Below are 144,179 nucleotides of genomic sequence, written 5' to 3'. Positions count from 1 at the left end.
GGTCAGGGTGTGGCTCCGGCAGTGTCGGCCAGTCCTCAGCGCTACAGGAGTCCGTGGCAGTCTCCCAATTCAAGAGTGGGCAGGAGGCGTCTGGTTCCTTCAGCGGCTGCAGCCCAGCTGAGCTCACAGGCCTGCCTTTTGTACTTCCTGCCCTTCCCACTGACTTCCGGTGGGAGGGTTGAGCATGGCCTGGCTCCACCCATCAGGGCTCTGCATGTGGCCCCTTCCCCTCTGGTTCAGTTGGAGGCCACTCCACCGCACTGCAAGGCACATCACTGATTTAAGTAAAAACATTATAATATTCTCAGTCGTATTATTTTCGGTCCCATTCTTTATGCATCCTAACTTTTTCCCTCCTTATTTAACCGCCATTGCACATTGAGCAGAGTTTTTCATTGAGCTGTCCACAGTCAGGTCCAGATCTGTTTCCTAAGTGGTTACAGTTATCACAGAGCTCAGGTTTCAGAGTAGCAGCCGTGTTAGTCTATACCCGCAAAAAGAAAAGGAGGACTTGTGGCACCTTAGAGACTAACCAATTTATTTGAGCATAAGCTTTCGTGAGCTACAGCTCACTTCATCGGATGCATTCACTGGAAAATACAGTGTGGAGATTTGTATACAGAGAGAACATGAAACAATGGGTATTACCATACACACTGTAAGGAGAGGTTTCAGAGTAACAGCCGTGTTAGTCTGTATTCGCAAAAAGAAAAGGAGTACTTGTGGCACCTTAGAGACTAACCAATTTATTTGAGCATGAGCTTTCGTGAGCTCATGCTCAAATAAATTGGTTAGTCTCTAAGGTGCCACAAGTACTCCTTTTCTTTTTACTGTAAGGAGAGTGATCAGGTAAGGTGAGCTATTACCAACAGGAGAGCGGGGGGAGACACCTTTTGTAGTGATAATCAAGGTGGGCCATTTCCAGCAGTTGGCAAGAACGTCTGAGGAACAGCAGGGGAGTTGGGGGAGAAAATAAACATGGGGAAATAGTTTTACTTTGCGTAATGACCCATCCACTCCCAGTCTCTATTCAAGCCTAAGTTAATTGTATACAGTTTGCAAATTAATTCCAATTCAGCAGTCTCTCGTTGACGTCTGTTTTGTTAATCAATCCAACTATACTCTTAGCCCAGCAGAAGAATCTGTCCTATCTCGGGGCCTCTCCTTATGCCCCTCCACCCCCACGAACATGATACAGTTCTGTGGTGACTTAGAATCCTATTTTCAATGTCTCCGACTCAAGGAATATTTCCAACACACCTCTGAACAACATACTAACCCACAGAGACCTTCCTACCAACACTACAAAAAGAAGGATTCTGGGTGGACTCCTCCTGAAGGTCGAAACAACAGACTGGACTTCTACATAGAGTGCTTCCGCTGACGTGCACGGGCTGAAATTGTGGAAAAGCAGCATCACTTGCCCCATAACCACAGCCGTGCAGAACACAATGCCATCCACAGCCTCAGAAACAACTCTGACATCATAATCCAAAAGGCTGACAAAGGCTGATGCTGTCGTCATCATCAATAGGTCGGAATATGAACAAGAGGCTGCTAGGCAGCTCTCCAACACCACTTTCTACAAGCCATTACCCCCTGATCCCACTGAGGGTTACCAAAAGAAACTACACCATTTGCTCAAGAAACTCCCTGAAAAGCACAAGAACAAATCTGCACAGACACACCCCTAGAACCCTGACCGGGGGTATTCTATCTGCTCCCCAAGATCCATAAACCTGGAAATCCTGGACATCCCATCATCTCAGGCATTGGCACCCTGACAGCAGGATTGTCTGGCTATGTAGACTCCCTCCTCAGGCCCTACGCTACCAGCACTCCCAGCTATCTTCAAGACACCACTGACTTCCTGAGGAAACTACAATCCATCAGTGATCTTGCTGAAAACACCATCCTAGTCACTATGGATGTAGAAGCCCTCTACACCAACATTCCACACAAAGATGGACTACAAGCCGTCAGGAACAGTATCCCCGATAATGTCACGGCAAACCTGGTGGCTGAACTTTGTGACTTTGTCCTCACCCATAACTGTTTTACATTTGGGGACAATGTATACCTTCAAATCAGTGGCACTGCTATGGGTATCCGCATGGCCCCACAGTATGCCAACATTTTTATGGCTGACTTAGAACAATGCTTCCTCAGCTCTCGTCCCCTAATGCCCCTACTCTACGTGCGCTATATTGATGACATATTCATCATCTGGACCCATGGCAAAGAAGCTCTTGAGGAATTCCACCATGATTTCAACAATTTCCATCCCACCATCAACCTCAGCCTGGACCAGTCCACACAAGAGATCCACTTCCTGGACACTACGGTGCTTATAAGCGATGGTCACATAAACACCACCCTATACCGGAAACCTACTGACTGCTATGCCTACCTACATGCCTCCAGCTTTCATCCAGACCACACCACACGATCCATTGTCTACAGCCAAGCTCTACGATACAACCGCATTTGCTCCAACCCCTCAGACAGAGACAAACACCTACAAGATCTCTATCAAGCATTCTTACAACTACAATACCCACCTGCTGAAGTGAAGAAACAGATTGACAGAGCCCGAAGAGTACCCGGAAGTTACCTACTACAGGACAGGCCCAACAAAGAAAACAACAGAACGCCACTAGCCATCACCTTCAGCCCCCAACTAAAACCTCTCCAACGCAGCATCAGGGATCTACAACCTATCCTGAAGGATGACCCATAACTCTCACAGATCTTGGGAGACAGGCCAGTCCTTGCTTACAGACAGCCCCCCAACCTGAAGCAAGTACTCACCAGCAACCACACACCACACAACAGAACCACTAACCCAGGAACCTATCCTTGCAACAAAGCTCGTTGCCAACTGTGTCCACATATCTATTCAGGGGACACCATCATAGGGCCTAATCACATCAGGCACACTTTCAGAGGCTCGTTCAACTGCACATCTACCAATGTGATATATGCCATCATGTGCCAGCAATGCCCCTCTGCCATGTACATTGGTCAAACTGGACAGTCTCTACGTAAAAGAATAAATGGACACAAATCAGACGTCAAGAATTATAACCTTCAAAAACCAGTTGGGGAACACTTCAATCTCTTTGGTCACTCGATTACAGACCTAAAAGTGGCAATTCTTCAACAAAAAAACTTCAAAAACAGACTCCAACGAGAGACTGCTGAATTGGAATTAATCTGCAAACTGGATACAATTAACTTAGGCTTGAATAGAGACTGGGCGTGGATGGGTCATTACACAAAGTAAAACTATTTCCCCATGTTTATTCCCCCCGCTGTTCTTCAGACATTCTTGTCAACTGCTGGAAATGGCCCACCTTGATTATCACTACAAAAGGTGTCTCCCCTCCTTCCCCGCTCTCCTGCTGGTAATAGCTCACCTTACCTGATCACTCTCGTTGTAGTGTGTATGGTAACACCCATTGTTTCATGTTCTCTCTGTATATAAATGTCCCCACTGTATTTTCCAGTGAATGCATCCGATGAAGTGAGCTGTACCTCACGAAAGCTTATGCTCAAATAAATTGGTTAGTCTCTAATGTGCCACAAGTCCTCCTTTTCTTTTTTCATAGAGCTCAGCAATGCATATGAGTAGCTCACATTATTCTTTTCCATGTGCATTTCCTTTCATTTGTCAAAGTGAATTTCATTTGCCATTGTGTTGCCCAATTGTGCTACCTAGTGTTGCTACGTACCTTTGAAATTTCTCAGCCTTCACTAATCTACATAATTTTGTGTCATCTGAAAATGTTGCTACTTCACTGTTCCTACCATTTTCCAGGTCATTAATAAATATATTAAGCAACAGCAGTCCTAGTATGAAGCCTTGGGTCACCCCTCTGTTAATCTTTAGCTGTGTTGGAAATTGACCATTTCTTCCTGCTCTTTGTTTACTATCTCCTAGCCCGCTTCTAATCAATAACAGGACTTTACCGCTCATCCCCTAGCTATTTAGTTTCCTTAACAGGCTCTTTCTAGAGACTTTGTTGAAGGCTGCTTAAGAGCTTCAGGTGTACATACAACATTAGCAGCTTGTTGTTGAATCTTGGGATTGTGACATCAGAGGTATGTCATGCTCTAACAGGATGAAAGTTCTCAAGGTATGCCAGGCTTCATTCCTGTCAGAGACTACAGCCTCCCTTTATCGCTCAAAAAGACACCATCAAACCAAGCAAATGGAGAATTCCTCGATTCACAACCTGTCTATTACAAACAAAAATTTACAAAATCAAATATGGGATCTCAGAGAAACAGCTGTAGAGCTTGATGCTGAAAACCAGAAGCTAATGAAAGAAAACAAAGAGATAAAAGACCAGAACAGGAGATTGCAAGCCAGAGCAGACTGCTTTAAGACATTAGTGGGAGACCTACAAAGAGAAGTGGACAATGCAAGGGAGATGGTGGAAGGAAGAGAAGACAATATTAATAAATTAGAATTCCAAAACAAATACTTGGAGAAAATAAATGAACAACTTAACATGGAAATCATGGAAATGGCTTGCCAGATTTCTGCATATCACAATATCTGTCAGGAAAAAGACATATATGGGGTGAGAAACAAAATGTATGAAAACAAGAAGTATCTAAAACACCTAAAGACCAATCTAGAAAGTGAAGAGCAGCTGTATGAACAAGAAAAGCTCGAAACGTGCCAGTTAAGGGAGACACTGGAAGAGCTTGACAAAATTGGGGAGTTTCAGAAAAATGACATCATGCAACTGGAAGGGCAGCTGGTAATGTCATCCCAGGAAACAGCATTACTGAGTGTGGAGAACGAGGACAAGTTTCAGAATGGTTCATTATTGAGGCAGGTTGCTGAAGTCAAGTTTGCGGAGAACTCACTTCACAAACCTAAGAAACACAATTTCCTCTGTTACATATGGAATCTCTTAAAGCTCTTGCTCATATTAGTGGTGTGGTTGGGACTTGCAGCAGCTTTGGTATTATTATACATCTATGTTTTCAACAACGATTTTATAGCTGACAGCCTTCCACTATTGATTAGTGACCATGACCTTGACATGCTAATACAGATCTTGTCTCCATATCTTATCTGGAAAAATGATGGACTGTTGCCATTTTGAGAAAAGCTGTACGGCTCTGCTGAGCTCTCCATGTCATATTAATTGTCTCTATTTCAGTGCCTTGATGCATGCGTTCCGCTCCCCATTAAAAATTATATTTCTTTATAAATTTTTATTTTAGAAATCCAAATAATCTATATAATTCAGTTCTCCTTTAGCCACCATTGGGCTCACACACAAAGAATTCTAATAGAGTGGAGAGGTCTAATTTAACTTTACAGCAGCCATGCCCATTTGTCTCTATCAGGCCATCACCACTTAGGCATTTTATAATCCTGTTTCAACCAATTTTCTTGGTGCTGAAGTACAGCTTGCTGATCTGTAATTCCCAGGATCATCTGAGCAAAGGAACCAGTAGCTCAGGAATGAAGAGAGAAGAGGGAGGCTGCTTCATTGCTCCAAGACCATTTGCGTGTGAACACAAAGCAGTTTATATTGGAAAAAAAAACTTTGTCCATGTAGACAAGGTCTTATTTATAGAGAGAGGCCCGTGATGAGGTTAGACGGCAGGTCTACAGTATGATGGTTCTGCAGACTAATGAGCTAAAGTAACACATGCCTTTTTGCACAAGTCAGTGTGACTGTGCTATACTTCAGTGTGCACTTTCTACATCATGGAAAGAGAAAGCTGTATAGCCACCATAACATGGGTTTTATAACAGCAATGAATATATTTCCCTTAGATGCACGCATAGCACATATAGGGCCCAGTCACACTGCCACTGAAGTCAATAGCAGATTTTCCATTGCCTCGACTGGGTGTTGTAGTAATTATCTGCTTCCAGGAAAAACCCAGCAGAGCACTTCCCTGTCTCAGGCAAGTGAACAGAAAATTTAGTTTGTGCTAAGCTGGCGAGGCTGGGTTAACCATGATACTTGATTCTGGAATTCACTTCCCTGTTATCTGCCAGTCCCTAAATGTGTTCATTGCAAAGCCTATCTATTTTCCCAGGCTTTGCGGGAGGGTGTGGAGGTAACCAAGAGATGTGGGAAGAGGGAGAGTGTTTAGCTGAATGGGTGAGGATGAAGATTTCATTGTGGACATTAGTTCAGATGGTGTCGTGTTTTTACATTTGGCTAATACATTTTGTACGTTCATCTAGAGCAATGGACAGAGGCTTTTTAAATAAAACAAAATAAATACCATTTTGTGGAAGGAAAATTAAATCCTGAAGATCAACGTGGCAGTTAGCCAAGTAGCAGCCAGCTTGAGGCTTCAAAATTATCCCTGACATTTATGCACAAAGCAAGCCTGCCAAGCAGAAGCTAGCAAATAAACAGTCAACTGAAGAAATATGATACTGAAAAGAATCTTAATGGGGAAAAGAATTGTGACACCATGATATATGTGCAGTGGCTGGTACCAGTAGTGGTGAGGACAAATTCCAAAGATGAAAGGGCAGGAAAGCCCCCTTAATCTCCTTCCATTCTAGGTTGTGTGACAAGAAAGGAAAGACTGTGTGGAATAAGGAACGAGACAATCTGGGAGGAAAGAGGGCAGGTGGGAGAGCATGAAGACAGTGGGCTAATTTCACAGGTAAGGTGAACTAAGAAAAAAGATGGTGTTATGTATAAGATATTGGAGTAAGAATCAGGAGACTCTCTGCTACTGGCTTCATTGGTTATTTCAGGCAAATCACTTAATGTCTCAGTTCTCTACTTGCATAAAGGGGTAATAATATTCCATTTGCCTCTCTTGGGTATTTAGATGGTAAATTATTCAGGGCAGTGATGTCTCAGGTGTACGTGCAGTGCCTCGACAAGGGAGCCCAATCGTAGTTGAGGCCTTTAGTTGCTATCATAATTAGTAAAAATGAGAGGTGAACTGCATTTAAATGGGTACAAGAGCCCAAGTTGCTTAAGCTGCATGAATTTTCAGTTTGTCAGTTGTGAATCAAAGAAACGAACTTCACTTAAAAAAGAACCAGGAGTACTTGTGGCACTTTAGAGACTAACAAATTTATTTGGGCATAAGCTTTCATGGGCTAAAACCCACTTCATCGGATGCATGCAGTGGAAAATACAATATGAAGATATATATACACACAGAGAACATGAAACAATGCATGTTGTCCTACCAACTGTAATGAGACAAAACCTATCAATTAAGGTGGGCTATTATCAGGAGAAAAAAAACGTTTGTAGTGATAATCACGATGGCCCATTGCAAACAGTTGACCTAGCTATAGTGTGCCATGGGTTGTGAAGCAGAACTCATTAAGAAGATGTAAGATAAAGTTGACCCCCGTCCCACTTCAGCTTATGCCCAGAACACAACAGTTATCCCCAACTTTCTATGCAATTTACACAAAACTCTAATAGGCTTCTGAGATCAGCTTGTCAGAACAAATAGCATTTCAGTGTTGCAAATGTGTTTTAAGTATGGTTGTCCTTTTTCAATCTGAGTGGCTAGTCAAAGTTCAGGACCCTGGGGATGTTCTAGTTGGAAGCAGAAATTGATGGAGTCTGGTATTTTCTTTGATGCAATCTTGTTTATGTACAAGGAATGTGCCAAGTTCCATGTCTCTGAAAGCAAAAGGAACCAAGAACAAAAGGAACAGTTTCTTTGCTTACAGTCCCCACGCCTCATTAGCCAACACCAGACCCCAAAGCTCTCTCTCAGTTGCTCTTTTCAGAGTCATACTGTATTTACAGGCTTCTGTTTGGATTTCTTGCCTCTCCCACTCTCTCTGTTCTTGTCTGTTCTCAGGGCAAGCCTACACCTCAAATGCTGCATTGGTGTAGCTGCGCTGCTATAGCACTTTAATGAAGATGCTCTAAACCAATGGGAGAGAGAGCTCTCCTGTCAGCACAGTTAATCCCCCTCCTGAGAGGCGGTTGCTGTGGTAATGGAAGAAGCTCTCTTGCTGACATAGTGCTGGTGAAACAGGGGTTTAGGTTGGTATAACTGCATTGCTCAGGGATGTAGATTTTTCACCCCCCTGAGTGAACCTGTTATACCTATATAGGTCTGTGGTGAGGACCACACCTCAGTTTCTGTGTGATCTACCTTCCCAACCTGTGCACTCATCTACCCAAAACCATACTCCACCAAAAGCTCCTGGGTGGGTTCACACATAGGTGCTGACTCCATGGGTGCTCCAGGGCCAGCTCCCCCTGGCCCCCAGTGCCTCCCGCCCACCAGTGGCCCCGCTGATCAACTCCTCCACCGCCCTCCCAGCGCCTCCTCCCCACTGCATTCAGCTGTTTTGCAGTGTGCCGGAGGCGCTGGGCAGGGGGGAAGTGGAGGAGTGGGGATGGGGCACGCTCGGGATGTGTGGAACTGGGCTGGAAGAGGCAGGTGGGGGTGGGGACTTGGGAGAAGGCGTGGAGCCTGGGGCAGAGTGGGGATGGGAAGAGACAGGACAGGGGGGGAGGGTTTGGGGGAACAGGTTGGGTGGGGGCTGGGCCTGGGGCAGAGCAGGGGGTTGAGCACCCCCAGGGCCTGGAGGAAGCTGGCGCCTATGGGTTCACTTATACCTTTTTTTTAGGTGGACGCTTATGCTTACAATTAGGTGTGAACGCATCCTTCAGTTAACATATCTATCTCAGTGGGGTTTTAACTCAACTCATAACAAGGTTCACTCAGCTCATAACAGTATGATAAAACTGTTACTCTTCAAAACACTTACATGTGGCACATATTGCCAAGAAAAACCAAAATCAAAGTCTTCTTGGTAAACTGTTTTAATAGTATTTGTAGTTCATATAAAGTTGCAGTTAAACACAAAGCAAAAAAGCAGAACTGGGTTGCCTATAGATAATTTATTCAATAGTTTCATCCCTTTCTGATACTGGCTTTTTACCTGTACATGTATTGATTATATTTTTCCTAAATTTGTTCCTGATATCTACTAACAGTCTGTGGATTATCTGTGAATTGCACGCAATGATTATTTTTATTTATTATCTGTGAAAGTCACATGGTATTGTTTCAGTTCCTGGATCGGATGACCTAAGCACAAGGCATGTCTAAACAAAGCACTGGGGCTTTGAATCTCTCAGGGGTGATGGATGGGTAGTAGCACTTTAGGGACTGAGATACAGAAGGTCCAAAGGGATTCTATGATGTTTTCATCTCTTTTTTAAAAAACAAGCATCCTACTTGGCTACATACATGGTCATGGTAAAACTTCAGTTGTACTTTTAATACAGTCATGTTTGTGTTTTAAATAGAGCTCAGTATACTCCTGGGGAAATTCTGCTCCAAAAAATTGATAATGCTGTGTACACTATTTTAAAATTCTGCAAAATTCTGCATATTTTGTCAAAGTAACAAAATATAATCATGCCAGTTTTGATTATTTTGGTAATTTATTTTTAAATACTTTTTCAGCAAGTATCTCTGTAACAATACAGACAAAAAAAATAAAGGATTTAAAAAAATAGATTCCTTACTAGCATATAAATACAGAACTTTGAGTAATTAATTTAAATTACAATACAGAAACATATTCCCCACACCCCTCAGAAGCAGTGCAAAGGCTTGGTGGAGTCAGGGGTAACTGAGGAGCTGAGGGAGAGGGAAGGTGCCCTGGAAGTGAACCTGGAGGGTTTTTGGGTGTGGGTGGGAGAAGTATGGAACAGGGTTTTTTGGGGAGGGGAAGGGATTCTTACTGAGTTTGAGAGCCTCCCCGATGCAGACGCTGGCTGACCCCAGCCTCTCCCATTCAGTCAGGCACATCTGCCCCTGTCCCCATGTGTCCCTTCACCCCCCATCCCCATGTGTCTCAGAAGCCTCCCTCCACCATCCCTATGTCTCCTTGCACTCCCTGTCCTCTGTGCCCATGTGTCTCTACACCCCCTTAACCCCTATCCCCATGTGTCCCTGCAGTCCCCCTCCTCCATCCCCATGTGTCCCTGCAGCCCCTGTCTCATTTAGGCCCTGGCTCAATGTTATCACCCCACTAGCTCCTGAGCCTGTGTCCCACCCAGTCTGTCTCCCACACTAGCTTTCTGAACCCCAGTCTGTGACCCTTCTCCAGCAGCCTGGTGTGCCCTGTTCTGTTTGTCCCATGCCTCGTCACCTGGCCCTGATATGAGGAATGCAGCCTCTTCCCCCTCCCTCTCTGCTATTGGGCTGCCCTCTCTTCTGGCACCACAGCTTCCCCTGGTGGGCAAAAGGCATAACTACAGTGCCGCTCCCTCAGAATGTATTTTCTGCAGAGAAAAAAAAATCTGTGGGAGACATGAATACTACACATGCTCAGTGGTGCAGAATTCCCCCCGAAGTATCAGTAGTGTTGCTGACTGCTTTGCAGTGCAAATTCCTGCAATCAGTATCAGGCATTCGCACATCTCTACTGGTTGCATCATATATGCTAGAAACTAAAAGTTATATTGTGCAATTCTATAAACTGCAGGAAGCAAGTAAAGGAGAAAGTCATTCAAGATAGGCTTCGTACCGACTTTTGTTGCCATTAATATCCATTTCAGTCAGTATGCTGAGTAAGAACCACATTTTCAGCAACAACTACTGCCTTTAAATATTTTTTTTCATCTCATACATCTTTGCATACACTACCTGCCCTGAGTCAGCTTTTCTTTACCTGGCATATTTCATTTTTGCTGGCTGATTCATTGGCATTTTTGGAATTAACACTTTTCAGAGACTTCCTCTCAGACAAGATGTCAGTATCTCCTCACAGGATTGCTAAAGAAAGACATGGGTGTGCTATGCTCACATGATTCCCACCTGCTCTGAATCAAATTTCTCAGAAAATATATAGGAATGAAGCACAATCTGTTTGTACTGTAGTAGCACCTAGAGGGCTCAGTGGAGCTTGGAACTCCCCCACACTGTGCTAGGCATGATACAACCTATTAAGATATAATCCCTATCCAAAAGAGTTTAGAACCTTAATAGACAAGGCAGATATCATTATCCCCCGTTTACACACAGGGAAGTGAGGCACACAGAGATTAAATGTTTTATCCAAAATGACACAGGATGTCTGTAGTAAAACTAGGAGTTGAATGCAGAGCTCCTGAATCCCAGTCCAGTGCTTTAACCACAAGACCAACATTACAAGCCTACTCCCTAGATTTCTCCTCCCCTCAACCACTCATCCAACTGAATTCTAACAGAATTCCAGTCCATCTAATGGTCAGAGCTCAAAAATAGGAGTCAGGAGTCCTGTGGTCTGTTTAGTGATGAACCCAATCCAAATCTCCCTGAACTAGGAGAACTTCAGGCTCAGGGCTGATCTGAACTCTGTGGCTCAGGCCTATCTCTAATTCTAATTGTGACTCTGCCACTGAATATCCTACCCAGGTAAATCACTTAGGGCCAGATTATGGCTACTCCAGGATGGGGGCACTGAGACAAGGAGGAAAGAGGGTACAGGGTGTCATTTTCTTCTATATGGCACCCATGCAGGGGCTTGCCATAATTTGTCCATGCAAAGGAGAGGGGAGTGAGACTCAGCCAGTCCTGCAGGCCATGCTAGTGTTCCAAAGTGGCAGGGTGGGGCTGAGGGGGAAGCCATGGACCCACCTGCTCTGCATATTGACAATTCTGAATGTTGGCTCTTTCTGTTGAACGGGCATAGCAAGGGGCCCCCATTGCTCTTCAAGGGCATAGGCCAGATTTTTAGAGGTATTTAGGCATTGCTGCACTCAGGGTGTAACACCTAACTGATTTCGGAACCTAAACCTAATTTTCAAGAGCCTAAATCCCATCAACTTTCAATGAGATTTTGGTTCCTAAATCCATTTTGAAAATTAGATTTGGGATCCTACATCTGTTAGGCTTTTCAACACTGAGAGCAGCAAGGCCTAAATACCTTTAATGTCTGGGCTCTAACTCCTTCAAGTATCATCATTTGGGTAACTGTCTCCTTTCGATGCCCAGTGCAGCTCTCGGCTCTTAGGAGCCATAATTCTACCTCAGCCCTGCCTGTGTCTCAGTTTCTCTTATGAATTAATATTTCCTATCTTATAGAGGCATCACGAGGCTTAATTCATTGAGGCTTGTGAAGGATTTTGAGGTTCTTGAAAGAAAGATGCTCTAGGAATGCAAAATGGTCTGGACGATCAGAGATTGAGCACCAGGCACCTCCCATTCACTTCCCCTGTGGTTGTGGGTGCTCAGCACCTCTGACAATTAGGCCCACCATTCCTTCTTCAGAAACAATGGGCCAGGTTCTCAGTGGATGTAAATCAGTGTTGACTTCAATGGCTATATGATGATTGACACCAGCTGAGGATCTGGCCCCAATGAGACAGCAAACAATACATACAAGCAGACTTTCACTGCAGACATCATTTCAAGACTCTTTTAAAACTAACAGCTCTTTTTCAAGTGGTTTTCTCGGTTCCCCAATAACTTGCCACATTCAGCAGGGAAAGCTGGAAATAGAAAATCAGACCACATGTGCCCTACTGTACCATTTAAAAATCATCTTTTCCAAAGGGACTGTAGACTGGGGCCTTTTAAGAAGACAGAGCGTTAGCACTGACAAGTGTACTAGCGTGTCAACGGGATAATGAAGTTAGTTCTGCTCTGAGTACAGCCTGGAAAACAGAAAATTCCTTTGCAAGGTTTGTGATTAAACATCTAACAGGAAGTAATGATTTGCTTGCAGGCACCAAAAATAAAGAGACAGAGGGAGAGAGAACCAGAGCAAAGAACCTGCTAAATATCACTATTGGAAGCCCTTATCATCTTAAAATCTTTTTAATATTCATTGTTAATTATAAAAACTAATAGCTATAAGATTGAAGTACCCAGTGGGGGAATTCATGACATTTAACTTGCAGAATTCCCTTTCCCCCCATCCTCGACGCCCTTCTTTACTCATTAAATTGGGGCTTATTCTGGAAGAGGAGGGTGCACTGATTTGCATGTATTTCCTGTTATGCCAGTGAGAGCACAGGATTAGCTAATTACAAAAGAGAAACAGTTTCACTGCATATAAGCAAAGACTCTGTCTAATGAACTGGAGTGAAAAAATAACTATGTTGGCTTGTGAAGAAATCCATTTCTTCACATTGTAATGACAACAATGCTTCTCTGCCAACATGGAAGAGGCTCATTAGGCCATCTAGCCAGGTTCCAAACCTGGGTTACGCTAGGGACATTGGTGGAAAATTTCCCATCATTGTTGGAAACCTTAGGGCCTGAATCTCATTTACACTAAGGTCCCTTTATGCTGCTCTGGCACTGAAAATGGGCATTAAAGGTGGTGTAAAGAGGTGTTAGTGTAAATTAGACTCAGGTCATGATATACAAAATGTGCCATTGCCAACAGTGATTTCATACCTTGTCATCCAACCCTACTCAGAACAAATCTAATGAACAAGGTGCATTAAATAGTGTCAGCAGCCAGATCCCTGTCTACACTAAGGCTCCCAATATCACCAACCCAAAACTGGGGTTAGCATTGGTAGGGAAATGTTTAGCAATTTCCCCAATGCAGACCAAAGTCCAAAGGACCAATGCAGAACTGCTTATTTCTGAGTGATTTGTCCAGCTTCAAATCCCTCATGTGAGGGGCTTCCTGAACTTCTCAGCCATTTGATAAGATAAGATAATTTTGTTTTTTCTTGCATCATTGCCATCATTTTTCCTTTATTTTTCTTTATATTTGATTTGGGGATTTTGGCACTTTTCTGTCTCCCCTCCATCTTGATTTGGTGAGTCATTTTACATAAGAAAAAAAGAAATCCAAATGAATTGTAAACAATGTGAGGCTTGAAAATGACATCTGTGTAATGACATTTAACTGAAGGTGTCTGTAACCTCTGATAATTGGTAGAGACATGGCTTTCAGACCCAAAAACTATACATGCCCCTTTTCAGGTACAAAGAAAGCTAGAATGTCAAAATGTTGGCCTTTTTTTCAGCCTTTATTTTCAATCTTTAATTAAGGTCATGTTTAGGTATAAAGTAAGTTTATTGGGATACTATATTTTTCTAATCAGGGTGTGATGCTACACCCCATATTCTTTATACAGATATTGTTATGCTATTAATATGGCATAACTAAGATGTGTTTTACGCAAGATGGGTCATGTGAGATATCATTTGAAAGGTTATGATTTACTGAAAATATGATTATCCTATTTGCATGCATGTATCATTTTTGTATCTAAAGTTAGGAATATTGACTATGTATCAATTACAAGTTAGTTTACACCTGAGGAACGCCTACCAGAAGGGAATGCAATCAGTCTGGATGAGCCATTAGGGAGAACGATAGGTCTTTGAAGATGCTAATCTCCCACGTTCATGGGATTCTACAAATGGCCTTTGACTCATGGCTGCTTTGACACTGCAGGGTCATGTGATGATGTCATCTGGTACTGGACTCCCTGATAGAATACCAGTATTTTTCCACTGAGGGAGGGAGGAACCACACTGGAAAATAAAAGATTCCCGCCATACGTAAATCCCATTTACTACAGGGGAGTGACATGATTGGGGTTCATTCTTCACTGAATCCCCGCCCAGGATGACTGCTAGAAACATCTAAGAAACAAAGACAAAATGGAGGGAGAAGAGCTGAGCCCAAGTTGGAAAAGGTGTCTGGCCTGTGAAAGAAATGCCTAAAACACTTATGGTGCGGAATTACTACTTGTAATCAGTTTCTTTAGTGTATTAAGCTTAATTTGCATGTTTGTTTTATTTGCTCAGTAATCTGCTTTGATCTCTTTGCTATCCCTTATAATCACTTAAAATCTATCTTGTGTAATTAATAAATTTGTTTTTGTTTTCTCTAAAACCAGTTTGTGGAATTCATACCGGGGAGGAGGGGGGAGCTATGCATATCTTCCTCCACATTGAGGGAGGGGGCAAATGTCATGAGCTTACGCTGTACAGTTCTCTGTGCAGTGCAAGACAATACAATTTTGTGTTTGCTCCCCGGAGGGGGTATGCACTTGAGTGCTGGGCAATTCCCTAGCTGAGTCTTCCAATGCAGAGCTGATTTCAATGTTTGTGTCTTTCTGCAGCTGGGTGTGTCCCTACCTGTGTGTGTGCTGGAGGAGGCTTGAGGGCCTGGCTCAGCAGGACAGTGTAAGGGTAAGCCCAGGCTAGTGGAATAGGCGAGCTCAGTGGTACCCCATTACATCAGGTGGCACCTCGGAACGGGGGGGGGGGGTAGGGGGCAACCCGTCACACAGGGCACCAGAGAATTCTTCTAATCAACTAAGAACCTAGATAAAGGATAATCTCTATTTTAATAAAAGATATGAAGATTTCACTCACCAATGTTCTCCCTAGAGAGGGGATTAGGTTTTGTTTATTTTTTTTACAAACTTGGGCTGATTTACTCATGATTTCCAGGGTTAAATATTTCTGCCAGTTAGACAGAACAGGTTTATATTGTGGAGCAACTGTAAGTGCACAAGAAGAGATCTGAGGCTGCAGAATATAGTAGTAAGCCCCTAGAAATGCACAAATGAGAGAAATGCAGTCTCTCCTTGCTCTTAATAAATTGAACATATATCTTAAAATAAGGAAGTCTGTTGCCCAGTCAAGCTGATATCCTCAACCATTCATCTACTGAATATTTTAAATTATTTTTATTGTTTCTATCATGGTAGCATCTAGGACCCCATTGTGTTAGGCTCTGTGAGGACGATTAACAAAAACAACAGTCCTTGAGCTTATAGTATGGAAAGAGGCATCTGTTTGTGTGGTGAAGGATAGGAATACGGGCATCCAGTAACTACACACAGCGATCATATGCCATTTTACCCTATGTCAAATCATTTTGCTTATTAAAGCAAAGGACAGTAATGGCTGGGAAGTATAATAATGATTAGGCTAGAAAATAGTACTGAAAATATTATAATGCCATGACATAAATAAATGCTATGCTTTCCTCTGGAGCACTGAGCCAAAAATCTCATAGTTATGCTAGGCCAGGGATCAGCAACCTTTGGCCTGGGGCCTGCCAGGGAAATCAGCTGGCAGGACAGGATGGTTTGTTTACCTGTAGCGTCCGCAGTTTCGGCCAATTGCAGCTCCCATTGGCCGCGATTCGCCGTTCCAGGCCAATGGGAGCTGTGGGAAGCGGCATAGACTGACGGATGTGCGGCCAGTGGGAGCTGCCATCGGCTGAACCTGTGGACGCTGCGGGTAAACAAACCGGCCCGGCCCGCCAGCGGATTTCCCTGACAGGCTGTCTGCCAAAGGTTGCCGATCCCTGAGCTAGGCACAAATGACGAAAGGAGGGGAGAAGATAGTTCTAAGACACTTTTATTCCCTTTCCTGCAGTCCTGGGGCTGGCAAAGAGCAAAATCACCCCCGCGTAATTTAGAACACGCTGAGGATTGCCTTCAGTCGTGGTGCTGCTGCAATGGCCCCTATGGAATGTTGCAGGAGTACAGGATTGCTGTGGCATAAGAATGCCCTGGCCACTTCTCCTTCTACTATATCCTTCTCCCTATCTCCCACAACAGAACACCATCTTTCACTGGGATTGTTCCCCTGGTGGGTGGAGTTTATGCCTGTCCTACAGCCCATTTTTGCCAGGGTAGCCAGCACATGAGGCAATATGGATCAATTCCCCTCGGTAGAGTTAAATTCATTTCCTGTTCTTACCAAAGATAGCATTTAAATGAGAGATGGGCCTGAACCAGAGCTCCAAATCCAAACCCCCTAGACTTTGGGGGAGCTCTGGATTAGGATTAGTCTTTTTGTTCTGTGTCTGTACAATGCCTAGAACAATGGAGTCCTGCTCTGTGCTTGATCCTTGCCTTTCCTCCTGTTCCCACCCTTATGCCTTGCCTCCAGTCATCAGTTACTAGTCCTGGCTCTGATGCTGGCCTCTGACTTCTGACCTGGACTCTGGCTTGTCCCTTGGCTACTGCAGTACAAATAAAATAATAACAGTAATTAATAATAAACTAATTAATAATAAATTCCAAATATAAACTTCTGCATCTCAGGCCCATCTCTTTGCTGAACTGGAACACCAAATCCCAGCATCCCCTAATTTTGGGGCGATTCGGAGTAAGGTCCAAACTGAGATCTCTCTCTCATTTAAACAGTCCCAGGTCAATTTTGAAATTCACACCTTGTGGAGGAAAATGGATAAAGAGGGGTGAATTCTCACCATCGCTTCTGCCATAGCTTGGTTGGAGACAGTTTCCTGTAAGGTTGGGTAAAAGGAGAAATTGCACATTGATTGACACAATGATGGCTGTTTCTTTAAACAGGAAATGTGCATATGGTAGCCTGTGTTAAGTATAAATGAGTTTGGGGCCTAAATATAGAGGAGCATGGGAAATTGAATTTGCTAGTGTGAGAATATTAGAGAAAAGTCGGAGATACAGTGCTATGGAAAAGAAAGAGTTAGCAAGGACATGATCCAGGGTTATGTTACTGTTATGTTTTAGTTATAACTGGTTTGAGCAAGGTTTCTAATGAGGTTTATGGTTTGGGTTTTTTTGAGATTTTGGAAAGTTTTGTTAAAATGCTATCTACACTTATAGTCTGAGAAGGATATTGGCGCAGATGTCAATTTAAATAATGTGTAATGTAAAGAGACTAAAAGGAGATGGGGGAAAATATAATTATGGTAAGGGGTTGTTTAATGTTGCTTATTATTAATTATTATTATTATAATGGATTATAAAAGGAGTAGCCTTGCTAAATTGCAAGAGAGCTCCAATTATCATCAAAAGGGTACTGTTAGGTTCCAGGATTATAAGGCTGTACTTCCCGGTGTTGTACATAGACTGATCACCTATTGATACGCTATGTCATCTTGGAGTATAAGTGTAATTGTAGTATCGTGTAAGTAGTAATTGCATGCATGTTGGCTTAACTAATCATTTTCTTTTAAATAAAGTTTGGTTTTAGCATTCAACGTGTCACCTTGTGGCCCTTTACTAAAGGCATTTTCTGTAACCAACTTAGAGGCTTGTAACCAACTTAGAGGTTTGAAAACGAAGTTGGGTTTTATTGCACTCTTATCTTTAGCAATTTAATATTATTGGAAACATTTCAACATAAAAATTACAAAGGGTTACAATACTGAATCCAAACAGCTGAAGAGATTGTGTAAACCAGGGGTCTCAAACTCCCGGCCCGTGGGCTATCTGCGGCCCGCAAACCTCCCCATTGTGGCCTGCGGGGTTCCAGCAGTTTTGGGGTCAGGTCTCTCTCTTGGCCCCACCTGCTGCCCCCAGGCGCTCCCCTCCCAGGGGCCCTGGTCATTACACTGGCCCCTCCCTGTGGCCCCAGGGCGGGGCTGTGCCTCCAGGCACTGACCCCACCCTGAATGACCCTGCGGCCAATGGGAAGCTGCAGGGGCGGTGCCTGGGGGCAGCAGCATGCAGCGGCCCCCCCAGTCTGCCCCACCTTGGAGACCCAGGTAAGCGCCGCACCCCCAACCCCCTCCTAGAGCTTGCACCCCACCCCACATAAACCTTCCCACCCCCAAACTCCCTCCCAGAGCCTGCACCCCTCTCCCCTCCCAAAGCCTCCAACCCCACCCCCTCTTCCTGCACCCCCACCTCCTGTCCCAGCCCAGAGCCTGCATCCAGCACTCAAACTCCCTCCCAGAGCCTTCACCCCAATCCCCTACCCCAGACCTCCTGTCCCCCCAAACTCCCTCCCAGAGCCTTAGGCAGGTGGGGGGTAGAGTTTTGTGAGGCAGGTTCTGAGTGACATTATTGGCCCATTGGGAGGATTTGAGGATTGGCACTGGCCCTAAGGTAAATTGAGTTTGAGACCCCTGGTGTAAACTTTCTCTCAGAAAATCCATGGTAAAGCAAGGTAAAACAGCTCTCTGCCTGGTATAGTCAATGGGATATACATGTGTAACCCACAGTTTACTGGTGTTGTGTGTCCAGTCCACAAAGGATATGTGTCTGTAACAGAATCCAAATACAGGCATTAGTCTTTTAGCTTAAGCTGTAAGAAGTGCACACTTTTAGCTTTGAAGGTGGTTTATTCAATCCTTAATCATAACCAAGATGGCAGTTGCTACACTTGCATGGAACATCTGAAGTTATGTGTGTGTAAAAATACAAGGTGACAAGGGAGACTAGTTTTACACCTTTTGTCTCTTAGCTGCTAAGTGTACCCTAAAAGGGAAACAATTAGCAGATGTGTCTAATTATATTGTCACCTTTGCAATTACTGGGTATTCAAGAAATGGGCATGATATCATCAGGCAACCATAAAGCTCCTAACGCTTACACAATTCTAAGCCTCTTCCATAATTAAGGCTAAAATTATTATGGACCAGGACATAAGCATTCTGGTCTAGTAGTCAGAGCTGGAATCAGCTCCAATGGACAGATCAGTCTCCAGGTGGGGTGTGACAGGGTTGGGACTCACCACCACAGTGCCTCCTGCTGTTCACTCTGGGAATTAGCTCAGTTCATGCAGAGCACCCTGTGCTGGTGGTCTCCCATCCATCTCTCCCCCTAGATTGGTGTCTCAACCTACATTGCTCCCAGCTTGCGGCATCCTCTTCAGGACACTGCCCTCTGGCAGTGCCCACTGCTCCAGTCTCACCCACTTCTAGGGGTTTGGTGTTATCAGCAGTCCTTCTCTTCACCCCAGCCATAATGGCCAACCACAGCCCAAAGTCTAAACCCTTTTGGCAGGGGTCTGGTACAGTCCACGATGGCCACTCCTAATGGCCAGGTGGAAATGCAAGGGGGGGACCCAGGCCCACCCTCTACTCTGGGTCCCAACCCAGGGACCCTTTGGCGGTAGCCTTCCTGCCTGTCCTCCTTCTCTCCCTTTGTCCATCTCTCTCCCTGGGCCATTTCCCCTTCATCCCCTTTGCATAGGCTAGGCCCTTTTTCTCAGGGGCCCCCTCACACAGAAAACAGACCTTCACCCTCTGAAGACCTAGGAGAGACTGCCTGCTTCCTTCCTGGGCAGCCTTATATAGGGCTTAGCCTAGCCCTGATTGGATAGCTGTAATACTGGCCCTGATTGGCTCTCTAACAGGCCCTCCCTGATTGGCTGTCTCCTTGCACAGGTGCTCTGGCCTGTTGTAGACCAAATTAGCATGGGGGTGGGGCACCACCCCACCACATGGGGGAACAAAGTGAAGTGTCAGCACCAGAGTCCACTGACAATTATCAGAGCCAGAGGTCAAGCCAGAGTCAAGAATCAAAGCTTAGGGTCAGAGCCATGGTCCAATACCAAATGCCAGAGCCAAGGGTCAAACCAGAGTCACACTCAGAGCCAGGATGGAACAGGAAGAGAGGCACATGAGCAGGAGCACAGTAGGAACAGGAGCAAAGGCTGGGTGGGGTGAGGCTGGAACAAAGCAGGAATAAGGAACAGGGTTGGGCGTAGGAAGCAGGCATAAGCAGGGTCCAATGCACCCACAACAGGAAATCACCTTGTTCCTCACACAACTTACTATGCCTCCTGCTGGCTTCAATAGCATGGTTTGACCAATCGGTGGAGTTGGGAAATCCTCCAATCAAGGCTCCTTTAGGTGGTGCCTTGGCTGGGGCTGTCGTCCTGCTAGCTTCTCAGCCTACCAGGTTTCAGCAGATACTGGGTGGAGGCCAGGATGCAGTGGCTGTCTGGGTGCTCCCAGGTTGGGGTTCAAGAGCTCATATATCACACAAATACATTTTAACAGTTTGAATGGAATTGTTAAAGCCTTCTATTATACCTTCCTGTCAGATTACAAGGCAGATGCTTCAGATGTGCTTCACTCTATTGCCAAGACTATTTAACTCAACCCTGGGTGAGAGGAGGGGCAATCACCAAGACTAAAATAACCACCTAGGGTCTGATTTACTGTTGAGTTACCCAGTTTTAGACCATTGACATATCACAGTAAGACAATGACGAATCATCACCCTAGTCCTCACCCAAGCTCAGTACAAGGCATGCTACCATTAATTTAGCAATATTGTGTATCCTTATTACTTAACTTTTCATCAGGGGGACAGTAGAAGCAGGGGAATATGATGAGAGAGACAGAAGCATTTGGTACTGTTAGACTTAAGGTCAGATCCATAGTCAGTAAAAATTAATGGAAACACTCCCATTGACTCCAATGGGCTTTGGCTCAGGCCCATAGTATGGGCAGGAATTGTATGTATTGACACAGATCTCCCAATGCATTCAGTCTTCTCCTGCAGTGATCCTGCTATTCTTGGCCTTATTCTCTCCCAAGCCGAACGTGCTGTTTATACTTTACTGTCTAGGAGTTTGCAGGGATTGGACCAGCAAACAGGCACCCCTAGGATGGGATGGTGCAAAGGCCTACAGTCCAACTTGGCCACACCTTGGGTTCTGGGCCCCCAGTTCTGATTAAGAAGACTTTGAGACCCACTTTATACAGCTGTAAGTGACTACACTAGATGCAAGCCAGGGGAGAATCAGTATGGTCTCTTAAATGCAAATCACCATGTATGTGAATTGATTATTTGGGTAGTACTAAACACTTGTGAACCCGGACAGCTTTGAGTTTCTGTCTCCTGAGGTGGAAGCCTTGTGCAGTGATGCCAGAGTGCCATTTAGCCAAGCCCTGCAGAAAATTCTGTTATTTTTATTGTAGTGAAAACTGCTTTCCAATAACCACTGACTTGAGACCCTTGTAATGATTTCAGTGACGGTGCTCTGGATGCAGCTATCAAATACCAAAACTAGAGATGGACCCAATGCCAGACATCCCTGAAATTGGGGGATGGGAGGGACCTGGATCCTAACAGATCTGGATCAGAACTGCACAATTGGCCCCATCTCTATAATGGGGCAAACCAAAATCCTAGCTCACAATACACTTAAACAGATCCAGATCAGAATTTATCCAGAGGAACATAATCTCTGTTTTTTTCTAAGGCACCTATCATCATAATATCTATGCTGACCCTGTTTCTATAACAAACTGAATCAGATCCCTGAATCCAAATACTCAGCAACCCTGGCAACGTTCAAATTCAAGATCCAGGTCTGACTTTAGCAGCTTGGGCCAGCTTCTACCAGAAAGACACAGTTTCATTCACCAGGCTGCCCAGGCAACATCTTGAAAAGGAAACAGAAAATTGTTCCAATGCTTGAATTTTCCTGACATCCCGTTGTGCCTTGCCTGCCTCCCCCTTCTTTGCTTTGCTTTCCAAACAATGGGAGCCATTGCTTTTGCTGGATTGGGCTCTAGCCAAGCTTGGAGATTGACATATCCCTCCAACAGTGCCAAATTTAATCCTCCGACGGATCCCATTTATTTAGCATGTTAAAACAACAAGCAAACCAAAAACCCAGGAAAGACAAAGGGGGGTGGGAGACGGGGAAACGATCCCTTCCCCATGATTACAGACTGTGCCACTAATCTGTTTGGTTTGAAACAACTGCCTCTGAAATTGTTTCTAAAGAGCCTACAGGAAGCCTGGTGTGAGCCAGATTCAAAATGAAATAACTCTCATTTTGGGGTGGACTGGGTGATGAAGATGTAGCCATAAAGTAAATAATGATTCAGCTGTAACTTTCAGTTTTGTCCCTTGTAAATTGATCATCCAGGTGTGGAAGCCAATAGAATTTGCTTTCCCCCCTTTGGAAAGCTATTCTGAGTTCAGCATGACCAAAGAACAGCCACTTATTAACTGCTCAGCAGTGCTCTTGGCTTTGCTGCTAGAATCTCCAGCAATTGCTAGAAGAACAATTTTGCCCATACTAATCTAGTTCAGTCAGTAACTATGGCTTTGTGATATGAAATTATGTGGCGGGTGGGGGGAAGCTCCTGCTGTTTAACATCTCTGTTTTATGACACTTTTGTGTCTGAGATAGTTGTGTGAGGGAGGCAGCACTGATTTTTAGCATTAGTTTATATTTGATTATTTCTCGCCTTACAGAGCTGTATCCAGTGGCAGCTCTGTGCAATATAGGAGGTGTTTATGCAGCCATTTTTCATTCCTTCTTTCCCATTGCAAAGCAGTGGTATGCAACAAAGCCATATGACCTTGACCTTGTAATAAGCTAATGGCCACAGATATATAGTTGCTATGCATTACCCACTGGAGATAGAACCAAGGACCTTCAGCTTCAAAAAAAAGCACAAACTGCCATCATTTGAGCTGCAGAAGTGGCTTCATTAAGTGTGAATAGTGGCAGTCTTGTCCTCTTTGGAGATTATCACTATAGGGAGACATGATCACAGACATTCAGCCAGTGTGATTCACGGTCATCATGGCACATCACATTTTACAAGCTGAGTTAGATCAGTGCCTGGATGTTAGACTTTCAAGGAACACCTGTTTAGGGCTGATAGTTCAGTAAGTTTCACTTTTCCTTTTAGGCCAAATTCAGACTAGGGTTGAATTTTACTTGCTGAATCAGCACTGAACAAATTAGCTAACGTGGGGCTAGGAGGGTACCATGCTGTTAGAGGTGCTGTCTTTTAAATGAGATATAAAAATGCGGTCCAGAAGACTTAAGAACATAAGAGCGGCCATATTTGGTCGGACCAAAGGCCCATCTAGCCCAGTATCCTGTCTTCCAGCAGTGGCCATTGCCAGGTGCCCCAGAAGGAATGAACAGATAATCATCAAGTAATCCATTCCCTGTCACTCATTCTCAGCTTCTGGCAAACAGAGGCTAGGGACACCATCCCTGTCCATCCTGGCTAATAGCCACTGATGAACCTATCCTCCATGAATTTATCTAGTTCTTTTTTGAATTTTTTTGAACTTGTGTTTTCAAAGAACCAACAGTGCTTTTTGTAAGAGGAGGGATGTTAATTCTGATGTTTTGGTCATATTCTATCTCAGGTATCTACCTGTATTCCCCTGCAGTTTCTGTTGCGTGTTTATCCTGATATAAAGTGCTGTGTAGCATTGCTGTGCACGAATAAACACCAACCATGTTTCATTCCAGAGATATCTCCATTTCAGTGGTGGATAAAGTGGTTCCTTTGCATCCCAACCAAGTTGCAAGGCTTAATGAATCTTTGCAGTGCACTGTGAGATCCTTGCATGCCACTGAAGTGGAAATTATTGTTCATTAAGGGCAGCCTGCATCCAGTCTGAGCTTTCCATGTTGTTATTTCATTGCTGTTGTGCATCACCAGGCTTGAGCCGGTACCAGGAGTGGGAGGTGTGCACTTTGCTATTATTTATTGGGTAGTATCTCCATCATTCACATAGAGATAAATCCTACTCCTGAAAAGCCAGGTTTGTAGAAGTATGTCTCCATGGACACTGCTGCAACCTTGAGCTGTAGTATTCCTCTGCTTCTCCTCCATTTCCAATCATGGAGTGGGTTGGATCCACAGAGCAGCAGATCAACGACTCCTACTTCTCTACAGCCCACCTCTTCCATGACCCCAAAGTCAGCAACATGGGGCCATGTAAGAAACCCCTATGGAGTTGGGGCCTGAACAAACGGTGCTCCTCCTTCCTGTGCCGCAGAATTATACCAGTTGTGCTGCAATCAAAGCCCTATGGAGGAGGGGGCAGGACTAGCCTGAGAGCTGAGCACATAGTGATGTAAGTAAGGTATCCGATGAAGTGAGCTGTAGCTCATGAAAGCTTATGCTCAAATAAATTGGTTAGTCTCTAAGGTGCCACAAGTACTCCTTTTCTTTTTGCGAATACAGACTAACACGGCTGCTATTCTGAAACCTGTAAATAAGGTTGTGAGCCTGTCCTGTAATTTTCCTTGTATTGTGTTAATGATTCGAAGCTCAGCACACCTTGATGTGACTGCCCCACCCAAGTCTGGATAAAGTGGGGAGGACTGAGTGCAAGTCTAACCACCTAGCTTCATAAAAACACCAGCCTGATCATAGAAACAAAACCAGGCCACCATTCTGGTAAAAACGATGGAGAAGAATGGAAAAGACTGGTTTCTGCCTGATGCACCAATGTTGGCATGGGAAAGATATTTAAAACAAAATAAAAAGTAAAAGTAATATTAGGGACCCTGGACATGGGCCAGGACCCCATTTTAATAGGCACTGGATGACAGAAAGATGGTCCCTACCCCCAAAAAACATACAGTCTAACTAGCAGGCTTAGTCTCTTCACTACTGGGTATTGGGGATATTTTTCAAGCCCTTTATGTATGTGAATATCAAACAAGTCAAGGACCAAGGTGTGTATATGCATAAGCTGAGTAACCACTGTGTGGTTGTATCACTGTGACCCTTGCTTTCCTCACTCCATGACTTGTGAGTGGCCATGTCTGTGATTTTTAGACTATAATAAGCTCTTTGGGCCAGGGGCCGTGTCTTTGTATGTCTTCTGTGAAGGAACCTACACACTTTTGGACATTCTAATATAATTAATAATAAGAATGGAGCCAAAGGAAAGGGTGAGAGGGATCACACAAAGTTGAAGCAAAAGAGAAAATGGGGGAGAGAAGGGTAAGAAGAAGAAGAAAGAGACAAGGAAGATAAAGGAGCACACAAGAGACTAGCTAGAGGACAAAGAGAGAAAATGAGGAGCAGATGATGAGGAAGAAGATAAAGGGAGAGATCACAGGAGGGAGGAGATAAAGGACAGAGGGGAAGAAAATGGGAGTTAGAATGAAAGTGAGATGGGGGAAATTTGGCATTTAAACTTTTATTACAAAATAAATTTAATTTATTGTCATTTTAGCTTCTTTAATTACTTTTCAACCTTTTTTTAATTATGCCCATATGTTGCCAGTAACAAGGTTTTATGACTTTTGTTCTCTCACCTTTCCCTTGGCTTCCATTCCTACTTTAATTACCATATTCACAATGCATTCATCAGATGTCTCGCATAATATTTTTGCACCAGTGCTTCATGGTTGCAGTGATACTCCACTTGGGGAAACAGTAACACCTGTCTCTCCTCACTGCAGGCTACTTGCAGTTCTCTGGGATGCTCACAAGATGGCAAAGCTGAGATTTTTCACAGTGGTTTCAGGGATTCATCAGATAATATATATGCGTAGATTTGGGTAGCATTTTATTTATTTTAAAGCATTTTGCAGCACACTTAAAATGATAAAAAATTAAAATGAATAGAATTTGGGTGGAGAAAGTTTATTCCCGCTGAATAAAAAGGAAATTTTCTGCCCAGCAAAAGAGGAAATTAGACTGCAATGAAAAATTATGATAGAAAACCCAGGAAGCTACAATGTTAACCTTTGTACTGCAAATCTATACATATAAGGGACTGACAAATCACAGGAAACTATAAATTAATAATGTCACTGTTGGTTTTATTTTTTGGTTTCTTTTTTTCTGTTTGGACAAATTTTGTAGAGGCCAATAACAGTCTCAAATCTAATCTATTTGAGATTCCTGTGATAAACCCATGTCTCTTTAATTACAACATCCTGATGTCTCAGAGGATAAGGTAGTTAAGCCAGCATTGCTTATAATGAATTAATATTTCCCTTGCTTGCATGGTACAGAAATGTGAATAGTTATATGGTCTTTTAATTCCCCTTCACCCACCAACCCCCTCAACATGATATATCTATATCAGGATAAGTGTTGATTTTCCTTCTCTTGGGGCAGCTCTACACACAGTTTTTGTACTGATTTAACTATATTGGTTTAGAAACTGCTATAATTACAACTACTATAGTGTGGACGCCGTTATACCAGTATAGGATGTTCATATCAGTATAAATGATTTCTCTAAAGCAGTATTGGTATCAGCACCTTTTATAAACTCATAGCGTTAAATCAACACAAAAACTTTGTGTCGATTGTTCTTTAGAAGTAAATCTTCCCTCCAGGCCTCATGCTAAAGGCTCTTAACTACCATTCGAATCACTGAGCCCCATTCTCTAGTGCCTTGCCCCTTACTGTAGTGCTTTATACCTCTGCAAAGGCCTACTCAAGAGGCAAGGCTTTGGAGAATCAGGCCCATCAGGGGGAGGGCTAATGATTAGGGGGAGCTTGCCAGGACCAATAGCCAGGGAATCTACTTTGGGTCAGATCTTCAAACCCGCTATTTTGTGTTCCTTTGCTGGTGCAAAACAATCATAAACTTACTTTGCGGAACTGGCCATTGGAGGAGATCCCCGATCTTGCGGAGTTCATGGGTGGCCCCTCTCACAGCCCTTCTACACAGGGGATGTAGCCAGAGGCAAGACGGTGTTGCTTTATGTGCTTATACCCTAACAATTCCTGGCTCCAAGATCAGCCCTTTGGGATTTGGAAAACTGGCACAATGCCAGGGGATTGGCTCAGTGCTACTGATCACGGGTTCAGGGATAGCAAAACTACCTTTGTACAGACCCAAGAGAAGTCGCACCATGGCACACAAAGACCAGACCCAAGAAACTGTCTCTTGGCTGGATAGTGTTCCTGGGCCAAATTCATCTTTGATCAGATGAATTGCATTGGAGTGAATTTGGCTGCCTTTGTTTAAATCTAAATCATACTTTTTCTAGCTCATTCCCCCTCGTAAAGACAGGAAGATAGACAAAGCCTTTTATTTTTAATCCATGTGAATGCTCAGTGCTATAGCTTGTTGATGATAGAGGCTCTCTTTTTATGGTTCAGTCATAGGGAAAGGACTGCTTTGCTTCATTTATGATCCTATAGCCTGAAATGAATTCTAGTTCTAGCAGAGGAACAATTTGTAAATATACCAGAGAGCCTGTCAGCCTCTGTCATCACATAGCTACTTGGCTTGCATCTGGTGTCAACTGTATTATCTTCCCAACACCCCACACCCGCATTTCAGTTATGTCCCATCATGCCCATTTCCTGAGCTAGTAAGACAAGAGCAAGAAGTTGAGGCCTCTCCTCTTCTATACAAGTGCTATGATTGTGCTGGAAAAAAATCTGTTATATATTTGGAATGCTCTTAATTGCACTGTTCTATTTCCAGCTGTTGGAATCTGCACTAGAATTTTAATTAATGACTAAATTCATGCAGCAGATCCTAACAGCAGGAAACAGCTATGTTATTTAAATAGGCTTTGAAATGATCAGATTTTCTCTCTCAGAACAGCACTCAAATGAATACTGAAGCTGCCTTTATTCTTCTGAAAAGACTGGAATTGCATAATAGGTTGGAAGAGGTCAAACACTGAACATTCAAAAAATCACTAAAACTGGGCTAGCTACCATACAGTGGTGGCAAACCTGGGATGAAGGCACAGGTGGTTTCCTGACCAAGAGCCAGATCACGCCCCCTGCAGAATATCAGGGAGGAATATTCTGTCAGCTTCCCCATGCAGAGTTTCCAACAGATGGTTCTATGATTGAGTGGGTGGAAATTGGCTGAACGGGCAGGGAGTTTGGACTCTGGAATCTGTGGCCCCTTGAGATCTGCACACTGGTGGTGTCTGTCAGGTGGTCCTGTGCCTCCACACTACCTCATGAACCCGTTGCTCTGAGCCACTCCTCTGCCAGCACGGCTTCAGTTAGGCCATGATGACAGAACTTCCACTACTGGTTGCTGCCCCAGGACACCCTCGAAAAGGACATTATCTTGGGGAAAGAAAATCTGTGGAAATGCTCACAGCATAACTTGGGAGGTGATGGTTCCCTGCCATATTTCTGTGTGGCACTATGGTGACGTTTTGTTGCCATATGATAGGGCTGTTCCATTGCTATGTCAGCACATAGTATCAGGTTGCTGTATTCAACACAGTGGTGATATTTCAGCACAAGGTCACAGTGAGGATGTTCTCCTGCTACATATTCTTGCTGCATTACAATTCTGTTTCAGTGCAGTGTTTAGCTGCCATGATATTGTGCCTCATTATAATGTGCTGGAGACATCTTAATGCCCTATTGCTGTGATACATCACAACGTTTCAGCACAAAGTGATGGTGATGTTTCCTCATCCCATTGCTGTGCTGCGGCCTCCCAAGGCTGTTTCAGTGCAGTGTAATAGAGATATTTCATTGCCTTATCACAGTGGTGCATCGCCATGATCATTTGGTGCAAGATGATGGTAATGTGGCAAGTCTTCAACTTGTCATGCTGTGTAACAATGATATTTCAGTGCAATGTTTCATTGCCATGCCGCTGCATCGCATCATAATCATGTTTCAGTGTAATGTGAGGCAGATGTTTCATTATCCCATCATTGCACCATGTTGTGATGATGTTTCCACACAAGGCAATGGAGACATTTTACCCTCATTTCACCGTGCTATGTCGTGATGGGGGGTTCAGCGTAATGCAGTGACTATGTTTCACCTCCATTTCCTAGCACTGCATCACAGTGAGTTTTTGGCACAAGAGAATGGTAATGGCGATCCTTCCCCACAGTGTAATGTTGTATCATGCTGTTTCTGCACAATGTGATGGTGATGTACTATATTGTTGCACTGCATCACGATGATTTTTCTGTGCAAGGTCATAGTGACACTCCACTGCCACATGGTTCCACTACTTCACAATTATATTTTGGTCTGAGGCAATCGTGTTTAGCTGCTACATTGACATGCCACTTCATAATGGCATTTTGGCAAACTGTGATGGTGATGTTTCACTGTCAAATTGTTATGATGTTTTAGTGCAAAGTGACAGTGATGATGTTTTGGTGCCATTCCATCACCTCCTCACAATGCTATTTCAGTACAAGGTGATTGTGGTAATGTTTTACCCACACATTGCCATGTCATATCCCCGTGAGTTCAAGCACCATGTCATCATGACGTACCGCAGCAGTGTTCTGGCCCAGTGCTACCTTGGATTAGGATGATGGTGCTTCAGTGCAGGGCAGGCGCTTCTTAATAAATAGTGTCTTATAGTGGCTCGCTGGTGTCTCTCTATGTTGGGGCTCTTTGGAAAGGGCTGTCTTGCAGAAGCAGGGTGGAGTTGTCTGAAATTGAGGCATCTTGGGGTGGAACAGTGGTGTCTCAATAAGGGACAAAGGCATTTCAGGGTTGGGCAGTGGTGTCTTGGAATTCAGTGGGTGTCCCTGTGTAGCATAATGGACATTTTGGTGCATGGCACATCAGAGGTGATCTGGAACAGAGGCATCGCACACAGACTGGGGGATTGTACAGGGTGAGGCTGTCTCAGTGTGAGGCAGCCAGTGGTGTCTTAGCAAGGCGTGGGAGTGTCTCTGTGCAGCGTGGTGGTGCCTTGGGGCAAGGCAATGGCCATTTTGGCATGGGAGGATGGAATCTCAATACGGGGCATTTCAGGATACTGATGTCTCTGGGTAGGGCTGTCTTGGGATGGAGGAAGGCTTTCATTGCAATGGTACCTCAGCACAGTGGCATTTTGGCAGGGGGGCAATGGCCTTTTTGGTGGGGGATGGTACCGTCTTTGTGCAATAACACACCTGCACAGAGGCCATTTTGCTGAAGGGTACAGGTTCACTCAGCATGGAGGTTGTTTTGATGTGTGTGAGGACACTGGTTGTTTTGGTATTGGGATCTTTTTGGTGCAATGTGTTGACATATGGGTGTCTCACGGTGGGGCAGTGAGGTCCCTGCTTGGAAAGTGTTGTCAAATGCCAATCAGTGAAAATTGCCAGATGGACCTTGAAAAGTTGCTAGATGGCACAAAAAACTGCTAAGCCCTAGACATTCTATATTATCAGTGTGTGGAAAACTGGGTGATAGTTTTCTTTTGGTCGCCAATGGATCCATGTGGTTGCCATGTCCAAAGATGCCATGTTTTGTTCAAAGCTTGCACTATAGACAAGAATATTATGGGCTCTAGAATCATTACAGCTCTCCGAACACATATTTTCCAAATGGTTGGGGTTGAATTAAAGTACTGATGGGTTTCATGTGGTTTTTAAAGAACAGGAATATGAAATATAGTAAGTGTTTAATAACAGATGTGTGATGAGAATATATTTTTCCAAGTGGAGAGGGCTTTTTAATTCAAGTCTTTCCACATGACATGTTCCAAAATAATAGGTTATGGAAAAATATTTCATAATTAAAAATCCTGTTTTTGCAAGTGTGTAGGATAAATTTATTTTATATCACTGTGAGAAAAATTTTCAAAAGTATGTCCCTGGTTTTTTGTTTGGCCTGGACGTTTGCCCCATTTTAATTTGTAAGAAAAAATGTAATATAGTCATATCTTAAGTTGTTTCTTTTTTAGAAAAAAATTCCAAAAAAAGTCAAATAATACTTCTGTTTACCTACAATTGTATTACTGTTACTTCTTGCATATCAGTATCTGACTAAAAAAATTTCAATTGTAAAGAATTTTTTTTCTATTTTCTTCTTTCTAGTATCTTCTAACAAGGGGAAAAACCACAGAATATAATTAAGTACAATTCATACAGACTAGGCACAATAAGGTACTCAGCAAAGAAATACAACCTTCATTAGACAGCTGACGACAAAACATTTCATGCCAATAATACTCAATAGTCCTTATACTTAACAAACCATGAGTTAAGGCTCAATATATTACACATAAATGTGGAAAATTCCCCAGGGATAAAAAAGGATTGTGTTGTTGCGGGAAGCAGCCTATGTAAGAAAACGCTTGCTCGTTTGCTTTAAAAAATGTATTAAAATCATCAGCTGTTATCTTCGGGTGTTTTAATACTTCAGTCAAAACTAAGAGAGAGCAGATTTACTCCAGCAAAAGAGACCCGGTGAAAATTGCAGACGGGACGCCCACGTCCCAGCCATGCACACAAACATTCCTCACACTACACACACACACACGCGCACCTGCCCCCCAGTACACCCATCCATGCCCATATTTCACTCCACCATTAGGCCTATTGAACAGTCCCCAGCTTTCAATAAAAAGTCGCAGTTTAGCGACCTAAAACAGTGGCTCGGTGTAGCTACACAGTCGCGACATTGACAACAGGGGCTCAGTCCCTGCAGCCCAGCCCCGCCCAGCCCCCTGTCACAAGCCCGGCACAAGCGCCGCCCCAAAGGCGCATCGCTGGTGCACAGCGCCTCCTGCTGGAGCAGCGCCTCCTCTGTGCCGGCGGGCTCTGCGCCCCTCACCTGCAGAGGGCGGGGCGGGCCCATTCTATTGCACAGGCGTAGTATAGCCGTTTGAGAGACATTTCACGCGAACTCATTGTCCCAGCCATATCATATGCGCATGCGCTACCCAAGCGGCCGCTTCTCTCCCCCACCCCTTCTCAATTGGGGGAACAACGAGCGGAGTTGCGCATGCGTATTACCTTATGGCGGGGAAGGGGGAAATGAAGGCGCGAACTCCCTTGCCGCATGCGCGAGGCTGGAGACCAAAGGTGGTGGGGGTCAGTGACGAACCGCCAGAGGGCGCATGCGTGTTACCTGCCTAGCGGTTCGCTGTTGGAAGCGGCCAAAGCGGGCGGGGTTTGGAGCGGGGGAATCCGTTGTGCCACGCATGCGCAGTGCCGGGTCAGCGGGGCGGGGGCTCGGCTTGCGCTCAGCTGACGCCGGAGCCTTGGGTTGAGAGGGTGGGTTAGCGGCGGCCTGTTCGGGCGCAGAGAGGCGGGTTCCCCCCCCATGGCGACCACCGTCAGCACCCAGCGGGGCCCGGTGAGCAGCCGCTACCCAGGGCCATGGGGGCGAGGGCAGGGTGTGTGCCCCCCCCCCCGGTCTGGGCCCCAGGGGCAGGGTGTCTTCTTCCCCGGTCCCTGTCCCCTCTCGCCAGGGACGTGAGCCCCGGGGGCCGGGCGTCTGCCCTCTCGCCAGAGCCCGCCCGCCCGCCCGGCCAGCGGGCCTTGGGCAGGGTGGCTCCCCGCCATTCATACCCTAGCGTCCGGGGCCAAGGGTGGGGGAGGGCCCACGGGGACTCCCCATTGCCATCACCCATGGTGGGGGGCGGGGAGAGCCTGCCCCTTCTTCCCACCTTGAGAAGGGCTTTTGGGTGCTCTGTGCCCATCATCCGCTCCCCGCGTGGCACACCAGGGATGGGGGGCCTCCGCCTCTTCCCCCAGCATAGCCCGTTAGGCAGGGGAGGCGAAAAAATGACCCGGGGTGGGGGGTGGGGGGGGCAGAGGGGTGCACGGGGTCTGCCCTGCTCTCCTCCCGAACTGAGAAACCTGCTGCTGCTGGGAAGTGAGACGTTAGGGGGCAGCTGTCTGTCTCTGCTGTTTAGGGGTGACACCGGCAGGGTGTGTGTGTGGAGGGGGGGCGGGGGTAGGTGAAACTTCAACCAAAAGTTGTGTGATGATGGGCCAGTTTAGGGCAGCGCATGAGGGTCATCCTGGATTTGATTTGAAACAGCCACTTCCTAGGTGTGTGCACAGGTGACATGTTGAAATGGGCCACTGTCTACTGCTGCCAGTGGGCCTCACCGCTGCTCGATGCTCTGTGACTGCATCTGGTGTAACACATGCCTTAATTCTGTACCCCATTCCTGCACTTTATGTCCAGTGGCAGCACAGGCTAGCTTGGGGAAGACTCATTTTTGAAATTTTATTTTTAATTGAGGATTTTAAATTACTTAACCAAAATATACAGAGACCAAACAGTACAATGAATCTGTGTAAGAGATGCTGAGAGACAAGAAGACTGAGTCATTCCATTAAATTGCTGTACTTAAAGAGCTATAGCTGCCTTTCTCATCTGATGACGGTGATATCCTTTGGGCATCTCCCTAGCTCTTTCTTGAATCATCCCATTTGTATTAGCTGTTTCTGAGTGGCCACTCTTCTTTATATAGTGGGTTTTCGTAATTCTATTTTGTTGGTGAGAACTAAAATCTTTACGCGGAGGGTTTTTTTAACCCTGATTCTTTTGGTTAGAGACCTACGTCCTACCCCTTATTATGAAATTCAATTGTATCTCCTTAGGTTACAGATTTTCTCTTACTAGTTAAAGGTATCTCAATTTGATATTTTGAACGTCTTTTCTCTGCAGCTCTTATAGGCTGGGTTTTTGGGGGCAGGAGATTGAAGTTGGGGAAATATAAATACAATAAGTTTTCTGCTGTCACTTGGTGGTATCAACAAGTGATTTTTAAATGGAATGATCTTTTAAAGTTGTTGGTGTGCAAAGAGATGAAATTGCAATGTCACTTCCAAAATAGTAAATGACAGCGTGTAACAGTTCTTTAAAAGAGAGATTTTGTTATAGCTGTGATGCCAAAAACAACTGCTCAATATTTTGTACAAACCTTGTTCGATCTTAATAGAAAATGGTATTAATCTCTGGTTATTAACTGGCTGAAATATAAAACATGTTTAGTCAGTGTTTGCTATTTGCTGATATCTGATGTTCATTTGTCAGTCTAGAAGTTACTTCATATCTACCTATGTTCTTGATATTTAATGTTTATATCAATGTGCTAAATGTATAACATAGCACTTGTCTGCCGGATTTCAGATGATTTTAAGGAGAAACTATGCTGATAATGTCCCAGTAAGTTACCTGTAATTCAGTGCTATGTATTGATTTAGGCTTTTCTGTACGTATCTTTAACACAGTGTTGTGATTTTTGCCTGACTTATGTAAAACTTTATTTAACTATCACTTTTTATTTGCAAGTGTGAGAACCCCTGGTAAGAGCTCATGCCTTCCTCCCCAGTTTTAACATTCTGGGTTTAGCCATGTAATGTAATCCTCATCCTTCAGAGAAATGACTTGCAATATATAATTAAATGGGCTCTGTTGATTACTAAGGTTGCCCTGTCACTGGAATACATAATTCCCCTTTTTTGATTCTCTTTCCACAGCAAAAGATGCAATTTCTGTATTTCTCTCCTTGTAGCTTGAAGGGCAAACAGCTTCTTCCAAAACTGTACTGGAAGTAAGTAACCACTAAAGGGTGCTAAAGCACTGAACATTAGGTTCCATCCACTCCTATGCTGTGGAGAATGTGACCTTTGTGGTATTAGTTTACCCAAGCAGGAAGAGTTCCAAGGTTCTCAAGTGTGAATGCCTGGCAGCATATAATAGAATTGAATATACTGCCTGCTGACACCAGTCTTTTATGTCCATGCTTCCCAATTTGTAGCTCTCATTTGTACATATTAAGTTACAATCCCAGTCATTTAGCTTATCGGATGATTAAAAACTGAAGTTTCTTCTGACAATCAGTAGCAAATGTTCAGGTGGAATATTCCTGGCTCTTTGCGTACCCTGGTATCTTGACCAATATTCTTCCTTTCACAACAACATAAGTTCTAATATGTGAACTATGGCTGATTTTTAATGGCAGCTGTATTTTTTGTAGCTATTGTATGATCAGTATCTTGCATCTTTAACATGTGTGGTTGATGTGAAAGGTGCTACTAAAAATATTCTGTCCAAGTTAAATCTGTGAGATGAAAATATGAAGTTCATAATTCCTTAAATTGTTCCTTTTTGCAGTCAATTTTGAGTAAAGTGGCAAACAAGTTGATGATGAGATATATCTTCCAGCTATTTTTTCATTCAGAGCTCTCTTGCTAAAGAGGTGCTGCTCTTTCTGAATATTAGCATTTGACTTGCCATCCTCTTATCACGCTCTTACTGGAATGTATGAGGAATCCCTAATTTAACTGTATTGCAAAGGGATATACTTGAACCTGAAATGCCAGTGTACAGGGATGGCAAATGTCCTCTAGATATCCTGCTGCTGCTTGGTCAAGGATCAAGCTTTGAGTTCTGCAGTAAATTCAGATCTCAAAATTTCTAGCTAGAAATGAGTGGAAGCTTACAATGCCTCCATGCACTTAATAATTTTTCATAAAAATATGGTTGAAGCTGTAAATGTTACTTGCTTTTGAGTCACAGTTGTGATATGGTGGTGGTCTCTGTGGTACACTGTTATCACAGAAAATGTGCAAAGTGATGTAGAAAATGCTACTGAGTGCTCATTTACTGAAGAAAAATGCTTTCAGAAAGCTACCCTGATTCACTCAAAGGATTTCTGTTACATCCAGAAGCATTGTCTGTTAAGCAAAAAAAAATTTGGAGGAAAGGAAGAAGGTTTATTGATGTGTGTGCTGATGTAGAAGAATTCAAAACTTGTCAGTGCAATCAGTACTTAAATTCCCAGGATAAGCAGTTCCCTCATGCCACCTCCTCCCCCAACCTCTCCTCCACACACACGCAGACACTGAGGCTAAGTCTACACTAGAAACTTCAAAGCTCTGCCACGGCAGCGCTTTGAAGTGTGAGTGTGGTCACACGTGAGTGCTGGGAGAGGTGTCCCAGCGCTTCTGGTAATCCACCTCCACAAGGGGAATAGCTCCAAGTGCTGGGAGCGCGCAACACCCAGGGCCTGTCAACACTAGCGCTTTAAAGTGCTCAAATTTGCTGTGCTTCGGGGTGATTTTTCACAAGCCCATGCTTTTTTAAAGCAAATCTGGATGTGAATTAGAAGCCTATTCATACATCAACATTTTCCACAAGAGGAAACCGAGGCATAGAGTTTCAATGTCTTGTCCGTGGTCACAAAGTACATCTGTATCTGAACAGTAGAACACAGATATCATGGTGTCCAGTGCTTAAACCACTAAAACATATCTTTTATGGATCATGATACTGGAATAGTAGTTTTGATTTTGATCAAAAGGTTGGTGGGTTTCTTTATTCTATCCAAAAGCTGCAGTTGTTACCCTATGAAGCCAGTCTGGAGATGTCTTCTCTAGCAATACTAAAGCACTGTCACCGCAGTGCTTTAACATGGCTGTGTAGTCGCGGCACCAGCTTTGGGAGAGAGCTCTCCCAGCGCTGGTACACTGTCTACACTCCCACTTTTACAGTGCTGAAACTTGCAGCGCTTGGGTGTTTTTTCACCCTTGAGTGAGAAAGTTGCAGTGCTGTAAAGTGGCAGTGTAGACAAGGCCATAGATATAATGGACCTGATCTAGATGATGTCTGACTCAGTCATCTGTTTCTAAATAGCTGAAAAGACTGATTTGATTGAGATCCTGACTGCAGATATCAAGTTGATCAAATCAGTCATTTCCTTGTCCGTAAACAAGCCTTACGGAATATAGTTGGTCTCTGATCTCATGGCCCAAATAATTAAGTGGTTTGTTCAGCATAAGTAAAATAAAGGCAATAAGTTTTAACTAGTGCCTTTACAGAATATTTTATTGAAAACACCTCCATCCCAAGCTTGTATTTGTGCTGAGAGTGCTTGACCTTTTCTGTTGACCCAAAGTTGGCAAAAGCTGCGAATTCTAGGTGCCAGAGCTGCAAAATGCTGTTTTTTCTCATAGGAATAATTAAACTGAGGTTTGTGAGGACATTTATCCTTTTTCCCCAACAATACAAGGCACTCTCAGGTCATGATTAGTTTGCATGGGCTACATGTAGAGCAGCAATAGGTAGACTGGATATTTCTTTATGTGAAAAGTTGTCGTATAATACTAACTAAATAGCCAAAAAAAGCAAGCCCAATCAAACAAGACCTAATTTGTTAATGCAGAATTAAGGTTTTCTGGTGATAGCTAGTGCCCTTCAGAGAGTCGAGGTCAGCAAAATTCAAACTTCAGAAAAAGATGAAATACATATTTTGAATTTTGCTGAACTCAACTCTGTGGAAGGGCCCATAGATAGGGCCTTACCAAATTCACAGTCCATTTTGGTCAATTCCATGGTCGTAGGATTTTTAAAATTCTATATTTCATGATTTCAGCTATTTAAATCTACGGTTACAACGCTGTTAAATTTCAGGAGTCCTGACCCAAAAAAGAGTTTGGGGTGGGTCACAAGATTATTGTAAGGGGTTTGTGGTACTGTTACCTTTACTTCTATGCTGCTGCTGGCTGCAGCACTGCCTTCATAACTGGGCAGCTGCAGAGTGGTGGCTGCTGTCCAGGAGCCCAGTTCTGAAGACAGGGCTGCTGCCTGCAGAGCTGGGCCCTCAGTCAGCAGCCGCCACTCCCTGGCCGCCCAGCTCTAAAGACAGCGTGAAAGTAAGGGGGGCATGGTATGGTATTGCCACTCTTACTTCGGCGCTGCTGCTGGCGGGGCACTGCCTTCGGAGCTGGGCACCTGGCCAACAGCAGCTACTCTCCGGTTGCCCAGTTCTGAAGGCAGTACAGAAGTATGGGTGGCAATACAGTGCAACCCCCTCCCTTCCTGTCCTAAAATAACCTTGCAACTCCCTTTGGTGTCAGGACCCCCAATTTCAGAAAAATTGGTCTCCCTCATGAACTCTGTATAGTATACGGTAAAAGCACACAAGGGACCAGATTTCATGGTCCGTGACACGTTTTTCAGGGCTGTGAGTTTGGTAGGGCCCTACCCACAGAAACCTTAACTTTATGTTAACAAGATTTTTGTTTTGGCCACTTAATTTTCTAATGGCTTCTTTAAGGGGGGGAGGGGAGAACTTGTTGGTAGGAGTAAATGGTCATACAAAATGGGAAATGACTGCCTAGGAAGGAGTACTGTAGAAAGGGATCTGGGGGTCATAGTGGACCACAAGCTAAATATGAATCAACAGTGTAACGCTGTTGCAAAAAAAGTGAACGTTGTTCTGGGATGTATTAGCAGGAGTGTTGTAAGCAAGACACGAGAAGTAATTCTTCTGCTCTACTCTGCTCTGATTAGGCTTCAGCTGGAGTATTGTGCCTAGTTCTGGTCACCACCGTTCAAAAAGGATGTGGACAAATTGGAGAGAGTTCAGAGAAGAGCAACAAAAATGATTAAAGGTCTAGAAAACATGGCCTATGAGGGGAGACTGACAAAATTGGGTTTTTTTAGTCTGGAAAAGAGAAGACTGAGAGGGGACATACCTTTTCAAGTACATAAAAGGTTGTTACAAGACAGAGGAAGAAAAAAAAAATTTCTTAACCTCTGAGGATAAGACAAGAAGCAATGGGCTTAAATTGCAGCAAGGGAGGTTTAGGTTGGACATTAGGAAAATGGTTTAGGTTGGACATTGTGAGCAAAATACTTGCTAATCTTCTAAAATAACTCCCCATCCTCAACAGACTTTAGGAATATGCCTTCCAGCCTTTTTTTCCAGATTTTGCCCAAGATGGGATTCCAGTTGACAGTGGCAGGGTGAGTCTGGTTCAGAGGACTATTTCTTATCTCTTGAGCTATTCAGCTGGTGTGATGCTTTGAAGGTTAAAAATCCTGTATCCTCCATGTAGTCCAGTAGTCATATGAAAAGGCATGTGAGCCTTAGAACTGTTTAGTGCATGCCTAACTAGAGCAGCAAACTCTTTTTGAAGTGACATTTTATCTTGATTTTTCCCCCAAAGTGCTGGTGGATGCCATGCACTCCACTGGAGTAATGCTTAAACATTTTAGACCTTGCTATGATTTGAGCTCTGGTTTTATTTTTAACTGAGCGCACGCGCACACACATTCAAGAACAACTATTTTATTTATCCTCCAATTTGGGAGCACCAAATTTCAAGTCTGATTAGTTGTACAGATTTTAAGGCTCGGCTGTTCTATGAGCTCTAAACAGTTAGCTATCCTCAACCTTAACCATAGCAGAGCTGTTTTTTGTGCTACAGCTATAATACTTGACACTTCTCTAGACTCTTTCATGTTTGCAAAGAATTTTGAAATATCAAATGAATTAAGACTTTCAACATCCTTATTAGGTAGTTACAGCAGGAACAAGTAAAATATATTATCATATTGTTTAGAAACTAAGGTATAAAGCTTGCACAACTTACAACAGAATTCAGTTTGGATTCAGTCACTATCTGTAACCCTGAAACAGTACTGTATGATGCTGGTTCCTTCTGAATACCAGTAGCTGCAGGTACTTGGAACTTTGAAAGGTTAGAACCTTTCCTGTTTTGAAATTTGATTTTTACAGAATACAGATATTTATAGAGAACATTGAAACACTTGGTTTTTCCCATGCTTGGCAAATATTTATTTTATGTTAAATACCTGTATGCTACCTTTTTCTTAAAAATAAACAATTCAAAACCAAAACAGACTGAGCTTGAGAGAAGCTGCATGGCAAGCATTTATCTTCCTACACCACCTTTAAGAAATTTATTAGTCATGTTGCACCACTCTTTGCCTTGGAACTTTGTTTTTCTCCTGTTACTAAAATACTGAAGTGTGAACAGTTGGTGGCCCTATCTGTACCATGTCTTGAGACCTTGTTACAAAAGTCACTGCCCTGACATGGTTAAAATGCTTTAGCCTTGTAGGTGTAAATGTGCTACTGAATTGTGTTATGACTTTAGATATCAGAATAACTTGATTTTCCTTAATGATTGCAACCACAATCATTTTGGGATATATTAACTGTATCACACTTATCAGAAGCTTTTTGAAATCTGTTTTTAAAGACTGATGAAAAAGAGAAGAGGGAGGTTAGTGGGTCTCTACAGAGACCAATATATTCTGAACTCTAGTTACTAATAAGTAAATCTTCCTTTTTCTAAACTGTGTGTTTAAATCTCAACCATAGTGTTGAAATAACTATGATCAGAATGTCTGTCCTTTAAAAGAAGGCTCCTGCATGATAAATAAACAGTTTATTGAATTAGGTAAAATGGGTCTAAGCAGATTGCTGAATGCACATAGTTTTGAGTGGGCGTGCGGAGCCCCAGGGGCAAGGTTCTCACATGAGTAATTAGAAGGCTGTTTTTTCCAACTGTGACAACATTTCAAAGGTATAATGCTTCTGTTAATTTATGTAGCATAGGCCTCAAATAAGAAACTCCCAAAGTACATTGCAGGTTTTAGATCCAGTTTTCAAGGTTGAGTGCCCAAATCCCCGATTTTGCTACTGAAAGAATCCATAGACACTTAAAAGGACACCCAAATGGGCATTTAAGGTATCCAGGTTTCAGAATTGACCTCTCAATACATAATAGTTGCTTCACCTACCATTCTTTGTCTGTAGCCAGCTTTGAAATGGAAATATGCCATCAATTTTTCAGCCAGCAATACTACATATGCTTAATGAAGAAAATCATATCCAATTGAAATATGAAAGTATGTTTAGTAGAATGTAAATGTTCAGGAATTTGGTTGACTCATTAAAATAGATTTTGAAGTGCAAGAAAATCCAAATTCATGACTGTTCTTTACTAATACCATTTTTCAAACAGACAAATTCACTCTACTGATCAGCTCAATTTTATAAAAATAAAGTTGGTAAGATGTACTACTTAAATTAATCTCTGTACATATGAATTTTCTTTGCTCAATATTTTTAATCTAGAAATGAAAACTGTAGGTGTTCAGTGTTTGAAAGCTTTTCCAGTTCCTCTCAACTTCCGTTACTGTTCTCTGGCTTGTACTCCATATTGTGCATCCTATTTGGGAACTGGTTTCAAAGCACAACATGGACAGCACTCCAACTGTGGATTTTCATTGTGGGAAACAAATGCACTCTGCAAATGATTGGCTCAAAGACCAGCTTTGTATAAACCCCAACAAATTGGGATGGACACAGACAATGTGCAAGTCAGTGCCAAGCGGACAACAGAGAGGATTTTGTAGTCAACAGCTTGCTGGTGAAACATGGAGTGTGCTGGATGTTACAGCATCTCTTAAACAGCATAGGTTAAAAGATGAAATCAAAACATCTTGGTTTTTTTACAAATGGAAGGAGTAAGACTTAAAAATGGAGATTATTATGGGGTCTGCTGTTTTGGTAACTTCACAGGTGAGGGTTTACAGGGATACTTATAACTTTTCCCCCTCTTGTGTCCCAGGAGCCAGAGGTGGGGAGAGAGGCCTCAGGTTTCCCAGCCTCCCCACACAGTGGGGACAGGGGAAGCCCACTTCTGGCCAGGGCTTCCCAGTATATAGCAGGAACAGCTGACCAAGAGGGTAGTGGGGATTTTCTGCCCAGACTAGAACAGCAGCAGCAGCAGCAAAGGTCTTTGTTTTCAGGGACTGGTCTTGGTTCTGGATTGGCATGGGGTAGGAGAAGAGAAGGATACAGTATATTTCTAAGTGTTTTCAAGCCTACCCACACTACTCTTCTAAAGCACATGAGCAACCTGAATTGTGCCTTGTAGTGACACTGTTGGGGGGATGGCAAGAAAATCTAAAGTGTTTTTTTAATCAGTTTAATCTAATTTGGGACCTCAGACACTAAAATGACTTAAGCCTAACCATGGTACTGCATGGTGTTACTACAAGGCACACTTAAGGATGTTCGATGCGCCAACTCTGCATTTCCCTACTGTAACATGTTAAGGTAAAACTTAAAAGAAATCTGAACTTTGAGTTCCATAGGTTTATAATGTCTGGCTTGGGGATAACTGCAGTATTTCTATACTGTATTATTTTACTGACACTCTTAACTATAAATCTATTTTAATATAGTTTTTTGTCTAGGAATTAATGTCAGTCCTTTCAAACGACTGTACCACCTGCTTTCCATTATTGATTGTGTGTATCGCTGTAGCACCCAGAGCCATCGCTCAGGATTGGGGAATTTACTATGCTGAGTGCTGTGCAAGCAGGTACTGAGGCCTAGTTCTATAGTTAAATGTTTTGCCAGTATACATATATCAGTCCAATATAGTATTCTAGCAAAACCCTCCTCGTGTAGATACAGTTTATACAAGCAGATGGGTGCTTTTGCTGGTATAGCTTATCCTTTTTTGCTAGCCAAACAAGCTATACTGACAAAAGCACTCTTATACTGAGTCTACACTAGGGCTTTTGCCAGCATAGAAATGTTACAAAAAATCACACACATACTCCTGACTTTTCTGTAGAGGCAAAAGTTCCAGATCCTGATCTGGCCTAAAACAGTACTTACTGCAAATTGAGAACAGGTGAAACCCAGCACTAGTGCAGTTTTTCTACATCAGCCAGAATATTTTAAGGCTATAGGTCTTCAGTTTCTTTGGTAGCTTGTTCTAGTTGCTAGGAAATATGAAATAATAAAAAAATATATCTGGCTTGATGAGCTGGCACTGAGGGCAACTGTCATGTTACATAGAGACTAATCTGAGTTGTGGTGAAAGATTTTCAGTTCGCGCCCTGTAGCACTGACTCCTTTTTAATGGAATCCGTTTATATTAACCCCACCTTAAAACCAAAGAGCTAGCTTGATCTAATGATTTATGATAAATTCCATCTTTCCCTGTTGCATAGTGATGGGAGAAATTTTTTGGACTGTACAGCTGGGTATTTTCAAAGGTGGTGGTCTCCTAGTTCATAACACAAGAACTAGGAGTCACCAAATGAAATTAATAGGCAGCAGATTTAAAACAAACAAATATTTTTTCACACAATGCACAGTCAGCCTATGGAACTCCTTGCCAGAGGATGTTGTGAAGGCCAAGACTATGACAGGATTCAAAAAAGAAGTAGGTAAGTTCATGGACGATAGGTACATCAATGGCTATTAAGCCAGGATGGACAGGGATGGTGTCCCTAGCCTCTGTTTGCCAGAAACTGGGAATGGGTGACAGGGGATGGATCACTTGATGATTATCTGTTCTGTTCCTTGCCTCTGGGGCACCTGGCACTGGCCACTGTTGGAAGACAGGATACTGGGCTAGGTGGACCTTTGGTCTGACCCAGTATGGCCGTTCTTATGTTTTATATTGAAAGCTGGACTGAGAGGTGAGTAATGGGAACAGATTTTACATTGGTGTTTGAGCGTTAAGAATATTTGTTTGTTACCATGTCTGAATAGTAAATATGGATTATTGCTAATTTACCTGCAGTGTATGTCTTGCTTTCTAAAATCAGGCTAATGTTAATAAAAGTAGACTTATACATGACATAGGATAAGGCAAATCTCTTTCTTTAAAGGAACTGTAATCATATTAGTTCTGTACTAGTAGCTTTAGTATGACAGCCCTATATATTTCTGTGGGGCTAGCTGGAGCCCTTGTTAGGGCTTGCTGACCAGGAAAGTTGACTGGCAAGCCATTTGGCACTAGTGGTGGTATAGTAGGGAAGTTTCGAGTGCATAGGACAGAGTGGTATGGATTCAATTCCCTCTTACATTGCTGCGTAGACATACCTCAAGCCTAGGGTTAGTGGGACTTGAGTCAGCTTGAGCTTGAGCATCTACATTGCATTTGAAACCTAGGTTAAGGATTTTCTGACCTGTGCTCAAACCTAGGGTTCTGATATCCACACTGCAGTGCACAGACCTGAGTCCAAGTAATTCTGTCCGGAGTTCCTAAGCCCCCAACTCCTCAGTGTCTAAACTTTAGCCCTATGACTGTGTTGCACTGTGGGAAAACTCTCCTGCCCACCCTGTTTCCTAACTGTGACAGTGCCATTGATGGAACTCAGGTGCCCATAAGGAGCACATGAGTACATAAGATGCATAATTAGCTCTTTTGGTGGCTGTTTGAGTAGAATGACTGCAATTTGAGAAGGCTTTATACCGAACTACCATCCAATCTGAGAAATGGGTTCTCCATATCAAGGCTGAGTCACATCGCCAGGAAAATACCCATGTGCACCTGCTCTGGAGATAATTAGAATGTCTGTCTCCAGGGCCATCAAACTATTAAAATGAAACTTTGCAATTTGTAATTTTTAAAATGATCAATGAAGGTGTTTTTTGTTTTGGTTGTTTTTTAATTTATTTTTTCTTTGTTTTGAAGAATGACATAAATTGTAGGTTTCGGAGGAAACACCCAGACCCAATCTGGCTGCTGCTGGCTGCAAAGCAGTCAAGTGCATCCCCCGGTACCCCCAGGGATCCTTTATCCCTGCAGCTGCTGCACTGGCAGAAGCAGGGATAAGGAATCCCCAGGAGGTGGGGGAGGGGGGAGTTTTGGGACGGACTCCCACTCACTGTCCTCACAGTGCATGTAACCTCAAGTTAGGGTTACCACCTGGCCAATATTTGCCCGGCCTGCCCATTTTTTTGTACGAATTCACCAGTTGCCAGAAAAATAATTTAATCTGCTGTTTTTTTATGTGGGTTTAAAGATTTGCATTATCAGGATACACTGTTAAAAATTTCTGTATCCAGGCAAAGATGCTGCAGTGTTCCCACTTCTGCAGTTTAAGAGATCAAAATTGTTGAAAATACAGCAGCTGTATGCTCACCAACAGTCAAGTGCACTGCACATATGTAAAAGAGAGGGTTTGAGTCAAGCAAGAGTGAGGAGAATGAGATGTTATCAGTCTTATCTATATGTGTTATCTCTTTAGATACTATAAGTGGCTGTTGAGGGGGGGGGTTGTGGAGTTGCCTTGAGGTTGTGGGGGGGGGGGCTTGTCTTGTGGCAGGGGGGTGCCTTTTTGCATTTCAAAGGTGGTAACCCTAGCCCCAAGGAGGGTAGATGGGGCCCAGGAACAGAGAGCAGAGTGGCACCGGAGCGGTTGCCCTGCAGGGAAGGGGAGTAGCAGAACTCCCAGCTCAGTGTGGCCGGGAGAGGGATGACCCCCCCAACATCCTGGCAGCCATGAGCTTCCTCCTGCCAGTCAGCTTTGCTCCCTGTTCTAGGCAAACTCTGCACAGAAGCAAGGAGGAGCAGGAGCAGCAGGAAGCTGTGGGAAGTTATTTGGGTTGGCTCCTACTCACTGTCCTGACAGAGCATGCAGCCCCAGGCAGGCCAAGGGGCACCAGAGAGCAGAGCAGGGACCAAGTGGCTGCCCTTGGGACTGCCTGTGCAGGGATGCCTGGGCACCAAAATTTGGTTCCGCTCTTGTGATCAGGAAGCCGTTTTCTTTGCAAAAAGCTTCTTATCAGTCTCCATTGAAAACCTTGCAGGCTTTCTGGTAGTGTGCTTGGAAACCAGCGTTTAGCAGACAGTGGGTTAACAGTGATCCGAGCAGCTCCTGTTGGCAGAGAGAGGTGTGGCTTCCGTTAGCAACAGAATGCAATAGACTGCAACACAAATTGTCAGCATAGAGAGGACTAAGGAAATTGCTGTAAGGAAGTCTGGAATACATCCGGAGGACTTCTGGGACTTGAGTGCGCACAGGAAAGCAATAGGGCTCAGTCCTAGTCCCAGCTTAACATGGGCTTGGACCCTTCAAGTCTAGTACAGCTGGAGTTTGTTGGAGGTTCTGGAACATACTTAAGGAGAAGGAAATTGGCTGGTGGGGGTGTGACAGGTGTCCCAGGGGAGCCAACTGAGGTTACTCAATTAGGGTGAACTGCAAAGAATGGGGCAGACAATCCCCCAAACTGGTGGATATTCCAATACTTAGATTTACCAAATCAGCACAAAAGAGCTTCTTGTAATAACTTACTGGTTACCCAGAAGCCAACAACACAGTTCCCTTAAAGTAACCCAGCCTCAGGCCTCCACCTAGACACCTAAGAAGAATAGGAGGATTAATAAAAATCTTATTCATCATATAAAAAATGTTCTACCAATCCCAAAGGATCAGACACGTTAATGAATATTCCATATCTTACCCAAATACACGCTTACAGCCAATTCTTGTTAACTAAAATGTTTTAAAAAAAGAAGGAGAATTGGTTAAGAGATCAGTATACATACAGACACGAGCACAATTCTTGAGGTTCAGATTCATAGCAGAGATGGTGAGCTTTGTAGAGGCAAAGAGTTCTTTCAGAAATAGTTCATAGGTTACAGTCCAGTGTTTATATAGAGAATGGTCCAGTCAGGACTGGGATCTCAGGCCTTATGGCTTAGGCTTTCCCTGCATGAAGCCTCAAGCAGATCTGATATGACAGGAGCAGGACCCAAGCCATTTTTTATACAACTTCAGGCCTTCCTTGACAGGTCAGAATCCTTAGGCGAATAATAGGCACTCCTGGGGACCTTGAAGTGCGCCCATTTTCTAGGCATCACTGGTGATTATCCATACAGATTAACATAAGGCAATTGCCTGTTAAATTGCTATACATTTCCAAGAGATGAATACAGTGATATCCTATGTTTACAGTTCATTTAAATGTTAAGATGTCCTTTTGCTCTCTGAATTAACAGAATACAGTATAGACAGGGACTGTTTGATTACATTGTTGTCTACCAATATATATGTAAATACACAAACATTATCTCTCCCATGTCTTGAAGGGTTGAATTTGAGTCATTTATCCTGTGGGATGCCTAACCCTTTCTGGTCATGCGTCAAGGGGGATTGCTAGAAATGGAAGGTCTGGACAGTGCGGAAAGTTTCATTCCACACCAACAAACACGTTTCTCGGAGACTGTAAATTTGCTGTTTTGTTTTGTAGTGGGATTGAAGTAAGCCTTCTCAATACCAGGAGGTGAATAATCCTGTCTGAGCTATGAGTTGGTTGTTTTTGTGTGTGGGTGTGGTTTTTTTGGTTGCAACTCACCTTTCAGCAGGAAAGCGTTGAGTTGATGTTAGCTTGTGGTTTTTTTAGGCTGATTGTTTTTTTCTTTTTGAACAATGATTTTAACTTCAGATTTTGTTTCACCCCCTTCTAGGAGGGTTTTCACTGCATTTGTTTGTTTTCAGCCAGCTAAAATATTTGTGTATTTGGCATTGGAGAGGGAAAGAATTCCAGGGACAATAGTTTGTCGCCTTTATTGGGGCCCACTCTTCAGGAAAGCATTTGGACTATTGCTTCCATTGCAGGGCCCAAAATAATAGCTCCCAGGTACAGAGCAAGTAGGAAGCACTTAGAGACCATGAAGGTATGTCTACACAGTAAGCATCACAAGCTTCAGCATTGGTTTCACAAGCCTGCCTGGGGAACGTGGATGCATACTCCATTGCCAGTCCACAATGCTTTGTCTCCACGCTGTTTTTAGTGTACTAGCTAGATTAAGGCTAGTGTGGGTATGCCTACTTGAGCTGTAGATTGTAGCTTAGATGTACCCTTAGGGGCATTTGACAAACTTAATAGTGAAATGCCTCCTTAGACTGTACAGGGTCACTGAATGCTGTGGTGAAGTTATTTCTCTGCAAGTCATCTTTAAAAACAATGGTCGTGGCACAGATACCTCAAAATGTAACTCTTCCTTCTGAACCCTGTTTTCCTACACTCCTTTATGGATACGAAACCTGGGTGGCCTATTGACAGCACCTCAAGAGTCTGGAGAGGTACCACCCACGATGCCTCCGGAATATCCTTTGCATCAGGTGGGAAGATTGTTGCACTAATTCCAGCATCCTCCCTGAAGACAATGTCACCAGCATTGAAACAATGATTCTCATGCAGCAACTCTGTTGGGTTGGACATTGTGTGCGGATGCCAGACTCTTGCCTCCCAAAACAAGTCGTCATACTCTCAACTCAACCATGGTCAGAGGAAACACACTTTCTGTGAGTCTTTTTAGTATCTCAAGAAAACTGATGTGGTTCCAGGATTGGACTCCTGAGTCATCTCAGGACCCATATGTAAATCTGTCACAGAGATGATCCTCGAATCGAGGGTGTGACGGTGCACCCCATAAGGCTTTATGTTAATGTTTGACTGTATATATGACATATGCCATGTAACACATCTATGTAAAGGTTATGATCTACTGAATATATTCATCCTATTTGCATGCATGTGTCATTCTTGTATTCGAAGTTATGAATATTGGCAGTATACTTGTTTGGTTTTAAATAGCCTTAGTAAGGCATTTGGTCAGCTTCTTTAGAAGGGAATTAAGTGCCCAATCAAGAAGCACTTAACGCTTGGAAGGCTCCAATCCACATAAGAAGTCTACATGAGGACATTCAAGGTAGCATGTGGACAATGGCTGTTGCTTGTAAAAACTGAGTCATGCATGGACATGTGACTTGCCCATGGGACTCCAAAACTCCATCTTGGAGCTGGACTTTGCAGAGGAGGGGGTCTCCACCCACAAGAGAGAGTCTATTTAAACCCCTGGGAGACACCTCCATTTGGTCTTCAGCTGGCTCAAGAGAGAGCCTCTCCACCCCCAAGGATACCTGAAAGAAACTGGAACAAAGGACAGTAACTACAGGGGGTGTGAGGGATTGCTGGACCCAGACTAGAAGGAGACTAGTCTGTAAAAGGAAGCTTACTGGAATTCCTCTGAGGGTGAGGTTTTTATCTGTATTCAGTTTTCTTACTGTATTAGACATAGACTTGCGTGTTCTATTTTATTTTGGTTGGTAATTTACTTTTTTCTGTCTGTTACTACTTGGAACCACTTACATCCTACTTTCGGTATTTAATGAAATCACTTTTTACTTATTAACCCAGAGTATATTAATACGTGGGGGGCAAACAGCTGTGCATATCTCTCTATCAGTGTTATAGAGGGTGAACAATTTATGAATTTACTCTGTATAAGCTTTATACAGGGTAAAACGGATTTATTTGGGGTTTGGATCCCATTGGGAGTTGAGCATCTGAGTGTTAAAGACAGGAACGCTTCTTAAGCTGCTTTCAATTAAGCCTACAGCTGTTAGGGGACATAGTTCAGACCTGAGTCTGGGTTTGCAGCAGGCTAGCAGGTCTGGCTCAAACCAGGCAGGGCACTGAAGTCCCAAGCTGGGAGGGCAGGGAAAGCAAGGGCAGAAGTAGTCTTGGCACATCAGTTGGCAACCCCAAGGGGGTTTCTGTGATGCAACCCATCACAGAGGGATTGCTGATATAGAAATCTTTTTATTTTAAAAAAATAGGGCTACTTAAAGGTGTGGTCAGGACCTGAGCAACCCCTTTTGGCTTGGCGTGACACTGCAGGTGTGCCCCACCTATAACTTGCTCAAGTGGAGCAGCAGTAGATTGCAATTGAACAGCCCAGGGGCAAGGAGAAGCAGACACCCACTAACCAGATGCTATGTATCTTTATAAGGCTTCAGGCCCCAGATATAGTCCCATACTGACAGTCCACACCTAAGTCTCTGAATCAGGTTAGACTTGTATCCAGATGCCTCGGGAGCAACTGCCACCCACTACTTCTCATCCTTGTTCTGCTTCCTGTTACTGTTATCCCTAGCCTGCAGCTGTAGGCTCCAGCCTGTTTTTTAAAGGGTTAGTACCTTTCCCCATGTGTGTGCTCACGGGCTGTTACAGTTCATGGTTAAGGTTATTATTATGTCATGGAAGTCACAGAATCCAGTGACTTCCATTGACCTCCGTGACACTTTTTGCCCCAGAGCTAGAGCTCCCAGTCAGACCCACACCCGCAGCTGCCAGCCCCAACACTGATAGGGGGGGACCCTGCAGCTGCCCAACCACAGCGGGGGGCTGGTGGACACAGGATTCTGTGTCTGGGCAGCTGCAGGGTCCCATGCCCGCCAAGGCTGGAGTCCCCACTGCCTGCCGGCTGGGCAGCTCTTGGACCCCTTAGAGCTGCCCAGCTGCCGCAGTGGGGGCGAGGGGACCCTGTAGCTCCCACACCCGCAGCAGTGAGGGACCGGGGAGCCCCAGCAGCAGTGGGTGCTGAACCTGCCTACCCCTTTTGTCAGGGATATTTTTATGAAAGTCAGGGACAGGTCATGGGTTTCTGTGAATTTTTGTTTATTACCTGTGACCTGTCCATGACTTTTGCTAAAAATATTTGTGACAAAGTGAAGCGTGGGCTTCATTCATGGTGCTTTACATATTCTACATTTTGATATAGGCTCTTGGTACTAGAAAAACTGACTCTGGAACTAGGATGTGAACTTTCATATTGTTAAGGGTCAAATAGCAATTATATAAATGTTTAAAATGGATTATCTACTCTTACATTGAAGCTGACTAAACAAGTATTTGAAGTACACCATTATTCTTTGCATATTTCAGGACTAATTCAGCCAAGAAGTAACTGTCACTTCTGGGCCTTAAAAGATCTGAATAAATTCACAGAAACTAAATATTCAAAGCTTCTACAATACAAGACACAGGGCAGTTTTTTGGTTAGTTTTGAGTTTGGGCCTGGCAGAAAACAATGTTGATGGTATTAGGTTTATTAATTGAAACAAACACTGTCCGTGATCACATTTTATCAATGAACACTGGCAACTGAGATGTTTTTACAGGAGATCTTAAATACCATGTTTGCATTCTGCAATTCTTAACTTAAATTGGCAACATGTAGATGGACATTCATGTAGTCTTCCTTACCCCTAGCTTTTTCAATACATTTCAGTCCTGACCCTGCTGCCCCTACTGTTGCTGTGATCCTGACAGTCTTGTTTAGGAGCGTCGGCTCTTGCCAAATTACTTTTCATAGTATCTACGAGCTATAGCAGCTATATCTTAAGAAAGCTTGTAATTCTCAAACTGTAGCTTACAGATGTTATAATTTTCTCCAATAAGATCTTGTAGATAAGCATTTGCAAGAATGATGACGTTCCTCATTTTTGTGGGATACTTCTGAGTGTCACCTTTGTCGGGATCTGTAATGTTCTGTAGAAAATGGAGCAGTGTGTATAGAAAGTTTTAAAATAGATTCAGGGTCTTTTATTTAGTGCACAATTCATATTATAAATATACAAATATTTTGCCTTTGTAGACTGATAGAGGCTGTTTTACCCATTTCTATTCACTTTTTAAGTTGCTCCGTTTGCTTAGTGGGCTAATTGACACAAGTGGGATAATGTAACTTTAGTCAAGAATCTGTTAATGTGTTTAACTTGATCCTCATGTTCTGAGAGTTTATAATTTTGGCACAACTTTCTCTGAGCTGGGACTTGATATTAAAAATGAAAATATCCCCCTCCCCTCCAGTCCCTCCAAAAATTAAAACCGATGCTTAATTTGGTTAGCCCGGTATAACTGTCACTCAGGAATGTCCGGTATAGGTCTGTGGTGTAGATCTGGCCTAAATCTCCTGCTGTCCTCTGATTCTTTCCCCTTACAATACAAACATGCTATAGTCTCTTCCATCTTAAAATCCACCAATGACCCCACTTGTCTTTTCAACTACTGCCCCTTGTCTCTTTCATCTCTAAGGTCAATGAACATACTGTACAATTGCTGTTTGGAGTTCATCTCTTCCAGTTTCGTCCTAGCCCCTCTCCAATCTGACTTCTGCCCCGTGCATGTCTCTGACACTGTCCTAGCTAAAGCTCAGAATCAGCTCCATTTCTCATCCTCTTTGATGAGTCGTTCATCTCTGACAGTCCGCCATGGACTACTTGAAATCTTGTCCCCTTTTGGCTTCTGTGAATCTGTAATCTCCTGGTTCTTCTCCAACCTCTAATTGTTCCTGCATTGTGTGTCCTTTGAAAGACACTTCTCATCTCCCCTTCCACTTGCTTTCTGTGGGGGTTCCACAGGGCTTTGTTCTTGGTCCCCTTCTCTTCTCCCTCTACATCTTATCTCTGGGTAATCTCATCCACAAACTAAATATCCACAAAACTCTCTCATTATCCACCTTTAAATCTCACCTCAAACATCTCCTTTGCCAAGATGGCTACAAAAAAACTTGGCAATGAGTAGGCTGATGGTGTGTAGTCACCACTGCTTATCGTGCTGGTCAATATTGTCTTCTTTCCTTGTACTTCCCCCATCTGTCTGTATCCATTGGTTGTCTCGTCTCTTATTTAGATCGTAAGCTTATCAGGGCAGACACTATTTATTTATTTTTTTTTGTTCTGAGTTTGTGCAGCAGCTAGTATAATGGTGACCTAGTCCAGGACTAGGGCTCTTAGGGAATACTGTTTGTTGTTTGTATTACCGTAGCACCTATCTTTCAAGTGTAATTTAAAATCAAACTTTTAAAATGTGTGATGTGATTTAAATAAAAATATTACCCGCACCCTTCATAACTCAGCACTGATATCCAAAGACCTGCATCATAATGCCATTATAGGTTTCTCCTAAGCATAGCTCATGCAAATTTACCACTTTGTTCATGCCACCAAAATTAGAACAAAATCGTGCTGAAGTGACTTGGTGGCCATTTCTTTAAGTTCTCCTTCCTCCATTTCTTGTTACAGAACCTTTTACCAGTGGAAATGAGCTATAAATTAGAATCTGATTTGTTTGTTCTACAGGTGTATATTGGTGAGCTTCCTCAGGATTTCCTACGTATCACCCCAACACAGCAGCAGCAGCAGATCCAATTGGATGCACAGGCAGCTCAACAGTTACAGTATGGAGGACCGATGGGCACAGTAGGCAGACTCAGCATCACTGTAGTACAGGTATAATTTGTAGCTCTCTTCTAATACATTTGTTAATCTGCTACATCTTCCACCCGTGGCCACCTGAGATCTGATGCTGAAATTGAAGTTGCTACACTAATTGGATAGCATATTTTCCACTAAGTGGCTCTGTGTATTGGTCTCTCATTATGAAATAGGACCTGTACACACAGTTCCTAGCAGTGTTTACATACTAATTGCACAGCATTAACTGTAATGCACAGTACTACAGTTTTCCTATTTAAAATTTCTTGTCAGTATTTACTATTTTGGCCACGTACAGTAATTGAGTGGACGTGTGCTTTGTCATTGGGTTACTAAACCATCAGGAGCAGCAGCTTCCGTAACATCTTTTGTTAAAATAACTTGTGGGCAGAAGCTTTTTTCATCCTGGAATAAGATCAGTTATGCGGGTGTAAAATAAGATACTGTATGACTGCAACTGCAGTTTATAATATTGGTCCTTCCTTAGTGCAGTTGGGGCTGAAGTAGATGATCCCTTCCAGGCCTATGTGTCTGATTCTATTTTTTTTATATATAGATATAGATTAAAAAAAGAATATAGTACTATATCAGTACAATACCTCTCCGATTCTTATTGTATTGTTTTAAATGTTTTAATGTTCAAAGTGAGAAGTTTTGGTGCTCCAGGGACAGTCCCTGGATAACTACTAGTTTCAGAGTAACAGCTGTGTTAGTCTGTATTCTCAAAAAGAAAAGGAGTACTTGTGGCACCTTAGAGACTAACCAATTTGAGCATAAGCTTTCGTGAGCTACAGCTCACTTCATCGGATGCATACTATGGAAAATACAGAAGATGTTTGTATACATACAAACCATGAAAAAATGGGTGTTTACCACTACAAAAGGTTTCCTCTCTCCCTACCCCACTCTCCTGCTGGTAATAGGTTATCAAAAGTGATCACTCTCCTTACAAAGTGTATGATAATCAAGGTGGGCCACTTCCAGCACAAATCCAGGGTTTAACAAGAACCTCTGGGGGGGGGGGGGAAGGGGAAATAGGTTACCTTGCATAATGACTTAGCCACTCCCAGTCTCTATTCAAGCCTAAGTTAATTGTATCTAATTTGCAAATGAATTCCAATTCAACAGTTTCTCGCTGGAGTCTGGATTTGAAGTTTTTTTGTTGTAATATAGCAACTTTCATGCCTGTAATCGCGTGACCGGAGAGACTGAAGTGTTCTCCGACTGGTTTGTGAATGTTATAATTCTTGACATCTGATTTGTGTCCATTTATTCTTTTACGTAGAGACTGTCCAGTTTGACAAATGTACCTGGCAGAGGGGCATTGCTGGCACATGATGGCATATATCACATTGGTGGATGTGCAGGTGAACGAGCCTCTGATAGTGTGGCTGATGTGATTAGGCCCTGTGATGGTGTTCCCTGAATAGATATGTGGGCACAGTTGGCAACGGGCTTTGTTGCAAGGATAGGTTCTTGGGTTAGTGGTTCTGTTGTGTGGTATGCGGTTGCTGGTGAGTATTTGCTTCAGGTTGGGGGGCTGTCTGTAGGCAAGGACTGGCCTGTCTCCCAAGATTTGTCTCCCCACTGACCGCTATTCCTACCTACATGCCTCCAGGTTTCACCCTGACCACACCACACGATCCATCGTCTACAGTCAAGCTCTGCGATACAACCACGTTTGCTCCAACCCCTCAGACAGAGACAAACACCTACAAGATCTCTATCAAGCATTCTTACAACTACAATACCCACCTGCTGAAGTGAAGAAACAGATTGATAGAGCCAGAAGAGTTCCCAGAAGTCACCTACTACAGGACAGGCCTAACAAAGAAAATAACAGAACGCCACTAGCCGTCACCTTCAGCCCCCAACTAAAACCCCTCCAATGCATTATTAAGGATCTACAACCTATCCTGAAGGATGACCCAACACACTCACAAATCTTGGGAGACAGGCCAGTCCTTGCCTACAGACAGCCCCCAACCTGAAGCAAATACTCACCAGCAACCGCATACCACACAACAGAACCACTAACCCAGGAACCTATCCTTGCAACAAAGCCCATTGCCAACTGTGCCCACATATCTATTCAGGGGACACCATCACAGGGCCTAATAACATCAGCCATGCTATCAGAGGCTCGTTCACCTGCACATCCACCAATGTGATATATGCCATCATGTGCCAGCAGTGCCACTCTGCCATGTACGTTGGTCAAACTGTGATGGTGTTCCCTGAATAGATATGTGGGCACAGTTGGCAACGGGCTTTGTAGCAAGCTTATGCTCAAATAAATTGGTTAGTCTCTAAGGTGCCACAAGTACTCCTTTTCTTTTGCAAAACTACTGTATCATCTTAGCCTTCTAAACTTTCCTAGAGATTGAAACTTCTGCATTCGCTTCATTCGACCATTATCTTGCTATCTAGTGTTGGTTAAGTAAACTTTCTGTTTAGGGGTGGGGATATTTGGAAGCCAAGCTCCCAGTATAACTTGACTTATGAAACAATAGTTGGCTTCTGGCTAAGAAATGATGATAAAAGAATATATTGGAGAAGTAGATGTGAGCTACGTTGTGCACGGCTTTGGAAGTGAAGGGAGAGTCCTTATATTTGATACAGAAGGTTAAAGGGAGCAGTTAAAAGAATTTCAGAAGGGTCTGGGTACATTCTAACTGATAGAAAAGGTAAATTATTTTTGGTACAGCCTTTTGGACAGACTGAAGTGAAGTAAGGCAAGGGCCCAAGAGGCCAGAGATGACGAGGTACAAGAAGTTTGGACTATTATCAGACAAAACATTGACATTATTGGAATCTTAAAATATTTTGCTGCTTCACAGAGAAAAATCTTCTGTGCACGTCATTCAGTTAAGAAGTAATGTGATATATTTTGCTAATTTGTTCCCTTGTTACTTGTGGGTTTTTGTGGCTTTTTTTTTAAAAGCCTTTAAAGAGTCATATTGTCATTGAGCCAGAACTAAAGAGGAATTAGTGTCAGAGACTCTGCTATTAATGTGTAAGAATACTGAAGTCCCAAGACTTGCTTCTTCTAGTCAGACTTTCATTGCCTTCATTCCAGACACTGTCCATATACATTTGTATATACATTTGTAATATGTAAAAATTTCAAAGGGGAATGACTTAACAGTACACTTTTTCTCATAATCTTTCAGTAACAATGAGTGGTGTAAACCTTGTGGCTTGGGCTCTAAAGCCAAAGGGTGGGGCACTTTTTCGGTATAGTAATACTATACTAGTGTAGTGCTCCTAATGTAGAAACAGGTCTACTAGCAAAGCTGCGGTTTGTACCAGTATAGTAAAGCCACTGTCAGTCAGGAATTGTGCCTCTTCATGTCTCTGACCAGCATAGATGTGCCAGCAGAAGTCCATAGTGTAGATGCAACTGTACCAAGATATAGGAGCCTCACATCTGATCAGCTAGTTATAAAACTCCTTAGTGTAGATGAGGCTCAGGCACTACATGAGCTATATGACAGTTTTTATGTGGTGGCAGGGAATTCCAGACTACCTATTAGATGCCAGAGGAACAAAGGCTATAAGCCACAAATGAATTTTGGACTCCCATTTTGTTCGAGTGCTGTTGGTTTTCTTGAGATATAGTCCCTACCCAGGGAATTAATCTTAAATAAACACAATACAATTCTAATACAATGCACAGGGTGAATTTATTTTAAAGCAGAGAGGGGATTTAATTTACTAGAGATACGAGTGTTACAACACTTCTTTGTGGCAGAGTGTTACACACACTCTTAGATATTACTAAGGTGGATTGATTTAAATCAGTAAGCTGGAAAGTCTTCATTTAAATCATTGACTTTAATTGTGTGTTTTCATTTGTATTTTCAGTTATTTTCCTAAAGAGATCTTGATTCTCATTGGTTGGTAACCATTAAAACATGTTGGTTTGCCACTAAATATAGTACGGCTGTCAAGCTATTTAAAAAAAGTAATCGTGATTAATCGCAGTTCTAATGACACTGTTAAAGAATAACAGAATACAATTTTTTTGTTTTCTATATTTTCAAATATATTGATTTCAATTACAACAGGATACAAAATGTACAGTGCTCACTTTATATTTATTACAAATATTTGCACTGTAAAAAAATGAACAAAAGAAATAGTATTTCAGTTCACCTCATACAAGTATTGTAGTGCAATCTCTTTATCATGAAAGTTGAATTTACAAATGTAGAACTATAATTTTTACATAACTCCCTTCAGCTGAGTGAGCCCTTGTTTGCAAAAGAGGGTGGATTTTACCTCTGGGATTGGACATGCAGCCGGAGAGGAGAGGCTGGTACAGGGAGACTGAGCTCACCAGGCCCTTGTTCTCTGTGGCAGTGTTTCTGAATCTTTGTGCTGGCGACCCTATTGGGACTTAAAAAACAAAAACAAAAAACCTCTCCCTCCCTCCCTCTCCCCCCCAAAAGAAAAAAAAATTGTGACCTCCCCCATACATTCAGCCCTGGGGGATGCAGGGCTCTGGGGCTCCCATGCCCCCCTTCCCATCCAGAGGTATGTGATTAACATGTTAAAAAAATGAATGCGTTAATTTTGTTTACAGTTAATTGCAGGTGTTAACTGCAATCGACAGTCGTCAAATATAGCCTTTACACTAAATTTGTTGCTTTTTGCGAACCACATTTATTTAGGCAGTTGTATAGCTTATCCTAGAATGATAGCATCAGAGAAATGTAGGGCTGGAAGTGACCTTGAAGTCAAGTCCAGCCCACTACACTAAGGCAGGACCAAGTAAACATAGACTATCCGTGGCTGGTGTCCAGCCTGTAAAAACCTCTTACGATGGGGATTTCACAACCTCCCTTGGAAAGCCTATTCCAGAGCTAGAAAGATGTTTTTCCTAATATCTAACCTAACTCTGCCTTGCTCTACCCCTGAGGATTGCTTTTTTTATTTGAGCCTCTGTCCACATCATAGGTGGGCCCAGTCAGTATCCCCTTTCGATTGTGACAGACTTCTTCTAAACTAATATAGTTTCATTTCATAAGAATTAATAAAGAAAATGGCAAACTTAATTTTATTTTCTTCTTCTTTTATTCCTTTTTGGTTTCTTCCCAGGCAAAACTGGCAAAGAACTATGGTATGACCCGCATGGATCCATACTGTCGGGTACGGCTTGGCTATGCTGTGTATGAAACTCCTACAGCACACAATGGAGCCAAAAACCCACGCTGGAACAAAGTTATTCAGTGCACTGTTCCCCCGGGTGTGGACTCTTTCTATCTTGAGATATTTGATGAGGTTAGAATTTTATTTGTGCTTTGCTGGTTTGAGGTTGGTGTGGGACCTTACAAAGCCGGACTGAGGTGACGTAGCCCAGTGATGTATACCGGCACCTGGAATGTTTCAGGTTTTTTTTGTGGTGGATCACACTTTCACAAATTTCTTTTCAACCACAACAGGTAGAGGTACTGTCTCTAATGAGAGCTGAGATTCTGATATAATTGTATGAGTTCTGGAGGGATGAGATAGGGGTTGTGAGAAGGTTATGTTAGCCTTAAAATCAAGCGGTTTCTGAATACTCTAATGCTAAACTACAGTGCAGTACCTGAGGAGCATTCTTTTATTCTGCACTTCATACTAAAAATAGGCTGCTCATGCAGTTCTGTGGGAGATAATGTTGCAAGACTTTTCAAATCCGATTATAGCTTTAATCTAAGATGTAAGAGTTTTGGTGACAGTAAATCAGTTAAATGTAGAATAATCTTTGTAGACAAATTTGAATTAAAAAATGATTCCATCAAGAGGTTCTAGTGAGTAAAATTCATTTTACATGATTATGAGCCGGAATCCCAGGTTCACATCACGTTTTCTCCTTGCAACTATAATTTCCTCCTGGTTCTTTCTGCTGCCGCCGCCTCCCACTTTACTCATTGAATATCGTTTCCTCCCAGCTCCCCTCTGCTGCTTGTACTTACTATCCTTGGTGTCTAAAACTTTCCCTACTGCTCCTGGTGCATGTGTGGGAGAGACAGTAGCATTAGAAAGCTATCTATAACGGTAACATGTTAGAATCTTGTACCTTACAGGTATAAAATCACATCTTTGGGTTTTCATAGTTTTCAAGATTTTTCTTTCAGTATAATTGTCTTATGTGAAGGTGGCCAATCTTCTGGCTATCAAGTGCTGGATAGTGTACTTTGGAACCCTAAACTACTCAAGCTCCTGAATGGTCATGGTAGAGAGTACCAGGGTTCTCAATGAATAGATGCCATCGGTGTCTCCTTTGAGAGGAATCAGCCATCCCACCTGAATAACCTGACCAGCAATGAAGAAATCATCCCTTTACACAAGAGACCTCACACACTGTCTTCCCTTTTCTGAGCAAACTATCAAGAAGCAAAACCTTCCGTTCTGTTGGTATTCTGGATTCCTCTGTTAGGGTTCAAGACTTAACATGGTACTTAACGCTTGTTCTTGTGGGTGATCACCTGCCCACAGACAAGGAAGTACATCTGTACTCAACTTACTGGATTTCTGACACTTGATATTGTTGATGACCAAATTACTCCTGTCCTGGTCTCAAGAAGCTGCAGAGCCAAACGGAAACACAGTGAAATGGCTTAGGTCCTTCCTCCTTGGACTGAATCCAGAGGATTATTGGTGGGCATTTGATCTCCAGGGCTTTCCATCTGCAGAATTCAATAAGGTTTAATTCTCTCCCCTCATGTTATTCAACATCTGTATGAAAACATTAGGAGAGTTCTCATTTACACCAAATGTAAATAGGTCCATTTCTCAGTACATAAGTGAAATTGGCTGCCTACAAAGCAGCTGTCTTAATCTGGAACCCAGACAAGACTAAGGTGGTGCTGGTGGGAGAACTTGCTTACTTTTGTAGCATGCGCCACTATCAAGGGCATTTTTCCTTCAGAATAAGTTGGATGCCTAGATAACCACAGACAAATAACTGGTGACCCTATAGGACTCAGACCTGACTGTGGTGGTCTGTGCATTCGTGACTTCCTGCCTTGATTACGAAATTTGTTAGATGTAGAAATGAAACCACATTCCCTTAAAAAGCTTAATCTGGTTTAAAAAAAAATGCAATAGCCCATCTACTTAACAAAACTGTTCACTTTGAACATGTGCTTCGCTGTCTGCGCTGACAGCCTCTTGAATAAAAAATAAAAATAATTTTCATGGGAGATGTATTCCTTTGGAACAATGGCTCTGTGGTGGATATGTGGAAGCTTGTGATTGCAGGAGACAGAACTTTCACAGGAGCTGGACCTGTGGAACTCACTCCCACAAGAGAAATGACCAACATCCTCACTAATAATTCGACAACTACACACATCTCATTTCTGCCTAGTTCACCCTCAGTTTCTCCACACAGGCCCATGCATGTGCACACAAGAGAATCCCTACAAACTAATCAAGGTTTATCTTTTGCATTCGAGGAATGAAAAATATGTATTTTCTATCTTTAGATACTTGATAGGTACTCACATACTGTGGTATTAGGAATCATAAAAGAGATGTGGATGCATATATGGTGAGTGAATAGAGATGATCACAAATGAATCAAAGCATATGCTTCCTTAAAAAGGAGGCAATGTTGGTAGGCTCTCTAACTTTTTGTATTACTTATACGTTTTCTGCCCTCACACACAAGTTTTTCTGCAGCTCTACCAGTAGTAGAAAGTGGTAAGGAAATATTCTACTCTAGCAAATTTATCTAGCACTGGTTTTAGTAAGTCTGTTTTGGCTTAGAGAATCGTAACCAAACAGGTATTTCCACATCTGATTTTTATCTAGTCTATCTTACTGCCATTGTGTGATTGCGCCTTACAGTATGTTTTTCATTGTTTTTGTCCAGTTTTGGGTTAAATGTGTCAAGCAGTTGGGCTTTCACTGCTTCCTGTTTGGAAGATTAATTTTGTCCTCTCTCCAAAGAAAATTGATGTGAACAGTCAAGGCATTCAAAAGTAAAACTGGTTTTTCTGGGGGTGGATTTGGAGGCTTCACTTCGGGATTCCAACTGTAGGGAACAATTTTCTGTGCAACAGAGTTGGCAGTTTCCCAGGAAAAATTAATTGAGGATGGTGCAGGTAAATACCATCTTAAACCCAGTTTAAACCTGGAAATTGGGAAGAATAATTGCATCAGTGTCCTGCAAGTTCAGCAACCATAGAACAAATCTTTTCAAACTAGATACATCCATTGAAAAGTGAGGAATAGGTCCACTACATCAAAGTTGGTCTGCTGCTGCCAAATGCTACGAAACCAAATGGCCCTGGACCGGTAGTCTGCAATTCTGCATGCTTCTGATTGTTTAATGCTTCAAGCCTACAACTCTGCCTTGTTGTTTTCTATAATGGAATGTTTTTGCCTCTTGTTTAATATAATAATGAAAACTGAAATGAGTCATGACATGTATAACTTCCTCGAGAAAATACCAAACCAAAAATATACATACACTCTGATCTATATTATGACTATATTAGTATTGTGCCCACTGCAGTTTACTTTTTATTTGTATAGTCCTAAATTAATCTATGAATCTATTGCCTTATGTAACCACAATTTGAATAAAACTAAGTGCAATGTGGTGTGCATTAACAAAACAATTTTGAAAAATAGGAAATGCCTTAAGCTGGGACTAACTAGTTTTTTCCTGGACTGTAAAAACATGTCTGGTAAATGCCAGGTCATCTTTGCTGTCTAAAGAGCAAAAATTTTTCCCCTCAAGTTGGTTTCCAGTTTTATGTAGTTTGGATCCTTTAGTGAGGATAAATGGGTGGCTAGTAGTTCAAAATAGCAGTAGTTCAACTAGAGGCATTCAGATCAATCAGCATTTGAGAACCTACAATATATATCACTTTGGAGCTGCTGTCAGTGCAGTCCATACTGATGCTAATGTTGCAATTGTTTAGCACGTTCCATCTGTGGATAGGAGAGTAATAAGCTGTCTCTGGCTGCCCTGTCGCAACTCCCCACGCTGAAAAGCCATAGTCCCTCTTTTAAAAAGTACTTAGACGTATTCTTACTGGAATACAATATTCAGTAGGGAAAAATCTTTGCAGGGAATACTGGCTGAACAACCTAGTGTTTAATTTCTGCTGTCAAAGTTGTGTTGCAAAGGATGGCTTAAAACTGAACTGGGTAAAATGTGACACTGAGACTTGTTCAAAGAACGTTAATCAGAAATCGTGTTCAGGAATTTTTTTTGAAGGCTGCGAGTTTGATCAGAAATATTTTATTTCTAATGCCTTTCAGCGAGCCTTTTCAATGGATGACCGCATCGCCTGGACACACATTACTATTCCTGAGTCTCTGAAACAAGGAAAGGTGGAGGATGAGTGGTATAGCCTGAGTGGAAGGCAGGGTGATGACAAAGAAGGAATGATTAACCTGGTCATGTCGTATACGGTAAGCCAAATGCGTGTTTGCCCTCAGGATATGGAGGGTGGCTTTCTTAGGGATGGGAACAGAGGAGAAGTCTGACATGGTTTTACTGAGCTGTTCTATTATGTTTTGTCATGTTGATTTTATATTGTTGACGACTATTGATATAGTTATTAGTTAATATTTTAACTGTCCTATCAATAAACACTACCATTCTTCTCAGTGAGATAGCTGGACGTTGCACTTGCTGTATAGCATGTTATCCTAAAAGGTGGACACACCATGAGTTGAAAGAAGAAAAATGGTATCCAGATTCTTTGAGGCTCTTCATATTTCCTGATTTTCCAAAAAGACAAGTCCTCCATGCTGTTCTGTCTACAGCTGAAGTTTAGTTTTTCCAACTGTGTGAAACTGTTGCTGCTTGTATAACAATATAACCCTTCACCCCTACAAGCTTTCTAAGTAACCTGAATTGTAGTATTCCTGATTGTTTGAGTAGGCTTAACTAATCATTCTTCACTTCGACGGTGATCGAAGTGATTTTCAGTGCTCCTATAATGACTAGTTTTAATCTTTTAGGTTGAAGGCACAGACAGCTCAAAATTCACAATGAACTTTTACTTTCACATGGAAGACTGTAGGTTTTATATTACAAGCACAAGAGTAAAGACAGATGTTCCAGATCAGATTAATGCTCAACCGGAGACTTTCAAATTTCATAACATCAAAAGTCATACAAGGCTAAGAATAGGTTAAAAGAACCTTTTGCAAGGGGAAGATTCTGGGAAAGCTTTGTGTTGAAAAATTAGATGGCTTTTGGTCCAGAAGGCACTCTTCAGATGGGGGGACTTTACCACTTGTACTTACAGTGAGTGGTGGAACTACTCTTAAGTACTACTGATTGGGGAGTAAGGGTGGTAGAACTTAACCAAGAAGCACTCTGCAAACTCAGGACCAACTTGATCCTGGGTTTGACTTGTTCAGAACTTCGGGATCCAAATTATTGTTATTGATCATGACAGATTCCACCATGTTTACAAACAGTTTAGATCACTAAAGGTAGGTATTGAATGATTTAAGCACTGCCTGCAAAAATTGCCAATTAGAAAAGAGAAAAAGTAAATGAACAAGATCAGAGAGCTCAAGGAGCCTTGGACGATATTAACCTTTAAAACACTATACAAGATGCAGTACACCCCCTTGTGGACATGGATAATATGATTTTTTTATCTTTGATCAGTGAGAATATTAGTATTAATGGAAGTTGTAAAGTGTCTAAATTGAGACTGCTTTAAACCAAATATTCACATTCTTTGGCTCATCTAAATTAATCCAGCTGGGCTCACTTGATTTTGAGAAATTGCTTCCTTTTTAAATAGTAATGGATTAAAGTTGTTTATATAGAATTTACTCTATTGAAAAACTTTACAATTTGTGAAATGAAGTAGAATTCATGAACAGATATACAGAAGTTTGGAAATTCAGATTATTTCCTCCTACTTACTAATGAATACCTCATTTTTATCTGGGAATTGTTACAAAAAGCTAGCTTAATTTGACATGGCTTCCTGGATTATAGATTCATTCCTTCAAATGGCAATTCATTTTGAGTACTCACATTGACTTCCTGAAAAGTGATATTAATATCTATTATTGCCAACAAACTGTGTGCTGTACTAGTCAATGTAAAGTGACTAGCAAGACTTGAAGGTTTTGCTCAAATGCATTGTCAACTTTAGTTGTGTGTTAACTGGTTTTTTTTGTCATCCATTTGGTATTAAGTCCATACCAGCTGCCATGATGATGCAGCCGCAGCCAGTGGTCCTGATGCCCACAATATACCAGCAAGGAGTTGGATATGTACCTATTGCAGGTATGTTCTCCATCCTTCCTTAAGGGTTTTGGAAAATTATTTTGGAGGTCTGACAGAATAATTACTGAATTTCTCTTGTGTTCTGTGTACCGGGAGGTTGGCAGTGTCTGTTATATGGTCCTTTCTCAACTGTGTAATGTTGAGGGGGAGAGGGAAGGCAGGAGAGCAACCAAACCCAAATAGGGAGTCAGCTTTTGGTCTAAACGATTTACATTGCGTTAACTAAAGATGTGATTTGTAAACTGGGTTAGTTAAATCAGTGCAAAAGGCTTATTTAGGTTTAAACCAAGACTAGTCTACACATGAGTTATTCCGGAATAAGGTAGGGTATGAATTTAAAGCAGAATAGCTCTTCCAGAATAACTCCATACATAGACAAGCTCTAAATAGATTAGAAATCTGTTTAACTTAAACTGAAATACAATTGTCTGAATATTGTGTATAAACAATACTACTTTGTTGTGTGGACAAGGCCTTAGGCTGGCACAGTGGAAGCTCCCATCTTCATATGTTGGACGGGTTGTCAGTACCATAGGCAAGGTTCAGACTGAGAGTCTAAAAAGTGGTGGTGTGCTACACAGTCCCAGAGTAGCAGGATGTTCCTGCAGTGACATAGTTAATGCTGTTGTTGAAGTCATCCATTAAAGCTTAAGATTTAGTGCCTTTGAAATGAATTGGGGAAGTTCACACCTCTCTCATTGCTCTTATTTGTCTGTGCATACTCACTCAGGTAGTGCTTGCATCAATTCAATTTCATCTATAATGCTTAGTCGCTCTTTTTAAATTAGTTTAAATTCTGTGGAAATTCAGATGCTGCCAGAGAAATACTAAGATAGTATGCTGGCTACTACCAGCTCAGATGGATCCCTTACCTGAACCCACCAGAGATTGGGAGCATCATGGAGATCACTTGCATTGGAGGTTAAGGAAGAGGGGGGTGCTCTCTATTCCATATTCCAATTTCTCATTCTAGAGTAGGGCCAAGGGAAGTAGGTGCAATGGGGAATTCCCAAGGCACTGTGGTGCGGAGGAGGAATCTTCCCCATAGGCCACAGCAGAGCTGCTCTGCAACTTGGGAATCTTGCCACAGGACTTAAGTAGTTTGCTTTGTGTTTGTGCTCATCTTCCCAAGAGGATTTGTCAGTGGATCTATATGGCAGCAGATCAACTGGTCCCCAGCTTCCTTCTCCACAGTGGTGTACAGGAAGTTTCCATGGATCTGGGATCTGTTACTCAGGGAGTCTGGGCTCCTGTAGACTCCCCAAATCCTCTCTTGTGTAGCAGAACTGCACCACTTCTACTCTGTTGGCAGAGTCTTCTGTGCTCACAGAGGGACAGAATCTACCCATGAGTGCACTTCTTTGCAATAGCATGCAGAAGAAAGTTATTTAAAGTAGCAGCCCAGAATACACAGGTAGCTGAAGACCAACTTTTTCTTCAGAGGGTTTAACAGACTTTCTCTGCTGAAATTCACTGCACTATTGTACACAACTGAGACAATGAGAGAGCCTATACATTGAAGCAGAGGCCCTTTATTTTTGTAAAAAAGTAGTAAAAATCAATTATAGACTGTGAAATTGCCTTTCAAACTTCAGAAGCAGCACTAAATTATTTAATAGGCTTTTTGTGGTATTTTATTTCTCACATGACATGGTGTTTAAAAGCTTCATTCTGGTATAATATGGACATGGATTGAGGTGCAGTAGCTACTCTAATATAATGTTAGTAGGTGTACATCGAAGGGAAAGACTGAATTCAGTATGGGTTTTTTGGTTTAAGTTTAATAAATGCATTCAAGTCCATGTGAATAAGTGACAGAATGGATAGGGCATAGAATATCAGGGTTGGAAGAGACCTCAGGAGGTCATCTAGTCCAGCCCCCTGCTCAGAGCAGGACCGATCCCCAATTAAATCATCCCAGCCAGGGTTTTGTCAAGCCTGACCTTAAAAACTTCTAAGGAAGGAGATTCCACCACCTCCCTAGGTAACGCATTCCAGTGTTTCACCACCCTCCTAGTGAAAAAGTTTTTCCTAATATCCAACCTAAATCTCCCCCACTGCAACTTGAGACCATTACTCCTTGTCCTGTCATCTGCTATCACTGAGAATAGTCTAGATCCATCCTCTTTGGAACCACCTTTTAGGTAGTTGAAAGCAGCTATCAAATCCCCCCTCATCTCTCTCCAATTTTTCCACATCCTTCTTGTAGTGTGGGGCCCAAAACTGGACACAGTACTCCAGATGAGGCCTCACCAATGTCGAATAGAGGGGAACGATCACGTCCCTCAGTCTGCTGGCAATGCCCCTACTTATACATCCCAAAATGCCATTGGCCTTCTTGGCAGCAAGGGCACACTGTTGACTCATATCCAGCTTCTCGTCCACTGTAACGCCTAGGTCCTTTTCTGCAGAACTGCTGCCGAGTCATTCAGTCCCTAGTCTGTAGCGGTGCATTGGATTCTTCCGTCCTAAGTACAAGACTCTGCACTTGTCCTTGTTGAACCTCATCAGATTTCTTTTGGCCCAATCCTCTAATTTGTCTAGGGCCCTCTGTATTCTATCCCTACCCTCCAGCATATCACCTCTCCTCCCAGTTTAGTGTCATCTGCAAACTTGCTGAGGGTGCAATCCACACCATCCTCCAGATCATTTATGAAGATATTGAACAAAACCGGCCCCAGGACCGACCCTTGGGGCACTCCACTTGGTACCGGCTGCCAACTAGACATGGAGCCATTGATCACTACCTGTTGAGCCCGACAATCTAGCCAGCTTTCTATCCACCTTATGGTCCATTCATCCAGCCCATACTTCTTTAACTTGCTGGCAAGAATAGTGTGGGAGACAGTGTCAAAAGCTTTGCTAAAGTCAAGAAACAACACGTCCACCGCTTTCCCCTCATGCACAGAGCCAGTTATCTCATGCATGACTTGCCCTTGGTGAGTCCATGTTGACTGTTCCTGATCACTTTCCTCTAAGTGCTTCAGAATTGACTCCTTGAGGACCTGCTCCATGATTTTTCCAGGGACTGAGGTGAGGCTGACTGGCCTGTAGTTCCCAGGATCCTCCTCCTTCCCTTTTTTGAAGATGGGCACTACATTAGCCTTTTTCCAGTCATCCGGGACTTCCCCCGATCGCCATGAGTTTTCAAAGATAATGGTCAATGGCTCTGCAATCACATCCGTCAACTCCTTTAGCACTCTCGGATGCAACGCAGCCGGCCCCATGGACTTGTGCACGTCCAGCTTTTCTAAATAGTCCCGAACCACTTCTTTCTCCACAAAGGGCTGGTCACCTCCTCCCCATGCTGTGCTGCCCAGTGCAGTAGTCTGGGAGCTGACCTTATTCATAAAGGCAGAGGCAAAAAAAGCATTGAGTACATTAGCTTTTTCCACATCCTCTGTCACTAGGTTGCCTCCCTCATTCAGTAAGGGGCCCACACTTTCCTTGACTTTCTTCTTGTTGCTAACATACCTGAAGAAACCCTTCTTGTTATTCTTAACATCTTGTTAGCTGCAACTCCAGGTGTGATTTGGCCTTCCTGATTTCTCTCCTGCATCCCCAAGCAATATTTTTATACTCATCCCCAGTCATTTGTCCAATCTTTCACTTCTTGTAAGCTTCTTTTTTGTGTTCAAGATCATCAAGGATTTCACTGTTAAGCCAAGCTGGTTGCCTGCCATATTTACTATTCTTTCTACACATTAGGATGGTTTGTCCCTGTAACCTCAATAAGGATTCTTTAAAATACAGCCAGCTCTCCTGGACTCCTTTCCCCCTCATGTTATTCTCCCAGGGGATCTTGCCCATCAGTTCCCTGAGGGAGTCAGTCTGCTTTTCTGAAGTCCAGGGTCCGTATTCTGCTGCTTTCCTTTCTTCCGTGTGTCAGGATCCTGAACTTGACCATCTCATGGTCACTGCCTCCTAGGTTCCCATCCACTTTAGCTTCCCCTACTAATTCTTCCTGGTTTGTGAGCAGCAGGTGAAGAAGAGCTCTGCCCCGAATTGGTTCCTCCAGCACTTGCACCAGGAAGGCATGATCACAGCACCAAGGGCTGAACCCAAATCTGATTCCAAACTCATTTTATTAGAGTTAATATGAAGTTTAAATTCCATCAGGAATCTGGGTTACCTGGCATGTGGAAGCAATTTTACTCCACAGTAGTAATGTATATAAGACTGTTGAAATAACTGCACACACAAAAGATTGAAGCATTAAACAGTGAGTGTACTAGAGTTTTACACACTTTGTTGCTTATGTAGTCCTAGTGCATTGCACCCAACAGGGACTCTGGCATTCCTCTACATCCCCCATGTTCAGGAACCCCCTGCAATACAATTCCCTCCCTCATGCTGGTGGCTCTGGGTCCCCCAAGCCACGGGCTCTTTGTTCACCACTGCCTTCTCCTCCTTTCCACTTTCATTTTCTTTCTATCTTGAAGAAAGTCTTTCAGGGCAGCAACATTTTAAACTGTATCAAGAAATAAAAATGGGGAGGAGGAAGGGTATTGTTATGCAGCAATGTGTTTAATGGCTACCAGCAACTGGTTCTTTGCTCTGTAGACAACTAACAAAGGTGGTTGAAGCTGCTGGCACTGCTAATCAGATGCTGAAACTGCATGTGTGCCCCACTTCTTCCTTTCGGCTTTGATTATTTTTCCCCCACCAAAGTCAATAGGGTTCTGTCCACTGAGAGAGCATTCTCTGAAACCTTGGAATTTGTCAGTTGCAGTGTTCAAAAGTTACTGTGTTACAGAGAAATGCCATTTAATTGAGTGTTAGACCTCATTTCACCAGCCAACTAACTGGTTTTGACTGTAATTCATATACTCTGAAGTGCGATTCCATTATGATATAAACCAAATGCATATGTTCTTGTATTTTTCAACTAGAATTTAATATTTTTCTTATTGTAGCTTCAAAATCATTAATGTAATAAATACTTCATATACAGTATGGATTTCAGTGCTCCACAAACAAGAGGATGTGAATGAGTCCTGGGAGATTACAACTGAATGCTGTACAGAATTTCTCAAACAGCTCTACAAAAAATTGCAATGCTAGCCTCTCTGGCCCAGTCCTATTGCATGTTGTAATAAGGACCATGCCTATACTAAGGGCATGTCTACACTTACCTCCGGAGCGATCGATCCAACAGGTCGATTTATCGTGTCTAGTGAAGACGCGATAAATCAGCTGCCGAGGCTCTCCCGTCGACTGTGGTACTCCACCAGAGCGAGAAGCGTAGGTGGAGTCGACGGGGAGCGTCAACAGTCTACCTACCGCAGTGAAGACACTGCAGTAAGTAGATCTAAGTACGTCGACTTCAGCTACATTATTCACGTAGCTGAAGTTGCGTAACTTAGATCGAGCTACCCCCCCATAGTGTAGACCAAGCCTAAGAGTGCTCTGGCAGTGCTTAATTTGTAATGAAAGAGGTGCCAGGGCTCAAGCAATTTTTTTTACTTTCATAATTGATGTGGCAAGCCCAGAGATGCCAGGGCAACGTGTTGCCAAGTCCAGAGGTGCTGCGGCTCAACCCTGGCACAAATTGTGCACTGAATATTGGTACACTATACTAGCCAAGTACTGGTGCAGATGCAGCTATAGTGGCAAAGTTGCGCTTTGCACTTGTGTAGTAAAACTAGCCTCTTCCAACAAAACAAGTTATACCGTTAAAAGCACAGAGATGTGAAGACATGTGGTCCCGGACCTGTATCAGCAGAAGTCTGTAGTGTAGACCTGACCTGAGACTCATTTACACATGAAAACATGGCTTTCTTCAGAGTTGAAAGATTAGTGCTCTTCTGTAATCTGATGTGCACACCACCTAGTGTTGTCTGCCCCTTTCCACTTCAATTTGAAAATATTTAAAAAATCTTTTGAAGAACTTTTATTGGTGAAACCTCTTCTAAGCAGAAAAGCACAGAAATCTGAGATTTAGTGCATATGACAGTATTTATTTCCTATATTAAATGTCGAATTTCCTAACTCATATTTGTGTAGTACAGAAGTGTCCTTATCTGGTAACATACCTGTACCGGTGTGGGTGGAGTAGCAGAGTTGTTCCACAGCCATGGCATACTTATATGTAGTACTGTACTCATTACTGCGGCATTTGTTTTCAGAGTTAACTTGTTGCTTCAGTTATTACTGTGAATGAAAATATTAGGAAATCCTGCTTCTCTACTTAAACAAGTCTTTATTTTTCAGACCACCATGAATTGCTTCCTTTATTTAACAAATGTCAGATTTTTCCTTTTTTTTTTTTTTAAAGGACTCCAGAGGTGACTTAGAAGAAAATATTATGGACAGTTTAATGGGTTTTATTAAATGCATCTGATTTTTTGCGGCGGGGGGTTGAATTCCAAATCAACTTTTTTTTCCGTCAGCTCATTCTACACTGTTTGCACATAGCATCTTTCCAGGTTTGCATTTGATAATCTCTGAAATCTTGGACAGAATCTGAGTCAGAATAGTAGTAGAAGAATACTGAATGTAAAGAGTAATTGATATTCCAGTTGGTCACTTTGTGACACAAAGTGACAGTAAACGAGCCTCTTCAGTTATCTTTAGGATATTTGAGTGTTTAAAGCAATTCCTGGGAAATCCATTCTAAGCAGAGGATTTTCTGTGGAAATGATAGTGATAATGGCTCTGGCCAGTTCATAATCAGAAATTATTTTGGTTTTTTTAAAATCCCTAAAAGCAAGCAGCGGAGATGGACATAAACAGAAGAATGATCCACAAAGGAAAACGTCAAGCATTGCCTGCATAGGATCCTCACTGAGGTGGCTTGTGAGCTTTGTCCTCTAGTACTGGTTATCTGGAGGAGCTGTCATCCAGGTGCCAGCTTCTGGAACTTCCTGTGGAATTCCTGGACACTGGAGAGTTGGTTCATAGTGCTAACTGTAACGCCACCTGCTTTTCTTCTTGACAATGGGTAGAGTTCCTTCACTGCCAGCTCTCTGTGTTGCTCTTTCTTCTGACTTTCTTCTCTATTTCCAGAGGTCCAAGTAGGAAACCTTCTCCTATAACTCATTTTCCTGGGTCAGCTGTACCACACACTGGAGAAGAGACTTCTGTGGCCCAGGGGCTCCAGAGATTAATCTCTGTTATCCAGAATACAATTAAAGCTCCTCCTGGAGTCCCTTCCCCTCAAGTGCTATCTACTTGTCTCAACTCTAGATGATACTGTAAACCTACTAATGGCTACACTTTGGAATCCCTCAGCTTTTTCGACAACTCAAGGGGTGAATCAGCATACCCTTATTGACCACTACCATCTTGTCCTTCTGAGTGATGTTTGTAAGTTCAGTTTCATCTGCAGGTAGTAACAAGGAGAGAGTTGCTAGAATGACATTACCTCAGACCAGGGGGTCTTGGATGAAATAACTGGTTTATAGTGTTCAGTTCCATTTCACGTTTACTGAAGGGTGTTTTCTCCAGATTTTAAGAGATTATATTACCATGTATAACTTCAAGGGCGGGACCTGCTTATTGCTTAAGGATATGACTGTCACAGTGGTCCACATTGTCACAGAATCGGTAAATTTTGTCATTTATATGGACCTTGCTGCTGCACATTAACAGTTTTAGTTCACTTTGATCAGCTGCTGTGCATTAACTGTTTGTTAATTTGCTTTGACCTAGTCCTGTTCCAAACAGGACTAGCTCAAAGTGAACTAATGAACTGTTAATGCATGGCAGCATAGTCCACAAGGTCACCATGACCATATCATGAAATTGTCTATTTTTTACCATTAACACTGCTGTGAATTATGCATAATTTTACCATATCATCATCATCCATACTTATGGTAGAAGTCTATATGATTTTTGGATTGGTGTGTCCATTACAGCACTCGCATAGTTCTCAATCTCCTAGGGATAGACAATATTGTTTTAAAATATCCCAACAGGAGATCTTCATTAACTGGAGCCAGATATTTCTCTAATTCCACAGCATGTTAGAGATGATGGGAACATCACCCGTGGAGCTGTGGAACCGCATTTTGGATTCATCGGGTTTTGTACTCTGGCCTGCTAAACTTGCAATCTGTCTTTCTCTGCTCAGTTTGTCAGATCTCCTGACCCAGAAGCTTTTACATCCTGATTTGAGCTCTTTGCCTAGTGGTTGGCTAGTTGAACAGTTTAGATTGAATTTGAAAAGACCAGAAAATTCCACTTGAAAGGAGGAAATATTCCACCTGAAAATTCACATTCTGTGAAATGGACCTGCTTCTCTATCTGGGCAAGATTAAAGGATGTGAACTTCATTATTGTTCTTTTCTTCTTTTATTGTGATCTACTTGTTTTACACCAAGCAATCAAATCTCTCCCTCAGTTTGGTCAGAGTGCACCTGGCTTACAATTTCACTGGTGCAAGATTCCACTGTATTCTCTAATCCTACATGAACTGAACATAATTATGTCATTGTGTTGCCTATTCAGGAGTTATCCCCACTCTGGGACTTGTGTGGTGCCTACTAACACAATTTTAGCAGCTCAAATGTTTCCTGGACCACCTGTCTTTGAAGACTGCATTTCTGGTCGTGATCTTGTTGGCTTGAAGAGTGAGAGCCATGTATTAATGGCTCAGCCGTTATATATAGTGTTCCAGAATGATAAGATAAAGGTATACCTGCATTTCAAATTCTTGTTGAAGGTGACCTGTGACTTCCACATAAGCAACTTATCAGCAGGGAAAGCTAGGCTACATTGTTAGTAAGGTTTTAAGTTACTCCCTGAGCAGGGCTAAGCCATTTTGTAAAACACCTAGATGGCTGTCTTATTTGTAGCATTATCTTCACATGCTAGGAAACAGTAAAAAAAAATTCCAAGCAGATCAGAATCTCTCCACTAGTTCATGACATATTAAGGTGCATTTTACTAGGCCTCAGATGCATGCCTCAGAAAAGTCTCCATTGTTAAGAGGTGCAAAGACACTACCTGATGGTCCATCCATATTTTCACTTGACATAACACTAATAATTTGGCCTGTACATTAGATACTCTGAGGCAAACAGCCTTGCAATCGTTAGTCAGATAAGACTCTCCAGATCCACCCCCTTTGGGTCTGGGGACTTCTTGTCAATTGCCTGTAGTGGAGAGTCCATGCAGAATGTGTTTTGAAGAAGGTACAGTTACTGTTACCTCACTCAAGATTGTCTAGTCTGACAATGTATTGTTAGTGGAAGGAACTAAATATCAGTTGGGGTTACATCCTCTGTTTACTTGCGTGAGATTGGAAGGACATAGGTAGGATGCGCCAACTGGCACTTCTTCTCAAGAAGTTCCCTTGCCTGCGAAGTGAATCCATGCCATCAGTCATCTCAGAGCCATAGTTAGTATGGAAAGTACCTTTTGTTTGTTTCCATATCCTCTACCCCGCATCCTTTTACCCCAGATTTTCTAAAGGCCACAAGGCATTTAGCCATGCTAGTCCTGTTCCCCTTAATGGGAATCATAAAGAGAATCTTACACAACAGGGTTCATGAAGTGTTTGTCTACACTGCAGTTAGACACCTGTGCCTGGCCCGTGCCAGCTGACTTGGGCTAAGGGGCTGTTTAATTGTGGTGTAGGGATCTTGGGCTGCAGCCTGAGCTCTGGGCTCCTCCCACCTTTCAGGGTCTTAGAGTCTTGGCTCCAGCTTGCACTGTGATTAAACTGCCTTGCAGCTTGGGCCCTGTGAGCCTGAATCAGCTGGGTAAGGCACAGGTTTTTAATTGGAGTGTAGACATACCCTTAATTTCTCCCAGTGAACTACACCTGCAATTAAGTAAATGGCCACTAGGTGTCATTCTGTTCCAGCAATGATCTTACAGACAGATTCCTAAGTGAAAGTTTTGGTGATAAGGCTTTTTTGTGATTGAAATATAGCTATAAACACTTCCTTTTGATTGGGTTGAAATGTCTATTCAGAAAAGCTAAACTGCTAGTCTTTAATAATAAAAAAAAAGGGGGGGGGAACCCCATAAAAATGTCTACTTGTGGCACCTTAGAGACTAACCAATTTATTTGAGCATGAGCTTTCGTGAGCTGTAGCTCACGAAAGCTCATGCTCAAATAAATTGGTTAGTCTCTAAGGTGCCACAAGTACTCCTTTTCTTTTTGCGAATACAGACTAACACGGCTGTTCCTCTGAAACCTATAAAAATGTCTGTGATTTCCAAAATGTGTTCAATTTAAAAGAGAAATAACTTTTTTCTAATCATACTCAACCTGTTATCTGAAAGTCAAGCTATGATCTTTCTGGTTCATTCATCAGGAAAAGACTCTGCATTTGGAACTTAGTGCAAGCAGGACTGTTAATCATGATGTGCAAGCCAGAATAGAATCTTTCACTCCCTCAGTCTTTGTAGTGCTCACTGGAGTAAAAAGTAGGAAAAAACTGGTTTGTCACTACAATAAGTGGATGAGACACAGGAAGAAAATGTTGAATAATGAGGGGTCATTTTTACACTGTGAAGGGGGAGATGCGCAATACTGGTCTGGAGCAGAAAGTAATAGAACATTCCCCCCCCCCCTCTTCGTTTGCTGACGAAAAGCACTGGTGTGAACAGAGTTTTGTCAGCAGGAGAGCTTTCCTGCTGACAAAACTACTGCTGCTCGTTGGGACTGGAAGTTTTTTCTCGGCGGGAGAGCTCTCCTGCCAATAGACAGTGGCTACAATGCACTACACGTTTAGCAGCACGGATGTAGCAGCACAGCTGTGTCACTAAAAGATGTGTTGTGTAGACATAGCCTAAGTCAGAACTACAAACATTAAAAGTGGATCATTAGGGCTCCATCAAGGGCATGGATTATCTCTTACCAATGAGGCAAAACTAATCTTAGCTAATTGTGGCTACACCTTGTGCATCTTAACAAGAGAGACCTTAATTTATGCAGACTCATTCTTCTGAAATTGTAAACTCTTATTGCAGTGACAATTTTTTAATGAAAAGTTCTCTGATAGGAATAAAAAAATTAAAGTCTATTATAGTATGAAAGCTGAGGGCTAGTATAATAGTGTGCCTCTTTGGATCTACAAGTCACCTTGCTTTCTTAACTTAGTCCACATTAGTATTAAATATTTGTATGCAGTGCTATAGGGATATGTTGCCTTTCATGGAGAAAAGAAACTCACTGCCACAAGGAAATTGCAGTCTAGGTACAAAGCTTTCCTTCTGATCACCACTTCTGCAAACCACCTCACTACATCTTCAGGAAATCTGATCTGACTATTGCAACAAGTTGCATCTAATTAAGAGACACTGTGAAATATGAAGGCTGGGATCCATAGTCTAACAGCTTTGTATCTGAATTTGCCTGACTCTCATCCTTGGAGGGTAAACTGTTCATTTCCTATTTAAAAAAAGTAGATTAATGTTTCTTTTCTATGTCTTATTCCTTTCCCACCTATCCTCAGGGCTTGAGTACTTTGCTCTGGGTAAGTCTTCTGAGATCTTATCTCACCCCACGTTACTTAATCAAGAATCTTTGCATGAGCTCATTGAAATTGCTTTTTGTTTGTACACAGCATATTGTACCACAGAACATTGCACTTGGATGTCACAATGCAGCAGTTTTAATACATCTGTTTTAAGATATAAAGGCATCTGCAGGTGCTAATGGTCTTTAGATGTCTGGTTTTTTTTTTCCTTTTTCTTTCCAGAGACTTCAGAAATAAACAGGATTAGTTATAGTAGTCTACAGGTAAAAAATTATTAGTTTTAGGATTTTTAAACTAAAACAACATGAAAGTAGTAAAGTTTTTCTGTATACTAAAGTCATCAATACACAAAGGCAAGCTGTGCTGGCAAGATGTAGAACTAATTCCAAAGTCCTTGACAGCATCTGGTTCAAGTAGGCTTGTGGCCTAGTTCAGGTAGCAACTATTCTTAATGTCAACGAGCACTAATTTTGCACTTGTACGTTTTTATAGAGGGAGAGAGGACTTTCTAAACCCCTGCCACTGTAGGGTTTGGGGTTTTTTGTTTTTTAACTGTAGGAGTGGAGGGGACTTCAAAAATTTCTTGGAAGCTCATGTACTAACAGGTTCTCCAGTGGCACATTGACAAAGCTTCCTATCCTTTCTTTCCCTTCCCCACCCCTCTTACCTTACAGTCTCATGGGTAAACTTTTTCACCACCATATGCCTTTTGGAAGCAATATTCATTTTGATTATTAGTCTTAGCTAAGTCATCTGATGCCTATTTCTGTGTGAGCACTACTCAAGATAGTTGGGCCTAGATTCACAAAGGTACTTCAGCATTGTGATGCTGAGTGGTGCAGCACCTAACTTTTGGAAGCCTAGAAAATCACAGGAACACACTGATTCAGGCTCTTAGGCTCCTTATACACTGAATGGGGGGAGGGAAGGCGCCTTAGACCACTATTCACAAAAGCCAGGATGCTAGACAGGAGGCCATCCAAACTAGCCAATGGGAGATGCCAATAAGATGGGTATGTGCTAAGTCCCTCCCCTCTCACTGAGACAGATGCCTCAGTTTGGACTGCAGGGGGTGCCTATCTCTGCTAGCGATTTTCAGCTGTGAACCCTCTAAAGTTAGGCATCTCAGGTGTTTTTACAAGAAGGTAGCCAGTGGAGGAGGACCTCTAGCTTGACTTTTAGCCCAGTGGTCAGGGTACTCATCTGGGATATGGGGAAACCCCCCTCTGATGAAAACTGATTTGAACAGGGATCTACCACTTCTCAGGTGAGTGCTCTAACCAGTGAGCTATGGGTTATTGTAATATGGGGATCCCTCCGTTTCTTCTGTTGAAGCAATTCCACTGTGGATGAATAATTAGTTGTTAGATCAGGGATTTGGATTCTGGATCTACCACATCCTGGGTGCGTCCTTTAAATACCAAGCTATAGAATCATTCTCATGGTTGTGTGTGTCCATCCCTGTGCTCTTTCTCCCCTCTTCCCACTCCCACTCCTAGTGACTAATTTATCCACAGTGGAACCCTAACCACTGGGCTACAAGTTATGAGGGAGGTCCTCCCCCAGCTGTTCTGTGCAAACTTGCCTGAGGTGCCCAATCCAGTAGGCTGTCTCTGAGATGCTTACTAGGCCCTGCACACAAGTTAGCTGGTTGAACACCTGTCTTTCCTGGTTTATGAATCATTCTGTTGCTTAGGTGAGAGAGAGGTGCCCAGAGGCAGAAACATAGGCATCTAGGGAACTTTTTACTGCGAAAACTTAGACACCAAGTGAGTTTAGGCACCTATGGGATTCAGCATGAATTCTGTGAATCACACTGAAGCCAAAAACTGGGACTTTCTAGGCACTTCAGTCTGTGTTTAAGTCTGGAGTTTAGATGATGACGTATTTTTGTGACTCTAGGCCTCAGTCATTGGTTTAACAGATGACTCCTTTTCTCTTGAATAGTTTGTCAAAGTGATATACACTGACAAACCCTTAATTTTGAACTCTCAAATAGATATTGTGACATCCTCAATTTGAACTTAGTATAAAAAGTCCAGTCCAGTGTCTTCATGAAAGGCTAGATTTCTTCTTAAATAAGTCAAATGTCATTTACTAGCATCCTGAATTCCAGATAAAATGGTGTACATAAAATATAAAACAACTTGATTGGCTTGGTTCTTAGTTAGCCTTGCCAGAGCACCAGAATTATTGTGGGATTGGAGAATGTTCATGTTTTCCATAGGTGTCAGTTCATTTTGTAGCGAGTGCCATAACTGGGTATGTTGTTGAGACAGAATGTGATGTTCTAAAAATAAAATCATAGCCTGTAGTTTTTAGCACCAAAAATGCTGACACAAGTGATTATTTATACAAAACAAACATTTTGGGAAATTTTCAAAGGTATGAATGAATTAGGCAAAAATGAGTTGGATGCGATCGAAAAGCTCCCCCCAGTGGTGTTTTCAGAGAACTATTTCAAGAAACTATTGTATGTAGAGTGTCCTATTTCATTGTTAGATAAAAACTTTTGAGGAAAAGAAATGAACATAAGGCACTTGACTGAACTAGAAACTAAGAACCAAAATATTTGTGTAATGCACTGTGTACAATCTGGATGAAAATTTTCCCCTTGCTGTTCCCACTGCTGTTCTTAAATGACCACAATATGCTATCAACTGACTTGCTATTTTACATGTTCATTTTTATATTATTGGAATGTCATTGCTTGTGCCAGCATGTTTCCCACTGTAGTCACACTGATGCTTTAGAGAACAGACTCTCCACTCTTAATTTATAATACTTTCTATGTAATACTGGAAGCAAGAGCATAATGGCAGTGTGCAATTCCAGCTCCTCTGAAAACGTTTAATACTGTTCTATCTATGCTTGTCAGTGCAAAATGAGCTATTACACAGTATATGTTAAATGAAGTGGCATCTTACTGAGTCTTAATTTTATAAAATTGAAGCTACTTAATGTGTCAAGCAGTTTTAGTTAAAAAAAAAAAAAACCCTCAATCTTGAAATTTTAATTCTTTAACAGGAAGATTGTCGTGTAAATGTTTGATTTTTATTTAAAAACAGTATTTACATTTTGAAAAACTATATAGAGACTATACAGTAAATGAGAAAGTAAACTTTCATCATGGTATTAAAATATCATGGTTTATTTTTATGGTACTCCAATGTAGTTGTGCTTGGACTATTTTTGTGCACCAAATGAATTTAAAGTGATATAAAATTTTCAAAACCACTTGTCTGCAGTTTGTGCAATAATGAGGGAGAAGACGGAGTGTTAGAATTGTTAGGAAAGAAAAATAAACTCTATAAAATTGAGAATACTTATTCAGTAGAGATTTTACAAATGTATATGATTCAAGAGTTAACATATCCTGATGACACAGTAGGAAAGGAAACTCTGGCCTTTGTGATTTTGACTGAGAAGACATACAACTTTAAATTTATGGATAAGATGATCTGTTTCTATTGTTTCTGAATCACTTCAGAAACTAACTGGAGTGATACTGCCTTTTCTTTTTTGAGTAAGATGATTACTGGCTGTGCTATTCACCTGATGCTGAATGTTTTAAAAAATTTTTTTTAATGAATCATTTAAAACAGTTTTACAAGCTGTCTAAAAACTGGTGTTCTATTAAGACAACTTGTGGTTGAAAATTAAGGTTTTGAGGTCATTTTCACCCCCAACTACTTTTTTGACAGTGATAGTCAGAGGCCAAATTATTTTGATTGGTTGGATTGCTTTACCCATATTTGTGTTATCTTGTGCTATATGGAAGCCGTTTTCACTGATGAAGGCTTTAGACATGTATGCTTAGTTTTTGATGTTTGTCAGTTCTCAGACGAGCTTAGTTAGGAGGGGGAAGATGCCTGATGGGTAAGGCCCTTCATTTTTGTATTTTACTGATTTATTTTTCATCCAAATTTTGGACCATTCAATGGACATGAAAATGCACATTCTGTTAAGACTCCAATATATTACGTTAGGTAGATCTGTTTGTTAACAATAAATTAGTCAATGTAAATGTGAGGCTGTCTGTTAAAGTAAGGCAATGTAGTAGAAGATGCACATGCGTGTGCATATGTGTATGTACTGTTAATATACAGTTCATGAAATAAGTCACAGCATTAAATAGCTTTTACTTTCAGTTCTCTTAGTTATCTCTATTGGTTTTTTTCCCCTTTCTTCCTGTCCCCCAGTATTAACCTGGACTTTTATCCAGAAGACTGTGAAGTAAAGTTTTTGCACCAATTTTTCGAATTTTTGTAATAAACACAGGTATATTCCTGGATGGGGGAACTCCTCCCTCCCTCCCCCCCTCCCCCCCAAAAAGGGCCTTTGTGATGGGTTACTTAAGATAGATGAGTTTAAAATTGCTTTCGTATGTCTTTGAAAAAGGAAGGCAGTGGAGCAAAACACTTTTTTAAATCACTGAAAAAGGAGGAATGGTTGGAATTGGAACTCTCTTTGTGGTGCATTGGAAAATGTGGGTTCACTAACTGAACAAGATTCTTGTTTAACTCTTGCATGTCTTAGGTTTTTTATGGAAAGCAGGAGGACTTACATTTTATTAAGGTATGCCCATATTCATGGAGCAAAGTAGTCTTAGTCCACAAATCTTCTATGGGAAGAGAAGAAGTGGGAAGCAAAATAACTGAAAGATGTAGTTCCTGAAAAGTTTGTGCAGATGGTTGGCTTGCTTCAGGGTTGTGATGTAGAGACAAGTTTTTGGTGGAGTTCATTTTTGGTAAGTTCTCTTACATATCTGAAGGCCTGTGCCATCTAAAGAGACCCTCATTTACTTTTATTATATTTCAGTCTTTGAAAATCTACAAAAATTCTTAATGGTAAAATGTCAGGTCTTTATCATCAGTAAGGTCAAAGATGATGACCTTTAAGGAAGGAAAACTTTTACTGGCTTTTATCAGCATTCCCAACATAAGAGAGGCCATACTGAGTCAGACCAATGGTCCATCTTGCCCAGTATCCTGTCTTCTGACAGTGACCAATGCCAGATGCTTCAGAGGGAATGAACAGAACAGGGTAGTCATCAAGTGATCCATCCTCTGTCGTCCAGTCCCAGCATCTGGCAGTCTGAGGCTTAGGGACACGCAGAGCATGTGGCTGCATTCATGGCCATCTTGGCAAATGCCATTGTTGGACCTATCCTTCAGGAACTTCTTTAGTTTTTTTTTAATTCAGTTATAGTTTTGGCATGCGCAACATCCCCTGGCAATGAGTTCCACAGATTAACTGCGCATTATGTGAAGTATTGCCTTTTGTTTGTTTAAACCTGCTGCCTATTAATTTCTTTGGGTGATCCTTGATTCTTGTCTTGTGGTATTCACTTTCTCCACACCATTCATGATTTTATAGACCTCTATCATTTCCTCCCTTAGGCATCTTTTTACCAAGCTGAATAGTCCCTGTCTGTTTTAATCTCACCTCATGTGGTATCCGTTCCACACCTTTAATAATTTTTGTTGACCTTCTCTGTACCTTTTCCATTTCTGTAGGTCTCTTTTGACATAGGGCGACAGAACTGCATGCACTATTTATGGTGTGGGCATACCATAGATTTATAGAGTGTCGTTGTGATATTTTCTGTTATCTATCTTGGGGCGGGCAAACTTTTTGGCCTGAGGGTCACATCGGGTTTCCGAAATTGTATGGTGGGCCGATTAGGGGAGTCTGTGCCTCCCCAAACAGCCAGGCGTGCCCCGGCTGCTGCCCCCTATCCGACCCCCCACTGCTTCTTGCCCCCTGATGGTCCTCCTGGGACTCCTGCCCCATCCGCGCCACCATGTAGAACAGAGCACTGGGTCAGGCCACGGCTCTGCAGCTGTGCTGCCCGTCTATAGCTCGCAGCCCCGGTGGCGCAGTGAGCTGAGGCTGCAGGGGAGGGGGAACAGTAGGGGAAGGGCCCGGGGCTAACCTTCTGGGCCAGGAGCTATGGGGCCGGGCAGGAGGGTCCCGTGGGCCAGATGTGGCCTGCGGGCCGTAGTTTGCCCACCTCTGATCTCTTTCCTAATGGTTCCTAACTTTAACTTTTTTGACTGTCATTGCACATTGAGCAGATGTTTTCAGAGAGCTATCCATGATGATTCCAAAATCTTTCTTAGCTGAATTTAGACCCCATCATTTTGTATGTATAGTTAGGACTATATTTTCCAACTTGCCTTCCAACATAGAATTTCATCTGCCATTTTGTTGCTCAGTCACCCAGTATTGTGAGATCCCTTTGTAACTCTTCACAGACTGCTTTGAACTCAACTATCTTGAGTAATTTTTTATTGTCTGCAAACTTCGCCATCTCACTGTTCACACCTCTTTTCAGATGGTATATGGATATGTTGAACAGCACTGTCATAGTACAGATCTCTGGGATACACCGTTATTTTCCTCTCTCCCTTCTGAAAACTGACCATTTATTCCTACCCTTTGTTTCCTGTCTTTTAACCAGTTACTGATTCATGAGAGGAACTTTTCTCTTATCCCATGACAGCTTACTTTGCTTAAGAGCCTTTGGTGAGGGACCTTGTCAAAGGCTTTCTGACAGTCTAAGTACACTCTATCCACTGCATCACTCTTCCACATGCTTGTTTGACCCTCTCAAACAAATAATGAATTGGTGAGGTATGATTTCCCTTTACAAAAGCTGTGTTGACTCTTCCCCTAACAAATCATGTTTATCTATGCAGCTGATAAGTCTTTTCTTTGCTATATTTTCAATCAATATGCCTGGTACCGAAGTTAGGCTTCCTGTAACTGTCAACTCCTGTAACAATCCTGTAACTGCCAGGATTGCCTCTGGAGCCTTTTAAAAAAAAAAAATTGGAGTCACATCAGCTATCGTCCAGTCATCTGGTACAGAAGCTGATTTAAGTTAAAGGTTTACATACCAAAGTTAGTCGGTCTGCAGTTTCGTATTTGAATTCTTTCAGAACTCTTGGGTGAATACAAGCTGTTCCAGGTGACTTATTACTGTTAGTTTTATTACTTTGTTCAAAGTCTTCCTGTATTGACACCTCAGTCTGGGCTAGTTCTTCAGATTTGTCACCTAAAAACAATGGCTCAGATGTGGGAATCTCCTGGGCTCTCACCCTAAGCAGTGAAGACTGATGCAAATAATTCATTTAGTGTCTTTGCAATGGTATTGTTTTCCTTGAGTGCTCCTGTAGCATCTTGATTGACCAGTGGGCCCACCAACTGTTTGGCAGACTTCTGGTGTTCTTAAAAATGTGTTTGCTGCGTTTATTTCGTCTTTTGCTAGTTGCTCTTCAAATTCTTTTTTGGCCTGTCTAATTATACTTGATTTGCCAGAGTTTGTTCCTTTCTATTTTTCCTCAGTGAGATTTGCCTTCTAATTTTTAAAATATGCCTTTTTGTTTCTAAATGCTTCTTTTACTCTGGTTAGCCATGGTGGCCTTTTTTTGGTTCTCTTCATATTTGTTTTAATTTGAGCCTATATTCTGGTGTTTTTAAAAAGTTTCCGTGCAGCTTGAAGGCATTTCACTCTTGTGACTGTTCCTTTTCATTTCCGTTTAGCTTCCTCTTTTTTGTGGTGTTCTCTTTCTGAAGTTAAATGCTACCGTCTTGGGCTTCTGTGGCATTTCTCCCCCCACACGCGTGCACACACACCAGGATGTTAAATTTAATTACAGTATGGTTGCTGTTACTGAGCGGTTCAGCTGTATTCACTTCTTGGACTGCATCCTGTGCTAAATTCTGGACTTAAATCAAGACTTCTCTCTCCTGGTGGGTTCCAGGTCTAGCTGCTCTACAAAGCAGTCATTAGTGGTGTCTAGAAATTTTACTTTCATATCCCATCCTGAGGTGACTTATACCCAGTCAATATGGGGATAGTTGAAATCCCCCATTATTATTGAGTTTCTTATTTTTATAGCACTTCTGATCTCCCTGAGCATTTCACAGTTGCCATCAATATGCTGGTCAGTAGTATATACCGTCTGCTATACTTCTATTATTCAAGCATGGAATTTCTAACCATAGAGATTTTATAGTAAGTTTGATTTATCTAAGATTTTTACTGTATTTGACTCTGTATGCTTTCTTTCTCAAATAGTGGCATTCCCCCGCCAGCATGAGCTGTTCTGTCATTCGTATATATTTTGTGTCCTGGTGTTAGTGTCTCATTGATTGTCGTCATTCCACCAAGTTTCTGTGATGCCTATTATATCAATATCATTATTTAGTACCAGGCACTCAAGGTCCTCTATTTTAGTATTTAGACTTCTAACATTTTTGTATAAGCACTTATAAAATTTGTCACTTTTTAGTTGTCTGCCATCACGTCATGTAACTGAATGGGACTTTCTCATTTGACTGTTTCTCTTCAGTTCCTACTCGTACTTTGTCAACTTCTATCTTCCCCTCTTTACTAGGCTATATAGAATTCCCATTAATAGATCCTCCCCTGTAGGATGTCTGTCTGAACCGTGTGCTCCTCCACACCTGTTAGCTTTCCTTCAGCCCTTAGTTTAAAAACTCCTATGACCTTTTTAATTTTACATGCCAATAGTCTAGTTCCGTTTTGGCTAGGTCGAACCTATCCTTCCTGTATAGACTCCTCCTTTCCCTAAAGGTTCCCCAGTTCCTAATGAATCTAAAACCTTTCTCCCTACACCATCACATGATCCATGCATTGAGACCCTGTGGTTCTTCCTGTCCCTGCACATGGAACTGGAAACATTTCAGAGAATGCTACCATGTAAGTCAGGGGTAGGCAAACTTTTTGGCCTGAGGGCCACATTGGGGTTGCAAGACTGTATGGAGGGCCGGGTAGGGAAGGCTGTCTCTCCCCAAAGAGCTTGGTCCCGACCCCTCCCACTGACTGCCCCCTCCTGGGACCCGACCCCCATCCAACCCCCCCTGTCCTCTGACTGCCCTGACCCCATCAACACCCCTGCCAGGCCCCCCAGGACTCCCACGCCTTTCCAACCCCCCCTGTTCCCCATCCCCTGACTGCCCCCCCAGAACCTCTGCCCCATCCAACTGCCCCCTGACAGGCCCCCCGGGACTCCCACACCTATCCAACCATCCCCTATCCCCTGACTGCCCCCTGGAACCTGCTGACTCCCTTACCAAGCCGCTCAGAGCAGCCAGTCTGTCAGCCACGCCGCCCAGCCGGAGCCAGACACTGCTGCACTGCCCTGCAGGAGTGCGCAGCCCCACTGCCCAGAGCGCTGCCCACGTGGCGGTGTGGCTGCGGGGAAGGGGGTACAGTAGGAGAGAGGCTGGGGGCTAGCCTCCCCGGCAGGGAGCTCAAGGGCCGGGCTGGACGGTCCCACGGGCGGGAGTTTGCCCACCTCTGATGTAAGTTGTGGACTTTAATCTCTTACCTAGCAGCCTAAAATTGGCCTCCAGGACCTTTCTCCTATCTTTTCCTATGTCATTGGTACCCACAGGTACCATGGCCATCAGCTCCTCCCCAGCACTGCACATAAGTTTGTCTGGATGTCTCGAGAGATCTGCGGCTTGCTTGCTTGGCAGGCAATTCACCATGCTGTTCTCCTGGTCATAACAAATCCAGCTAGCTATATTTCTAATGATTGAATCCCCCATTACCATTACTTGTATCTTCCTAGTAACTGGGATTCCCTCCCATGGAGAGGTATCCTTAGTGCAAGAGGATACACCAGTTACATGGAAATTGTTATAAGGGCTCTATCACTAGCATGTCTGGTGGTATGAATTGTTGCAAATTTTTGTATGCTGGCTCTTCTTGATAACAAAATCTTGTTCAGCAGCTCAAACTCTCTGGATTTTACAATGCTGCTGCAAATACAGCTACCACCTGACATTTTGGATCATGGAAGGACATTTTAAATAAAAATTACATCCATAGAATACCAGTTTAAAATAAAATAGGGTCAGAAGAACAAATGAACTTTTCTAACTTTAAAATCAAATTTGGTACAAAAAGGTTCTTTATCTTATAAGCTGCATAAGCAGGAAGCAGATGTAGTGTCCAGAACTCCCCAGTCAGAAAGCTTTTTTTTAAGTCAAATGATGCCTTGTACAACAATATCCTAGTTTAGAATGCAATTAATTGAAATAATTACAAATTCTTGACAAAAGTCTTTAGTGCACCATCCTTGGCTACCAAGATGAGCTTTATAAAAATAAACTGTAACTTTGCACCTCTTTTAGCTGTGTTTCTGAACTGTAGGCATGATTTGAATTATTTAGGTCATCAGATGGTAAAAACGTACTTTTTATATGGAGCGTGCATGGTGGTTTTTAGGAACTTGTTTCAGAAAGCCCTGCTTTTAAAAATTCCTCTCCATATTGCACTGTAAATTTTTCTTTCTTGACTTTGACAGTACTGTGAGAACAATGTAATGCAAAAGTTCCAAAATATCTCTGAAGTGGTTTCTGTCCTCTGCCTAAAAAACTGGAAGAAACAGTAAGGTCAAGGAAAGTGTCCATCTATAGGAATAAAAAACAGAATTCCTCTCTCATCATGCAACATAGCTCTTATGTCACATGTTGAACAATTGGATACTATTTATGCGACAACAGACATGACATCAAAATCATGGGTTTTTTGTTCACTTATATCTGCTCCCAATCTACTTGGGAACAATGAGTTACTTTAATGCATTCCTTTTTTGATGTAATGGAGGCCATGTTCATGGAAATCCCCTTTTATCTGAGCTCTTTATTACTCTGGTCAAGAAACATGACTTCTGACATCAGACTATTGGTATAGGATCAGGGTTTGACTTTAGTTTATTTTGTTTTCAACAATGAAATTGTATTGCATCGAATTCATTAGTGTTATGGCCTTTACGTGCAACAAAAAGATTCTGCAAACCGTGATATAAACCTATAAGAACTTAATAAAAGTGTGATCACTCTTTTTTATTACGTTTTTTGTGTAGCCTGAAATCCTAGTACGTGGGTGCCTATTCTAAAACTGTAGAGCCTGCCTAAGATTGCCTTATTTGTCTGATTAGGTCTTTGTGCCAAGCCCATCGCTGCATTCGCTGAGCACGTCTGGAACATTGCGCAGAGGGTAATAATGTGGCTAGTATCAAAATGTAATTATAGAAAAAGTCTTGTTTGCAACAGTCGGATGACTTCCCAGATATCGCAATGTTTTTGCACCTGTAAATAAAGTCAACAATTTTCTCTGAAATATGTAGTATAAAGGGCCTTTTGTGCGTAGTTCATTTGGTCAAGAATAAGCATTTTATTATTCACGTAGGAGGAATCTTTAATTTTCTGGTTCTGTTTTCAGGAATGCCTGCAGCCTGTAACCCAGGCATGGTACCGGTGGCAGTACCTCCTCCAGTCAACCCTCAGCACGTGTGTAACGACGAGGATCTGAAATCAATCCAAGACATGTTCCCCAATATGGACAAGGAAGTAATTCGTTCAGTGCTAGAAGCTCAGAGGGGGAACAAGGATGCAGCTATCAACTCGTTACTTCAGATTGCAGAAGAGTTATAGACCCCAACCCCTGCATTGTCTCTGTTCTTGATGCCACCTTTATTTTGACTTGCCAAGCCAGGGATTTAGGTAGAGGAAGAATTTCCTAACAGATTCCTGTGAGCATTCTGTCTGCAAGAGCTTGTACCCCTTTTTCTCCTTGGATATTTGCACATTTTTTTCACTTTCTCTTTTACAGTTTATTTTACATATGTTCCACAGAAGCTTTTTTGTTAACACCAGGTTTATCATATGTGGCTATATTGCTTTCGGGGGTGTGTGTGTGGGTATGCTGCTTTTTTCTTCCTTCTCTCTCTCTCTCAAAACAAGAGCATGTTCATATGATCTCTCTCAACACTATGCAGTACAGGATTTACTGTTCTGTCTGTGAGATCGGAAGAGTTATGTTTTCTGGGAGTTAGATTTTTTTCTTTACATACTGCTTTTAATACAATGTTTTTGTTTCAGTAAGCCACCTGTTTCTGCCAGAGATATAAAAAATGATTACACAATGCCTTTTGGTTTGTCCTGTGGTGTTCAGTTATTGCTGTGAATAGTCCAACTATCCTTAACATAGTTTTAAATCTACTAACAAGCTGGCTTTCTTGTTGTAGCCTTTAGTGTTTCTAATTAGGTAGCCCCACCCACCTATCCTCGTGATTGGGCACCAAAGCAATATATATCTTTTGGTGAGCATTCTGGGGGCTCAATCCTACCATGTGATGTTGCTGTACTAGTGAAATCTGCAGGAGATGGTTTTCTAGATACAGCAATACACACTGCATCAGAGGACAGGATTGGGCCCTAATGTGTTCCTGCAGTTACTTGCACTCTTCTTGCTTCTACATTCCTGTGATTATTCCAAAGGATGAATGCAGGAGGAAAGATTTTATACCTGGAAAATTATGTATAAAATAAGCATTTAATTATTTAAGGAGCTGTCTTGTAATAAGAAAACATGGGTTTTGGGTTTTTTTAAGTATAACATTTATGTTTTGAGAAGAAACCTGCTACACTCACTCCTGTTTTTCAGTAAAACTGTCTTTTTGCATGGAGAAAAAATTACTTTTTAATGAGGAAAGGTTTTTTGGTAGTCTGGAATATGGAGTAGCAAAGAGCTGCAGAATCTTCAGTAGGTATAAAGTATTTAAAGAACTTGTTTCGATGATTCATTGAGTTACAGTTGATCTTAACTAATTCAATTGAATTGTATGCATACAAATATCAAAATTATCTTGTGAGATAATGGAAAATCTGACAGATCCTAAATTGGCAGATCCTCATAAAGGGGAAGGAGAGTGCATACAGTCATTGCATGTGTTAATGTGTATGCAACATTGTAGCACAGAATTGCAGAGCCTCTGGAGTGGGAACAGATTATACCTGTTTTGATAAATTTCTGCAGCTTCTTAATTTTTTTTAAAACTGCAAAGCAATGCACTTTAAGTAGTATGCACAAATTTATTTTCAATAATGTGCAATGTCACTGTTCTGGTTTTTGGTGGTGGTTTTAAAACTGCTTTACAATACTTTCTGCAATAGCCATAGCTTGTATTTTCTTCGTGTTTGAATGTACACTTGAAATACAGGATCTCAAGAGTGGTTCATGAGAACTTTAGTAAGCCAGGTTTGGAATAAGGAAAGAGCCTTTATTCTCTCTCCTTCCCCTCCTTTTTTCTTCTTCCCCAAGCAGAAGGTTCTTCTATATTTATGAATAAACTGCTTTCCCCAATATCTTTCTGTTTAATAAGTGTGGGGGTGGAGAGTTTTTAAATACAGTACCAAAATTGTCCTGGTTTTCTTTCACTGGTTGATTTAAAATAAACAAACAAAAAACCTTTTTCATGATGTCAGACATTCACTCGTTAGTTATGTCAAAAATTCCCCATTGTCTTAGTTGGCAGACTTACATCTTGTAAAAATTTAGTTGTCTTCACATTCTCCCACTGGTTTTACATTTTCCTAAGAATTCAAGGCTACAGTCTCTCTCTGCATTTTACCTGCACAGCCCATTACATCTTTACCTTTTGAGTCTCTAGAAACAGCTTTTTATCAGGAAGCTAGCCTTGCTCCTCTTGTTCGTAGCCTTTGTCATCACATGTTAATCACAAAACTCAACACTAGATTGAGCATCAGGATTTTATCTTCATAGCACAGCGACATCTTGTGGCATTGCCAGCCCACACTTTAAAGCAAAAGATGATCATCACTCAACTTCTTGGTAAAAATTGAGGGATGAGTCCCTTGTTGTAACACCTGTACAAATGGTATGAATTGCTAGGGTAGACAAATTCAGGGAAAATGTATATAATAAAGATTTTATGTATAGTTACTTGGAGTCTACAGTAGCAGATTTTTCTAAAGCAAGTGGTCATGGTTTGATCTGTGTCTGGGAAAGTAATTTTGCTGTCACCTGAAATTGTATTCCTAATTCTGTTATGGCTGAAATGTAAGCATAGAACAAACAGCTCTGAGTGCTCTTAATAATTAGGAGGAAGTGAGACTGTTAGACTAACTAGATTGAATTTCTGGGGAACCTTACATTTTCCATGGGACCTCTAGACCTACTGGAAGTCCTTTTTTGTAAGATGCATTTGTTATATGAAGGTGGGTAGTTTAGGAGCAGTATGGCCTATAAGTTGGACTCTATGGGAATAAAATATATAGTTTTCATATTAAGAAATACTGACCTGGGCATTTTAATTCAATGGAGGCGCAAGCATTATACATGTGAAAAGAAGCCTCCAAGATGCACTACTGTATTTTTGTTACTAAAATTAATGAGACGAAACCATATGCCTACTCAGTTTTTTTGTCAATATATATATCCCACCACAATTGTTTTGCTGTTCCTTGTCAGTTTCAGGTCTGAGGGATTTTGAACTGGCAAGGAACAGTTAAAGCTAGCAGTTGAGGGTCCAGAAATGCAGAACTGAAAGGCAATACCATGCTGGGTTTTGTTTTAAATTAAATACATCACACATTCTGTTGCAGCATGTGACCTGTATGCTTCATTTAATAGAATAATGTGTCTTGATTGTACTTCTGTCACACTCAGCAGCTTACAACAGCCTGGAGCCAAAGCCAGCTGTGTAATACTGGCATCTGCTAAAAGTTAGCGGTGTTCGCACTAGCTTTAATCCTGCCAAGGGTCTGCACTGGCTAAAGACAGGAATATGTTTGTCTAGCTAGATCCTTGCTACTTTCTCTTCAACCGCTATTCTTGTGTGCTGAAGGTACCGAATGTTTTCCCTTTGCAAATATTACTGCTTGTGTTGGTTGACATGTAATACTGTACAGAGGATGTTTTTGCTGTAATAATTCTGGAGGCATTGTTTCTCACTGTATTGAGGCCCACTGTCCACATGTTTTTTCTTTTATTGTAAAATACACTTTGACTTTTTTCATTCTATCTAATTTAATAAATGTATCATGTATACCAAAACAGAAGAATCAGTCCTTTGAGAGAAGCTATACCTCTTAACTTGTATACATTCAGACTAAATAATCCAGCTTTCAATTTCAATTTCTGGGGTCAACGATCCAAATAAAAATGAAGACAAATCTAGGATGGTGTGAGAAATTTTTCACTTCAAATGTTTGTAAAATCTTTTAGCACCATGCTCGGTTTCTATGCACATCACTCTTCCACTTGATGAGTCCCTTTATTTTCTAATACCACAGTTACTTGATTGTAGATTGCATCTGAATTCTTGTAGAGATGCAATCAGTCTGCTGTTAGTACAGTAAGTGTTTAAAAATGTCCTACGATGGCTGTATGCACCATTTGTAAACAAAAATGTGTACAACTAGAAATGAAGAACGTAGGACAGACTTACAGGAGGGAGCACTCTATCATGGGATGCAATGACTCTGGAAAAGGTTTGGGAGTCATAGTGGAAAATCAGCTGTACATAAGCTCCCAGTGCAATGCTGTGGCCAAAAGAATTTAATGCAAATTACTGATGGTGTGTTTTTGTGCTTACCGGTATTTTAGATGCTATTCTATTCCACGAATATTATCTTCATAGTTATCTAGTATTGTAACACCAAAGGAAATTTTGCTCAGCATGAAGTAGTCTGCATAATTGTAAGATGGGTGAAACAAAATAACTATATCTGTATGTGAATGACTCATGTAAGGAGAAGAATGGGCTCCATAATCTCAATGGAATGAAATCTGGTTGGAGAACAGTGGTCTCCTGCTAATGAATAAGTGGATAAATTGATATTAACTATTTTTAGCTGTACATAAGAATTAGTCCTCCAATATAGATACAAAATTACTAAAGATAGTTAAGACCCAGGCAGATTGTGAAGAGTTACAAAAGGATCTCTCAAAACTGGGTGACTGGGCAACAAAATGGTGGGTGAAATTTAATGTTGATAAATGCAAAGTAAAGCACATTGGAAAGCATAATCCCAACTGTACATATAAAGTGATGGGGTCTAAATTAGCTGTGACCACTCAGAGATCTTGGAGTCATTGTGGCTAGTTCTCTGAAAACATCCACTCGATGTGCAGCGGCAGTCAAAAAAGCGAACAGAATGCTGGGAATAATTAAGAAAGGGATAGATAATAGGACAGAAAATATGTTGCCTCTATATAAATCCATGGTACGCCCACATCTTGAATACTGTGTGCAGATATGGTTGCCCTATCTCAGAAAAGATGTATTGGAATTGGAAAAGGTTCAGAAAAGGGCAACAAAAATTATTAGGGCTATGGAATGGCTTCCGTATGAGGAGAGATTAATAAGACTGGGACTTTTCAGTTTGGAAGAGAGACCTCAATCATATCTCCCCTTAGCTGTCTATAAAATCATGACTGGTGTAGAGAAAGTAGATAAGGAAGTGGTGCTTACTGCTTCTCATAACACACGAACTAAGGGTCACCCAATGAAATTAATAGGCAGCAGGTTTAAGACAAATAAAAGGAAGTATTTCTTCACACAATGCACAGTCAACCTGTGGAACTCCTTGCCAGAGGATGTTGTGAAGGCCAATAGCATAACAGGGTTCAAAAAAGAACTAGATAAATTCATGGAGGATAGGTCCATCAATGGCTCTATGCCAGGATGGGAAGGAATGGTGTCCCTAGCCTCTGTTTGCCAGAAGCTGGGAATGAGTGACGGGATGGATCACTTGATGATTACCTGTTCTGTTCATTCTCTCTGGGGGCACTGTCCACGGTCAGAAAACAGGATATTGGGCTATATGGACCTTTGGTCTGACCCAGTATGGCCGTTCTCATAGCTGACCATTTTCAGTCAGTAAAATCACGAACTACATTTAAAGGTACAAATTGGATACTATTAATTTAGGCTTAAATAGAGACTGGGAGTGGCTAAGTCATTATGCAAGGTAGCCTATTTCCCCTTTTTTTTCCCCTACCCTCACCCCCAGATGTTCTGGTTAAACTTGGATGTATGCTGGAAATGGCCCACCTTGATTATCATGCACATTGTAGGGAGAGTGGTCACTTTGGATGAACTTTTACCAGCAGGAGAGTGAGTTTGTGTGTGTATGGGGGTGGGGGGTGAGAAAACCTGGATTTGTGCTGGAAATGGCCCACCTTGATTATCATACACATTGTAAAGAGAGTGGTCACTTTGGATGGGCTATTACCAGCAGGAGAGTGGGGTGGGAGGAGGTATTGTTTCATGGTCTCTGTGTATATAATGTCTTCTGCAGTTTCCACAGTATGCATCCGATGAAGTGAGCTGTAGCTCACGAAAGCTCATGCTCAAATAAATTGGTTAGTCTCTAAGGTGCCACAAGTCTTCCTTTTCTTTTTGCGAATACAGACTAACACGGCTGCTACTCTGAAACCTGTCATTTAAAGGTACTGTAAGCTAGTAACCAGTTTATTTATAAGTAGAGTGGGGTGACATTTTTTTGGTGAATAATTTATTTGGCAAAAAAACTGCAGTCCCATTTCGACCTTGAAAAAAAAAAAAATCAAAATGTTGTTCTTTGAGTTCTGGTCCCTATGTATTCCACATGTGGGTACACATCCTCCATGCATCTGAGACCAGAGATTTGCAGCAAGTAGTGCCCATTGGTCTACGTATGCGCAGCTGCTCTCATCCTCTGAATCAAGAGCATAAAGGGAGGTGCGGGCTAATGCCCCTCCAGTTACTTCTGACCACTTCTTGGCCTGAGTTGGAATTCTGTGTCCATTATGATCTCCCTATTGGAAAGGTTGAAACAAAATGTTCAAGGACCCTACTCAATTTTTGGTTTAGACTTTGGACACGTCTAACAAAAGCAAATGACTATATTAACAAAACTCGGGCGGGGGGGGGGCTATTGCCCTCTTTATAAATTTAAGTGCCAGTGGTTAGGGCACTCAGGTGGGTGACCCAGGTTCAGTTGCCCTGCTGCCTGATGTGGAGAGGGGATTTCAGTTTCTCCCACATTGCAGGAAGAGTGCTCTAACCACTGAGCTATGGGATAGTCTCATATGGGGCTTTCTCAATCTTTCCTGTTGAAGCTGTTCCACTTTTTATAAATAGTTATTGGAGCAGAAACTCGAACCACCCACATCCTATATGAGTGATCTAACCCCTAGGCTATAGACTCATTCACACATTTTTCCTGGCCCAATGATTATTCATTGACATGAATGACATTGAAGGACTCCCCTAGGATATGGGAGGCCCAAGTTCAAGTGCCTACTTCAATAACTATAAAAAGTGGGACAGCTTCAGCAGAAGAGACTGAGAAAGCCTCATAGCCCAGTGGGAGACCCAAGTTTAAACCTCTTCTCTTCACTAGGCAAAGGGTGGGAATCGAACTTGGGGCGCTCTCATCCCCAGTGAGTGCCCTAACCACTGGGCTAAAAAGTTATATGCAGAGCAGCATCACCAGCTCCTTTCTACCCTTTCCCATTTTGTGAATCTAATCCTTAAATTGTTGTTTTAGGTGCCCAGAATCAAAATGTTTTGTGTTTGATCCAACCCCCAAAAAATTAGAACCTTTTTTTGATTTGCCAAATTTCCTTTGTGGTTTGACCCAAAGCAAAAATTTAAAACCATTTTGTTTTGCAACTGCCAGCAAACTGAAAAATCCACTATTCACCCAGCACTATTCAACCCAGTTCATGAGGACCTTTTTAAAATGATGATTTTCTTGGTTTTTTGACTGTCTGACAAACTGACAGTCCATTTTCAAAGTCAACACATTGCTTTACCCAGCCCCCATTTCCTGCATCAATATCCATTTTTTATTTTGGATTTATTTTCTCATATGTTAGAATAGTAACAATGTTTCTGGATTGAAATTAGATATCTATTTTACAATGTTTCTAATTTTCATTCTGAGCTAAATCCGTTGCGTGGCAGAAGGAAGTTACATTGGTGGGGGAGGGCGGTGAATCTTTGAGCATTTTTTTTTCTCTTGGCATACTCCCTTACTGCTAACACAATTTCATTTCATATTGTGTGTTCTAATTGCGCTATTAGTTAGCCATTGAATGCCAGTTTCCATCCCCATTAAAGTTCTAAAGCTTCTCTTTGGGGCTCTTGCATTTTTTCAATGCGCTGTAGTAGATAAGAGAGGAAAATAGGAAGATGGATTTACTCAGGGAAGTGGTAGCATTCTAGTGATTGCCAAAACATCTATTTAGCATTTTAATTTTAGGACTTTTTAGCATTTCCATTTCAATGCTAATAGAGGAACAGAGGTGTGGGGAAGTCTTTTGTTGTTAAGCTTCAGAGGCGTAGCCTTGTTAGTCTGGATCTGTAAAAGCGGCAAAGAGTCCTGTGGCACCTTATAGACTAACAGACGTATTGTTTTTTGTTGTTTAAGTATTAAAACGTACTAATGAAAATACTGGCTTCTGGGAAAAATAATGAAAATACACTATGCATTTCCTTTCTTTTAGAATAAGGGAAAATGTATTCAGAAATTGTTATGCTGGAAAATTAAATCAGTAGCCTAATGAAGATTGTTTAATTTGTCTCCTCTTGGTCTTCCGTCAAGTTGCTCAAAATCCAAGTTATACCTATTTTCACAGTGCAATTTGTATAACCCAAATAAATTTTATCTTTACCGGCTTACCAAAGAATACATAATTACTTTATATGAGTGCCTTAGGCTAAAATTACATTCCACATACATTAAGTTTGCAGTAATTTAAAAACTGAAAATAAATTTAATATAAAATGGGAAGGTTATTTCCATTTGCCCAGTTTCCATATTTCAGTCAATCATTAACTGCCTCTGTATATTGGTGAGGGAGGTGGAAAGGAAGTGTGAAAAGTATTGTCACCAGCTAAACGTATAGCCTTAGTGTGGAATGTATATTTGGAGATGAATTGGTTGTAAACAGCTGAAGTACAAAGCAGACTAGATATAACATGTGCAAAGCAAGATTTACAATACTGATTTCTTTTTCTTCAGTTACTTTGGGAATGCATGATGGATTATTCAGTTACTAGGAATAGTGTCTGCTTGTTCTCTGAGAGCATGAGGCACTGTAGTCTTCTAGGCTGGTGCTGATACAACTTTATGGATTGGGAATCAGGAGTGGTATTTACATGGCAGAGCTGAAGCACATTACCTTTTCAAGGGCCACACACAGACACAGAGTTTGCTTAAGTTTGAAGGACAATCGCTGTCAAATACTTTCTGTGTTTTCAAATTGTTTTACAATGAAACTCCAGATAGAAATACAGAACATTGGGTACACCGAGGGCCAGCAGGAAACAGGAGCTGTTCAGATCTTAATGAGTCCCTTGATAAGGTGGAATTCATCTCCTCAAAGAAAATACAGTTAATATGGTATGAATTTAACAAGTCTTTTGGTTCTTCAGGATTTTTTGTTGCTTACACTTTGTTCTTTATTACTGGCATTTAATAGCACCCCAGCTTTGTGCTTTACAGAAAAACTAAAAACTTCACTCTCCTTGTGAAATAGGTGTCGTCATGCATCAGTGGGTCATGGCTGAGGATGCCAGGTTCAGGATGAACTGCTGCGAAATAGGGCAGACTCACCCCAAACTGGCGGTAATTCTATTATTAGACATACCAAGCCAGAAACAAAAATAAACTTCTATCTCACCATACTGGTTAACAAGAATTCGAAACTGCAGTCTCCTTTAGACATCCCAGCCCTTATTCCACCACCCAGACACTCAACTTCACGGGTGGTTATTGAAAACCAATTTCATCAAATGGTCCTTCTAATCCCAAGAAATCAGCCACATTGAGCCAGGTCAATATATAACTTGGATTTTACCCAATAATCACGCTTTTGCCAATCCGTTAGTATCTAATATCGAAAGGTAAATTTATAAGAGAAAGAGGAGAAAGTTAAAATGGTAAAAGAAATCATATACATACAATCATTGCAAAGTTCCTGGATCAGGTTTGTAGTAGTGATGGAATAAACTGCTGCCTTGTAAAGTCTGGTAACTTCCAAAAGAGTGGAGAGCCCTCTGTCCATTGGTTGAATGCTCCTTTTAGCGTAAATCCAAAAATGAAAGCAGGAAAGAGGCCAAATGGAGATGCTTTCAGGGGTTTTTATACCTTTTCCCATGTAGCTTGACTGTTCTGTCTTAGTTTGTGGGAAATTACAGTCACAAAATAGAGTCCAGGGTCACATGAGCAGGTCACATGAGCAAGTCACATGCCCTTGCATGCTTTGATGACTCATAGGAGTAGCCATTACCCATATTCTGGCTAGAGGGTCTACAGGAAGGCTCACTGGGCAGAGAGAGGAGCTTCTTCTATGATCCATTGTGAGAGTTAAGTATTCTTTGATGGGCCATCAAATTGAATAGTTCATTCACAATGTGGTGGCCAGACTGCATGTAAATTACCTAGTGGGTGTTACCCTAGGAGCAAACACATTTGAAATACTGGTACATAGTCAATATTCATAACTTTAGATACAAAGGTGTTGCATGCATACCAACAGGATAATCATATTTGATTGTAATTTTTCCATTGATATCTTATATGACCTACTTTGTATAAGATTTGTTGGAATTCTCTAACGGTATCACAGTAGGTAGGCAAACAGTCCTAGCTTACGGACAGCCCCCCAACCTGAAGCAAATACTCACTAGCAACCGCACAACAAAAACACTAACCCTGGAACCTATCCTTGCAACAAAGCCCGATGCCAACTCTGTCCACATATTTATTCAAGAGACACCGTCATAGGACCTAATCACATTAGCCACGCCATCAGGGGCTCATTCACCTGCACGTCTACCAGTGTGATATATGCCATCATGTGCCAGCAATGCTCTTCTGCCGTGTACATTGGCCAAACCGGACAGTCTCTACGTAAAAGAATAAATGGACACAAATCTGACATCAGGAATCATAACATTCAAAAACCGGTAGGAGAACACTTCAACCCCTCTGGCCACTCCGTAAAAGATTTAAGGGCGTCAATTTTGCAACAGAAAGTCTTCAAAAACAGACTCCAATGAGAAACTGCTGAGCTTGAATTAATATGCAAACTAGATACCATTAACTTGGGTTTGAATAGAGACTGGGAGTAGCTGGGTCATTACAACATATTGAATCTATTTCCTTAAGTTAAGTATCCTCACACCTTCTCGTCAACTGTCTAAATGGGCCATCTTGATGATCACTACAAAAGTTTTTTTCTCCTGCTGATAACAGCTCATCTTAACTAATTAGCTTCTCACAGTTTGTATAGCAACTTCCAACTTATCTGTGTGTGTGTGTGTGTGTGTATATATGTTCCATTCTATGCATCCGATGAAGTGAGCTGTAGCTCATGCTCCAATAAATTGGTTACTCTCTAAGGTGCCACAAGTCCTCCTGTTCTTTTTTTTAGTAGGTGCGTGTTATTCTTGTTTTAGACGCAGAAACTTAAGATTTGACTTGTCAAAAGCCAATGGTGCTATCAGAGCTAGTATTAGTGCGGCGTTCATGGCTCCAAGTTGCATGCTCAGGTCACTTGACCATGTCTGCTAAAGACCTTGTCTACGCTACACAGTTTCATCAACAAAAGTCAGGTTTCACCAACAAAACAGTGGAGCTGTGTACATAACACCTAATGAGCCTCCCGTCAATTTAACTGTCCTGCTATGCTGACATAATTAAACCATCTTGAGACGCAGCATAGAGCTTTTTGCAGCAAAGTCAGTGACAAAGGGTCTGTGTAGACAGTGCACTTGCTTATGTCACCCTAAGTGACCTCCAGGAGGTGTCCCACAATGCCCATCATGAGTGCTCTGGCAAACAGATTTTACTCTGCTGCCTTGCAGCCAGGTACACTGGCATGCCCCCCTGCCCCTTTAAAGCCCCAGGGATTTTTGAAATTCCACTTCCTGTTTGGTCAGCATGGACAGCTCATACTGTATCTTCCCAGCTGACCACGCTGGCTTTCTGCAGCAAACACCCTCCCACCTGGAGTACACCAGAGTTGCTGGGTCTGTGGGGAGAGGAGGCTGTGCAGTCGCAGCTCCAAGCCAGCTGTAGGAACTTTGAGACCTATGAGCGCATTGCTTGTGTCATGGATGGAAAGGGGCACAAAAGGGACTCACAGCAGTACTGTGCTAAGATAAAGGGGTTGAGGCAGGTGTACCAGAAGGCAATGGAGGCCAACTGTTGCTCTGGTGTGGCGCTGAAAACATGCCGCTTTTACAAGGAGCTGTACGCCATCCTTGGTGGCGATCCCACCTTCACCACCGAAAGTCTTGTGGATACTTCGGGGGGACTGGAGGCGGTGGCCAGTGGAGTCAACCCTGAGGACAAAGTGGTGGATGAGGAGGTCGAGTTGAAGGAGGATGTGGGAAAGGCAACAGGCTCATCTGGTGCTGTGGCGTGGCGAGCCAGGACCTCTTTTTGACTCTGGAAGGGTCTAGCTAGTCCCATCAGTCCGGCTCTGGCATGCCTGAAGCAGGACAGAGGCACTCCAGTAAGTACTCATTTTGCTTTGCTGCTGCTGTGATGCTATCTGATTAAAATATGGCCATATAGATCATTGTTGCAACAACTGTCCTATAATTGCAACAAATCTTGTACAAAATGTGGCCTGCAGGATGTCTGTGGAAAGGTTATGATTTCCTGGATATGATTATGCTACCTGGATGCGTGTATCCTTTTTGTATTTGAAGTTATGAGTATTGGCTCTATAGCTGGATTTTATCTGTTTGCTCCTGGGGTAGCGCCCACAAGCTGGCTAGCTAGCACATCTGAAAGGGCCCATTCAAATTAAGTGGCTCCTCAAGCAACACTTAACTGACAAAAAGAATGAGGAGGACTTGTGGCACCTTAGAGACTAACCAATTTATCTGAGCATAAGCTTCCGTGGGCTAACACCCACTTCATCAGATGCATGCAGTGGAAAATACAGTAGGAAGATGTATATACACAGAGAACACGAAAAAATGGGTGTTGCCGTACCAACTATAACGACAGTAATCAGTTAAGGTGGGCTATTATCAGCAGGAGAAAAACAAACCTTTTGTAGTGATAATTTGGATGGCCCGTTTCCAACAGTTGACAAGAAGGTGTTAGAGTAGCAGCCCTGTTAGTCTGTATCTGCAAAAAGAAAAGGAGGACTTGTGGAACCTTAGAGACTAACAAATTTTTTGGAGCACAAGCTTTCATGAGCTACAGCTCACTTCATCGGATGCATACAGAGGAAAATACGGTGTGGAGATTTTATATACATAGAGAACATGAAACAATGGGTGTTACCATACACACTGTAACGAGAGTGATCAGGTAAGGTGAGCTATTACCAGCAGGAGAGAAAAAAAACCTTTTGTAGTGATAATCAAAGTGGGCCATTTCCAGCAGTTGACAAGAAAGTGTGAGGAACAGTAGGGGGGAAAAATAAACATGGGAAAATAGTTTTACTTTGTCTAATGACCCATCCACTCCTAGTCTTTATTCAAGCCAAACTTAATGGTGTCGAGTTTGCAAATCAATTCCAATTCAGCAGTTTCTCATTGGAGTCTAGGAAGTGAATCTCTTGTGTGGACTGGTCCAGGCTGATGTTGATGGTGGGATGTAAATTGTTGAAATCATGGTGGAATTCCTCAAGGGCTTCTTTGCCATGGAGCCAGATGATGAAGATGTCATCAATGTAGTGCAAGTAGAGTAGGGGCATTAGGGGACGAGAGCTGAGGAAGCGTTGTTCTAAGTCAGCAATAAAAATGTTGGCATACTGTGGGGCCATGCGGGTACCCAGAGCAGTGCTGCTGACAAGAAGGTATACATTGTCCCCAAATGTGAAATAGTTATGGGTGAGGACAAAGTCACAAAGTTCAGCCACCAGGTTTGCCATGACATTATTGGGGATACTGTTCCTGACGGCTTGTAGTCCATCTTTGTGTGAAATGTTGGTGTGGAGGGCTTCTACATCCATAGTGTCCAGGACGGTATTTTCTGGAAGATCACCAGTGGATTGTAGTTTCCTCAGGAAGTCAGTGGTGTTTCGAAGATAGCTAGGAGTGCTGGTAGCATAGGGCCTGAGGACGGAGCCAGGTAATCCTGCTGTCAGGGTGCCAATGCCTGAGATGATGGGGCGTCCAGGATTTCCAGGTTTATGGATCTTGGGTAGCAGATAGAAAACCCCAGGTTGGGGTTCTAGGGGTGTGTCTGTGCAGATTTGTTTCTTGTGCTTTTTCAGGGATTTTCTTGAGAAGATGGTGTAGTTTCTTTTGGTAACCCTCAGTGGGATCAGGGGGTAATGGCTTGTAGAACGTGGTGTTAGAGAGCTGCCTAGCAGACTCTCGTTCATATTCCGACCTATTCATGATGATGACAGCACCTCCTTTGTCAGCCTTTTTGATTATGATGTCAGAGTTTCTGAGGCTGTGGATGGCATTGTGTTCTGCATGGCTGAGGTTATGGGGCAAGTGATGCTGCTTTTCCACAATTTCAGCCCAGGTACGTTGGTGGAAGCACTCTATGTAGAAGTGCAGTCTGTTGTTTTGACCTTCAGGAGGAGTCCACCCAGAATCCTTCTTTTTGTAGTGTTGGTAGGAAGGTCTCTGTGGGTTAGTATGTTATTCAGAGGTGTGTTGGAAGTATTCCTTGAGTTGGAGACATCGAAAATAGGATTCTAGGTAAGCACAGAACTGTGTCATGTTCGTGGGGGTGGAGGGGCAGAAGGAGAGGCCCCGAGATAGGACAGATTCTTCTGCTGGGCTAAGAGTATAGTTGGATAGATTAACAATATTGTTGGGTGTGTTAAGGGAACCACTGTTGTGGCCCCTTGTGGCATGTAGTAGTTTAGATAGTTTAGTGTCCTTTTTCCTTTGTAGAGAAGCAAAGTGTGTGTTGTAAATGGCTTGTCTAGTTTTTGTAAAATCCAGTCATGAGGAAGTTTGTGTGGAAGGTTGGTTTTTTATGAGTATCCAGTTTTGAGAGCTCATTCTTAATCTTTCCCTGTTTGCTGTAGAGGATGTTGATCAGGTGGTTCTGCAGTTTCTTTGAGTGTCTGTGTCACAATCTGTCAGCATAGTCTGTGTGGTATGTAGATTGTAATGGATTTTTTACCTTTAGTTCTTTTGTTATGATGTCCATCTGTATTTGGAAAGGAAGATGATGTCTGTCTGTATCTGTACGAGTTTTTTCATGAAGTTGATGGATTTCCATTTCATATGGCTAAATGCAGTGCCTTGCATGGTGACAGGTTTCAGAGTCTGTATCAGCAACAAGAAGTACTTGTGGCACCTTAGAGACTAACACATTTATTTGAGCATAAGTTTTCGTGGGCTAAAACCCACTTCATCTCTAAGGTGCCACAACTACTCCTCGTTCTTTTTGCTGATACAGACTAACATGGCTACCACTCTGAAACTTATCTGACAGTGGACCATGGGAGACGTCCATCTATACTGAATGGACAGTCCTGTAAACGTTCTGTCTGGGGTACAGGTAATGATTTCCTGCTGTGACTAAGCAAAATTGTGCACGGACATGTGACTTGCCCATGTGGTTCCAACCCCCATCTTTTATCTGTGATTTTCCACTAGCTGTGCTGAGGGCTTTGTTTGAAACAATGGGTTTACCTTCACATGGTAGAAGCTATAAAAGGCCCTGGAAACACCTCCATTTTGTCTCTTTCCTGCTCAAACCTCTGAAGTATGGACTTATACTAATGGGAGCATTCTAACCAATGGACTGAAGTCCTTCCAATGATTTGGAAGCAGCCAGAGACTTGACTTAAGCCAGCAGTTTATTCCATCACTGCTATAAGCTTGAACCAAGAACTTTGCAATTACTTTATGTATTTGATTCCTTTAACCAATTTTAACTTTTTTTCTTTCTACCTTTTTACCTTTAGATTTTAGATACTAAAGGATTGGCATCAGCGTGATTTTTGGATAAGATCTAAGTTATATATTGACCTGGATGTGTGTCTGGTCCTTTGGGATCAGAAGAATGTTTTATTTGAAGAGATTGATTTTAAAGAACCACTCATCTCTAAGTCTAGTGTTTTCGGGGGTAATACAAGGACTGGAATGTCTAAAGAGACTGCTTTTATGACTTCTTGTTAGCTAGTGTGGTGAAACAGAAGTTTACTCTTGTTGCTGGTTTGGTATATCCTATGGGGGATTAGCCACCAGTCTTGGGGTGTATCTGCCCTATTTCTCAGCAGTTTGTCCTGAATTTGGCATTCGCAGTTGTGGCCACTGAGGCACAGTTACATCTGCACAGTTACATGAGGTAGAGGTGTCCTTTATTTTGTTACATGGTGCAATTGGGAGAAGGGGCCAAAATTTACAACGTTGGGTACTGTTTGCATCTGCTTCGCATTCTCCTGTGCAGCTATACATTGGGGCCCTGAGGAAAAGTTTGTTAATGCACATCAAGATCTCCAAGGAATCCTCCATAGAGATCTCTAGGAAACTTTCCTGCAGATACTCTGCAATCCTCTGCTGAAGGTTCCTTGGCAGAGCAGCTTTGTTTCTTCCCCCATTGTAGGAAACTTTGCCGTGCCAATCGGCAATTACTTCTGCAGGAACCAAAGCAGCGCACAGGTGAGCAGCATACAGACCTGGTCTGAAGTCGCATGCGTGCAGATTGCAGGAGATGCACCCTTGCAGTTTCGATTATCTTCAATAGTGTGACTTCAGCTTTGATTGCCCCCATCAGTGGAAAATAGTGCCAGTATTCAGAATGGTGTCTCCTGTATTGAGCCCCTTTTGAAACCACCCAGACCCTTTGTCTCATATTGCACCACCCCCTATTCCTGGACCAAACTCACCATATTTGATCCTCTGGCTGTGCTGTGTGCTTGCCAAGGGAAAGTGAGAAAGAGGTGTATGTAACTTATGATTTGAGACTTTGAGTGCACACACAATACTGACTCTGTGTATTGTTTCTTTTGTTTCTGGAGATGTGCCCTTGAGGGCCAAGCCCTACGCACTGATGAAGTGCCTCCGTCAGATAAGGAAGTGAACGAGGAGGAGTAAGGAGGACATGTTTCGCGAAGTGCTGCCATCTTCAGATCAGGCCGATAGCAAGCACAGAGACAGGAGAGAGACAATAAACAAACAATTTGAAATGCATAGCCAGGAGACGGATGGGAGTGGATGATAAAGCTCATGGAAGACCAATCAGAGATGCTCAGATTGGGATGCAGGCAGAACACATGTGTGCTTGACTCCTCCTGCAGTCCATATAGAACTGCCTTCCTTTCCCTCCACAAACTCCCCCCCTCCACATTCCTCTCATGTTCCCGACCTGTCACACACACCCCTTGCACTCCACCTCTATGGACATTTTCCATAATGACAGCTGGACTTACACACAGCTGTGAGATCCTTACTTCGGAGAGTGCTGTTCACTGTCATGTCCTGTGTAAGAAAAGTTAATCTATGTATTGCTGTTTAATAAAAATTTAGTCTTACAAAGACAGTGATTCTTTATTTGTGATGTACGGAGGGTGGTTGCAACAGAAATTCATACATGGGGCCATCGGCACATTTGCAGACTACAATTAATGCTCAGGCAGGAATCATTACAGGGGTCATTCAAGGTGACAATAAACAATGCCTGGCTCAATTCATTACAGAAAGACACATTACCGGGGCTCATTGTCAAAATCCTGATTCAAAGCCTCCCTGATTCAAATAGCCCCGCACTGAGCCACTCTAATAGCCCTGGTGTGTGTCTGATCAAAATCTGCTGCCAGGCGATCCACCTCAACACTCCACCCCTGGGGAATCTTTTCCCCCTTGGCTTCACAGATATTATGCAGAGCACAGCAGACTGCTATGACCATGGAACTATTTTCCTCATTGAGGTCTAACCTGCCAAAAAGGCAGCGCCAGTGACTGTTTAATCTGCCAAATGCACATTTTATGGTCATTCTGCGCCTGTTGTTGAAGTGCTCCTTGCTGCTGTCAAGGTTTCTGGTGTAGAGCTTCATAAGCCTTGGGAGTAAGGGATTGGCTGGGTCTCCCAGGATCACTATGGGCATTTCAACATCCCCTATTGGAATGTTCTGGTCTGGAAAGAAAGTCCATGCATGCAGCTTTCTATACAGGCCAATGTTCCTGAAGATGCAGCCATGCATCTTTCCTGATTACCCCATGTTGGTGTCAGTGAAATGACCCCTGTGATCCACCAGCCACTTGCAATACCATAGAGAAGCAGCCCATTCTGTTTATGTACTCTGCAGCAAGATGGTCTGGGGCCAAAATTGGGATATGTGTGCCATCTATTGCCATGCCGCAGTTAGGAACTCCTATTGCTGTAAATCCATCCAGTACTTCCTGCACATTGCCCAGAGTCACAGTCCTTTGGAGCAGGAGGCGATTAATGGCCCTGGATGTCTGCATTACTGCAACCCCATGGTGGACTTTCCAACTCCAAATGAATTTGTAACTGACCAGTAGCAGTCTGGAGTTGTTAGCTTCCACACAGCAACCTCCACATTCTTTTCCACCATTAGGGTAGCTCTCATTTTGGTGTCCTTGCACCACAGCTCTGCACAGAGTTTAAGGAAGGTGACTTTGCCCATATGAAAGTTCTGCAATTGCTGCTTGTCAATCCGATCCCACCACTCAGTACTTGTTTTCTGAGCCCAATAGCGATGTTCCACCATGTGCAGCTGCTCCATGAATGCCAACATCAATCTTGAATTTTCTTTCCCTGGCACTCAGCAAGGCTGGTGTCATAAATATAAAGGAAAGGGTAAACCCCTTTGAAATCCCTCCTGGCCAGGGGAAAGCTCCTCTCACCTGTAAAGGGTTAAGAAACTAAAGGTAACCTCGCTGGCACCTGACCAAAATGACCAATGAGGAGACAAGATACTTTCAAAAGCTGGGAGGAGGGAGAGAAGCAAAGGGTCTGTGTGTCTGTCTATATGCTGGGTTTCTGCCGGGGATAGACCAGGAATGGAGTCTTAGAACTTTTAGTAAGTAATCTAGCTAGATATGTGTTAGATTATGATTTCTTTAAATGGCTGAGAAAAGAATTGTGCTGAATAGAATAACTATTTCTGTCTGTGTATCTTTTTTGTAACTTAAGGTTTTGCCTAGAGGGGTTCTCTATGTTTTGAATCTAATTACCCTGTAAGGTCTCTACCATCCTGATTTTACAGGGGGGATTTCTTTATTTCTATTTACTTCTATTTTTATTAAAAGTCTTCTTGTAAGAAAACTGAATGCTTTTTCATTGTTCTCAGATCATAGAATCATAGAATATCAGGGTTGGAAGGGACCCCAGAAGGTCATCTAGTCCAACCCCCTGCTCAAAGCAGGACCAATTCCCAGTTAAATCATCCCAGCCAGGGCTTTGTCAAGCCTGACCTTAAAAACCTCTAAGGAAGGAGATTCTACCACCTCCCTAGGTAACGCATTCCAGTGTTTCACCACCCTCTTAGTGAAAAAGTTTTTCCTAATATCCAATCTAAACCTCCCCCACTGCAACTTGAGACCATTACTCCTCGTTCTGTCATCTGCTACCATTGAGAACAGTCTAGAGCCATCCTCTTTGGAACCCCCTTTCAGGTAGTTGAAAGCAGCTATCAAATCCCCCCTCATTCTTCTCTTCTGCAGGCTAAACAATCCCAGCTCCCTCAGCCTCTCCTCATAACTCATGTGTTCCAGTCCCCTAATCATTTTTGTTGCCCTTCGCTGGACTCTCTCCAATTTATCCACATCCTTCTTGAAGTGTGGGGCCCAAAACTGCACACAGTACTCCAGATGAGGCCTCACCAATGTCGAATAGAGGGGAACGATCACGTCCCTCGATCTGCTCGCTATGCCCCTACTTATACATCCCAAAATGCCATTGGCCTTCTTGGCAACAAGGGCACACTGCTGACTCATATCCAGCTTCTCGTCCACTGTCACCCCTAGGTCCTTTTCTGCAGAACTGCTGCCTAGCCATTCGGTCCCTAGTCTGTAGCTGTGCATTGGGTTCTTCCGTCCTAAGTGCAGGACCCTGCACTTATCCTTATTGAACCTCATCAGATTCCTTTTGGCCCAATCTTCCAATTGGTCTAGGTCCTTCTGTATCCTATCCCTCCCCTCCAGCGTATCTACCACTCCTCCCAGTTTAGTATCATCCGCAAATTTGCTGAGAGTGCAATCCACACCATCCTCCAGATCATTTATGAAGATATTGAATAAAACCGGCCCCAGGACCGACCCTTGGGGCACTCCACTTGATACCGGCTGCCAACTAGACATGGAGCCATTGATCACTACCCGTTGAGCCCGACAATTTAGCCAGCTTTCTACCCACCTTATAGTGCATTCATCCAGCCCATACTTCCTTAACTTGCTGACAAGAATACTATGGGAGACCGTGTCAAAAGCTTTGCTAAAGTCAAGAAACAATACATCCACTGCTTTCCCTTCATCCACAGAACCAGTAATCTCATCATAAAAGGCGATTAGATTAGTCAGGCATGACCTTCCCTTGGTGAATCCATGCTGGCTGTTCCTGATCACTTTCCTCTCATGCAAGTGCTTCAGGATTGATTCTTTGAGGACCTGCTCCATGATTTTTCCAGGGACTGAGGTGAGGCTGACTGGCCTGTAGTTCCCAGGATCTTCCTTCTTCCCTTTTTTAAAGATTGGCACTACATTAGCCTTTTTCCAGTCATCCGGGACTTCCCCGGTTCGCCACGAGTTTTCAAAGATAATGGCCAGATCCAAGGGTTTGGGTCTGTGGTCACCTATGCAAATTGGTGAGGCTTTTTTATCCAACATCTCCCAGGAAAGGGGGGGTGCAAGTGTTGGGAGGATTGTTCATTGTTCTTAAGATCCAAGGGTCTGGGTCTGTAGTCACCTAGGCAAATTGGTGAGGCTTTTTACCAAACCTTGTCCAGGAAGTGGAGTGCAAGGTTTTGGGAAGTATTTTGGGGGGGAAAGACGTGTCCAAACCACTCTTCCCCAGTAACCAGTATTAGTTTGCTGGTGGTAGCGGCCAATCCAAGGACAAAGGGTGGAATATTTTGTACCTTGGGGAAGTTTTGACCTAAGCTGGTAAAGATAAGCTTAGGAGGTTTTTCATGCAGGTCCCCACATCTGTACCCTAGAGTTCAGAGTGGAGGAAGAACCTTGACAGCTGGTACCATGGATTTCTGTTCAGATTCACAACTCATGAAATACTGCAGGATCAGCTGGGGGTGTGTTCATAACGCTTATTGCAAGACTGGTGAGCAGTGCAGGATCCATGCTTTCAGGCAGAGATGGCGGGTGCAAAGTTTCCAGGGGCAACTGAAAAATGGCGTGAAACATAGTCTGAAGCCCTTGGAATTATGGGATGGAGAAAAATGCATCATGGGGCAATGGTCCCGCCCCTATGATGCACTGTGATCCATTCCCAGAACTCCTAGCTGGAGAAGATGGAGATTTCCATAGAGGGATAGCTACCCACAGTGCACTGCTCTGTTGGTGCTAGAGCACCAACTGTGGACTTGCTCTGCTGATTCACAGATTAATAGATATTTAGGTCAGAAGGGACCATTATGATCATCTAGTCTGACCTCCTGCACAACGCAGGCCACAGAATCTCACGCACCCACTCCTGCAAAAAACCTCTCACCTAAGTCTGAGCTATTGAAGTCCTCAAATCGTGGTTTAAAGTCTTCAAGGAGCAGAGAATCCTCCAGCAAGTGACCCATGCCCCATGCTACAGAGGAAGGCGAAAAACCTCCAGGGCCTCTTCCAATCTGCCCTGGAGGAAAATTCCTTCCCGACCCCAAATATGGTGATCAGCTAAACCCTGAGCATATGGGCAAGATTCACCAGCCAGATACTACAGAAAATTCTTTCCTGGGTAACTCAGATCCCATCACAGGTCATTGGGCCTATTTACCATGAATATTTAATTACCAAAACCATGTTATCCCATCGTACCATCTCCTCCATAAACTTATTGAGTTTAATCTTAAAGCCAGATAGATCTTTTGCCCCCACTGTTTCCCTTGGAAGGCTATTCCAAAACTTCACTCCTCTGATGGTTAGAAACCTTTGTCTAATTTCTAGTCTAAATTTCCTAGTGGCCAGTTCGTATCCATTTGTTCTTGTGTCCACATTGGTACTGAGATTAAATAATTCCTCTCCCTCTCCGGTATTTATCCCTCTGATATGTTTATAGAGAGCAATGATATCTCCCCTCAACCTTCTTTTAGTTAGGCTAAACAAGCCAAGCTCCTTGAGTCTCCTTTCATAAGACAAGTTTTCCATTCCTCAGATCATCCTAGTAGCCCTTCTCTGTACCTGTTCCAGTTTGAATTCATCCTTCTTAAACATGGGAGATCAGAACTGCACACAGTATTCCAGGTGAGGTCTCACCAGTGCCTTGTATAACGGTACTAAAACCTCCTTATCCCTACTGGAAATACCTCTCCTGATGCATCCCAAGACTGCATTAGCTTTTTTCATGGCCATATCACATTGGCAGCTCATAGTCATCCTATGATTAACCAATATTCCAAGGTCCTTTTCCTCCTCCGTTACTTCTAATTGATGCGTCCCTAGCTTATAACTAAAATTCTTGTTATTAATCCCTAAATGCATGACCTTACACTTCTCACTATTAAATTTCATCCTATTACTATTACTCCAGTTTACAAGGTCATCCAGATCCTCCTGTAGGATATCCCGGTCCTTCTCTAAATTGGCAATACCTCCCAGCTTTGTATCATCCGCAAACTTTATTAGCACACTCCCACTTTTTGTGCCAAGGTCAGTAATAAAAAGATTAAATAAGATTGGTCCGAAAACTGATCCTTGAGGAACTCCACTGGTAATCTCCCTCCAGCCTGACAGTTCACCTTTCAGTAGGACCCGTTGTAGTCTCCCCTTTAACCAATTCCTTATCCACCTTTCAATTTTCCTATTGATCCCCATCTTATCCAATTTAACTAATAATTCCCCAAGTGGTACGGTATCAAATGCCTTACTAAAATCGAAGTAAATTAGATCCACTGCGTTTCCTTTGTCCAGAAAATCTGTTACTTTCTCAAGGCGATCAGCTTGGTTTAGCACGATCTACCTTTTGTAAAACCATGTTGTATTTTGTCCCATTTACCATTGACTTCAATGTCCTTAACTACCTTCTCCTTCAAAATTTTTTCCAAGACCTTACATACTACAGATGTCAAACTAACAGGCCTATAGTTACTTGGATCATTTTTCCCTTTCTTAAGAATAGGAACTATGTTAGCAATTCTCCAATCATACGGTACAACCCCTGAGTTTACAGATTCATTAAAAATTCTTGCTAATGGGCTTGCAATTTCATGTGCCAATTCCTTTAAAATTCTTGGATAAAGATTATCTGGGCCCCCCAATTTAGTCCCATTAAGCTGTTTGAGTTTCGCTTCTACCTCAAATATGGTAATGTCTACCTCCAAATCCTCATTTCCATTTGTCATGCTACCATTATCCCTAAGATCCTCTTTAGTCTTATTAAAGACTGAGGCAAAGTATTTGTTTAGATATTGGGCCATGCCTAGACTATCCTTGACCTCCACTCCATCCTTGGTGTTTAGCGGTCCCACTTCTTCTTTCTTTGTTTTCTTCTTATTTATATGACTATAGAACCTTTTACTATTGGTTTTAATTCCCTTTGCAAGGTCCAACTCTACTTGACTTTTAGCCTGTCTCACTTTATCCCTACATGTTCTGACCTCAATAAGGTAGCTTTCCTTGCTGATCCCTCCCTTCTTCCACTCCCTGTATGCTTTCTGCTTTTTCTTAATCACCTCTCTGAGATGCTTGCTCATCCAGCTTGGTCTACAGCTCCTGCCTATGAATTTTTTCCCCTTTCTTGGGAAGCAGGCTTCCAATAGCTTCTGCAGCTTTGATTTAAAATAATCCCAGGCCTCCTCTACCTTTAGATCTATAAATTCTTCAGTCCAATCCACTTCCCTAACTAATTTCCTTAATTTTTGAAAGTCAGCCCTTTTGAAATCAAAAACCCTAGTTGATACAAGGTGGGTCATGTAAACATGCACAAGCTGTGTAATTACAGCAGTTTATGATCGCTGATGTAACTTAAGTCGACTTAATTCTGTAGTGTACACATGGCCTAAGAAACCTTCACCTTATTTCCTTTGTTTCTTTACTATTTTTCTCCAGTCCCAACCCACAAATCCAAAGGGGAATTTTATGGAGGCCTGTTTCAGAGCTGTGAGAATCCCTATATTTCCTAATTTATGTATGCCCTCAAACTTGAAATGTTGTTGTGCAGTTTCCCCCACTAAGAACTGAATTAGTCTAAAGGAGCTGACATGGAGTGGTGTGTAAGATAAGCATTTTGTTTGCTTTCTGTAATGCTTGCTGACCTTCTTGGTGTCAAAGCTCAGCACCAGCCAGTCTCTTGCATGCTGGTGTACCATTGGGCCAGACCTGCGAAATTCTTATAAAAATGTAGCAGCTTGACCACATCCCATGTCCCAGAGAAAGGGCTTCTTGCAGTTCATGAGTCAGGGTTAGTCACACTTTAGGCACCTGAATTCAAAATTTAGATCCTCAAAACCCCTCTTCAGCTGCCAGCTGAACCTGGAGGTGACTACGCTTCTGCTGGCTAAGTGCTCCATGTACTTACATTTCTGCTAGTGGGCATGTGCAAAGCCACCAAGTCTTGATGCTGCCAAGTTGCTTAGCACCTAAGCCACATATGAATTCTCAAATTAGGCATTGCCCTGCCTATCTCACCTGCAGGGCACCATCTGGTAGGCATTTTCAGAGGTGGCCAGCTGGTCTGGGGCCTGCACAAAACACAACAGGTAGTAGTGCTGCCCCTACCCTATAGCCCTGCTGTTAGAGCACTCAACTGGGAGCTCGGAGACCTGGGTTCAAGTCCCTGCTCCAGATCAGACAGAGTGTGGATTTGATTCTGGGTCTCCGATATCCTAGGTGAGTGCTTTAACCAGTAGAGTATGGGGGTGGGGGAGGTAGGTGGGAAAAGGATGCCACATCTTCATTTTTAGTGAGAAAGAACTAACTTGGCTTAGGCATCTAACTCCAAGAGAAGAGCTTCATGGCTGGGAGTCCCAAGAGGAGATAGGCAGCCCTGTACTGAATTCGATAACTAGTTCAACTGATGCATAACTTGTGTTTGGGTACAGTAGATCTTTCAGAAAGTCATCCAGTCTTGATTCAAAGGCATAAAGAGAGAGTGTCCACCACTTGCCTTGCTAGTTTGAGAGCGATCAACCATTCTAACACCATTTTTGAAAAAAAAATTAAAATTATGCCTAATTTCTAATGTGAAATTACCTGGCTTCAGTTTCTGGCCATTTGTGGTTCTTATGCCTTTCTCTGCCTAATTCAAGATCCTTTTAGTACCTGACATTTTCTCCTTATGAAGGTATAGATATAGGATAATGAAGTCACTTCTCAACCTTCTTTTAGATGAAGTAAACAGACTGAATTCTTTGAATCGTAAGAACACTGTCCCTTTGAGCAGTGTGGGTATATTATCAAACATTCTAAATAGGTTTGGTGTAATTTATTACCTGATTTGTGGAGAGTTCTGATACTTTAATTGCAAAATATCTTATCTAATCATCAGTAGGATCATGAATGAAGAAACCTCATCATAGATGTAGTCACTGGAAGTGGCTGTGTGTGATGTGTGCATCTATTTTAGAAATTTTAATGAACTTTTGTCATTTAACTCTTGTTTTTTCCCACCATATACAAGCATGAATGTGGAATGACCCTTGTTCCAAACAACAAACTTGTTTTTGGATCCCAGATACGTTATAGGCTGAACTAAAGCTTGCTGTTTGGAAGCCCCAAAACACGACCTTCCCCTTTTACTCGCTTGACCTGAGTGCAGCTCAAAGGCACTGTCATTGTTCCCAAAGTGGTGAAGCCCTGGAAATTATTTGGTCATGGTGAATAGTTGATATGGTCTATCATTGAGCAATATTAGGCTCAAACTCCCTATCCCCTCTCTAATAAGTAGTAGCTGCATTCCAGCTGCAGCAAAGAAGATTGACAGTATCTCCTAGGGCTGGAACACTCATCAAAATTTGATGCAAAGAGGTGCTTAAGAACACTTACACCACTCTCTCAAGTCTCATGGTAGCAAATGTGGCTGAATCACTGATCCAAGCTATTTATTAGGGGATAGTGCCTGTATCTTACCTCATGCACCCACATCCATCTCCAATCTGGTCCACTGTAAAACACTACTTTGTCGTGGAAGCACAAGTTGCTCAACAGTGATGCAGTCTGCAGTTTACTCTGAGTGTCCTGATGTGCCCATATTGGACCAGTCTCAATATTGGTCATAGTTCAATGGTCACGGTTAAAACTAGGCAAAGCAACACACTTGTGATCCATCATAGTGAATGTATTTTATCTTAGTGCTGTGAAGATGTTTGCTACATTTGGAGTCTTTTGGCTCCTTACAGTTCTAAGCCAGGTGTATGCTACTCCAAATAACTTCATTTGTATGGACTAGTAAGGGTAGCCCACCTTCTTTGTGTGCTAGGACCATGCTCCCTCAAGTCATGTCACTTAAATCAAAGCTCAGGACAAATCTTTCCTTTCTTATACTTTTATAAAGGTGATTGATATGAAGAGTTTGATGTAAACTGGTGATCAATTGATACATCTTTTAAATTCTACATGGCCACTTTGGATGTTAATGGCTCAAAGAAAAATAGCCCTGTTATTTTCACTTACAAATGCAGGTTGTGTTTGTATGGGTAACCAAGGGTTTAAGAGCTGGAGATGGGGGTATTCTGACCTAGGACAGGTTTCAGAGTAGCAGCCGTGTTAGTCTGTATTCGCAAAAAGAAAAGGAGTACTTGTGGCACTTTAGAGACTAACCAATTTATTTGAGCATAAGCTTTTGTGAGCTACAGCTCACTTCATCGGATGCTAGGACACACACTCTCTGTGATGTTTCCATCATAAACAGCTCAGGGTAGAGATGCAGAGCACTTCACTGATACTTAACAACTCTTTGCAAAAGGATGAAAATTCTTTCCTCCTCCACTCTGCTAAGCCCCTGATCTGGATCACTTCGCTGAAATCAAGCCTGAAGTGTTTCAAGCAGAGGAATACACAGTGCATTTTCAAGATTTGAGAACAAATGGCAGAAACTGCTTTGTTTGCTTCTCTTTTAGACAGAAAAGGTTGTTACTGTAACACTTAATACTCCAAGTACAAGTGTAAGAATTCTTCTTATAAGAAGTTGGGTTTTTTAATGTTGCTGGAGATAGAGGGAGGCAGACCCACGAAAGCTCTAAACCAATATTTTCATAAATGGGTGCCCAAATTTATGCTGCTGAATCCATGTGCAAAGGACACAACCCTATGCTCTGGGTGTCTGAAACCTCTGACTGCCAGAAGCTGGATGACAGAGGGTGGATCACTCAATAAATTGCCCCGTTTTATTCATTTCTGCTGAAGCATCTGGCACTGGCCACTGTTGGAAGATAGGTTTCAGAGTAGCGGCCACGTTAGTCCGTATCCGCAAAAAGAAAAGGAGGACTTGTGGCACCTTAGAGACTAGCAAATTTATTTGAGCATAAGCTTTCGTGAGCTACAGCTCACTTCATCAGATGCATTCAGTGGAAAATACAGTGTGGAGATTTATATACACAGAGAACATGAAACAATGGGTGTTACCATACACACTGTAACGAGAGTGATCAGGTAAGGTGAGCTATTACCAGCAGGAGAACGGGGGAGAGGGGAGAAAACTTTTGTAGTGATAATCAAGGTGGGCCATTTCCAGCAGTTGACAAGAATGTCTGAGGAACAGCTGGGGTGTGTGTGTGTGTGTGAAATAAACATGGGGAAATAGTTTTACTTTGCGTAATGACCCATCCACTCCCAGTCTTTATTCAAGCCTAAGTTAATTGTATCCAGTTTGCAAATTAATTCCAATTCAGCAGTCTCTTGTTGGAGCCTGTTTTTGAAGTTTTTTTGTTGAAGAATTGCCACTTTTAGGTCTGTAATCGAGTGACCAGAGAGATTGAAGTGTTCTCCGAGTGGCTTTTGAAGGTTATAATTCTTGATGTCTGATTTGTGTCCATTTATTCTTTTAAGTAGAGACTGTATGTATTGGCCCTGCAGTATGCCAACATTTTTATGGCTGACTTAGAACAACGCTTCCTCAGCTCTCATTCCCTAATGCCCCTACTCTACTTGCGCTACACTGATGACATCTTCATCATCTGGACCCATGGAAAAGAAGCCCTTGAGGAATTCCACCATGATTTCAACAATTTCCATCCCACCATCAACCTCAGCCTGAGCCAGTCTACACAAAGATCCACTTCCTGGACACTATGGTGCTAATAAGCGATGGTCACATAAACACCACACTATACCGGAAACCTACTGACTGCTATTCCTACCTACATGCCTCCAGCTTTCATCCAGACCACACCACACGATCCATTGTCTACAGCCAAGCTCTATGATACAACCGCATTTGCTCCAACCCGTTAGACAGAGACAAACACCTACAAGATCTCTATCAAGCATTCTTACAACTACAATACCCACCTGCTGAAGTGAAGAAACAAATTGATAGAGCCAAAAGAGTACCCAGAAGTCACCTACTACAGGACAGGCCCAACAAAGAAAACAACAGAACGCCACTAGCCGTCACCTTCAGCCCCCAACTAAAACCTCTCCAACGCATCATCAAGGATCTACAACCTATCCTGAAGGACGACCCATCACTCTCACAGATCTTGGGAGACAGGCCAGTCCTTGCTTACAGACAGGCCCCCAACCTGAAGCAAATACTCACCAGCAACCACACACCACACAACAGAACCACTAACCCAGGAACCTATCCTTGCAACAAAGCCCGGTGCCAACTGTGTCCACATATCTATTCAGGAGACACCATCACAGGGCCTAATCACAGCAGCCACACTATTAGAGGCTCATTCACCTGCACACCTACCAATGTGATATATGCCATCATGTGCCAGCAATGCCCCTCTGCCACGTACATTGGTCAAACTGGACAGTCTCTACGTAAAAGAATAAATGGACACAAATCAGACATCAAGAATTATAACCTTCAAAAACCAGTTGGAGAACACTTCAATCTCTCTGGTCACTCGATTACAGACCTAAAAGTGGCAATTCTTCAACAAAAAAACTTCAAAAACAGACTCCAATGAGAGACTGCTGAATTGGAATTAATTTGCAAACTGTATACAATTAACTTAGGCTTGAATAAAGACTAGGAGTGGATGGGTCATTACACAAAGTAAAACTATTTCCCCATGTTTATTTCACCCCCCACCCCCACCCTGCTGTTCCTCAGATGTTCTTGTCAACTGCTGGAAATGGCCCACCTTGATTATCACTACAAAAGGTGTCTCTCTCCCCTCCCCACCCCGCCACCCGTTCTCCTGCTGGTAGCTGGTAATAGCTCACCTTACCTGATCACTCTCGTTACGGTGAGTATGGTAACACCCATTGTTTCATGTTCTCTATGTATATAAATCCCCACACTGTATTTTCCACTGAATGCATCGAGCTGTAGCTCACGAAAGCTTATGCTTAAATAAATTTGTTAGTCTCTAAGGTGCCACAAGTCCTCCTTTTCTTTTTAGTGGAAGATAGGATACTGGGCTAGATGGACTATTGGTCTGACCCAGTAGGGGCATTTTTATGTTCTTACCTATTTAAAAATGATCTTGTTTTTCAGAAGTGCTGAGCACCCACAAATCCCAGTGAAGTCAGTGGAAAAACTGATCCTTCTTCTTTGAGGTGTGTCCTTGTGGGTGTTCCACTTTAGATGAATCTGCATCCCTGTGCCTGCAACAACCATCTTGAAGAACTTCAGTTACTGCACAGGGTGAGCAACGTTCTCATTCTGGAGATTGAACAGATTTCTCGACAACAGATGCTGACTAGAGTACGAGATTGTACTAGTGTTCTTCACACTAGATATCCAGTACCCATTGCGCATCTGTATTTTAGAGGATTAATGTCAGATTTTTAAAAAAGAAAAATCCTTTCTAAACCCCCAACAACTTACAAATAATGTTAAAAGCAAGATAAATTATTTAAAAATTTACATTTCACCATTTGTTTTTGATCACTTTCATGTCAAGCTTCTCACACAGTAACACAATGCTGCAATGTTTGGGATGCAAACGTAACAGAGAAACTTCATTTTCATTTAAAAAAATCCTTTTCCCAGAGTCTTTAAAAATCACGGAGGCACTCATATTTGACTTTTTAAAGGGTTACTTGTATAAATTCTAAATATGAACCCTACATGGACCTGATGGTGTCCCTATCATTGGTTGAGAAGGAGATAGGGCAGGGCCAGCACAGAAGTTAACATTTTAGGTGTTTTGCCCCTGTTCTGTTCAAATAATTTACACGATTTTCAGGTCACACTGTTTTAGGGATGGCAACACTTAAAAGTATAGCGTCTGTTTGGCTTCCAGAGCCTTAGGCCTGTAATGTCTGGGTTTCAAACACAGACAAAAATTTTTTTGAAACAACTTTAATTTGTAGGAATATTTTGATTGGCCTGAGGTTTTATAAAAGCATTGATTTTTGCAAAATTTAAATTTTGGGCCAAATGGAAACTTTAAACTTCACAGGGCTATGTGGTAAGTAAGTATCAACATTCCTGTTTTTCTTAACGGAAAAATTAAGCAGAAGAAAATTCAATGATTTTCGTGCCCAATAAAGTCTTTAACAGTTAAATAAGTTGTTTGCTTCCAATAACAATAGAGAGAAGTAGCTGCCACTGGAGTTAGCAATTGCTGTAGGGTGCAGTAGACTCAAAGTAACCGTGCTGCTTTTAGTAATCAATCACCCCCTTTCCTTGTTGTTTTATTGAACCCTTTGATTTAAAATGAAAAGCAAACAAACACAACCTTCCCCACCCACTCCAAACAATGCCTGGTTTTTTAAATTATGTTGTGAAATGCTATAAACTAGGCTTTTAAGTATTTTGCAGCCAAAGCACCTATGACTTGATGCTGACCAGTTAGGTAGTGTAGACTTACACCTTTTAAATCAACAAATATTTTATAAAATGAAGAGACCTGAAATCCATTTAGTGGGGAGCCCCAACACAACAACCAAACACATTGCCAGAATCCATCAGGTTAACACTTTGCCATCATGTTTTTTTTTTTTTTTTAAAGAGTTTTTATAGCATCTTTGTCTATGCACGGTTCATTCACCCACAGAACTTTTTTGGAATTCTATGTGTTTAGAGCTATTTAAACAATTCATTTCTTTTTTTTTATAAAGAGTGAAGCGCAATGGGAAAACAGAGATAAGGGGCTATTAGTCTGATCCAAAGGCCAGGGGAATCTTTCTATTAATTTCAATGGGCTTTGAATCAGGCTCTATATTGGATTTTGCAGTTCAAGTGGTGAGCACAGTAGAGGGTGTGAATTAGTGGATATTTGAAATATTTAGATCTCTTACCATTTATCCTCTTCAAGCTGCATCTTTTGGCTATCAGGTTGGTCAAGTTGCCTAGATGTGTGCAGGTATTGGATCTAGTTAGGTATTTTAACATCAGTTTTGAATCTTACTAACATAGAAAGAAAAGAATTGCCAGACAGGAACAGGCCAAAGGTCTGTCTTGTCTGTTATCCTGCCTCAGCCCGTGGTCTATAGCTGATGACTTTGACATGGGTGAAAAAAAAACATAATGCACCTGTGGGATTTTTCCCCATGGTGGTAGAGGATGTTCTGCCCGCTGAATTTAGTAATCAGCTAATCCCCTGAACCATGAGGATTGATAGCCCTTGTAATTTTTATCCTCGCTTCTGGAACTGCAGATAATATTCTTATTAATCCTAAACAGTCCATCTCCAAATGATAAAAGCACGAGTGCATATCTCAAAAACACTCAGCATGCTGATGCCAAAATCATGGTGATAAATCTTCTTTATGACAATGAAATCCTGTGGGGGGTAACTTTAAATTTAGTTCTAAATGCTTGTCATTTTTACTCCATTGTTTGAAACAGCTTGTAATGTAGAAAGTCAGTTAAACATTTCCCCTACTAACTTCTCTGTGGGGTGCATTTTACTTTAGAGAAAAAGGAAGGATGATTTATGTTGCTTTTCAGGGCTTTGACATAGTCGCACAGCATGGAAGCAAGAAAGCTAAGTACCTCCTGGCTGGCCTCAGGGCTTAGGCGTGTGATGTAGGTCCCGTAAGGTCAGAAGGGAGCCTTGTTGCTGGGTATATATGATCATGCAGAAATTAAAACAAAAACACAGTGTCTCACTTTCATGCCTCTGTTATATTCAGTGCACATCAGAAACAATTCAGCTCAGCATGAGTGCCAGTGGCATGTTTTCAAACTGAAGACACATTTCTATGACCTCGTTTCAGCAGATACAATATCCATACCCAAAATACCCATAACAGCTGGGAAAATCAGGGGAGCTTAATTAATTTAGTGTAGCAACCCAGGTGGTTGTCTGCAAGTAGCATGAGCATAAGGACTGCATTGTGACTATATCTGCGTAAAAACACCCACACAGTTGCTCTGATACAAGACATTAGAACACAGCATCTTTGTTTCTTTGATACTGCTTTTATATTTTAAATGAGAATGCTCATTTGTGCTATAATATAGGAGGGAGTGAGAGAGAAAAATGAAGCTTATATCGGGGTGAACCCTGAATCCCTTCCTGCTGGGAAGTTTGGTCTTTCCCTGTACCTGATTTAGGAGAAAGGGTGTTATCTAGATATAGGCTAACCTCAGGATGGATTTTGAGATATAAATTTTTAAATTTTCTAGGATATTGGATTTGTGGATTTAGTTTTGGTCTTTCTCTCCTCAGAATGGTTAAAAAAATCTAATTTCTTTGAAAATTTTCAAACAAAATGATTTGTTTGAAAAATTTGAGGAAAAAGTTGGATTATGGATGAAATATTTGAAGTGAAAAAAAATTTTCCTTTTGAATTTTCATGGAAAAATAAACTTTATCATCAAACGTTTTGTGAAACATTTTGTTTTGGCCAAAACTATACTTTTCCATAAAATAAAATGGTTGAATAATTCTAACCAGCTTTAATCTCTGCATTTAAGGAGAAGAAATAACTAAAATGAGGTATGTGATTATGCAATCTCTGCTAAAGAGTTAATGAGTAAAGTTTGTTATTGATTCCATGAGTTCCGCTGTATGATTTCTTCCCCCACATCAAATCCAATATTTTAGCAAAGGGTAAAGATGGCCCACAGATTAGGACCCCTCCACCCCCATGGATTCTGTGAACCAGCGTTGCTGCTCATCTGAATAGACTCAACCTACTGTGACAGTGTCAGGTTGTCTTTTACTCTTTACACAACATATGTAATATGAAGGAACCACACAGGCATAGTGAGGTCTCAATACCTGTGTATGTTATGCAAGGCCTAGCTACCTATATATACTGCTAGATTCTGGAACAGAGACAGTGAGGCTACAAAAGGGTTGCCAAAGTATTTAAAAGGGTACTACTTAGTTTATTTACGTGTCACATAACTAAGGAAGAATCTTAAAATAAAAATGTCCTCTTTGTGAGAAGATGATGTGTATGTATTATTAAAAAGGAATTTAAAGGAGACTATCCATCCCTTGATGGGTGGAAAGGGAAGTGAATTTTTGTGTGTGAGAGAGCTGGTTAGGTATGTTATGCGTAAAAATAACTCCTATACTTTGAGTACGTGTTGTGTACAGGGCAGCTGTAGAGGGGCACTTAAGGAGAGAGTTAGAATGGAGGAATTTCATGATGCTCTGAGAACCTTTGAAATACCTGCAATGTACCAGGTAGTGCTCTGCTGTTTAGGGACCATAAAATGTAGGGGAGTACAGCACACTCGACTAGCAACTCCACATGAACTCCAAGTGCAATGCTGTGGCAAAAAGGGTGAATTTGGTCCTTGGGTGTATACAGTGGAGTAGTGAGGTGATTTTATCTCTTGTATATAGCACTGGAGACCAGACTGACCAAGTAGCTGGTATGTCAGGGACACTTCCCTTTAACACCAACAAATTCCCAGGGCCCGATTTAATAATGTTATCCCCTGCATAAAAATACCAGGGTACTTGGTCAGTCTGCCTGGTGCATGGCATCACAGGACTGCTTAAGTTTGGCCTGATTGCTGCTGAGGATCGTGCCTGCCTGGGGCTGGAGGAGGGCAACACTATGGTGGAGCTAAAGCTGTGAGATGGTCAGTGGTGCTGGTGGCTGGGCTCCTCCTTGCTGTAGTTCAGCTCCTCCATGCGGCAGGTAAACAAGGAGGGGCATAGAACCAGCTCCAGCCCAGGCGAGCAGGAGGCAGTGTGGGTGCTACACGCAACATGCCACAGGGATCTGAGAACCCCTCCTTGCCCTGCATGCACTCTTGTTGCTTGTGAGCCCCTGTGTGGGGCACAGTCAGGAGGTAGGAGCCTCCAGAGGAGCAGAGGCTGGGGTCGAAAGTCACAGAGCTGCCTAGGCTTGCCTCTTTTTGGGGACTGGTTTGATGAGTCTCTCCTGTTGGGACACAGGGTCTCCCCTATGTTGCAATAAGCCCCTTGCGTGCTGTTTCTTTACACGGTCACAGAGCTCTGGAACTAGGTCCAAGACTACATGCCAGTGCTACACTGGCACAGAGCGCTCTCCTGTCGGCATAATTACTCCACCTCGGCGAGAAGCGGATGCTCCGTTGGCAGGAGAGTGTCTCCCACCGACATAGCGCTCGTGTGGACAGCGCAAAACCTGTGTCGCTTGGGGGGGGGAGGGGGAGGGGAAAGGGGCTTTTTCACACCCCTGAATGACTTAAATTATATCAAATTAGGCTGTAGTGTAGACCTGCCCTAGGAATCGCTGTGGATTGTTCTTTGCACGCAGCAATGAGGGGAGGGAGATAAATGACCATATGAAGCATATTGAATTCAACACCCTTTGTCTCCCTAGAAGCCTTTTCTCACTAAATAATCTGACTGAAAAGTTTATGATCAACCATGTGCCTATTATAAAGGGCCAGCATTCACGAAGTTAATGTGCTTACCCCAGGCATGAATTTAGCCCTCAAAGTTTTCTGTCTTTCTTTCTCTTCCCTCTCCAGAGTATATTCTTGTATTTGTCAGTGGACTAAAGACTGCAGGACTGATTAATTTGGGATTGTGTATCCTTTGCACCGTCCTTCAAAACAGATATTTTGTTTTGTTTGACTGAAGAGGGTGGGCCAAGTGTCTAAAAGGGGACACCTCTAAGTATCTTAATGGAATTGTCCATCCTGTTAAAAATCTGACTGTTGTGTGTGTTTCATGCAGACAGAAAAGAACACTCTAGAATGAAGTTTTAGACACTAGAAAGCATGTTAGTTTTGTTTTGTTTGTAACTCTTTCATATCTCTTCCACCCTTGCTTGAAAGCACTTAAATCTCTGTTTTTCCTTAATAAACTTACTCTTTCTTTATTACAAAACCAACTCAGTGTTGTATATTAAACTGAAAGGTGAAATCCTCAGCTAAAGTAACAGGCTGGTGTATTCTGTCTCTTTGGAGGCAGTGAACTTAACTTCAGTGTGAATATCCAGTGAGAGGGACTGGACACTGGAGGGGAGATGGTTTTGGGAAGATACAGGACTGGAAAGGCTGTTGGTTTCACTCTGAAACGAGTAACCCAGTTGATGGAAACCACGGTGAGGCCATTGTGCTGTGAGCATGTTGCTGATATCAGGGCTCTGAGCCAAAGGTACAGGTGCACAGCACCAAAGCAGCCACGGTTACAGGGCAAGTGGTGACAGAACTAGTCCAGGTGAACTCCCAGAGCATCATAACTTGGTCTTAAGTATCCATATAACTGTCTCATCAGATTGAAATTCCACCATGAAAAGCACTTGTATGATGGTAAAACTAACAATATAAAAATCCCACACATCTTTGCACAGGGAGAGGGGGGAGGGTAGAAGAGGTGAACAACTGTAGCTAGTAGAATTCTTAGCCATGATGATCTTCCATTCAAGGATATGGACAAAAAATTCTTACCATGGGAAACAGCCACCACATCCTAGTGAAGAAAGTGGTGCTGAGTGGAATTCTGTGACCAGGATCAAAGAGGGATTCGGACTAATCCCCAATAGAAGGAACTGTTTCCAGTAGTATCAATTCAGTATCCCAAAGGAGGCAGGATAGCGAAACCCTGAATTTATTGATAGGCAAACTAAGGGAAAAAATGAGAATGAATGATAAAGGGGAAAGAGAGAGAAGGGGGAGCAGGAGAGGGAGGGAGGGGAAGATGACAATATATTTCTCTTGGCATCAAATGCTGCCTGATTACAGTAATTTAAAAAAAAGGGTGGGAGAGTGGGGGAAGATTGAAAAATAGAGAGTGAGCCCAAGCTGAAAAATTCAGACCCCTATTTTCTTAGTGTTTAGGGGGGATTGGTTCCATCTTCTGTTCAAAATGAAACTAATTTGGTTAGTGTATGACTTCCCAAGCCACTGGCAAGTTGGGTATGATTGGCAGCTCCTACTCAGAAGAAAGAAAAGGAGTACTAGTGGCACCTCAGAGACTAACCAATTTATTTGAGCATAAGCTTTCGGGAGCTACAGCTCACAGAAGAAGCCAGGGCAGGCACAATGAGACATGCAGCACATCAGGATTGTGATGAGCTGTGGGAAAACATTGTGCAAACATCCCCCACCCACTGCCTTCCTTTGTTCAGTAGCACCAGCTTCTCTCACCTTCATAAGCGCTACAATGCACCAAGTAAACACAGAGGTTTACAAAAGAGAAAAAATTAACCTTGACATTTTCAATGGATTGTTTAGATAAGGAACTGCAAAAAACTGTAAATTTGCTGTAAAGTAGGCGCCTGTTTTTGGACAAGCACTTGATACCATATTAAGAGTCAGCTTACAGAGTTGTTTACATAAAGGAACAGGCAAAACAAACCTTGTGCAGAGAGACCAATTAACTGCACCCAACTGGGTAATAGAAGCATCTATTTGCATATTTTACAACATGGCCATTCCTAATAAAAGTACCCCAAAGCACTTGAATTTAGCAATTTGATTAGATAAACATCTTAACACCCCATTTTTTGTTGTAGACAAGTGCCATTCATTGACGGTTTCTAATGAAATATCAGGACATCAGCTCATCTTTATGGAAGGTCAAAGTGCACATTTTCTAAACTTATCTAGTATATTGTAACAATTGTTAGCAAAGTTGTCCAGTGCTGATTTTATCTGATATACTACTTTTCAAATGCAGTATCCTCACTAGTCTGTAACTGCATTGATTTGATTTACAGCATGAATAAACAATTAACTTTTTCAAGAATTTAGCTGCGAGACTGAGAAATACATAGTATTTGTTTAACTGTATTTCAAGAGTTAGGTTTCTTGTTCTGATTAACTAGATTAAAAGGAGACATGGTAGCTGGATATATATGTTGTTTTAGCAAAAAACAATGATCACTTTGTCAACCACAAGTTTGTATCTTCATGTTATTTTTATGCAGTTATTGATAGATCTGTGTCTCAGATTCTCACTCTTTCTTAGAGATTCCTAGCTATTGATCTTTTGCCATGATCATTCTGTAGCAATTGTTTCTGAGAGATTGTAGTTTTTACAACTGGCCTAATCTCAGATATTCCAGTTTGTGGAAAATTTCCCACAAGCTGGAAATTCTGTCAAATCTTCGTTTTGCGTTGGTGTTTCCAAAACAAAATTTGTTCTCCATGACCCCAGCAGCTCCTGACTGTAATTGACGTGATTCTTGACAGTCTTGTACTGCCCACCATCTGACTGATACTAACAGGGCTTCCAGGGTCCACAGCTCTGGGGAGACGCCACCATGTGGTCTGTCCTGGGGCCGGAGACCCAAGAGATTCCAGGTTCTGTGGCTCCTGGGCAGGCCTGCCATACAGACTATACCAGGGCCAGGCATCCTACAGTTTCCAGGCTCCTGGGCCAGCTGGTTCCCCAGGCTGCCAGACATTTTGGACAGCTGTCTTTTAGAGTCTATGGGAGTCAGGCAGCCTGCAGAGCCAGCTGGCCTGAAAGCCTGGAAGCCCTGAGCTCTCTGGTCATAGGGCAGTCTGCACGGCAGGGCTGCCCTGGAACTGGAGACCCTGGAATCCCAGGGTCCCAGCAGCCAATTAGGGAGATTTGCAATGGAAACCTGCTGCAGTTCTTTGGAAGTTTGTCAAACAAGATACCTGCCTGTGAAACGCTTTGGATTTGAGGAATCAGCATTTCCTGACCAGCTCTAGCAGCTTTCCCTTCTATCCTGGACTCTCAGTTTAGCTGGGGAAGAGTGTGGAAACTACTTAATTAGGAAATGCAGGGACTAGTTTTTTCACTTGTTAGGTTTTGCGGGGAAAGGAGCCTGGGTCCCTTTTTACATCAGTTCTTTTTTATTTTTTTTACAGTCATTATTTATATAAAAAAGTGTCGTAGGCACTTCACAGACAAGCAGGGAGTCACAGTTCATACCTCGAGAAGGTAATTTGGTCCCGACACCCATGTATTCTTTGGTCTCCTGGCTGAGGCAACCAGCAAGTATACTAGGTAGAGGACTTGCCATACAAATATTGACATTTACTAATTAAAGAAATCAGTACAATTCTGATGATCTCGATCTATCTCCCAATGTTCAGATGTCTACAGCAGGAAACCCACTACAGATGGCACTGCAGTGTTGCCAGTTGTGTTTTTTTAAGGATGTCGCAACATGTCCACTGAGGACTGCACTGGGATAATCAAGTTCATTTCACATGCCACTGAGCAGCCAACTGAGAGCAATTAGCTTTGGTCACTACTAACCGAAGTTGGGTAAGCACCCACCACACTTTGGACCCTGTAAAATAATAAATAATACTTTTCAATAGTGACAAAGGAGAAAAGATCTATATTTCATTATCAATCCCTTGAGCCATCCAGTCTCCCTTTGTCTATTGTATTTAAATTTTGTAATGTATGTACTGTAGGATTTCAAACCCCGCCCCCCTGAGATTGGTGAGTAAATAAGTCTCACCTATACTAACATTTGTATTGGATGGTCTCACAGGAATACAGTACTCTGTGGACTGAAACCCCTAATCATCGCTAGAGGGCAGCTGAGCAACGTTTGAAGTGTAAGTACTAAACAGAACATTTTATAAAGTGTCTAAAATAATTGTAAGTGAAGCCAACAAACCAAATAATCTGTTTTGCAGGCTTTGTAACTGGTGAGCACATGAGTAAATAATCAGAATTTAGGGGACCAAATAGTCTCACAAAAACACCCAAACTTTTGGCCCAATTTTTAAAGGTGATAAGAACCTGCAGATTCCATGGATTTCAGTGGGAGCTGAGTTTGCTCAGCACTACTAAAAATCAAGCCACTGCTAGAATTGTTCACATATTTTGCTTTATTTCTACCATAATCTCTTTTGTGTATAGTTTGCGGGAACTGATCTCAGTAATGTTCTTTTGGTCTTTGTGGGCAAGCAGCCACTTCCCCTACCAACCCAGAGGCTCTCAAACTGTGGGTTGGGACCCCATTTTAATGGGGTCACTAGGGCCAGCATTAGACTCTGAAGCTGAAGCCTGAATCCCGCTACCCTAGGCTGAAGCCGAAGCCCAAAGGCTGAAGCCTGGGGCAGCGGGGTTCCAAGCTCCAGCTCCTCCCGGGGTCATGTAGTAATTTTTTGTTGTCAGAAGGGGGTTGCAGTGCAGTGAAGTTTGAGAACTGCTGAGGCAGGTTAACCCTATTTCGTACACTAATAGTATAGAAATGGGATGAGATTTATTAGGTGAACCCCTTGGGCTAACATTTTTTATGGCTGCTTCTTTTCTTGGGGGGAAGGAATAGAGGATTATTCTGGTGTGGGAGCTCACTGGTCCCCCTCCAACTTTGGATAGAGAGTCACTTCTGTTGGGACCCCTCTTTTGAAGCTTACCTCATAGGCACCAACTGCATGGGTGCTCCGGGGCTGGAGCACCCACGGGGAAAAATTGATGGGTGCTCTGCACCCACCGGCAGCTCCCCGCCCCGCTCCCCCTCCTCCCCTGAGAGTGCTGCTGGATCCTGCTTCTCCCTCCCTCTCAGTGTTTGCACCGCCAAGCAGCTGTTTCATGTGGCAAGCCTGGGAGGGAGGGAGGGTGGAGGAGGAGGAACGCATGCTTGGGGAGGAGGCAGGGCCGGGGTGGTGATTTGGGGAGGGATCCAATAGGGGCGGAGCTGGGGGGGACAGGGCGTGAGCACTCACCGGTGCCGACAAAAGTTGGCACCTGTGGCTTACTTTGAGAACTGACTTCACTTCTGGGGTGGAGACTCACCCTGTTATCAGGGAGACACTGTAAAAGCTTCCTTGTTGGTTTGCATACAATACTTAGTAAATTGTTCCAATGGTTAATAACTCTCACTGTTAAAATTTTACACCTTACTTCCGGTCTGAATTTGTCTAGTTTCAACTTCCAGCCATTGGATCATGTCATACCTTTCTGTGCTAGATTGAAAAGCCCATAACCTGCTCTATTGAACTAGAGAGAGAGACTCAAGGAATTCTATCCCTGTAAGGCATGTTTTCAAATCCTTTAATCAATCTTTTGGCTCTGAACGCTCTCCAATTTATCAATACCCTTCTTGAACTGTGGGCACCAGAACTAGACACAGTATTCCAGCAGCAGCCACACCAGTGCCAAATACAGAGGTAAAATAACCTCTCTACTCCAATTAATGAGTCCCCTGTTTATGCATCCAAGCATTGCATTAGCCCTTCTGGCCACAGAGTCACACTGGGAGCTTGTGTTCAGCTGATTGTTCACCATGACCCCCAAATCTTTTTCAGAGTCACTTCCCAGCCCCATATTCTGTAAGTATAGCCTATGTTCTTTGTTCCTAGATATGTACATTTACATTTAGCCACATTAAAATGCATATTGTTTGCTTGGACCCAGCTTACCAAGAGTTCCAGATCGCTCTGTATCAGTGACCTGTCCTCTTCATTTTTACCACTGTCCCAGTTTTTTATGTCAGCTCCAAACTTTGTCGGTGATGATTTTGTTTTCTTTCAGGTTTTAAATGCTAAATAGCACAGGGCCAAGACATCATCTCTATAACTCCTCTCTTAAGATAGAGTGGAGCTCAAGTACTATGCCAGATTACATTACAGACGTACACTTAGGAGTTTAAACTTCTTTAGTGAAACATTTGAGATACTTCCTCTCCCAATGTATTTACAATTTTTCGGTTAAGTAGCCTTGATTTATCTCAAGAAACTGTCAGTATAAAATTTTGTGACAGTAAACTGAAGAGTTTAAATTCCTCCCCCCAAGAAAAAAAATACTACACAAGATCCCATATCATTAATACTCTCTGGGCCAAAGGGTATAATGCGATTGACCTTATTCAGGGTCTGAATTTGGCCCTCTGCTTATATGTGTTTAAAATTTGTACCTGAATACGATTATTTGAAAAGTCAGTTCTGCCTTTACTTTCCTGCAAAATCCTTAGTTCAGGTTTCTGTGTGTAAGCTGTAACAGCTGCTGATACAGCAGCCACCCAAAACAGTGCTGGCAAATATTGGTGAGGGGAAATGCAGCCAAATTCTTTCCTGATGTAAGTCCTTGGTAGCCAAGATTTGGCAGGTAAGTGAAGAAAGAAAATGAGTTGGAAATGGGGCATTTAGTTGTAAGCTATGGATCTATCTGTGCATTCGAAGTTACCAATATGTTTGGGATCCTAAATAGCATTTTATATCTTTAAAAACCAACAGTGCACGCTTCACCATTCATAAACATTTTGTTTGTTAGCAAAGAAAAAAAATATTTAAAAATTCTTCAGACATGTAACGGTGTCTAAATATGTAATTATTGTATCAATGATAAGGAGCAGCAGTTAATTCTCAGGAGCTAGATTGTTCCCTGCTCTAACATTGTAATGCAGGAGAGTAGCAGGGAGTCAGGTTCTCCCAATCCTGTGACCTTCTAGATCACAGCTCCGGGCATGTGGAAAGCAGGAGCTGAGGCCCTGTATGCTGCCCCTCCATCTCAGGAGCTGGTGGACTGAGAGTGAACAAAACCATAACTCTGCCCATCCTACATGCCAGTCAACAGAGCTGGCTGGCTGTGTGCAGGGAGTATGCTGCCCTTGAATTGGATTTTCACAAAAGACTTGCTTCCCTGCCTCCGTGCAACTAAGGAGTGGATTTGTAGTTATCTGAGGCATGAACCCTCCTGAGGTGGTGGTGCTGCATACATTGCAGCCAAAGTGATCAGATACATGGTCAGGCTAGGTTTCAGCAAGAGAAAACAGCAAAGTCACCGAAGCTGAAAAATGCTGAAAGCTTTATTAATCATGTAAGAACAAAATGAACAGGAAAAGACTGCCTGTTAACCCCATACAAAACCTTAAATCCATAGACAGTGACGTCCCCCAATAAAATTATTTCTCTACTCACAAATAAATAGCCAAGGACTGTGCAACGTAACTACAAAATTCCGTTTTCTACGTAAAACATTACCTCACTATCACCATTATTTTTGTTTTAAAGAGTCATCCTACTACTTCTTGCCGAAATATTAATGTTGTAAACAGTTGACTGGAATAATTGCGAATGCCCATGATGTAAACGAAGGCTATTTTCCAGGGGTCTTCAGTTGTTTTTATTTATACACATGCACACAAATAACCGTAATGGGTGACCCACTGAAACAATGAGAATACTAAAAAGAAAAAAATTGGCGAAAAGGATAGAACTAAATGGCCTACAACCTTCACAGGGGAAATGGTAAAGGAAAGTACTTTTTGGCTTAAATCAGGACGAACAATGCAAGTTATAATTTTGTTCCTCCTTTCCCCCCTCAAAAGCTGTATTGTTTAGAAATGAAAATACATAGGAAGACTTAGTTATTTGGATTCTGAATAGTCTCACATTTAAGAAGTGAAAAATGGCGATAGTGGAAACTGAAATAAGTAAGAAATGGCGTTTTAAGGCGATGCACAGGTTATTTTTTCTATGTTGCTTTTGATTTTAACTGCTTTAGACTTCTTGGGTTCTTTTTTCCTAAGATATTCTTGTTCTTCTCCGCACTTGTTCCTACTGGAACTGTTGTAGTGGTTGTGGTTTCCATAATGCATCCACTTATGCATTGGCACTGTTCCACATAGACATAGTCATAATTCATGCTTGTTCCATTGCGGCACGTCAGGGTCACCTCTCTCTTGTGGCTCTTGAGTTCCTGGCAGCAGTTACACTTGTGTTGCATCTGCTGTGCTTCAGAGGAATACCTGCCCGGCCAGATAAAGAAAAGAAATTATATCGCTCTGTAAAAGTCTTCATCTAGTGTTGGATCATATTAAAGAAGTTCTGTATTAAAATCACAAATGAGTTTGATTCCCCAGAGTTTAAATTCCAGGGTATTACTAATTAAGAGGTCTCTTGGTTTTTGGTACTGTTTCTCTCCCTCTGTGTGTGAAACTTGCAAGCTGCTAATTGTGTTAGTACATTCTAAGACAGTCTGTTCTCAAAGCAATTCACAGAGAGAGAGACTCAAAGCAATACTCTAACAACAGAAACAGCACCCAGAGACTCCCCACCCTTTTGTTGTATTAACCATTGTGATTAAAATAGAGATAGAGGATGTATGTGGATGGATGCTTGGTGTGGATAATAACTGAATGATCAGGGAGGTGCCAGCCTAAGAATCCAGTGTCCATCGGCTGAAGAAGGCGTCAAGTGGAAATAACCAGAGGACCCCCCCCGGAGGGCAGACTGGAATCCACCCAACAGCCTCAAGGATGGGAGAACCAAAGAACAAGATAACATCTTGGAGCCGTCAGGAATGTGCTATCTGCTGATTGATCCAGCAACAGCATGATGAAGCAATTCCCATAGACTGGCATAGGAAGAAATTCCTATAAAAATAGACTCTAAAAAGTGAGAACTTTGGGGGTCTGATTCTGCAAACCAACTTCCAGGAGCATCAGATGAGCATCTGACAAGGCCCTGCTCCCTCCTCATGTCCAGGCCACCTGGCCAGTGGCTTGGCATGAGCAACTCTAAGGCTGGTAACTATGATAACAACCTTGCAGAACCTGTGTGTGTGGGTGTGTATGTGTGTGGGTGTGTGTTTGTATGAATGAATGTGTGAATAAATATGAGATTGAATGGAATGTTATAGCTATAACTAACTGCTTACTATGATTCTTTCTGTATTCACAATAAATGTGGTATTTTGCCTTTTTCCCTTTAATAAGATCCTGCTGGTTTTTATTTTATTGGTACAACATTTTGGTGGAGAATTGCGAAAGGGGGAATATTGGTAAAAAACCTCAGTTATTGTAAATATTGGTGTGCACACCGCCAGCTCTAGTGAGCTAGGCATTTCTATTAGGTTAACCAGACCTGCTGGCCTCCGAGAAGGTAGCAGGAAAATCAGATTAAACCAGACCTGCTGGCCTCCGAGAAGGTAGCAGGGGACCTGCTGGCCTCCGAGAAGGTAGCAGGAAAAACAGATTAAACCAGACCTGCTGGCCTCTGAGAAGGTAGCAGGGGACCTGCTGGCCTCCGAGAAGGTAGTAGGGAAAACAGATTAAACCAGACCTGCTGGCCTCTGAGAAGGTAGCAGGGGACCTGCTGGCCTCCGAGAAGGTAGCAGGGAAAACAGATTAAACTAGACCTGCTGGCCTCCGGGAAGGTAGCAGGGGACCTGCTGGCCTCCGGGAAGGTAGCAGGGGACCTGCTGGCCTCCGGGAAGGTAGCAGGGGAAAAACGCATAGATTAAGCTATGATTTCAGAATCTAGGCTGTGTCACTTGCTAAGTAATACCAGCAGTGACAAAGAGATTGAAATATCCATGTTAAGATGTTTAAAAGAAAACAGGGTAAGCCAGTACTAGAGGGAGGAATGGAGTCAGAAGGAACTCCAACCTCACCTTTTGTTAAAGAAATTACACCTTTTAAACAAATCCTTCAAAAATTTGGGCACAGTCCTTGGACTAAACAAGCCCTAGCTGATGTCTGCACTATTTCGGACCTAGAGGATAGATTGGCTCAGTATATCCTCATATACAAACCTTCTAGTGCTGCCAAAAGAGATGCAGCAGCAATTTGGTTGTTGTGGGAGGCATGTAAGGATTCTTCCCTCCGCTTGTCTTCATGTAAAGAGGAAAAGGCACAAATGGAAAAGGGAGCAGACAATTGGAAGGTGCTGGCTACAAATATCCAAAGCCAGCTGAAAATAGTGAAAGAGGCACTCCAGGAATACAAAAAGAGTGAAAAAGTTAACTCTGCAGAGGCTGGAGGGAGGTAGGTAAAGGGGGAGAAGGTCCTATGTACGGCACCCCCAGGCATAATTACAAAGAGAAAAGAGAGTAAAAAAAAAAAAAGTTAACTCTGCAGAGGCTGGAGGGAATTAAGCAGTTAAACTTTGTATTTCACCCAAACAACTTTTAACCGAAAATGTTAAAAAGGAGAAGTGTTAGAGCACTCTTGGTTTCTTTGCAGCCATTCTGAAAGAAAAATGGGCCCTTTTCCAAAGGAATGTCTGTAAATTAGCCAGGCAAAAATAAACTATCTGATTAAAATCATTTGACTGGACAATTTAGTCAAATTTGCTAAAAGAACATTAGAGGGTTCTATTGGAACTTAACTGCCTCAAATGTATAAAGGGAATGTAAGATGTAAAAAACAGAGCAGTGTGGAAGGGATGTTAAGGAAAAGAAAATGTGTATGTATCTGTCTGAGTGTGTGTAAATATGTAAAGTTCTAAGGACCAGTTAGTTTTGTTTTTGTTTTAAATAATGCCACTAAAAATCCATTTGACTTTTTAATTCAAAGTTGCAAAACTGACAGACCTTTTTGCTAGACACAGGTAATTAGTGTTGTTTGGCTTTGGGATTTGGCATTTAACCCTTAAAAGGTAACTCAATGCTTTACAAAATTTAAAATGTTTTTAAGTTGTGGCTGCAGCAGGGCAGTCAAAATCAGGAGAATATATAAAAAAAAAATTTTGGATTCTTTTTGTTTGTTTGTTTTTGTAACAAAATAGCAGATGAGAGTTGTAGTAAAAAAAAAAATTAAAAAAAGACAGTGCCTCTCTGAAGCAACAGCAGGGGTGAGGTGCACAAAACAAAAAGAAGCAATGTTAGAAACACTGAGTCTTAAAATGGCTCTGAGTAATCAGACTGTCACTTTGATAAAGGTACATGAAAACTCTGTAAGCAAAAAAAGAAATAGTGACACCTTATGTAAAAATGGATCTGGATAATGTTATAGAAGTTAAACTATGGAAGGAATGTGCATTTGCCCCAGAACATGTGCAGGGTATATTGTAGAAGGGGCAAAAGAAATGCAAACATACCATGCTACTTAATTAAAATGCTATTAGGGCTCCAAAGGGAGCCACAATAGGTTGGGTTTTCTTTTTCAGATTGCTGTGTGTTTTGGAAGCAGAAGTTAAAAGTAATCAAAACTCTGGTGAAAGTTGATTGTGTCCCTTTTAAGATAGAGTCTCTGAGCTGCTGATGGCTTTAAATCCAAAAGCAGGAAGTTTCTGTGAAAATGCAAATTACCTAAATGATAAAGGAAGGAAAGAACTAGCAGCACAAAGGAGCTGCAGATAAAGGACATACCTGGTCAGCAAACAAATTGTCTAAATAAAAGGCATGGGATAACAAGATAATTTTAATAAATTTAATGATAATAAGTATCCCTGTAACAACGTATAGTGTGTATGATTTTTGGAAAAATCCTTTAAGGTCGTATGGTAATGATGCTTCTCAGTTATTACCTGTAAATAAAACTTAAAGCTTAACACAGCAGGAAAAACATTATAAACTTGGTCTGCTGTATAAGAAGGAAAACTCAGGGATTTAATGACTAAACAGTGGGATAATTTCCCCATAACCCTTAAAAGATAAAAGCCTTTGAAACCTGGCCTGCCTATAGAACAAAAACAGGAAAATATGGGGGCAATTTCTCTGTTTTGCCTGCAATCAGCAAGGGTATTTGTAAAAGAAATATTTTAAGCAATAATCTGCCACCCCAAAAGGGGTAGAAACATGTTCTTTTTGTCTTTCAGAAAATCAGGAAAAGCTGCCAGCTGAAAAGCAACCCAATACCATGAATCTACTGTCACAATAGAAATTGTGTTCTGTGTTCTATGTTTTGTCTTGTGTTTTGTGTTGTTGCTAGCACTGTTGTGTGTTTAAAAAAAAAATACTGAAGACCTGCAGGAACTTAAAAATAAATTAAGCTTTCTGTCCCAGCTACAGGACAGCCTGATACAAAAACAAGTACATGCCAATGTAGACTTGGTCCAAATTGGTCTGGGTAACCTAAAAGGCCGATGGAATCTTTAGTAATGGCTTAATACTACCACATGGCTTATCCATAAGAAAAAAAAAAATTTAGAAATAGGAATCTACACAGCCATAGCTATGGGATGCACTGAAATGCAGATACTTGCCCTAGCTACTTTGGAACACAAAATGTTCTGGGTCATATTGGGAAATATTAAGGGTTTGATGCATTTGTTAAAAAAGAAAGAGATCATTGTTTGACACTTATCAATATGAATGGATGCAATATGTTTCCAGTATTGTAAACCAGACTTGTTAATGGGAGAAATTGTTGTCAAAATTGCACACCAACAGTCCCTGGAGGCAGAGGTATTGAAGGTTAACCCACTCCCCATATTACACATGGGATCCTTTTGGCTACCCTGGACCTTGAGCCAGTGGGCTGGGGAGGGAGGGAAGCCATTGGACACTAGAAGTTGTACCGAATGGACTCCTCAAAAGTGGGTGTGCCTCACCTTGCCTGTTGCCCCAGAACCTTGTAGTAAAGATACATCACTAGGATCATGTATGTGGCATGAATTGGAATCACAAACTCAAATTGCCTCACAGTACTTTCTCTTGAATAGGCTACATAGAAAGTGACACTGACGATTATAAATCTTAGTGTCAAAAGGGGGATTATGTTGGATCATATTAAAGAAGTTCTGTATTAAAATCACAAATGAGTTTGATTCCCCATTGTTTAAATTCCAGGGTATTACTAATTAAGAGGTCTCTTGGTTTTTGGTACTGTTTCTCTCCCTCTATGTGTGAAACTTGCAAGCTGCTAATTGTGTTAGTACATTCTAAGACAGAGTCTGTTCTCAAAGCAATTCACAGAGAGAGAGACTCAAAGCAATACTCTAACAACAGAAACAGCACCCAGAGACTCCCCACCATTTTGTTGTATTAACCATTGTGATTAAAATAGAGATAGAGGATGTGTGTGGATAATAACTGAATGATCAGGGAGGTGCCAGCCTAAGAATCCAGTGTCCATCGGCTGAAGAAGGCGTCAAGTGGAAATAACCAGAGGACCCCCCCGGAGGGCAGACTGGAATCCACCCAACAGCCTCAAGGATGGGAGAACCAAAGAACAAGATAACATCTTGGAGCCGTCAGGAATGTGCTATCTGCTGATTGATTCAGCAACAGCATGATGAAGCAATTCCCATAGACTGGCATAGGAAGAAATTCCTATAAAAATACTCTAAAAAGTGAGAACTTTGGGGGTCTGATTCTGCAAACCAACTTCCAGGAGCATCAGATGAGCATCTGACAAGGCCCTGCTCCCTCCTCATGTCCAGGCCACCTGGCCAGTGGCTTGGCATGAGCAACTCTAAGGCTGGTAACTATGATAACAACCTTGCAGAACCTGTGTGTGTGGGTGTGTATGTGTGTGGGTGTGTGTTTGTATGAATGAATGTGTGAATAAATATGAGATTGAATGGAATGTTATAGCTATAACTAACTGCTTACTATGATTCTTTCTGTATTCACAATAAATGTGGTATTTTGCCTTTTTCCCTTTAATAAGATCCTGCTGGTTTTTATTTTATTGGTACAACACTAGCACACACACTCTGCTAAATATTGCACACTTATAAAAAAACGTATCTATTTGAGAGAGGGCCTGTACCTGTTTCCACTGAGCTCTGTGTGTTTAGCTCACTATAAACAGGAGAGACCAAATGTTGTGGTGTTAGTCTGAGTTTTCTCGTCTCTCCACTGACTTTCATCATTATTTAATGGCAGTTAGTTCTGAGCATGTACGAGACAGAGAGAGAAATCAAGGCGGTCTAAAGAACAACTGATAGGAAGGCTGGGCCAATTTATATGTGATGTACTCTATTTGCCAAATAGCAATAATGGCTTATTTTTGAATACAGGATCTGATTCTCTTTAGCCACTGTGATATATCAGGTGTCACTCTACTGATGGCAATGAATGTAAGTCGGAGGCAAATCAGAACCACAATGTGCATTTTCCTCACTGTTGTTCCAATGGGTGCTTTGCTGTCAGATACTCAATACTCTGCTTTGTGACTTGAACAAGGTTTTGACATCTGTGCGTCTGGCTGTTTAACATTGGGAACGTCACGTTATGTTGTCTGTCAGGCAAAGTGATGGGCGATAACGGCTGTGGTATAGAGTAAGCACTGTCCCGCTCCCCCGAATATTGAAACACGCTTCAGATATACAAGCCATCACAGTCAATGGAAACACTTGCTATTCAAGTGTATATTAAATTAATTGAAAGTGCATAGGTGATTCCATGCTCAAGCCCACTTGAACAGTTGGATGAAAAGAGGCCACAAAGAGAAATAGATACAAAGAGAGGATATAATGTATTTGTTGCCACTTACATTGAGGAGCTCGCACAAACACCTTCGCAGTATGTCAGTTCAACCGGCTCAGAAGATTCACATTCATTGTGGCGGATCACAGTTGAGTTCTTGTAAACCTTGCAGATTGTTGCTTAAGAAAGAGGAAAAAATAAATAGAAATGGTTCACGTCTCTTCATATTCACAGCTAAGCGAATGCTTAAAGCTGTTCTGAGAGGAAGATGTTTGATTATGCAGGATTCATGCATATCATGCCGTAGCTAGGAAACACACAAGTACTTTAGTTGGGGATTTAAGTTTAAGTCCCAGTCTTAATCTTTCAACCTTAGGCCATTGGTAGCAGAGAGCACTGCTGAGGCAGTATAAACAGATCTTGGATGGGATGGGGAGTATCTTGATACTGTCAAGCAACCATGTTTTCTCTTTTTCTTTGGAAAGATGAGTCAGTGTAACGTGGAGCCTTTGACAATGAGAACTAACGAAAACCTGTGTGGAGATCCTGGAGGAAACTTCTACTTCCCTATCCCACACAAAAATAGTTAGAAATACTATAATCATACCTAACCTATTGGCGGCAGAACATCAGAAAATAGCTTTACTTACATTTAGCGGTACAAGTTTTGCAGCAGCCGTCAGGAGTCAAGTGTACTTCATCCTTCAGTGCAGGAACAAAGAGAGAGCAATCAGAATTAGTGTATGAATGACAAGTCATGAGCTTTCTAGCACTGGCTAGCATTTTTACCATTAACGGGAGGTGGGCTGTGCAGTGGATATTGAGTGAAACCATGGCTGGTGGACACTGAAGGCTATCTTGCCAGCTTGGTTCCATATAGTTCTTGAATCCACATATCCAAAAATAAGAGGTAGCAGACTATTAAGTGGGAGAACAGGGCTGTTCTGGGGGGATTGTCTGTTACAACTGCCACTGTGACAAGATTGAGTTCACTCTCAAACCATTCCTGATAAATGGCTGTTTACACAGTGGGAGCTGTTAATGACTAGAGATACTGGTTCTATGTTGTCTTGTCTTGTATCCTTTGCCCCTTGTTCTGTGTAGTAGCATTCAACAAATAGCAAACAATAAAGGACTGATTGAAACTTACAGGCTCGCAGTCCTCTGGGTCAAAGGCAGGACATGTTCTCAGAACAGTGACTGAAATAAGCTGATCTTCAGCTTCTTCACATTTGTAATAGCTGCATGGATTATCTTCAGGCTTCCAGATATCACCCGGCTGGCATTAGGAATAAAACAAATTTAGCATTATTGCTTTTCTGATGTGATCAATGATGTAATTATGATATGCGCAGTGTGATTACTCTGACAAAGACTGGCGTAGGATTTTCTGATGAGCAATTTCATGCTCTCACCTAGAAGGAACTCATCTGTACCTCTTAACTTCCTCTGAAACACTAAACGTGGGGAGCCAAATTTTCAAACTTCACTGCCTAGATGGGAAGCCTAAATCCTAGACCTGCACACTCAGGTCTGTAGTTAGATGCCTAAAATGGATATTTTTGCCCCCCCTCCCCAGTCCATTTGAGCATCTAAATGTGTGATTTAGTTATCCAAACATGTGTCCAGCTAGAATAAATGTAGAAAATACCCTGTTGTAACTAAGAATGGACATAAGTTGGTAGAGAGCTGGCTCTTGCTTTTGTCAACACTTATCCCCTATCGTGGGCTAAAACAAAGTGCAATGAGAATCAACGGAAATAGTTACCTTGAGCACCTGGACAGTGTTGTTAGTCATCTTGATTGTGCAAGCCACCTGGACACACTTTCCGCAGCACTCTCCATCTTTCATCGTGTATTCATAACCCTGTTCAAAAAGTGGGAGAGAAAATACATTGAGTCAATAAGGGAGACTTCCATTTTTGCCAGTTTAGAAACTAACGGGGAGGTGAAATAAAAAATGGAGCTCACCAGGGGGCAAGTGGTGTCGCACTGAACTGGCTCACAATGCAGAAGGTTTCTGTTGGAGGCTGGATCTGCTTCAGAACTGCAGGTACACGTCTTACAAGAGTCCATTGGAACAGACATTCCAGGCTGGGAGAAGCCAAAGAGAGAACATTCCGTCTCAGCAAATCTCATTATTTAAAGGAAATCTACTGTATATTACCTCATACCATATGGAGATAATTTAAAGCAATTATGTGAACATAAAAGATGCTGATACACAAGTGAAATTGAGTTACGCAGTGGACAGCATAAAGCAATTGTGAAGCACATAATACAGGAAAATGTGGGGCCAGAGCAGAAAGCAAGTATAGGAACAAGCTAATTGAAATTATGCAAAATACTTAGGATAGTAAAGAGATGGCAAGAATGTACCAGGAAAGATCAAAGGAACTTGCTGAGTTTGGGTACTAGGTAAGATTGCTTTGAGCTGCCTCCGTATTTTGCAAACTCATCCATACACCACTTATCGCAAAAGAAGCTTTCCATTATGAATTGTTTTCAGAGCTGGTGAAGCAGTCATCTCTTGCAAATGGATATTAAAACATCTACCCATTGGTGTATCCAATTGCATGAGCATAAATATGTACACATTCTTTACACATGCACTTCAGGCCTCTTTTGAAAATTTAATCCAACATCACATTCCAAGATGGCAACTGTGATCTTAAGGAGAAAACCTTGACTGAGAAGTTAAGGTCTCAACTTGGAGGTCTAGGCCAAAGTTCTAGATTTATTTTTTGAGGGACTTCAGTTCTTTTGCCCCACAAAAAAGACTTTCAAAATTCTGCTCCATCAGAAAGTTATATCACCCACATCTGGAATGGATAAAGAATTGATTCACCCCTCTCAATAAAACCAGTTAAGTTTTTACTTTTGCTCCTTGTTAAAAATCTATTTCAGATCTGGGTTGGTGACCAAGGAGCAAACATGGTACAAAAATTCTTTAATATGCAGGAGATAAAGCACTCCCTCATGGAAACTCCTAGTGAGATGCTCTGTATCAGGGTTTATATCAGAGAGCTACTGAAATATCAGTATATGTTAGTATGTTTGGTGTAGTACTACTGTTCTTACCTGGTAAATAGTTCCATTAAGCACACAGACATCTGGTATTGGTTCTGAAAAAAAGAATCAATTATTTTAAAAAAATGAAATGAAAAAAAAATATTTAAAACGGCCAGAGTCTAAATGCACAAAAAAGTTCAGTTTCCCCCCTGGATATAGTTCAGTGAGGGTAAGTGGGTTTTTTAAAATTAATATTATTTAATTTACACTGAACTTACTTTCTTCACTTCTCATACATTTTTTTCTTAACTCCATATCTCCTTTGAAATTGAAATTAGAGCCTTTTATAACCCAGAGGTCAGAAGAAGCACAGTAACTTACCACATGTATAATTGACACAGCAGTCTCCTTCTGAAAGGATTGTGATGAGCCGATACCCTGGCTCACAAGTTGTCTTGGCCCGGGAACAGGCGCTTGTACTGCACCCTGTGGAATAAGACAGAAGAGAAAGTGAGCAATATGAGTCTTTGTTTTCCTGCTTAGAAGTAATTGGTGCTTCGGCTCCATGAACACGTGGAGAGCCTAACACAAAGGGCAGAGAACATACGAACGGCCATACTGGGTCAGACCAAAGGTCCATCTAGCCCAGTATCCTGTCTTCTGACGGTGACCAATGCCAGGTGCCCCAGAGGGAATGAACAGAACAAGTAATGATCAAATGAGCCATCCCCTGTCACCCATTCCCAGCTTCTGGCACAGACAGATTATTGATAACTTCTTTTAAAACCTTGATGTGCATAAAGCTCGAGTTACAATCTAGCATATGGCTGAAGCTTGAAGAAGTTGGAGGGATGTATCCCTGAAGGGGGAGAGAAGATGTAAGAGGATAAATTGCCTAGAACTAGAATGGAAACCTGAGAAAGCCCTCTCTTTCCCTACTGCTATCAAGCTCCTCCTCAAGTTAAAGCAATTCATCTTACTCTATATCACAGCAGTGTGATACATTCAAAAGACACCTCTGTTCCACTATTGAGTCTTCTGCAACCTGTCTGCATGTGGCCTGGATGGAAGACTGATCCTCAAAGGAAATAAATATGCCACACCATCATAATCAAATCATTTGGTAGCATCTCACATCCCATTCACGTTTTTCACAGGACCACTTCAAGCTTAGCCCTCAATTGCTCATTTGTTTAGTTCCAGGCTAATAAACTGTGGGCACATTCTCCCTTTTGACTTCGTTATATCAGTAATAAAAAAAAAAATCTCTAAACAGCTAGAACTATATCACATTCAGCTACTGGCTTGTGCTTTAGTGTTTGTTCATCTGTTTAGCTCTACTTAAGTTAGTATTGTCTGCAACGTAAAATCTGTGTATAAACACCGTATAACACACAAATAAGGAGCTAATTTATCAGCTACTTTAAGTCTCAGAAAAACTTTTTACCTCTCTTCTTGCCCTCTTCTGCAACATACACACACCAAAAAGATTTTTTTTTACCAACTAAAAATGTACCTCTAACTGTAACTCAGAAATCAACTTTTGGTACCTAGGTACAGTTTTGAATCAATCAAGGAATAACGCTTAATTTTAAGAGCCCTTAGATATTACAGTGACAGCTGCAACATGAAAACCTTAACTAGATTAGATTAGCTAGTGGGAGATGGCAGGTGTAACCAAGGACAATATTTGGCCCAGTATATTTTTATGAGCTGGCTATAAAAGATAGTAGCCGGTACTTACTGCATTCAGTTTCAGGACAGCATGGGTCTTCTGGTGTCAACACTGGGACAGATACGAATCCTTCTTTCTCACACACGCGTGTCTCGGGTGTTTGACATGTAAGTGACTTACATTGTACAGTAACAGAGAATGGGTCACAGACACACTCCTGGCAGTTACTCTTCCAAATGTCTCCAGGCTGTAAAAATATAAAAATATTTTATCTTAACTGTTCTCTGATGCTCTTGATCATAGGTATTTTTTCAGGGTCCACTTGGATGAAGGCCTGAAAGTGGATAGTAAGATAGACTGTTCATGGGACCTGATCCCAGACCATTGATTTCAGTGGGTTTGAATCTGGCTCAAAGAGTAGGTTGAAAATCTTCAGACATGTGTTAGGATATAGATATTCAGGCCTGTCTGTAAAGGCCTATACTCTAAGAATTTAGGTGTATTCTTATCACTTGGCTAGTTATAGAGGTATAAAAGAAAAGAATCAAAATCACTGTCTGCCGGTGTAAGGTCCTTCTCTTACTGTGACAGTCTGAGGCCCTGTGCTTAGGTTAAGATCTTTGGCTAAGCAGCAGAGGCAGCCATAAGCTGGGAAGCGAATGGTCAGATCCTCACATTCCAAACTAGTCACATTGAAATAAGGTGCTATTGGGCTGTTAGGAATACAATCCTGTCCTATCGCCTCCAGAGAAAGGGAAGTGCCTTGAAAATGTAAAAGAAAACTTAGTTTGATAGCATCCTGTCTGGCAAGAACTCACTTATCAATAGCTGGGATGTGAAATCCTCACTTCTGTATTGTTTTGTCATTATAGTTCCCACTTTGCTATTGTTTGTCTGTATAATCTCTGTCTGGTTCTGTGATTGTTTCTGTCTGCTGTATAATTAATTTTGCTGGGTGTAAGCTAATTAAGGTGGTGGGATATAATTGGTTAAATAATCATGTTACAATATGTTAGGATTGGTTAGTTAAATTTCAGGAAAATGACTGGTTAAGATATAGCTAAGCAGAACTCAAGTTTTACTATATAGTCTGCAGTCCATCAGGAAGTGTGTGTGTGTGTGTGGGGGGGGGAATGGGAACAGGGAATGGGGTGGGGAAATTGCAATCATGTTTTGCTAAAGGCTGAGATGGGAACAGGGAATGGGGGTAAGGAAATTGCAATCATGTTTTGCTAAAGGGGGAAATGGGAACAGGGAATTGGGGGTGGGGAATTGGAATCATGTTTGGCTAAGGGCAGGAATGGGAACAGGGCCACAGGTGTAAGGCTCTGTGGTGTCAGAGCTGGGAAGGGGGACACTAAGGAAGGAAACTGGAATCATGCTTGCTGGAAGTTCACCCCAACAAACATCGAATTGTTTGCACCTTTGGACTTCGGGTATTGTTGCTCTCTGTTCATGCGAGAAGGACCAGGGAAGTGAGTGGGTGAAGGAATAAGTCCCCTAACAACAGACTGCTTTCAATTTCCCAAGGTAGGAGACCCATAAATAAATATCATGTCCAATACTTGGCAATGGAACGATACATCACTGGAACCGAGGTACTAGCAATTTATCTGAAGCAATACAGACCCACCATTGTGCAATTTGAAGCTGTTACACACAATTTATATTCATTCTTTTGGGGGCATTTCAGGGGTTTAAAATGTGATTTAAAAAAAAAAAACAACAACGGGGTGCAGTTGACCACAGAATACAAAAGGCATTGGCTGTAATCAAGTCCTTACCGTCATCTCCTTCCATTTTATTTCTGCTAAGAATTTAACCTGCCACAACCTTGCACATTTCATAACAAAAGGAGAACTAAGAGGTGGGAAAATGCAGTGATATGTTGAAAGCCTGGAAGCAGCTGTATTTGGGAGACCTTTCTGGGAAAGATGCCTTGGAGAAAGTGCTGATTGAAATACTCACCAGTTTGGGCATTCCATCTGGTCCCACGCAAACTGAGGGGAATGAAAGGATAAAGATTGACATGGATGCCATTCTGATGATCCATGTGCTATACAAATGAATCTCACTTACCCTTTTAATTAAGGGTTCGTCAAGGCACTTTTCAGATATTATTATCGCTACACACTTTATCCACAAAGGATTTTCTTTTAAACCTTCATCTTGTCTCATGAGTCAGCTCAGACCCATTTTTTCAACAAGTAGACACAGATGCTAATACCACTTACCCGTCACTTTCTAAAAAAGGGAAATGGAAATAACTAGCCGTTCTCAAGGGCAGTCAGTTCTGGCACTCAGCATTCACATGTTAAGTGGCTGGTGTATTTACTCATGATGATGATGGTGCAACACTAAAATCTGCTATTAGGCTGAGTCTGAAAACAGACTAAGGGACTTTCCACTGGCAGTGTAAATATTATGCCGGTTCACCAGATTCTAGGCATGTAATATAAAATGGGGAGGAGGCTAAAGTAATGAGTTTACTATGTTAATCTTAAACTATGAGAGATCAGGCTTTACATGTGATATATTATAAGTGAAACATGGTCAGTAGTTTTAGTCCATTGTGTGAATTTGTCAAAATTATAAAACCACCAGTCAGACCGGTTCAGCTAGCAGAATTTCGATATTCAAGAAGCAGAATGGCAATTGGTAAAACTGAGTCCATGAGCAGCGCTTTGTGATAGAAGCTTCCATAGCATCTTTTCATGCCACACCTAGAACTAAGTTGTCCTGTCCATCTCTTTCTTTCCTCAGCACTAACATTCACATTATTTACACCCCCCTCCAACTCTTTCTCCTTCCCGTTCCCCCAAACTTACCGCATTCTGACACACAGACGTCAGTGTATGAATTGAAGAGAATCGAACCCCTGGGGCAGAAGCATCCTTCAGCAACATATTCACTTATGTGGTTAACAGTTCTACAAGGAAGAAAGGAATGGCTATTAAAGTACATTTTCCCAGCATTATCTGATCAATAACTTTTTACAGCACTAACATAATTGAGGCATAAAGAAGAATTTCTCTAAACAATCAAGTAAGGTTTCCTGTATATAAAAATGTACATTTATACAGTATGGTAATCCTTATCCCCAAATATGACAAAACACTTTGTAAACATTCAGAAAAGATCTATGTATGTGAATCATTTTTCTGAAATATAGCAAACTCTGAAGTGGAGCACTACATCTACCTAACAGCTCACAGCAATGCTGTACTTTCAGGAAATAGCAGGAAGTGAAAATACAGCATCCATTTGAAATTGCAGAGGGAATTTAGGTAGCACAATGTAATTAGTCAAAGAGGAAATTGGCGAGGCCCTAAATGCTGGCCTTCCTACTCATGTGAAAAGTGCCATGGAATTTTTAATAATCAAAGAAGTCAGGACTTCAGTCTTAATGCCACAAATAAAAGATGGCATCTCTAGTAACAACACATTGTCCCCTGTCACCACTCAGTGGATTTACTCAATCATCAATGCCACCCTGTCCTCAAGCAGTTGGTATTTACTAAGAGGACTCCCGTCCAAAC

General features: G+C 42.1%; 1 protein-coding gene across 2 annotated transcripts; it reads left to right on the top strand.

Annotated features, from left to right (window-relative positions):
- Positions 1–32,333: 32,333 nt before the first annotated feature.
- TOLLIP (toll interacting protein) lies at positions 32,334–90,509 on the top strand. Of its 2 annotated transcripts, XM_073347200.1 has the most exons (7): positions 32,334–32,470; positions 52,640–52,789; positions 57,878–58,060; positions 62,042–62,194; positions 63,953–64,043; positions 75,458–75,478; positions 86,751–90,509. In XM_073347200.1, the coding sequence occupies exons 1-7, from the start codon at positions 32,438–32,440 to the stop codon at positions 86,960–86,962; spliced, it is 843 nt and encodes a 280-aa protein (XP_073203301.1). In that variant the 5' UTR covers positions 32,334–32,437; the 3' UTR covers positions 86,963–90,509. The 2 variants fall into 2 exon arrangements, with proteins under 2 accessions (XP_073203301.1, XP_073203302.1); XM_073347201.1 differs by lacking the exon at positions 75,458–75,478.
- Positions 90,510–144,179: the final 53,670 nt, after the last annotated feature.

This window comes from Lepidochelys kempii, chromosome 6, assembly GCF_965140285.1.
Source record: "Lepidochelys kempii isolate rLepKem1 chromosome 6, rLepKem1.hap1, whole genome shotgun sequence".
Lineage (NCBI taxonomy): Eukaryota > Metazoa > Chordata > Testudines > Cheloniidae > Lepidochelys > Lepidochelys kempii.
This window is presented reverse-complemented; position numbering and strand designations above follow the sequence as displayed.

Bases quoted from the DNA above. Each gene is read 5' to 3' on its own strand.
- TOLLIP (XM_073347200.1), top strand. From the start codon at position 32,438: ATGGCGACCACCGTCAGCACCCAGCGGGGCCCG. The intron at 32,471-52,639 runs GTGAGCAGCCGC...TTTGTTCTACAG, and splicing joins TCAGCACCCAGCGGGGCCCG to GTGTATATTGGTGAGCTTCC. The intron at 52,790-57,877 runs GTATAATTTGTA...GTTTCTTCCCAG, and splicing joins TCAGCATCACTGTAGTACAG to GCAAAACTGGCAAAGAACTA.